The sequence below is a fragment of the Microcaecilia unicolor genome, chromosome 11 (assembly GCF_901765095.1).
Source record: "Microcaecilia unicolor chromosome 11, aMicUni1.1, whole genome shotgun sequence".
NCBI lineage: Eukaryota > Metazoa > Chordata > Amphibia > Gymnophiona > Siphonopidae > Microcaecilia > Microcaecilia unicolor.
This window is the reverse complement of record NC_044041.1, coordinates 84,333,443-84,477,621: the sequence shown is the minus strand read 5'-3', so window position 1 is coordinate 84,477,621 and position 144,179 is coordinate 84,333,443. Positions and strand designations below refer to the sequence as shown.

The following is a 144,179-nucleotide window of genomic DNA, read 5'->3' as shown; positions in this document are numbered from 1 at the left end:
TAAGCCACATTGAGCCTGCAACTGAGTGGGAAAATGTAGGATATAAATGTGTTAAATAAAAAATAATAAAAGAAATTTGACTGATGTTAAAAAAAGAGATATTATTTAGATTTTGCTCACACCTTTTTCAGTAGTAGCTCAAGGTGAGTTACATTCAGGTACACTGGATATTTCTCTGTCCCAGGAGGGCTCACAATCTAAGTTAGATAAGTTTGTACCTGAGGCAATGGAGGGTTAAGTGACTTGCCCAAGATCACAAGGAGCAGCAGTGGGGTTTGAATTGGCCACCTCTGGATTGCAAGACCAGTGCTCTAACCACTAGGCCACTCCTCCACTCCACACAAGTAGTTACTTGAGGTGGAATATATATTGTAACTAGATTGGAACTAGGTTACTCAAATAAGGTGATATGCATATTCATTGGGGAAATCCTGAAAACCCAATTGGGTTGCAGCCCTTCAGAACTGAGGTTGTCCACCCCTGGCATAGAAGATTCCTATTTATGAAGACGTGAAGTTGAAGTCTGACTACGCACCAGGAATGACAAAGAACAGACTTGAAGGGTCTTATTTAGCAGCATATTCTATGTTTCTATATCAGACATGTAAGATCCTATCAGCCCCATGTATGTACACTATGGGACTAATTTCACTAAAGGATGTCATTAAAGTGCCTATTTTTAGACAACAGAAGTGCCTACATTCCTTTACAAAATAGACTTGTCAATGACCGACTTTAGCGCCCCAGTGCCAGTGCACTAATCTACACATGCTCTGAAAAGAGTGGAAGAGTGGAGGAGTGGCCTAGTGGTTAGAGCACCAGTCTTGCAATCCAGAGGTGGCCAGTTCAAATCCTGCTGCTGCTCCTTGTGATCTCGGGCAAGTCACTTAACCCTCCATTGCCTCAGGTACAAAACTTAGATTGTGAGCCCTCCTGGGACAGAGAAATATCCAGTGTACTTGAATGTAACTCACCTTGAGCTACTACTGAAAAAGGTGTGAGCAAAATATAAATACAAAAATAAAGATTCCATGTAGAACCCCAAAGAATATCAAGATTCTGGAATCCTAAAGAGTGACAAGATTCCATGCAGAATCTCAAACAGTAGCAAACATTCCATGTAGAACCCTAAAGCATAACAAGCAGAGGAGTGGCCTAGTGGTTAGAGCACTGGTCTTGCAATCCAGAGGTGGCCAGTGCAATCCAGAGGTGGCCAGTTCAAATCCCACTGCTGCTCCTTGTGATCTTGGACAAGTCACCTAACCCTCCATTGCCTCAGGTACAAACTTAGATTGTGAGCCCTCCTGGGACAGAGAAATATCCAGTGTACCTGAATGTAACTCACCTTGAGCTACTACTGAAAAAGGTGTGAGCAAAATCTAAATAAATAAATGTGTGTATGTACACCTGTATCTTATAAACAACACACATACATTAAAATTCCCAGGCTCACCTGCATGCAGACCAGGTGAGAGTTGGCACTATCCTGCCATGCATCTACCTGGATACAATTTTATACGTAAAACATGTTTTATCCACAGCAGTGATGTCTAAAGTTACTCCCTAGGTACAATGAAGATCACACAGACACATCTTTGGTATGGAAAGATACCTGTGAGGTCTCACGCACTCATCGGGTCAGGGGCAGTTGCCCCTCAGACAGCTGCTCTGCATCACAGATTTCCCTCCTCCGCGTGGCTCTACCCCTCCTCTGAAGCGGTGATCCTGCATTGCTTTGCCCTTATTCTAGGTTAAAAACAAATCACAAATCCCCAAACCTCTCTGGTATCCAATACACATAATATCCACAAACCAAGGGAATCAAAGTCAATATTACCTGAATTGGTTATTATTCTATTTACCATTAACTTTGTCTTTGCTTCATGTACAATTTCTCATTCACAATAGATTTTCTAAATGTTAAACATCCATAGCTATCCTAGTACGTTGATGATACTGTATTGTAAAATTGGATTCTTACAACAAATTACTTTCTTATACATTATTCTTTGTTATGTATCCAATACTGTTTATTGTAAGCCACATGTTTGGGGTAATGTGGGATATAAATGTCACAAATAAATAAATAAATCACATAACTAATACAATAATGTACATACACAGTGTAATCATTTAAAATTGAAGTTAAACACTTAAGACCCTCAGAAATATAACTCACCCATGCAGCTTATCACTTAACCCTCCTTTGCCCCATGTAAGCCGCATTGAGCCTGCCATGAGTGGGAAAGCGCGGGGTACAAATGTAACAAAATAAAACAAAATAAATAAATAAATCTGGTAGCTAAAGAGGGTGGACAAGTTTTTTCATTCATCGGGTCCTTCACACTGCAAAACAAAGCCCTTGACCAAGGTTCCCTTCATAAAAACCAGTGTGGAAGAGCAAACAAACTTGAATGACTACACTGTGAAAAGAACTAATAAAGCATAAATCAATGTAGTAATAATCTTTTTTACACACAGAGAATATTACATTGCAGCGATAGGTCTTTCAAAATGACTTCTTCACTACAGATCCAAATGAAAAAATTTTGAAACATGTACTTATCTTCATGCTGCCCTGGTAAAAGACACTCCCACTCCACAGCTCCACAATCACAGCGCCTTGGAAAACCAAATGTTTCTTAATACTGCCTCACTGATCTTTAAACAATCTTCACAGCCTCCCTGAATGCCCCACACTGCTATCCTGCGTGGTGTCTTTGTTTTCTTTTTCAGTTGCAACAGCTGTACCCGAGTCCCTGAGGCAGATTGCAAAACCCACAGTGTCGGGGCGTTCAGGGAGGCTGTGGAGATTGTTTAAAGCTCAGTGAGGCAGTATTAAGAAATATTTGGTTTTTCAAGGCGCTGCGCAGTGGGAGTGTTTCTTACCCTGCAGCATGAAGGTAAGTACATGTTTCAAAAATGTTTCATTTGGATCTGTAGTGAAGAACTAATTTTGAAGGACTATTGCCGAATTTTAATATTCTACCTTTGTAAGAAAAGATTGTTACTACATTGATTTATGCTATATTAGTGCTTTTTCACAGTGTAGTCATTCAAGTTTGTTTGCTCTTCCACACTGGTTTTTATGAAGGGAACCTTGGTCAAGGGCTTTGTTTTGCAGTGTGAAGGACCCGATGAATGAAAAAAACTTGTCCACCTCTTTAACTACCAGATTTATTTGTTTTATTTTGTTACATTTGTACCCCACGCTTTCCCACTCATGGCAGGCTCAATGCGGCTTAAATGGAGGGTTAAATGATAAGCTGTATGGGTGAGTTATATTTTTGAGGGTCTTAAGTGTTTAATTTCAATTTTAAATGATTACACTGTGTATGCACATTATTGTATTAGTTAAGCGATTGATTTTGATTCCCTTATTCTAGCTTGGCCAGCTGACAGAACATTAATGCCTATCCTGCTTATTTTCGAAGGAGATCGCCGGCCATCTTCTGACACAAATCGGGAGATGTCCGGCCATCTCCTGAAGCCGGCGAAATCGGTATAATCGAAAGCCAATTTTTGCCAGCTTCAACTGCTTTCCGTCGCAGGGCCAGCCAAACTTCAAGGGGGCATTTCGGCAGGGTATTGAAGGCGGGACAGGGGCATGGTTACGAGATGGCCGGCTTCGGCCGATAATGGAAAAAAGAAGGCCAGCTCTGACGAGCACTTCGCCGGCTTCACTTGGTCTATTTATTTTCAGGACCAAGCTTCAAAAAAGTGTCCAAACTGACCAGATGACCACCAGAGGGAATTGGGGATGACCTCCCCGTACTCCCCCAGTGGTCACCAACCCCCTCCCACCCTAAAAAAAATAAATTAAAAACATTTTTTTGCCAGCCTCAAATGTCATACCCAGCTCCATGACAGAAGTATGCAGGTCCCTGGAGCAGTTTTAATGAGTGCAGTGCACTTCAGCCAGGCGGACCCAGGTCCACCCCCCCCCCCCCACCTGCTACACTTGTGGTGGTAAGTGTTGAGCCCTCCAACCCCCCCCCCAACACCCTAAGGGCTATGGTAGTGGTGTACAGTTATGGGAAGTGGGTTTTGGGGGGCTCAGCACCCAAGATAAGGGAGGTATGCACCTGGGAGCAATTTTTGAAGACCACTGCAGTGCCTCCTAGGGTGCCCGGTTGGTGTCCTGGCATGTGAGGGGGACCAGTGCACTACAAATGCTAGCCCCTCCCACGACCAAATGCCTTGGATTTGACCGGGTTTGAGATGGCCGGCCTCGGTTTCCATTATCGGCGAAAACCAATCCCGGCCATCTCTGACATTTGGCCGGCCCCAACCGTATTATTGAAATGAAAGATGGCCAGCCATCTTTTTCGATAATACGGTACGGGACCGCTGTTTGCGGCGACGGCCATATAGATGGCCGGCGCCGTTCGATTATGCCGCTCTATGTTTACTAAGCGGAGCTATGGCCACGTTAGCGTTTTTTAACACACATAAATGGTTTAGTGCGTTAGCGTTTAACATGCCTTAAATTTAAATTTACAGGTGCGTTAAAAACTCTAACGCACCTTATTAAGCATACGCCCAAGAGAGATCATTCCAGGCCTGACACAACTCCTGATTTTAAAGGGAGATTTGCCTCATGGCTAAAAGAGGACAATCAGATGTTCAAATCTATCACTGCACCCAGTACGTCAATTTTCTTTGTATAATAAAGGGTGATAACAGCTCACTTTTCTTTCACATTATTATCATGATGTAAGTATGAATCAGACTGTTTTTCTCACACATCTAAGAATTATTTGTAAGTGATCTTTCCTTAACCTTATTAGCTTTAAAATTTTCAGGATAGATTGATCCAGTCCTGGTTGTACCCCATTACCTGTAGGGCAGGGGTTCTCAACCCAGTCCTCAAGGCACACCCAGCCAGTCAGGTTTTCAGGATATCCACAATGAATACATGTAATATAAAATCTGCATGCAGTACCTCCACTGTATGCAAATTTATCTCATGCATATTCATTGTAGATATCTTGAAAACCTGACTGGCTAGGTGTGTCCCGAGCAGCGGCATACCAAGGGCGGGGCAGTGGGGGCGGTCCGCCCCGGGTGCATGCCGCTGGAGGGGTGCAGAGAGCAGCCGCGCACCTGTCAGCTCTGCTGTTTCCCTGCTCCCTCTGCCCCGGAACAGCTTACTTCCTGTTCCGGGGCAGAGGGAGCAGGGAGCCGAGAGCCGCACAGCTGCTCCCAGCAGCCAAAAATGCACCCGGGGGGGGGGGGGGGGGGGGGATTGATGCGCTGAGGGGGGGGGGGTGTCGTGCTGCATCCAGGGGGGGGGGGTGCTCATTGGCGATCCACCCAGGGTGGCAGCCGACCTAGGATCGTCACTGGTCCCGAGGACTAGGTTGAAAATTCCTGTCTTAGAGAAATCAATAGAGACAGCAGAACTAAGTTCCTGCAGGCTGTGGGGTAAAACCAGACCTAGATCAACCTGTCCTGAAAATCTGGAGGTGGTTGGCAACCTTAACCCAAGACATCAAACATTAATTTAGTGTCCAATGTTCCCGTAATAAGCCATATGGGAACAGACTGATGGGCAAACACACAAACAGTGGATTCAAAAAGAGTCCTCTCACAGTTGGTGACTTCCTAAACAAGGTCTTTATTCAAATCAATAAAAACAACCCGACACCTGCATCAGGGGTCTATAAAGTAAACACAATAATAAACATAAATGGAAATAAATGAAAAAATATGCACACATAAACAGATTGATGGGAACATTGGACACTAAAGGGTTAAACCCTTTTTGTGTTCGCTTCCCCCTTGAACGGAAACTATGAATTATATAGATGTTTAAATACTTGAAAGGTATTAATATAGAAACAAATCTCTTCCAGAGAAGGGGAAATGGTAAAACTAATTGCCTTAACGCTGGAAAATCTAACGAGAGGTCTGTACCTCTCGTTGGGGCTGCGCGGGATTGAAAAACTGCTACAAAAGTAACAAAAACAAAAAATTGGGGGAGGGGGAAAAAAGTCAAGTGCTCATCAGGGACACCCCGCTTCAAAAAAGATGTCTATTTAGCCGTCATCCCCCCCCCCCCCCCCGAAGACGCTGACCTGCTCACCCCCTCCGATGCGGCTCGATCCAGAGGACAGTGCAGTTGAGGATGTCCATCCAAAAAAAAACGTCCATTTTGGCCGTCATTTCCCCCCCTGCAATAATAAAAACGTCTTTTTTGGCCGTGCTTCACCCAGCTGAGAGACCTGGAAGTCCCTGAGCCAATCACAACCATCCAGTCCAGGAGATTTGCTACTCTTCAGTTTGTAGAACTGCCCCATTACATCCTCCAGGTTTACAGAGAATTCATTAAGTTTTTCTGACTCGTCAGCTTCGAATACCAGTTCTGGCACCGGTATCCCACCCAAATCTTCCTCGATGAAGACCGAAGCAAAGAATTCATTTTATTTATTTATTTATTTATTACATTTGTATCCCACATTTTCCCGCATAGCAGTAAGCTCAATGTGGCTTATAGGTTCTGGAGAGGAGAGTACCAACTCCGGGAATATATACAGAGTGGAAAATAGAGTAACAGTAGGTGCAAGGAAGCTGATAAGGTTCCGGAAAAGAGAATACAACTCTGGGACGAATATATAGTAGCATATAGAGAGAAGTAATCCCAATGAGGCTGATAAATCTCTGGGGATGGGACTACAGCTTCTAGTGAGCAATACAGAGTAGGATAGGGGTAGAAGTACACTTAAATATAACCGGAGTGGTAAAATTTGTACAGTTTGAAGTAATAGGATTATGTGGAAGGGGTATTGTTCATTTCTTAGTTCGATAGATGTGATGCATTGTTCATGAATTAGTTCGGGCCTGCTGGGTAGGCTTTCCGGAAGAGATGAGTCTTGAGGTCTTTTCGGAATTTTAGATGGGTGTTCACAGTTCTAATGTTTCTAGGTAATGCGTTCCAGAGCTGGATGCAAATGTAGGAAAAGCGGATGCATATATTGATTTGTATTTTAGTCCTTTACAGTTTGGGTAATGCAGGTTTAGAAACGTTCTTGATGATTCGATGATGTTTCTAGTTGGTAAGTCGATAAGTTCGGTCATGTAGGTTGGGGCCAGACCATGGATTGTTTTGTGGACCAGAATGCAAATTTTGAAGGCAATTCGTTCCTTGATTGGTAGCCAGTGCAGTATTTGGCGTAGGGGTTTAGCACTTTCGAATCTTGTCTTTCTGAAAATGAGTCTAGCTGCCGTGTTCTGCACAGTCTGGAGTTTCCTTAAGATCTGTTCTTTGCATCCCGCATATACAACGTTACAGTAGTCAACATGTGATAGTACCATTGTTTAAATTATGTTACGGAAAGTTTCCCTTGGGAAGAATTGTTTGATCCGTTTGAGTTTCCACATTGCAAGGAACATTTTCTTCGTGGTGGCAGAGGCTTGGCTCTCCAGGGTTAGGTTGGTATCAATAGTAATTCCAAGAATCTTCAGTTTGTCCAATATTGGGAGAGTATGTTCCGGGGTTTTTATGGATGAAGGGAGGTTTGTTTTGTGGTGAGAAGAGAGAATAAGGCAGTGAGTTTTTTCCTTGTTGAGTTTGAGTTTGATCTCTCTGCTACGGCTTTGTCTTCCATGATCGCCCCTTTTACTCCTCGGTCATCTAGCGGTCCAAACGATTCTTTTGCTGGCTTCTTGCTTTTAATATACCTAAACAAAATGTACTATGTGTTTTGGCCTCCAACGCAATCTTTTTTTCGAAGTCCCTCTTAGCTTTCCTTATCAGCGCTTTGCATTTGACTTGACATTCCTTATGCTGTTTCTTATTATTTTCAGTCGGTTCCTTCTTCCATTTTCTGAAGGACTTTCTTTTAGCTCTAATAGCTTCCTTCACCTCACTTTTTAACCATGCCGGCTGTCGTTCGGTCTTCCGTCCTCCTTTTTTAATACGCGGAATATATTTGGCCTGGGCTTCCAAGATGGTATTTTTGAACAGTATCCACGCCTGATGTAAATTTTTGACCCTTGCAGCCACTCCTTTAAGTTTTGTTTTCACCATTCTTCTCATTTTATCATATTCTCCTTTTTTAAAGTTAAACGCTAACATATTTGATTTCCTATGTATATTTACTTCAAAGCTAATATCAAATCCGATCATATTATGATCACTGTTATCAAGCAGCCCCAGCACCATTAACTCCCGCACCAGATCATGCACTCCACTAAGGCCTAGGTCTAGAATTTGTCCTTCTATCATTGGCTCTTGTATCAGCTGCTCCAAAAAGCAGTCCTTGATTTCATCAAGGAATTTTACCTCCCTAGCATGCCCCAATGTTACATTTACCCAGTCAATATCGGGGTAATTGAAATCACCCATTATTATTGTGTTGCCCAGTTTATTTGCGTCCCTAATTTCCTTTAATATTTCTGCATCCGTCTGTTCATCCTGGCCAGGAGGACGGTAGTACACTCCTATCACCATCCTTTTCCCCTTTACAAATGGAATTTCAATCCATAGTGATTCCAAGAAGTGTTTTGTTTCCTTCAGAATTTTCAATCTATTTGATTCAAGGCCCTCCTTAACATACAGTGCTACCCCTCCACCAATTCGATCCACCCTATGACTAAGATATAATTTGTATCCCGGTATGACAGTGTCCCACTGGTTATCTTCCTTCTACCAGGTCTCAGAGATGCCTATTACATCTAATTTTTCATTTAGTGCAATATATTCTAACTATCCCATCTTATTTCTTAGGCTCCTGGCATTCGCATATAGACATTTCAAACTATGTTTGTTGTTCCTATTTACATCATGCTCAGTACTTGACAGTATTAATTTGCAATCATTTGTCTGTTTTTTATTTTTATTTAAGGACACCTGATCTACTACGGTCTATTTTGCAACCTATCAGGATACCCTATCTTCCCTGTTTTGATGATATCTTTGAAAGATACCTTATCCCGAACCATGCGCTTTTGAGCGACTGTCAGCCTTCCCCCCCCCCCGTTTCTAGTTTAAAAGCTGCTCTATCTCCTTTTTAAATGCCGATGCCAGCAGCCTGGTCCCACCCTGGTTAAGGTGCAGCCCATCTTTTCGGAAAAGGTCTACATCTCAGAAACACCAAAGAAATACTCATGATAAAGTATATAATATCATATTCATTGTTGATTTAATCATGAATTGATAATGAGTGTGTCTGTTGGGCAGACTGGATGGATATAACAAAAGAGAGGGAACGAAGTACAAACTAAAGTCCAAACAAAAAAAACAGCACCACGGGCCTTTAAAAATGGAACACAGTTCTTTAATGAATGAGCCTTGACAAAAAGACCCGACACGGGCCGTGTTTCGGTGACTAACACCTGCGTCAGGGGTCACAGTGATGACGTGGAAAACTTGGGGAATAACTCGAATATATTCCTCTACAATATATTATTCCTTACCCCACGTCTCGTATAGTAAAAGCTACAAAGCACCAAGGCACTTTCACTTTCTGTATCCAAATCGGGAGATGGGCGTCCTTCTCTCAGGGTCGCCCAAATCGGCATAATCAAAAGCCGATTTTGGGCATCCCCAACTGCTTCCCATCGCGGGGACGACCAAAGTTCCCGGGGGCATGTCGGAGGCATAGCGAAGGCAGGACTGGGCATGCCTAACAGATGGGTGTTCTCGAGCAATAATGGAAAAAAGAAGGGCATCCCTGATGAGCACTTGGCCGAATTTACTTGGTCCATTTTTTCTTATGGCCAAGCCTCTAAAAGGTGCCCAAACTGACCAGATGACCACCAGAGGGAATCGGGGATGACCTCCCCTGACTCCCCCAGTGGTGACTAACCCCCTCCCACCCTGAAAAAAACAACTTTAAAAACTTTTTTGCCAGCCTCAAATATCATACTCTGGTCCATCGCAGCAGTATGCAGGTCCCTGGGAGGGAGGTGTGTGTCAGCGGAGGCATTTTGGATGTCCTGAACTGCCCCCCCCCCCCAATAGGGATGGAGTGGAGGAGTGGCCTAGTGGTTAGAGCACTGGTGTTGTAATCCAGAGGTGGCTGGTTCAAATCCCACTGCTGCTACTTGTGATCCAAAATCCAAATAAATAAATAACTAAATAAATAAATAAAGGGGGTGTCAGAGGCATAGCAAGGCATGGACATCCTTCTCACAGAAACATCCACATTTTGGACGTCCTCAACTGCCCATCACAGGGACAGAGGCATAGCGAAGGCACCCAACACCTGGACGTCCTTCACCCATACTAAAAAAAAAAAACAGATGTCCCCGACGAGCACCTGGACTTGTGTTTTTTAAAGGTTGTAGACGGCTATTTTACACACAGATTGCCTGCGCGTATGAAGCCATCTTTGGCATGCGCAGAGCAGCAGAGTGGCTGCTCTGCACTGGCTTCCCCTCCTTAGGAAGGAAATCATGTGCAAATGAGCTAACAGCAAGCAGCTCATTTGCATGCGATTTCCTTCATGCATGCCCGATCCTTTCCGAATCACTAAGGGATCGGTAAGGGAAGGGCTTTTTCCGTTCAGTTAGTGCATCAGTTAGTCTCCACTGCAGTGCCCCCTAGGGTGCCCGGTTGGTGTCCTGGCATGTCAGGGGGACCAGTGCACTACAAATGCTGGCTCCTCCCATGACCAATTGAGCTGGATTTGGTCGTCCTCGGTTTCCATTATCGCAGAAAACCAGGGACGGCCATCTCTAAGGTCGATCTAATTGTTGAGATTTGGGTGTCCCCCGACCGTATTATCGAAACGAAAGATGGCCGCCCATCTTGTTTTGATAATACAGGCTTCCACGCCCCTTCGTGGGAATGCCCTGCGAGGACGCCCTCAGGAAAACTTGGGCGCCTCGTTCGATTATGCCCCTCCACGTTACAGGACTTTCACAGGCATAATGCATGGTTTAATATTTTGAAACTCCTTTTTATTTTACTCCTCCAAAAGGGAAGGGCCTTAAACTGACTTGAGCAAATGCACTTATTGTTCACTGAAATGTAATACTGGGCTCAGTGGTTACAGTAGCAAGGTGGGAACTGGGGGAATACAGATAGAGGAAGCTTGCTCTTAGTTATTTGTTTGGGTATACTCTTCAAGTATACGTTTTCAAATCTACTTAGTTGCTGCTATGCTTTCCTCCCTTACTCTGTTTTTCCAATTCTGGGACTGAAGAAGCCCAGGTTCAAATCCTGCTTCTCTTACTTGCCTCAGGTACAAAAACTTAAGAGATTGGAAACAGAATCTAAAATCTAAATTAGAAGGCAGTACAGTTCCAGGCAATGAACCATTCCAAGTGTCTTTATAATTTGTATACCAGCAATTCCCAATGGACTTCCAAGGATTTGTGAAGCTTTGTCCGATATCTGGATTTGAGCTAGACTCTGTCACTTCACTTCGTGAAGTTTGGGTGTGATTTTGGACACAAGTTTGTCTTTTAAACAGCAGGTGGCCGCTATGGTCAAGGTTGTGTTTTTCAAATTACGAAGGGTATCTCGACTACAGAGATTTCTCTCTGCCGAGAATTTTTGTACTGTGTTACAGAGTTATGTTCTGCCTTCTTTTGATTACTACAATGTTTTGTTATACGTTTTTCTGTGTACAACATTGCAGGCTTTACAGGTTGCACAAAAGTCTGCCGCACATGTTTTTTTGTTAGTTGGGAGGAACATATAACACCTCAGTTGATGCTGCTGCACTGGTTTCCTGTGGAGCAGCGCATTGAGTTTAAGCTTTAGTTATTGGTGTTTCAGGCGTGTTTGGGTGCTGCTCTTTTGGTGCTGGTGTGCTATTTGTAGCCTTATTGCCCTTCACAGCTATTGTGGTCTCAAGAGCAGTTTTTGCTGGTTGTTCTGTTGTTTCACCAGATCTGGTTGGAGGAAACTTGCAGTCAAGGTTTTGCAATTGCAGGCCCTTGTTTAGGAATTCACTATGCGTCAGCTAGCATCTCTTCCTCAGTTCAAGAAACAGTTGAAAACCTGGTTATTTTCCAGAGCGTTTAGTTCATGGTTGGGTTTTGAGGCTTGCTGGATTTTATTGTCTGTATGATTTTGTACTGTTTATGTTTTTTTTATATCTCGCCTAGATGGCTGGATAGGTAGGCTGTAAATATATTTTAAAAAGAAATAAATAAGAAGGCTGGGGTAGCCTGCATGAAGTAGCCATCTAATATCCTCAAGCATTAGCCAACCAGATGTTCTGAACGTCTGGTTAATTGGTTATGGTGGCTGTTTGGATTATTACAAAGCTTTGCGGTAACATATATGAAGGAGCCTTGGGTGCTACATTAAAGATAGTTTTTTGCCAGAAGCAAAAAGAAAGATATGGGTTGGAATAACCTACAAGTAGAGATGGTGGATACCAGCATTGTAACACAATGTAACATGCATAGGGACAGACACAGAAAACAGTGGATAGGAAGGCTGGTGATGGTGTCCTTTTGGGAATCTATATGTTCATCTGCCCAAAGTGGAGGAGAACCAGAGAGAGAGAGAGACCAAAGGAGGTAAACTAGTTTAATGGCGATGCATCTTTCCTTGTCTTCAACTAGTCTTCTTCAACTATTCTTAATTCTTGTGCTTAAAACTTCCAAGCTCCCATCACAAAGTCCAGGTCACACAGTTACATAACAGCACAGTTAAGCAGACATAAGTCAATCAAACCAAGAGCATCATCTGTGAAACCACTATCACTCTACAGTACAGATTACATACTGTAAGAGCACCAGCTGTGCTTTCCACTAATACCAGCAGGATATCGTTCACTGGTAAACTGGACATTTCTGCTTCTCACATGGGACACTGAGCCCATAACTGGTTTGATCTCCCACTCAATAAACAGAAGCATCAGCTTTGGTTTTAGATGTGACAAAGTATGTGCCAGGATTATCATTCCTACAGAAAGTAAAGATCAAACTACCTTTTACTCAGAAACCAATGTGCCTGTTGAATTACAGCTCTCATAAAGGAAACCAGACAGACTGTAGACTCAGCAAGTATAACTGGACCACATCCACTCTTTTCTACATATCTAATTTACAGTTCTAATCAGACCGCAACTATTCTTCCTTATAATACCCCCCTAATGAAATATCACAGAAGTGAAAGAGCATACTGGACATTATTTAACCCTCCCTTTCTTCGACCCCAATGTGCTTGAATCATCCCTACCATATTCGACCCTAACATCAATTGTATTTGTTCCTCTACCGGACTTGGCGAACGCATTTACGGTACTATCCACCTTATAATTGAAAGAGAAAAATGCCTAGATTTCGACCCAAATTGGGAGATAGACGTTTATCTCACAAAAACGAATAAATCGGTATAATGGAAAGCCGATTTTGGATGTTTTCAACTGCACTCCATCACGGAAGCGTACAAAGTTGACGGAGGCTTGTCGGAGGCATGGCGAAGGTGGAACTGGGGCGTGGTTATCGGCCGAGGAGAGATGGGCGCCTTTCGTCGATAATGGAAAAAAAGTATGCATTTGTAGCTAGAATTTAGGGCACTTTTCCTGGACCCTGTTTTTTCACGAATAAGGCCCCAAAAAGTGCCCTAAATGACCAGATTACCACCAGAGGGAATCGGGGATGACCTCCCATTACTCCCCCAGTGGTCACTAACCCCCTCCCACCACAAAAAATGATGTTTCACAACTTTTTATTTTCACCCTCAAATGTCATACCCACCTCCCTGGCAGCAGTATGCAGGTCCCTGGAGCAGTTGTTAGGGAGTGCAGTGGACTTCAGGCAGGTGGACCCAGGCCCATCCCCCCCTACCTGTTACAATTGTGCTGCTTAATGCTTAGTCATCCAACCCCCCCAAACTCACTGTACCCACATGTAGGTGCCCCCCTTCACCCCTTAGGGCTATAGTAATGGTGTAGACTTGTGGGCAGTGGGTTTTGAGGGGGATTTGGGGGGCTCAACACACAAGGGAAGGGTGCTATGCACCTGGGAGCTCTTTGACCTTTTTTTTTTTGTTTTTGTAAAAGTGCCCCCTAGGGTGCCCGGTTGGTGTCCTGGCATGTGAGGGGGACCAGTGCACTATGACTCCTGGCCCCTCCCACGAACAAATGCCTTGGATTTATTCGTTTTTGAGCTGGGCGCTTTCATTTTCCATTATCACTGAAAAACAAAAACGCCCATCTCACAAATTGTTGAATAAAACATGGACGTCTATTTTTTTCGAAAATACGGTTCGGTCCGCCCCTTCACGGACCCGTTCTCGGAGATAAACACCCATGGAGATAGACGTTTTCGTTCAATTATGCCCCTCCATGTAAGCCACATTGAGCCTGCAAATAGGTGGGAAAATGTGGGCTACAAATGTAACAAATAAATAAATAAACCTGGAGTTCAGAAGAGATGTACAGCAAAATCTTAAGGAACCCTGAAGAAACTCAAAGCAGTTCTAGTCAGAGCTGTAATGGTAGTTAATAGTCTCTGTTTTAGGGCTTCTATTACAGAAGAAAACAGCTGATCAACGCGGCAAGGTTACGGTCCCCCAGATTTATATTAAACAGCACGAGAGAGGTCCTGTGTTAAATATCTTTGGGGGGGGGGGGGGTCAAAAGGGCTGCACAGCTCTGAGAAACTCGTCACAAATACCTTCATCCTGTCCGCACCAGAAAGCGATCAGCTGCTGTCATTTGTTTGGTACTCATACAGGTTTCCTTTCCTAACACCCTCTCACTTATCCCTCATCACATCTGGAGCAGGCTTCTATGAGGATATACCCATTTCTTTTCCTTATTCTATCCCAATAATAATAACACGACTGGAATGGATGAAGAGTCTGTCCCTGTCCCCTCCTCCTCACCGCCCCCACCAGTTGTAGCACGTGACCAGGGTGGAGCCCTCCCCTCCTCCTAGCAGGTGCGCTAGTACCTGGATCAGCTGTGACCACTGCAAGAAGCAGCGCAGGCGAGCTGGGCGCACCCAACTCACGTCGCGTCACTCAGCCAAGGAAGAGGCGGGCCTAGCAGAGAGCCCCGCCCTCTAAACGTCATAGCGGGTACTTATAGGCTGGTTTAGCTGCACATACTCTCACACCCCCTCAGGAATAGTAGAGGAAGCTGGTTGTACGGTGGTGGTTTGGTGAGTTGTGTCTACATCTTTGGGGTGGGCAGTTAGGTTTAGTTTGGTGTGTTTTTAGTTTCCGCTATGCTGTTCCTCTCTGCTCTATAACTTTGGGCTTCCTGTAGTGGATTAGGAAACTTTCTCATGTATTCCTTGAAGAGTTAATCGAGAGCCCTGGGTGAAGTCATAATGCCCTGTAGAGGAGACAATAGGGTCTTTAATATCACGTGATACGCTTTCTGGTGTCTCCCCTTCCCCTTCCCACGTGTTCGCCCTTGGTTGGCTCCCTGCTGAGTGACTTTTTGTCCAAGGTTAGATCTACGCTGAGAGCAGAGGGTCAGCTAAGACCACATCCTTATTTCCGTGCTAGATCAGGCTGCTGTTTTAGCTCTAAAGGCAAAAAGGCTATTGGGCTTCGTTAAAGTAATTTGTGTTTAATGTGCAGTTCCTGTCTCTTGGAGGGGAGGGGTAGTGCCTAGAAGGCTGGGGTAATTCTTTATAACTGTCTTAACTACTAGGTCTCATAGTTTGGCAGGGGCTTTATATGGTCTAAGTATTTCGAAATGCTACCTAGTGATTTGCTGATACTTAACTTCTCTATGCTTCAGCTTAAAACGCAGGAATTGATACCAAAGGTTCTTAAACCTGTGTTGCAATGCTTATTACATGATTAGTGGTAGTATCCTTGACTCTTGAAGTCTAACGAAATTAGTCTGACCTTTACCCAGGGTATTGTATTGCCGGAGAGGATGTGTTAGATTAGTCACCTCGGACAGAGGCCTTAAAGAAGGGGAAGTAACACTCTAGTAAGATGGGGGGGGGGGGAGGGAGGATTAACAGTAATTAGCATTTGCTTTAATACCTATACTATTACTAAGTTATTAAAACTTTTCCCCAAATGGTCTGTAAAAGTGACTTATTTTAAACTGATAGTATTTAACAGCAGTCCCTTTCACTTTCAGCAGTCTAACAGAACCATGGCTTCAAATGAAAATGGATCAGACAAGCCTACAGCTCCAGAAAGTGAAGAGCAGCCGGTAAGCCTGGGTATAAAAGACTAAAGGTTGGATTCTGGGCAAGATTTAATGAAGTAATGTGCTGTTGGTCTCCTGAGTATGCCATTTCTCTAATGTCACAACCTGTCACTTTATGCTGTATTCTACTGATAGCGGAGACAAACTGATCTGAGCCTACCCATTAAGGTGTTTGTAGTGTACCTGACTTTAGGTGTATAAAAGTCCCCCTGGTGATGTCATGACCCCACTAGAGGGCATTCTGTAGTCTAGTGGCTTTATCTTCTGTATAGTTCTGGTAGACATCAGGCAACTTAAGTAGCTGAGCTACCTGCTTAGATATAGTCCTATCTCCTCTGCGTTATGCATTTAATGGAAAAAGAATGATGAGCCTTCAGTCTGGGGTGGGGGGGGGGGGGGATCCTAAGCTGATCTCATAAACTGAGGAGCTGTGGGAAATTGAAGAGATGTTAATGGCAGACTCTTCCATATAGAAGGAATATAACACCACCTTGTTCCACCTAGATGGAATATTCAGGGTACTCCAGCTAGCAGTCTATAAAACGAGTTTTTGTCTTCATTTTCCAGACTGTAGTTGCCAGGGTAGCCAGTCTGCCTCTGCTCAGTTCTGCTTACAATGCAGTGTCAAGTGCCTATGCTTCAACCAAGGAAACCCACCCCTACATCAAATCAGTCTGTGATGTGGCTGAGAAGGGAGTAAAGACAATCACTGCTGCAGCAGTCAGTGGTGCTCAGCCAATCCTGAGCAAACTTGAACCACAACGTAAGTAAAATGCATGAATTGACTCAACATTATCCCCTCAAGTCCTAGCTTGTGAGCTTCTGCTATACAAACATTGTTTGTAGGGCCTTAACTGTGCTGCTTCTGGTTGTAGTACTGAAACAGCAAAAGGAGTAAAGTAGTAGACAATCACGCATATTTTCAAAGCACTTAGCCTTCCAAAGTTCCATAGGTTTCTATGGAACTTTGAAAGGCTAAGTGCTTTGAAAATATGCCTCAATGTCTTACAAAAATAACAAAGTGGTGAGTGACCAAATGTTTTTGCGATCAACAAGCCCAAAATAACTTAAGAAAAAGCCAGATAGGAGGCAGCGCTGTCGTAGCAGTAATAGCTAATATTGGGTTGCTTTTTTTGTTTATTATGTAATCATAGTGTTAAAAATAAAATCTTACTTTTGCATCTGAGACGAGAAGGCAGTAGAACTATAGAGGACATGAACTGAGGTTGAAGGGGGGCAGACTCGGGACTGTCAGGAAGTATTTTTTTCATGGAGAGGGTGGTGGATATGTGGAATACCCTCCCGTGGGAGGTGGTGGAGATGAAAATGGGAATTAAAACATGCATGGGATAAACACGAAGGAATGGTTCTGTGGAATCTTAGCGGAGATTGGGTGGCAATGCCAGTAATTGGGGAAACAAAATGGGAGCTGGGCAGACTTCTACAGTCTATACGCCCTGATCGTGACTGAATAGATATGGATGGGCTGGAGTGTGAATTTTAAGGGGCTTAGATGTTAGCTTCAGAACTTAGTACAAGAACAGTACTGGGCAGACTTCTATGGTCTGTGCCCTGAGAAAGGCGAGGACAAATCAGACTTAGGTATACATAAAGTATCTCATACCACGTAAATCTTGTTGGGCAGACTATGGACCGTACAGGTTTTTATCTATCATTTACCATCCTATATAATTTGCACCTCTGGATGCCTGGGTTCGTAACACACTTCCCATTGGTCTGCCTTGGCGATTGACATCAGTGAGAGGGAATGGAAGCCAGCACCAGCCAGCTACAGAATGTTGGAAGTGAGTAGAGAATCGCCCCCGCGCCTCCCTCTCCCCTCCGAGTGCAAGCACGACCTATCCTCTGGCAGCCCCTCATCTCAAGTGCTGGCTGTAATTTTAAAAATTCTTACCTCAGGGTCCGGCATCAGCAGTGAAGGCGAGCAGTGCTTCAGACTGCCTCCCCATCTGTCTCAGCTCTGCCTCTGGTCCTGCCCTTCTGGAAACAGGAAATGAGGGCGGGACCAGAGGCAGAGCTGAGACAGATGGGGAGGCAGTCTGAAGCACTGCTCGCCTTCACTGCTGATGCCGGACCCTGAGGTAAATTTTTAAATTACTGCTGGCACTAGGAAGGTGAGGGTCTGCTGGAGGACAGGTCGTGCTTGCACTCGGGAGGGAGGCGCGGGGGTCTGGAACTTGGAGGAGGAAGAGAGAGGGGCTGTGGAACCTTGCTAGTGCCAATTTCATTTCTGTCAAATGGACCTTTTACTAATGTTACTTTAAATGATATACACAATGCTGCAGGTCGCATAGCCAATTCAACTTGCTCTGATGCCTCCTATCTTAAGTTATTTTGAGTTTGTTAGCAAAAAAAAATTTTTCACTCACCACTTTAAGACTTGTTCAGGCTTGTCTACTACCTTTGCTGTTTCAGTTTCTTATTGAGGAGTGAAAACTGTTCCCTCTTGACTTCTTGGTGGATTTGCCTGGTTATAGTACTGGCAGGGGATGTCCCTGTTTTGAGTTTGCTGGGAGCAGGGTCTTTATGGGTCAGTGCCTTTAGGTTTGTTGGCCTCCAGAGGTAGGGGCAAACCAATTCTCTTCTAATATAAAACTTGGACTCTGAAATGCAACATGTCAGATCTGTGCCCAGTTCATTGTATGGGCATTCACAGGGCTGGTCTTAGCAAGTGCGGGGCCCTATGCAGACCAATTTGATGGGGCCCCCACCCTAGCTCCACCCCATTGATAAGATTCCATTTTTAGAAATTTATTTTATGAAATGTCAGACAAATGAAGCTAAACTGATTGAAATAAGCACAATGCTATCATGAACACCCCCTCCCCAGAAATTCAGTTAAAGTCTACTATTAGTAGTTCCAATTCTCATAATAAAGGAAAAATACTAAAGATCCAGTACTCTCAAATTCCCCTATTTTTTAATTTAAAAAGGTTCCTTGGAAATGGAATTTTGTGCTCTTTTCCTCTCCTAAGCTGAACATGCTTAGAGAAATGCCCCTATTTCTTGAGGCTACAATACTATTTGCTTTGGAAACTCAAATTCTCCTAAATACACATGATCTGGCCAGCTTAGCAAGATAAGTACCTTTTAGATGGACAATTTTTAGTCTGCCCACTTGGGATTCTTTAGGTTTTCAATAACTTTGGGCAAATTAACAGTAAAGTCTGACACTACTAGCCATCTCCACTTGCCCCTGTCCCCACCCCTCACATACACACACCACTTTAGCTAACCTCTTGATCTTTTCCTGTCACTGCCCTTCATAAAACACAATTTTGATTTAATCACTGGGAGAATAATAGACTACTGCAATAGTATTTACCTTTAAAATGGCATAAAAGGGGTTTGAAACTTCCTCCTTCCTTATAAGAGAAGCTATCATACCTGGGTTACCTTTTGAATGGCAGTGGCACAAACTTGCTCGAGCTCCACTTGACTGTCTTTATTTATTTTAAGTCACACTCGCTCACCTCTGACCAGGCTCCAGGCAGCTTTCCCGCTCAGTGACTCCTGCCTGCCAAACAGGAAATACCTCATCAGAAGGCAGGACTTTGAGCGGGAAGTGAAACGCTGGGGTGAGCCGTCGCTGCAACTGTCTGTCGGGAGTCGGGGCCGTCGCTCTGGCGCTGCAACTGTCGGGGTCCGGGGAGGCTGCTGACGACGGGCTCAGCGGGGGGGGGGGGGGGGCACCGTGCCACAACATGGCAGGAGCGGAGCAGCGACGGCCGAACGGGATCATGATGCGGGGGTCGGTCGGAGTGAGGCAGAGTTGAGGCGCGCCCCCCCCCTAAGCACGGGGCCCTATGCAGCAGCCTCTGTCATCTCTGCCTAAGACCGGCCCTGGGCATTCATAGCTACCTTTTTGTAGCTTGACTTTTGGCTACAAACACTGGAGATGGTACAGCCTACTGGCTGAGCTTGATGGGGCTCAAAACTAAAAAATTGAGGGCCTTATCGGTTTAAAAAAGTGACAAATTTTAGTACTGGGGGGGGGGGGGGTGTCAATCCCAGACTCCCCCAGTCATCAGCACTTTACTGAAGCTGACAGTAGGGCCTCTTTTGTACAACACGGAGAAAAATGAAGGCAGATATGACTTGGCTCATAGCATCTGCTATCCCTTCTTTAGAGACCTAAGCTTTCTTGAATCTGGATAATTTCCACCGCCTGAAGCAATTTGCAAGTTCACTACAATTTCAGGAAGAGTATTCCCTTAGATTAGGTGTTCTCAGCCCAGTCCTATGGAACTTGCCCGAACAGGCTTTCAGCATTTTCAAATAAAACATTTTGTCAAGATGTCACAATCTGACTCCAGGTAGTGGCACTTCAAATCTGTAGACCAGCAAGTGAGACTTTTGATTTAAAAGTAAAACTACAAACAATCTTAAATGTAAATCTCCAGTTACCAAGAACATTGTATGGGTATCCTGAGAACCTGAGTGTCCCAAGGACTGGGTTGAGAACCTTATGCTTATACCCTTTCATCTTCTCTTATGCCCCTCATTCTAGAACTTAACTGTTGATTGTAACTCACCACCTGGTCCATTTATATACCCCATAGCATAAATGCACATCTCCCCTCCCCCTGCCTTTCTTGCAAAGTTATACATAGATGTTTGTCCCCATAGTCTTTAACAAAGACTACAAATGTACATCATATGTGGAGGTCAGAACTGACATGCTGTGAAGCTTAACTAGGCAAGCAAAAAATAAATGTTCCACCCTATTAATATAAGGTCTGAAAGACCATGCTTTAGAAGAGAAAAAAAGCTTCACTATACTCCTAGCCATTCTGCTGTTTGGCTTACCTATCACTGGGGCAAAGATGACTTAGTTCAGTTGCCAGCAAATTTCAGCAGTAGTCATTAAAGCTACCAGGTTTGCAGTTTCACTGTCTCAGGTAAAGCCCTGGCCAAGAGTAAACACTGAATACACCTTTTGAGCTGGTGTAAAAGCTTAACACTTCCCCATAAAATGGGGGATAACATGTAAATCAGTCCATCCAAAAGATACATGATGCACACTTAAACTGCAAGGTTTCCATATATTGCATACTAATGACACTAACAAAGGTTAGGCCATTTTAAAAACAACCAACAAGGTATATAGTAACATCTAACAGACATCTGGTTACTAAATATTACTGTTGTACCATGGGCGTAGTTTGACTGTTTCATTTGGGGGGGAGAGGGGGGGGGGGGCAAAGGATGGGGCACAGCATATTAGCATATTTGCATATGCTAATGTTTCTATCCAGCGTCCCCCCCCCCCCCCCACTAGTCTTTAAAATTCTCAAACCCCTTTATCTTTACCACCTCCTGTTGCAATATACACCCTCTCGATCTCCACTCACAAGATCAGAATTTACTTGTGGTAGCAACCTACAAACCAATGTTTCATGGACAAACTCGTGTTACAATCTTTTCTGTTCAAAGGCAGCACCTTTGGAATCTCCTACCTACGTCTTTGCAACATTTGAGTTCTCTGCAAGTTTTTAAGACCAAACTTAAGACTTATCTATTTCAAGATGCATTCACTTAGGCCCAAAAGGTTTCCCAGCGGTGAACAGGCGGGTTGGCGAGCGGAGGTTGTAAAAGCAGCAAGCAGGCACGCTCATCTCCGTCCACTTCCCTGCCCTCTGAGTCTGTCCCGCCTTCCTCTGAGGTCATTTCCTTTCGGGCGGGACGCTGAGAGGGCAGGGAAGCGGACAGACGAGCGTGCCTGCTTGTTGCTTTTACTCAGTGGTGCCATGCCCGCCAGTTCACTGAAGCGACGTTGGGTAAGTTGCTCGTCGTTTGGGGGGGGGCACTGTCCCCTCGCCCCCCCAGTCTACGCCCATGTGTTATACAGAGTGGCTTCCTTTTGACTTGCTGTATACTTTCTGGCATCCAAAAAAATGGACTTAGCTGTATAGCTTAGGGGTTTGTTTGTTTCTTACAGTTTCAACTGCAAATGAGTATGCATGCAAAGGGCTGAATAAGCTGGAAGAGAAGCTGCCAATCCTGCAACAGCCCACAGATAAGGTAGTGTCTTGAGAACGAGAACATGGCTGCATCTTCCTCCCTCTCCCAAACACTTCAGTATGTCATTGCCTTCATCTGATCTGCCCTGGTGTTTTTATTTATTTTTTTTTAATCTAGGTGGTAGCAGATACTAAAGAATTGGTGGCAGGTGCTAAAGATGTAGTGTCTAGCAGAGTTGCAGAAGCCAAGGATGCTGTGAGCAGCAGAGTCACTGGAGTGATGGACATGGCCAAAGGGGCAGTAACTGGCAGTGTGGAGATGACAAAAGCTGCAGTAACCAGCAGTGTGAACACAGTCATGGGTTCAAAAGTGGGCCAACTGGTATCCAGTGGTGTGGACACAGTGCTGGGAAAGTCAGAAGAATGGGTTGACCACTATCTGCCCATGACAGATGAAGAATTGGGTGAGAACAAGTTAATTGGTATATCAACAATTAATACCTGCCCCCATTTTGGGTGACTTACAAGCAAAACATTGGTATAACCAAGACTGTGTAACACACATGGCTTACATTATATGCAAATTTACAAAGGAATCTTTAGATAAGGACCACTTGGGTAGCTCTTGCCAATGAGTATAGTCAACTTTGGTAATGGCTATATACTGCATTAATGATCTGGCCTAAGGGGTTACAGCTCCAAGTTAAGGTCAGCTGATAAGACAAAATGAAAATCCAACTTCAGTATACTACTTGGATACTTAATCCACAGTCAGACCAAATTCCCAGCTTGCCCCATTAGGCGATGTCAAATGCTAGGTGCCTGGTCTTAAAGGCTTGCTGGGATACGGACCTGGTGCCATGCTGGGAGGAACTTTAATGTAACAGGAATGAAATCTGACCTTTCTAGATCGTATATCACTTCATAGCTAGAGTAGAATCAGGTTTTCATGGACCAGGAGTGGGAGCTGCTTGTAATGACTTTTGGCTCTTGTGCTCTACAGCTGCCCTGGCCTCATCTGTGGAGGGTTTTGAAGGAGCCTCTCTGCAGCAACAGAAAAGTGAGCAGAGTTACTTTGTGCGTCTGGGCTCGCTGTCATCCAAAGTGCGTCATCGAGCCTACCAGCACTCCCTGGGCAAGGTGAGACATGCCAGGCAGACCACTCAGGAGGCGCTCTCACAGCTTCATCAAACCATCGACCTGGTAGGAGCACATCTCCATGTCACTCTAAAGCACTCTCCTGGAGCTGTCCTTCAGGGCACCATCTTGGCAAGATCTTATCTTTCTTTCTATGGCTTTGCTTCACCACTTTCTTTTTACAAGTATATTACCACAGTGGTATGACTTAATACATGTGGGCAATAGTCTGTACCAAGGAATTCTCTTCCCTAGGTGGAAGGAGGCTGTCTTTTGGGTGGATCTACTTCAACTTGCATACCACTGCTTAGTGGCAAGAGAACTTAGTAAAATTTATACCTGGCTGGCAGGTTGAATGCATCTAAGCTATTTGCTTGAACTTAGTTTAGTGAAAAGATCTGAATCTTTATAGAGCTTGTGCAATGGTGGAACCCTCTGCACTAGGCTGCCCCAGAGGTACTCTTCTTTACTCGACATGTAGTGAGGGACCCTGTTAAAAAAAAAAAAAAAAAAAAAAAAAAAATGGCCAATGTAAGACCAGCTTGGGTATGGTCCAGCTAGCATCATACCTTCAATGTGGGTTAGGTTTTTTTGAAGTGGAATGCATGGCAACCTGATCTTAATATTAACAAGGACTCTGTATAGCATATCTGAGCTACTAAACACTAAACTCCTGTCTTAATTACTGGCTTGGAGCACGCCCCTCCTAACTCTGTTAATTTTAGTGGCCCCCTTCAATGAGACCCAAGTGAACAGCCTTTGCTGAGCAGGTTGTAGGCCATGGGACTTTGAGGAAAAAAAATCCTGAAAGGCTCAAGTACCATGTTGCTTTCTAGGAAAGTTGACACTTAATATGTAGGTCAGGAGAACTACTCTATTGTGCTTTTAAATCTTGAAGTGAGGTAAGTCATTATCTAACAGGCACTTCTGTTCACTAAGACTTGGATCACATGATATCACTCCTGTGACATTTCAGAAATGTTTATATGCAGAGGCAGATTCAGCATATATTGGATTCATAGAATATAATTTGAAGATATGAACTATGAAATGCATTTACAGAATTGCAATTTCTGATCCCGATATTTGATTCAATTTACAAGCTCAGATCACAAGGAAAGATTTTGCTTTTTATATATATAAAAAAAATTTCAGTAAGAAAATTAAAATTTCCTAACTAAGACACTGGACTATTTTGATGGCCTATAAACTTGGAGCAGTAAAACAGTATTTAGCCTGAGGCCAATGTGAACTCTGCCTCTAACTAACCTATACCACACTTCAGGTATGTGTATAAACTAACTCAATTATGGGTGAACATATTACTAATAGTAATTCCACTAGATGCAGGTTCCCACTTGATTGGGATTGCTATATTCCTTACAGAATTGGCACAAACTTTGTTCCCCTGCCATTAACTATACCACTACATTGATTCAAACTTGGACTAAAGTATTGATACTAAAGGAGTAGATTTATCTGAACCGAATATAACATAGATGGTTCTTGTAAACCAACTGTCAAAATAGCTCTTCAGTGTGCCAGCCAGAACTTGGTGAGAATTTTTTTTTTCCTTTCCAGATTGACATGGCCAAGCAAAGCATTCATGGTGGCCAGGAGAAGATGCAAAAGCTATGGACAGAGTGGAGTAAAAAACAGGCTGGAGGGACTAGTGCTGATACATCTGTTGAGACTGAGGTAGTGCAACAGGGGCTAAAGGGTGGTTTCTAGTCTCAACCATAATAGCTGGGCTGCCGTGCTTCATTCTGTGACGAATGGGTCTCTGCACAAGCAGGGGCATATCTGAACTGCGGCGGTAGGGGGGGCCAGAGAGGGGGCACACTATAGCCCCCCGCCGTTGCTGTCGCCTACCTTTGCTGGCGGGGGACCCCAACCCCCGCCAGCCGAGGTCCGCGTCCTCCTGCCGCTGCCTGTAAAAGAGTTCCGTCAGCTGGCGGGGGACCCCCCAACCCCCGCCAGCCAAGCCGAGGTCCTTTCATTTCTTCCACTAAAGCTGGCGCCGAAAGTTTCTTCTGAGTCTGACGTCGCTGCACGTTGTACGTGCAGGACGTCAGACTCAGAAACAGAATGAAGCTCATTCTGTTTGAGTCTGACGTCCTGCACGTACAACGTGCAGCGACATCAGACTCAGAAGAAACTTTCGGCGCCAGCTTGAGTGGAAGAAATGAAAGGATCTCGGCTTGGCTGGTGGGGGTTGGGGGTCCCCCGCCAGCTGACGGAATTCTTTTACAGGCAGCTGGCAGCAGCAGGAGGGCGCGGACCTCGGCTGGCGGGGGTTGGGGTCCCCCGCCAATGGAGGGGGAGGGTTGGCAGCGGTAGGGGGGTCCAGGGCAATTTGCGGGGGCCCAGGCCCCACGCAGATACGCCCCTGTGCATAAGTAGGTCATGTAGCCTGGGTACAAGGTGTATACTGTGCACTTGTGCCTCCATTATAGCACCTCTGTCTAGAAAGTTGTGGGATTGCAACCTGCTGTAGAGTAGCCTTCTGAACTGATGGGTGGGCATTGAGACCTTGCAGCCCATCCATTCTAAAAATCATTAGTGGTCTAAAGTCATACTCCTGCTGGCAACCCATCCTGTAAGGGGCCAACTATTACATGTCGCTAGTGAACTGACTTTTTTTTTTCCTTACAGCACATAGAATCTCAAGCCTTGGCTATGACTCGGACACTGACACAGCAGCTTCAAGGTACCTGCCTGACCCTTGTGTCAAGTGTGCAGGGCCTTCCGGCTAACATTCAGGAGAAAGCCCAGCAGCTGCGCCAGACAGCAGAGGAGCTCCACCATTCTTTCTCCACAGCTCACACTTTTCAAGATCTGTCCAGCACTGTCTTAATGCAAAGCCGAGAGAGGGTGAACAGGGCTCGAGAATACATGGATGAATTACTCAACTATGTGGTGGCAAACACACCTCTTACATGGCTGGTTGGGCCCTTTGCCCCTCAGCTTGTGGAGCGTCCAGCAACTCCAGAAGAGCAGGAGATGGAGAAGATTAAGTAAAAATCCAACTTTAGTTGGCTTTATTATGGACATAACATCTCCAGTACATAACAAACTTATTTTCTAACCTAAACATGGCTTTCAGCTTGAAAGAAAACTGTGAAAAATCTAACGCGTAACTTATATTTAAAAGCCCCTCTTTGGATATCTAGTACTTGCATTTTTTTTTTTAAATTGAAGTACTAAAGTCCACTCTTGGATTCATTTTTTCTAGATAGCTGATCCCACTTTTACAGGGTGAAGTTTGTAACTTAGCATTATGGCTTCCCAGTAAATTCTAATTAATCCAGATAGACTCTTGGCACTTGGGAAGACTACACCACTATTGGGAGGCTGAGTTGAGTCTGTCTACTGTACTAAACACTTAAATTGCCAAAGGTTGACTTAAAACATTTGTATGACTTTGATTAAGAATAAACTTAAACTGCATGTTAATGAGACTTGAGTGCTTTAATACTGACCTAACTTATTAGATCAGTAACTGGCATTGTGGGAAGCCATCTCTAACTAGCTCATGCCAGCATGGATAGTACTTAATCCAGTTGCAGCTAAAGAGGCTGTAAAATCAAATGCTTTCTAAAATTCTAGCAGTGATCAATGTTAAGATGCCCCTTACCTTGTTTGAGCACTTAACTTCCTTTATATAGGGGCAAAAATAGCAACTCAACTTTCAAGAATTTCCCCCCCCCCCTTGAATGTGCATGACAACTTGCATGCACTACCTCCTTGGGATGCAAGTTTCTCATGTATAATCATTAGTCTGAACCTGGCTGGCTGGGTATGTCTTGAGTGGTTTTCATTTCAACCTGCCACTGGCGGTAGCTCTTGGTCGGTCTCCAGTGGGTGGGGAAGTCGGCATTAATGCCAATGCCCCAATCAAAGCTAAATGTAGGCATTAGAGGACACTAGCACCCACACTTACAGCACAGCATGATTGGAGGGGTCTGGGGTGAGGATTCCAGGGAATACTGCAGAGCTCATTACAATCTAAATGTAGTGCTTCAGTATTCCACTTGTATGATCAGAGTACTGCACTGATTTTGTAAACAACTCAGAGTTGGCATTAGGGTTGAGGCTCTAGCTGCTTCCCCCCCCCCCCCAAAAAAAAAAGTCATACTAGGTAATCTAGGGAGAGGCTCTACAGAGGAGCCGTTTAGTTAGTAGCAAGGATAGTGTACTAGCAGTAGCTCTTGCTGTCAGACCCACCAGACACTTGGACCTGGTGAGAGGATGGGGTACACACACTCAAAGCCCTAACCTTCTTAGCTACACCTCATAAGTACCATCTCGGTATCATTTTTATCTGATGTGGGTTTTTTGTTTTAGATGTAGCCATTACCCTTGGATACGAGGGTATACTTCCATCTGTGGTGGTTAGTTTTTGGGCAGCCACTGTCCAGGAGCATTCACTATGCTGGTGATATGAGAAGAGTTGAAAGGCGGCAGCAGTAGCAGTAGACATTTATAAATGTCATGCCATGTGAAGGGTGGTTTATGCTGTTATCTACTCCATAGATGGAGTCATTGTCTCTTGTATGGTGCTGGGCTCTAGTTGAAAATTAAAGCTGCTGCATTCCTTGCTGGGTCAGACAGCCCCTACCCCCTCCTCCTAATGCTTTTGGGGGGGGGGGGGGGGGGGACAAAGAGGGGCAGTCTTTCACATGAGGCAGAGGTAAGATGGCTCCCCCAGCTACTAGTGCTTTGGGGGGGGGGAAGGAAAGAATAGGGGCAGTAGGCCAAGGCAATCTGCCACATGAGGTGAGATGTTGCCCCCCCCCCCCCCAGGTCAAACATTTTTCCACACTATTTCTGCCAACCCTTCCCCCTCCCCAAACTGCATTCTGGCATCTGAGCCTAGCTTTTTATTTTGCCAAAGTTGGTGGCTGCAGCTTTTATTCCTTGCCATTGGCATCAGCATCTCTGTACTGTGCCCTACTTCTGAGGAAACAGGAAGTTGTATCAGAGGCAGCCCACAGTACAGATGAAACACAGGTGTCAGGGCAGCACTGCCTATTAAGAGAAGAAAAAAAACATAGGTATGCTGGGGCTAGAAGTTGCCACCTGATGTCCCCTTGGGGGGGGGGGGGGGTGGTTAGAATTGCAGATTACATTTATTTTTTTCGACTGAAATTATTTATTCACTACCACATTCACATTCTGTGGCACACTTTTTTACAAACTCGTGTGTTAACAGCTTGGGAGTTCTGAGAAGACATTTCTGTGGGTAAACAAGCATTATGTTGCTCTATGCTTTGGTGATCTAAAGATTGGGATAGAAAAATTTGTAGGTTTAACATCAAGATTGAAATTCATAAAAAAGCAAACCTTATTCATGATCTAGTTTAAATTAGTCAATCTTTTTTTTTTCTCTCTCATAGTTTAAAACTGTTACAGCCTACATCATTAAAAGTTAGCTAGGAGGACTTCCGGTGGAGCCATGAGTCAGAATGAATGCTGAACAGCGCTGCTTCCCTCCTTAAAAATCTGCAAAGTATCTGAATTTTCCTATACTCATCCCATGTAGCTGGTTTTCTCCTGGAACCCTTACCTTGTGTGTTTGTTCCTGGGGCCATTTTTTTTTCCAGATCTTATGTATGCGAAAGGCTTGCGCAAGGGACAAGACAGGAGCCAAATTGTGGAAACTAAGCTGGTGCGGCAAGCACCCCTCAGTGAGTTCGGAATGGATGGCAGACTTAATTTTCTTAAGTGAAAGCAGCTGTAGAGGCTGCCATTGACAAAAAATTGCAACAGGTTTTTTTTAAATAAAATTGACAATACTCATGAACGCTTGGCTAGTCTGGGCCTGGAACTTGATGAGGTGCAGCAGTGAACAGGTGTAGTGGAGGACTCTGCATCGGGTGGAGGCTAGGCAAGATGCTATAGATAAACAGCTTAAGACCCTGGTGAACAAATTCGAAGATCTGGAAAACCGGGCTAGATGTAAGAACCTGCACCTGGTGGGCAGTCCGGAGAGTGTTCAGGAGGGAGACTTATTGAACTATATGGAGAATTGGCTATCTCAGACTCTGCACTTAGATGCATGCCACGGACCATTCTGGATTGCGCGAGCACACTGGTTGGGGGACCGAAGGTTCCAGTGTGTGGTGATCTTAAGGGTTCTGAACTTTGCCCCCAAGGTGGAAATATTGTGGGTGCTACGGGCAGGTAAAACCGCAAGTGGATAATCATAAAATTGTGTTTTCAGAATTATTCTGTTGCGGTTGCATCCCGCCGTCGTGAATTCAGTGTAATATGCACAGCATTATATAAATGCCAGATCCGCTTTGCGCTTTATCCAGCTTGCCTTTGGGTGATCCATGATGGCCATCCTATTTTCTATTACACCCCTGCGGAGGCACAGGCCTTTTTGTATTCGCGCTCTATGGAAAACAGCCTGCGCTCTCCATCCCCAGCAGAATCGGGAGCCTGACTGTAAGTCAGATTAATCAATTTTCTCTCTAGCCTCTACCAGAGACCTTTGGCACCGTGGCCTAGCTATTTCAGCATCTTCTTAAACAGGATGTGAACATTATCTGAGGAACTTATTGAGGGACTAAATTGCTGGCTTGGGACTTGTAATTTTGTGATCCAGCTAGTAGTGACTTTACAGTTTTGCTTTTGGCTTGTTTGCTGAGCTGTATAATGTGGAGCCAGATCTTAGGATGGTATGTTTGAGGGATGATTGTGTGTATGAGCTTTGATTGGATGGGGCTTGGTTCAGTGGGGAATATTTTTCTGGGTATGTATGACAGGGTATTGGGGACTTTGGGGGGGGGGGGGGGCAGTTGGGTTGGAAGTTGTACTTCAGGTTTATTTGTGTGGATGGCTGCAAGTAGGGTGTGTCTTCTAATGGTCTGTGGTATGATGGGTGGAAGCTGGTCAGTGGAAGACCTCGGGAAATCTGTTTTTCTTGTTCTGGATGAGTATTACCATTGTGCAGTGGGAACATCTCTGAGGGTTTGTTGTTGGAATGTGGCGGGTATTAATTCCACCATTAAGAGGACAAAGATCTTACAGGAGCTAAAGAAAAAGTGTGTTCATATTGCCTGTCTTCAGGAAACCCAACTAAACGTGGAGGAACATCAAGTATTGAAGCGTAGCTGGGTAGGGACTGGGGTGGCAGACGAGCAGTAAATTAATACTATATCAGATTCATAAAGTGCTGGTGGGACAGGAGTGTCGATATATGCTGGTCCATTTGACGCTTCAGAACTGGACATTTTGAATACTTATGCCCCTAATGTTTTCTCTCTCCTTTTTTCAGACATTGATTAAAATTGTGACTGTAATGAAAAAAGCAACATGTGCGGTCTGATCTCTTAAAGTGACTGTGTGGGGGGTGAGAAGGAGGTGGGGGCGCTGAAAATTGAAAAATTACTACCCTGTATTGTTGTTTCTCCTTTTACAGATGTTATTGTTCTTGCCATTGTGTGGTTCTAATAAAGATAAAGAAGTTAACCAGGAGATACATGGCTATTTAGTTGGTGATTCAAGTATTAGGCATGTAGATAGTTGGTGGACTTGCCTGTCTGGTTAGATGCAGATATCAACAACATAGGAAAATGTAGGAGGAAGGTTTTGGAAGCAAAATTTAGCCTTTTGGGTGGAAAATTAAAATTCAGATCCTCCAAGGTATCATTTTCAGACATGCTCCCTATTTCATATGCAGGACCCAAGGAGCAGGCAGAACTCTGAAGTCTCGATGTGGGGTTGGGACGATGGTACAGGGGACGAGGGATTTAGATTTGTTAGGAACTTGGCAATATTCTGGGGAAAGGAGAACCTATGCTAAAAGGATGGGTTTCACCCTATCTGGGATGAAACCAGGCTGCCAGCACTAATATTTCAAAAGGAGAGAAAGCAGCTTCTCTTAGAATGATGGGGGGGGGGGGGGGGGGGGGGGAGGGGGCACTGACAGTCACTCAGGAGCATATGGTTTGGAGTGAAGTATGTTACAAAAAAGGTGAATGAAAGCTAGGAGCCCTCCAGGGGAGTAAAGACAGCAAACTATCCCTGTCAACTTCTAGCAGCTGGAAATAAAGAAACACAAATTGAAAATGTCTGTATACAAATGCTAGAAGCCTAAACAATAAGATGGGGGAGTTAGAGTATATAGTACTAAATGAATAGGTAGATATATTGATAGTTCGGAGACCTGGTGGAAGGTCAACCAATGGGACACATGCTACCCGGTTATAAATGATATCTCAGTGATAAGGTGGATCAAATTGGAAGGGGGGGGGGGGGGTAGTGCTACATGTTAAATGCTTTTCAAAGGTGACAATATTTATTTGGATTTATTTACCACCTTTTAGAAGGAGTCCACTCAAGGCAATGTACAGTAAGAATAGATCAAATGAGCAATAGGCAATTACAGCAGTAAAAATATTAAAATAATACAAAGTATGGCATAGTATATTACGCATGTCAACACAATATGTAATAGAACATTTTTAATTGATAATGAAGGGTAAAGCAAAGATGAAACATATAGATAGGTAAGAGAGTAAGAAGTGTTAGAAAGTAAGGTGACTAATTTAAAGAAAGTTGCACATGAGGTCAGAAAGATGATTAAATATTATGTCAGATAGGGTAGGAGTGTATGAACTGAAACAAATCTTGGTGAACCTGGACTATGTACTGAGCCAAACTGACAAGTTAAAGAGTAGTAAATCAACTGGACCAGATGGTATACACCCCAGGGTACTAAAAGAATTCGAACAAAAAATTTCTGAGCTACTATTAGTGATCTGTAATCTAATATTAAAATCATCTGTGGTACCTGAAGATTGAAGGGTGGGTAATAAAACCAGTTTTGAAAAAGGGATCCAGGGGTGATGTGCGAAATTAATTACGGACCGGCAAGTCTGATGTCAATGGCAGGTAAAATGATAGAAACTATTATAAAGAATAAAATTACCAAACACATAGATAAACGTGGCTTAATGGGACAGACTCAACATGGATTCAGCAAAGAGCAATTTTGCCTCAGCAATATGCTTAATTTCTTTGAAGGAGTAAATAATCATGTGGATAAAGTTATGCCAGTTGATATAGAGGGGCATTTTCGAAAGAAACTTCTAAGTTGGAATTTGGACATCTTTGTAAAACGTCCAAATTCAGAGGTGGGGAGAAGGTCATTTTCGAAAAAAGATGGACGTCCATCTTTGTGTTCGAAAATACCATGGACATCCTTGGATTTGGACATCTTTGATTTTCAGCCATTTTCAAAACCAAAAACATCCAAGTCTAAAACGTCCAAATTCAAGCCATTAGGACTTGGGAGGAGCCAGCATTTGTAGTACACTGGTCCCCCTGACATGTCAGGACAGCAATCGCGCACCCTAGGCGGCACTGAAGTGGACTTCATAAAATGCTCCCAGGTACACAGCTCCCTTACCTTGTGTGTTGAGTCCCCCCCCCCCCCCCAACTGTACACCACTACCATAGCCCTTACGGGTAAAGGGGATACCTATATGTTGGTACAGAGGGTTTCTGGTGGGTTTTGGAGGGCTCGCTGTTTTCTCCACAAATGTAACAGGTAGGAGGTGGTATGGGCCTGGGTCCACCTGTCTGAAGTGCACTGCACCTACTACTAAACTACTCCAGGCACCTGCATGCGCTGTCATGGACCTGAGTATGACATCTGAGACATCTTCTCCTCTCACTATTTCAGTTGCCAATGCCCTCATCCTTCCCGTCTCATCTGCCCGCAACCTCAGAGTCATCTTCGACTCCTCCCTCTCCTTTTCTGTGCACATCCAGCAGAGAGCCAAGACCTGTCGCTTCTTTCTCTATAACATCAGCAAAATTCGCCTGTTTCTCTCTGAGCACACCACCCGAACTCTCATCCACTCTCTCGTTACCTCTCGCCTTGACTACTGCAACCTTCTACTCACTGGCCTCACACTTAATCATCTATCCCCCCTCCAATCCATCCAGAACTCCGCCGCACGTCTTATCTTCCGCATGGACCGATATACCCACATCACCCCTCTCCTCACTTCACTGGCTCCCGATCAGATAACGGATACAGTTCAAGCTTCGCCTACTAACTTACAAATGCACTAAATCTGCAGCCCCTCATTACCTCTCTTCCCTCATCTCCCCGTACGTTCCTGCCCGTAACCTCTGCTCACAGGACAAATCCCTCCTATCAGTACCTTTCTCCACCACCGCCAACTCCAGACTCCGCCCTTTCTGCCTCGCCTCACCCTGTGCTTGGAATAAACTTCCTGAACCCATACGCCAAGCCCCCTCCCTGCCCATCTTCAAATCCTTACTCAAAGCCCACCTCTTCACTGTAGCTTTCGGCACATAACCACTTGCCTCTATTCAGGAACCTAGACTGCCCCACTTGATTGACTGTATACTTGTCCTTTAGATTGTAAGCTCCTTTGAGCAGGGACTGTCCTTCTTTGTTAAAATTGTACAGCGCTGCGTGACTTTGGTACCGCTTTAAAAATGTTAAGTAGTAGTAGTACTGGCAAGTAATACTTCTAATCATGTTTTTTGGGGGTGGGAGGGGGTTAGTGACCACTGGGGGAGTATCAGGAGGTCATCTCCGACTCCCTCCAGTGGTCATCTGGTCATTTCGGGCACCTTTTTGTGCCTTATTCGCGATAAAAACAGGTCTGGGTGAAAACGTCCAAGTTTTAGTGCTGGACGACTTTGCTTTGTTCCATTATGGCTCAAAGATGTCCAAATCCCGCTTCAAACACGCCTCCGATACGCCCCCTTGAGATTTTATTTATTTATTGCATTTGTATCCCACATTTTCCCACCTTTTTGCGGGCTCAGTGTGGCTTACAATACATTATGAATCATGGAAATACAATTTGTTACAACTTGGTTATGGATTACATTGTGATGAGTTATTTGAGTCAAAGTATCGTTAAGGAGTATAATCATGGAAAAAGCACGGAAACATTGGAAGTAAACAAGGGAGACAAAAAGGGGGCAATATATAACAGGAAAACACGTGGTATACATTTTCTGTGAGTAAAGGTATGAGTGTGGTGAGGTTCCGGGGGACGAGAATTCAGGAGTGGTTGTATTGATGCATAACTGAACAGTGAGTGTGGGCTTTATGTGTTTTGGTTCGTTCCGTAAATTTTCTCAAAAAGATGGGTCTTCAATAGTTTGCAGAAGGTGGTTTGTTCGTAGATCGTTTTCAGGTTGCGTGGTAGTGTGTTCCAGAACTGCGTGCTCATGTAAGAAAAGGTTGACGCGTGCAGCGCCTTGTATTTCAAGCCCTTGCAATTAGGGAAGTGGAGGTTGAGGAAAGTTCGGGATGATCTTTTAGCATTTCTGGGTGGTAAGTCTATTAAATCAGACATGTAGGCTGGGGCTTCACCGTGAATGATTTTGTGGACTAATGTGCATAATTTAAAAGTGATGCGTTCCTTGAGTGGGAGCCAGTGTAGCTTCTCTTGTAAGGGTTTTGCACTTTCATATTTTGGTTTTCCGAAGATGAGTCTGGCTGCTGTATTCTGGGCCGTTTGAAGTTTCCTCAGTATATGCTCTTTGCAACCTGCATATAGTGAGTTGCAGTAGTCCAGATGGCTGAGTACGAGGGATTGCACCAGGCTGCGAAAGACGGATCTTGGGAAGAATGGTCTTATTCTTTTCAGTTTCCACATGCAGTAGAACATCTTTTTGGTTGTGTTGTTTGGATGAGTTTCGAGTGTTAGGTGGCGGTCGATAGTGACTCCAAGGATTTAGTTTAGGTGTGTTTATAGCAGTGAATTCATTCGTGTTGTACTGGGAAGTATCAGGCATTGAGTTTTTTCTGCATTTAGTTTCAAGTGAAATGCATCTGCCCATGTGTTCATGATGTGTAGACTTTGGTTGATTTCATTGAAGATTTCTTTAATGTCTTGTTTGAAAGGGATGTATATTGTTACATCGTCATCGTATATATATGGGTTGAGGTTATGGTTTGATAGGAGTTTTGCCAAGGGGGTCATCATTAGGTTGAAAATGGTTGGTGAGAGGGGTAATCCTTGTGGTACTCCACATTCAGGTGTCCATGCAGCAGATGTTGTTGAATTCGATGTGACTTATATGACCGCTGGGTTAGGAACCCCTTGAACCAGTTTAGGACATTTCCTCCAGTGCCAAAATATTCGAGTATGTGTAATAGGATTTCGTGGTCAACCATGTCGAAGGCACTTGACATATCAAATTGTAGAAGGAGTATATTGTTGCCGGTTGCAATAATTTGTTTAAATTTAGTCATGAGGGTAATTAATACTGTTTCTGTGCTGTGATTCGATCGGAATCCTGATTGGGCATCATGCAGTATTGAGTGTTTGTTTAGATAGTTTGTGAGTTGTTTAGTTACCATTCCTTCGGTTATTTTGGTTATTAGTGGTATGGATGCTACTGGTCTGTAATTGGTTATTTCGCTTGCACTTTTCTTTGTATCTTTGGGTATTGGGGTGAGTAAAATTTTTCGTTTTTCTTTAGGGAAAAGTCCGTTTTGTAGCATGAAGTTTACGTGGTTCGTCAAGTCTATTTTGAATTGTTGAGGAGCTGATTTCATGAGGTTGTTTGGGCATATGTCTAGTTTGCAGTGGGATTTGGCAAATATTTTAAGTGTTTCAGAGATGAGGTCTTCTGATATTAGTTCGAATTCGGTCCAAGTTCTGTCCGCTGGGTATGTTCCATCTTCTGGGTCTAGACAGTCTAGAAGTGTGGCGTATTCAGTAGGGCTGGCGGGTATTTTAAGTCGTAGTTGTATAATTTTCTCCTTGAAGTATTTCGCAAGGTTGTCAACATCTGGTATGTCTTTGCTGTTGTTTGTAACTGGTGTGGTGTCTAATAGTTTGTTCACAAGGTCGAATAGTTTGTGTGTGTCTTTGTAATTTGGTCCTATTATTGTTTTGTAATGTAGTCTTTTAGTCTGTTTTATGGTATATTTGTATTTCCTCCGAAGTAGTTTCCAGGCATTTAGTGTTTGTTCACCTCTCTTTTTGTTCCATACGCGTTCTAGTTTCCTGACTTGTGTTTTAATTTTTTTCAGCTCTTCGGTGAACCATGGGTTTGGTTTTTTCCTGTGTGATGTTCTGGTTTGGATTGGAGCGATTTTGTCTAATGTTGTTGTACATAATTCGTTCCATTCTTGGAGGAATTGGATGGTGTCAGCATTTGTTGACCATTCGTTCTGGTAGATCTGTTGCCAGAATGTTATGGGGTCTATTTTTCCTCTTGTGGTGTATGTTGTTCGCTCATGTTTATTGATTGTGTTTATGTGTGTTTTTCGCCAGTAGAGAGAGACATTTGCTTTATGATGGTCTGACCATATTGTGGGTGTCCATCTTGTGTCATTAAGTATGATAGTAGAGTCCGGGTCAAATTTCTGGGTTATGATGTCTAGTGTGTGTCCTTTTTTGTGTGTGGGTTGCGTGTTGGAATAAACTTCCTGAACCCATACGCCAAGCCCCCTCCCTGCCCATCTTCAAATCCTTACTCAAAGCCCACCTCTTCACTGTAGCTTTCGGCACATAACCACTTGCCTCTATTCAGGAACCTAGACTGCCCCACTTGATTTGGACGTCCTTGTGACTGACTTCTGCCAAAGCCATCCAAAATTGGGTTTCGATTATACCGATTTGGACGTCTCTGTGAGATGGACATCCAAGTGCCGATTTATGTCACTTTTTGGACGTCCATCTCTTTCGAAAATGAGCCTGATAGTGTATCTAGATTTTCAGAAACCTTTTGACAAAGTCACTCATGAAAGATTCCTGAGAATTAAAAAGCCATGGGATAGGAGGCAATGTTCTGTTGTGTATTGTGAACTGGCTAAAATAAAGAAAACAGAGGGTAGGGTTAAAGGGTCATTTCCTTCAATGGAGGAAGGTGAATAGTGGCATGCATATTTATAAATGGTCTAGAAATGGGAATGAAGTGAACAAAAAGATTTGAGTCAGTTTATTACAAATCAGTGGCATAGCCAGACAGCCAATTTAGGGTAGGCCTAAGCCCAAAGTGGGTGGGCACAAAATTTTCTCTCTGCTCCACCCCTTTCCTCTCCCACTCTCCACCACGCACCTGGCACCTTCAAACAAAATACACTTTAGCTCATGTCTTCCTCTGAAGACAGCCAGAACTCCCTTTTAGCAAGCCTGGCAGCCAGCAGCAACTCCTTGAGATCCCAATGCCAGCACCCCATGCATGCTTAGTTATCGGTGGCTCAAGGATGTTGCTGCTGTCTGCCAAGTTTAGTAGAAGGGAGTTTTGGCTGCCTTCAGAGGAGGTCCTCAGCTGATGAGGGCTTAGGAATCCCCCACCATCTACAGCAAGGGTCAGGACTGGTGTTAGACATAGTAGGGCCCAAGGCAGAAAATAAAGAAGCCCCCCCCCCCCCCCCCCCCAATCTTCCCACGTGCCATTACAATCACACCAACACACCCTCACTAAATACAGAACAAGGGATCACAAATTAAAAATAAAAACATGTAGACAAAAATTGAACTGGGAACCTCAGCATGTACTTTAACAGTGGAGAAATAAAAACAGAAATGTATTTCATTTTTTACTGAACACAATAAAATGACATCCGCTATGCACATTTCTCAAGCTCAAATTTCAGTTAATAAATTCAAAATAAAATGCTTTGTCTACATTTGTTGTCTGTTCATTTAATTTTTCCATCACGTTGGTTCCAGTTTTTCTTTTCCACTTTCCAATATTTCTGCTAATTCTCCTTCAAACAGCTACTGTCCATTTGTCATTTTTTAACTCTCATTCCATTCCCTCATTCCACTTGCCTCTGACATATTGATCTTTCTAGTTTAGTGCTTTCCTCTTTTTGTTTCTGCTCTCTGTCCACTCAAACTTTGCCCTCTAACCCCTTTCCTTCATTTTACTTTTCAGATACCTATCAGATTTCCATCTCCTTCTTTCACCCACTAGCTCTCCTATTCCCCATATATCTCCTTCCCCAGCCTTCCATTCCCTTCCATCTTCAATCTACTGCCCATTATCATATTTCTACTCCCTGTAATCACTATCTTCCTCTTGTTCATTTCCTTGACAACCCCCCTTGACTTCTCCCACATGGTTCCACCATTCCGAGTGTCTCCTTGCCTCCACCCTTCTTGCCCAGCATCTGCTCCCTTTCTCTTCTCCCCACCCTCCACCCCCTCCCAGCATCTTCCTGTCCCTTCTCTCGTTCCTCATGCCCCCTTCCCTGGGGGTCAGCAATTCTCTCTCTCTCTTCCATCCCACCTATAGTCCAGCATCTTTCCCTCACTCTCTTTGGCTCCTGAATCCAACATCTCCCTCTTTCTTCCTCCTCCTGTGCAGCATCTTTCCTTCCCTCTCTTCCATCCTCATGTCCAACATTGTTCCCTCTTTTTCCTCTTCCCTCTCTCTCCCTTGCATCCTAAGTCTAATATCTCTCTCCCTCCCTTCCACGCCCAACAATTTTCCCTCTCTCCTACCCCCTGTGCAGCATCTTTCAAAGGGTCATCAGCAGCGTGTAAAAACTGCTACCACTGATGCTGGCTGACCTGGAAGCCTTCTCTCTACTGCATTCTTCCAAGGAAATTGCATTAGAGTTTGGGGGAACATGGCAGAGGGAAGCCTTCTAGGTCAGCCTGAAGTGGCAGCGATTCTTACATGCTCCTGGCAACCCTTTGAACAGACACAGAGGGACATACAAAACAGCAACAGGATCCTAGCTTGTTTCCTAATGCCGGTGATGGTAAGGATGCACCACTGCATGGCTACGCCCTTGTTTCAAATTATAGACCTCTGGCCTCAATACCATTATTTGTAAAATTGCTGGAGGAATAAAGTCAATCATATAGAGTTAAAATGAACAACAAATTTTACAACTGGTAAAATCCATGTGGAGCTCCGCAGGGGCCACCCCTGTCTCCTATACTGTTTAATGTATTCTTACACTCCCTGGGAAATGAATTATAAATAGATGGTTATTCAAACTACAGTTATGCAGATATTACTGTTTTAATCCCCTCCATTCTTCACTACATGAAGGGTTGTCTATTATTCAGAGATGTATTTTGGTAATTGAAAAAATGGATGCTAAGACATACATTAGTTAAACACTGAAAAAACAAAGTCCCTCTAAAATCTGGTTTGTTCTCAATTTAATCTTACATTATTTACAATTAATCAACATAAATATGAGCTCTCATCAACGATCAAGATTCGGGGAGTATTTATTGATCAAGCTTTAGCATTGACTCCCAAATTAGTTATTTGATTAGGAAAACATTTTGTTTGATTAGACAGCTTTGCAGCATACGTACATTTTTCACACTAGAGCAATTCAGACTAAGCATTAGTTTTATCACAACTAGATTATTGTAATATTGTTTATCTGGCCTGTTCAAAGCAATTAATGACAAGGGTGCAAACAATTCAAAATATTGCAGTTCACCTAGGGGTCCCTTTTACTAAGGGGCGCTGAAAAACGGCCTGCAGGAGTGTAGACGTGTGTTTTGGGCGCACATAGAATCATTTTTTTAGCGCACCTGTAAAAAATGCCTTTTTAAAATTTTTGCCAACAATGACGCCTAGATCCCTTTCCTGGTTGGTGGCTCCTAATGTGGAACTTTGCATTACATAGCTATAGTTTGGCTTCCTCTTTCCCACATGCATCACTCTGCACTTGCTCACATTAAACATCATCTGCCATTTGGATGCCCAGACTCCCAGTCTTGTAAGGTTCTCTTGTAATTTTTCACAGTCTTCTTGAGATATAACTTTGAATAACTTTGTGTCATCAGCAAATTGAATTACCTCACTAGTTAAAGTGAAACACAAAGCATTTCAGTGACAGTCTAATAGGATGAGGGCGGGTTAGGTGAGGGACAGGGAGAGTCGGGTGGATGAGGGGCAGGGAGATATGCATGCAGATAAGAGGGTGACAAAGCAGTACAATTTTATGGTTTATAATGGGCTAGAAAACCCAGATCTTTGTTAAGTCCTGTCTGGTGGGTGTCAAAATATTTAATCATTCTGACTTCAAAGGCCATACGATCCTGTATTGTTTTAAAGTTCCCTTTTAGGATTCTTACCATAAAATCACTGGTACAGTGTTCTGGTTTTGTAAAGTGTTGCTCCACAGAGGTAACACCCTGGTTGGTACTAGCATTTTTCATATGGTGTCTGTGTAAATTAAATCTGTTCTTTAGCATCTGACTTATTTCTCCAATGTAGCACCCTTCATCGCATTTTTTACACTGAATGATATATACCACGTTGGAAGATGAGCATGTGAAAGATTCCTTAATGTTGAATATTTTTCCTTTGTGAATGACCGTAGGGGATCCTGTGAAATGTTTTGGCATAGTTTGCAGCTGGATATATTGCAAGGAAGTGTGCCATTTTCTTCTTTTTGAGTCTGTGTTGGGAGTTTACTTCTAATTAGCTTGTGTTTTAAGTTGGGTGGCTGTCAGAAGGCCAGCACTGGTGGGGATGGGAATATCTCTTTCAGTTTTCTAGCCCATTATAAACCATAAAATTGTACTGCTTTGTCAACCTATTATCTGCATGCCTTTTTAAAATTTTTGCCAAAAACGGAAGTGCGGCAATGCCTCGCGTCTGTTTTGGGTCTGAGACCTTACCACCAGCCATTGACCAAGCGGTAAAGTCTCACACGGTAACTGGGCAGTAATGACCTACGCACATCAGTTGCCACATGACGCACGTAGCTGACGCACGCCAGAAAATAAAAAATATTTTTTGGACGTGCGTAGCGGACACACACCAAAAATGAAATTACCGCAAGGGCCAGTGGTAGCTGGGCGGTAACATGGAATTGGCACACTTTGGGCGTGTGTAGGTGTTTAAGCAGCTTAGTAAAAGGGCCCCATAATTTTTTCTCCTAAGAAATATGACAGTATCCCAACTTTTTAAATATATTTGCACTGGCTTCCAATAGAAGCCAGAATGCAATTTAAATTTTCTTGTATTCTTTACAAAATCTTGTCTGGTTCAGCCTGTTATATATGTATGAATGCTTTACATTTATTAGTTCTTCTAGGTCACATAGAGAAAGTATTTGCAATCCATTCAGCTTTCCTTCAATTAAAGGCAAAAAGAGAACAAATATTTTCGAATCTTTGCCTTTCAAGCAGCAAGATAGAGAAAAGATATAGGTAAGGGTTTTTTTTGTGTGTGTCTTTGTGTCTCTTATAATTACCTAGATTTTAGAAGGAAAATTAAAACTATATTGTTTCGTAAACATGTCCTAAACTAACTGATTAACAAATATAGACGTTAGTAGGTTATTTTCTTCTTTCACTTGTAACTTTTATTATGTACTTCCCAGTTAATGTTCTGGTCTTTTCTAGTTGTGATCTGCTTAGAACGGTGAAGTTACAAGCGGAATATAAATTCATACGTTATGTTATGAGATGATACAAAGGCATTATAATGTCCTCATTTTTGTTTTCCATTCCTTTCCTAATAATATCTAACATTCTATTTGCTTTCTTAGCCAGCGCCGCCACACACTGAGCAGAGGGTTTCAACGTATCACCAACAATGACGCCTAGATCCCTTTCCTGGTTGGTGGCTCCTAATGTGGAACTTTGCATTACATAGCTATAGTTTGGCTTCCTCTTTCCCACATGCATCACTCTGCACTTGCTCACATTAAACATCATCTGCCATTTGGATGCCCAGACTCCCAGTCTTGTAAGGTTCTCTTGTAATTTTTCACAGTCTTCTTGAGATATAACTTTGAATAACTTTGTGTCATCAGCAAATTGAATTACCTCACTAGTTAAAGTGAAACACAAAGCATTTCAGTGACAGTCTAATAGGATGAGGGCGGGTTAGGTGAGGGACAGGGAGAGTCGGGTGGATGAGGGGCAGGGAGATATGCATGCAGATAAGAGGGTGACAAAGCAGTACAATTTTATGGTTTATAATGGGCTAGAAAACCCAGATCTTTGTTAAGTCCTGTCTGGTGGGTGTCAAAATATTTAATCATTCTGACTTCAAAGGCCTTACGATCCTGTATTGTTTTAAAGTTCCCTTTTAGGATTCTTACCATAAAATCACTGGTAGTGTTCTGGTTTTGTAAAGTGTTGCTCCACAGAGGTAACACCCTGGTTGGTACTAGCATTTTTCATATGGTGTCTGTGTAAATTAAATCTGTTCTTTAGCATCTGACTTATTTCTCCAATGTAGCACCCTTCATCGCATTTTTTACACTGAATGATATATACCACGTTGGAAGATGAGCATGTGAAAGATTCCTTAATGTTGAATATTTTTCCTTTGTGAATGACCGTAGGGGATCCTGTGAAATGTTTTGGCATAGTTTGCAGCTGGATATATTGCAAGGAAGTGTGCCATTTTCTTCTTTTTGAGTCTGTGTTGGGAGTTTACTTCTAATTAGCTTGTGTTTTAAGTTGGGTGGCTGTCAGAAGGCCAGCACTGGTGGGGATGGGAATATCTCTTTCAGTTTTCTAGCCCATTATAAACCATAAAATTGTACTGCTTTGTCAACCTATTATCTGCATGCATATCTCCCTGTCCCTCATCCACCCGACTCTCCCTCTCACCTAACCCACCCTCATCCTGTCACTGAAATGCTTTGATGTTTCACTTATATATACTGTCATCTACCAACAATTGCTTATTTCCGATCTGACGAAGGGCTACCTTCGAAAGCCGCATTGAGCGGGAAAGCTTGGGGCACAAATGTAACAAAAATAAAATAAAAAAATCAAAAAATGTATTATGTCCAATAAAAAAGGTATCTTATTTTCTTTTCCATGTTTTATTTCTACTGATTACCTTTAAAAGTGGACTAACACGGCTACCACATCTCTCTACTCAATTTCTTGATGAAACCTGTAAATGCAGTTTATGAGGAGGATTATGGTCAGATCCCAGATGGCACCATGAATGGGTGTCTGTGAGGAACATGGTCCTGTTATATCTGGAACAGTTCTTGAAACCACTGAGAGTTTTCTGTGACATGTAAAGAAAAATAGCCACAGCAAAATCAAGACACTATGTGAAGAAAAATTTAATTAATTTTTTTTTCCCCAGCAGGAGTGCTTGAAGTCTAAGGGGGCCTTAGAAAGGGCTGAAAATCTAGGGGGAAAAACTATTGGGGGGGGGGGGGGGGTTCCCATATGAGACAAATTAGCTATAAAAAAAAAAAGAAGGGATAAGGCAAATTGCTGACTGAAGAGAAAGAAATCAAGATGGCGTGAGCTGGGAGAAAAACAACCATGCCCTCTCTACTTTGCAGAAAGAACAAGATTGCCTTACTCCCACGAGTACGACAACGTGTAATTAAACTCTGGAATTCGTTGCTGGAGAACGTGGTGAAGGCGGTTAGCTTGGCAGAGTTTAAAAATGGGTTAGACAGTTTCCTAAAGGACAAGTCCATAAACCGCTACTAAATGGACTTGGGAAAAATCCACAATTCCAGGAACAGCATGTATAGAATGTTTGTATGTTTGGGAAGCTTGCCAGGTGCCCTTGGCCTGGATTGGCCGCTGTCGTGGACAGGATGCTGGGCTCGATGGACCCTTGGTCTTTTCCCAGTGTGGCACTTCTTATGTACTTACTAGTAAAAAAAGCCCCGTTTCTGATGCAAATGGAACGGGGGCTAGCAATGTTTTCTTCTGTGTGCATGTGGGAGTGTGTGTGTCCCTGCCTTCTGGCCTCTCTCCCCTCTGAGTCCTTCACTGTTACAGAGCCAGCGATTTGATTTTGTGCTCTGCTGTTTTCCTTCACTGACTGTGTTACAGAGAGGGCGGGGCAGACACTCATAGGGAAACCGGATATCTCGCCCCCTTCACACTTCCGGCTGGAGGCTTCATAGAACGTTGGTGTTGCCTTTTATATAGAGAGATAAGGTGCACACATATACCGTGAATGCTATTAAAAGCTTCTGAAGTAAACACACTGGAGAGCGTTGCTGTATCACTCATATGTGAGTATATTATGTCCTGCTTGTCCTCAGAGAAAGCGAATGCTACATACCTGTAGAAGGTATTCTCCGAGGACAGCAGGCTGATTGTTCTCACTGATGGGTGACGTCTACGGCAGCCCCTCCAATCGGAATCTTCACTAGCAAAAGCCTTTGCTAGCCCTCGCGCGCCACCGCGCATGCGCGGCCGTCTTCCCGCCCGAAACCGGCTCGTGCCGGCCACTCTCATATGTAGCAAGACAAAGAGAAGGGAAGACACAACTCCAAAAGGGGAGGCAGGCGGGTTTGTGAGAACAATCAGCCTGCTGTCCTCGGAGAATGCCTTCTACAGGTATGTAGCATTCGCTTTCTCCGAGGACAAGCAGGCTGCTTGTTCTCACTGATGGGGTATCCCTAGCCCCCAGGCTCACTCAAAACAACAAACATGGTCAATTGGACCTCGCAACGGCGAGGACATAACTGAGATTGACCTAACAATTTTTCCAACTAACAGAGTGTAGCCTGGAACAGAAAAAACATGGGCCTAGGGGGGTGGAGTTGGATTCTAAACCCCGAACAGATTCTGAAGCACTGACTGCCCGAACTGACTGTCGCGTCGGGTATCCTGCTGCAGGCAGTAATGAGATGTGAATGTGTGGACAGAAGACCACGTCGCAGCTTTGCAAATCTCTTCAATAGTGGCTGACTTCAAGTGGGCTACCGACGCTGCCATGGCTCTAACATTATGAGCCGTGACATGACCCTCAAGAGCAAGCCCAGCCTGGGCGTAAGTGAAGGAAATGCAATCTGCTAGCCAATTGGATATGGTGCGTTTCCCCACAGCCACTCCCCTCCTGTTGGGATCAAAAGAAACAAACAATTGGGCGGACTGTCTGTTGGGCTGTGTCCGCTCCAGATAGAAGGCCAATGCTCTCTTGCAGTCCAATGTGTGCAGCTGACGTTCAGCAGGGCAGGAATGAGGACGGGGAAAGAATGTTGGCAAGACAATTGACTGGTTCAGATGGAACTCCGACACAACCTTTGGCAAGAACTTAGGGTGAGTGCGGAGGACTACTCTGTTATGATGAAATTTGGTGTAAGCGGCCTGAACTACCAGGGCCTGAAGCTCACTGACTCTACGAGCTGAAGTAACTGCCACCAAGAAAATGACCTTCCAGGTCAAGTACTTCAGTTGGCAGGAATTCAGTGGCTCAAAAGGAGGTTTCATCAGCTGGGTGAGAACGACATTGAGATCCCATGACACTGTAGGAGGATTGACGGGGGGCTTTGACAAAAGCAAACCTCTCATGAAGCGAACAACTAAAGGCTGTCCTGCGATCGGCTTACATTCCACACGGTAATGGTATGCACTAATTGCACTAAGGTGAACCCTTACAGAGTTAGTCTTGAGACCAGACTCAGACAAGTGCAGAAGGTATTCAAGCAGGGTCTGTGTAGGACAAGAGCCAGGATCTAGGGCCTTGCTGTCACACCAGACGGCAAACCTCCTCCATAGAAAGAAGTAACTCCTCTTAGTGGAATCTTTCCTGGAAGCAAGCAAGATGCGGGAGACACCCTCTGACAGACCCAAAGAGGCAAAGTCTACGCTCTCAACATCCAGGCCGTGAGAGCCAGAGACCGGAGGTTGGGATGCAGAAGCGCCCCTTCGTCCTGTGTGATGAGGGTTGGAAAACACTCCAATCTCCACGGTTCATCGGAGGACAACTCCAGAACTACTACTACTTAGCATTTCTATAGCGCTACTAGTGTTACGCAGCGCTGTACAAGTTAAAACATGGGGAAGGACAGTCCCTGCTCAAGAGAGCTTACAATCTAAAGGTAACAAACTATGTAGTCAGTGCAATCAGAATCATGGTGTCTCGGTCTTGCTTGAGTTTCAACAAAGTCCTCCCCACCAGAGGTATGGGAGGATAAGCATACAGCAGACCCTCCCCCCAGTCCAGGAGGAAGGCATCCGATGCCAGTCTGCCGTGGGCCTGAAGCCTGGAACAGAACTGAGGGACTTTGTGGTTGGCTTGAGATGCGAAGAGATCTACCAAGGGGGTGTTGCACACCTGGAAGATCCGTCGCACTACACGGGAATTGAGCGACCACTCGTGAGGTTGCATAATCCTGCTCAGCCTGTCGGCCAGACTGTTGTTTACACCTGCCAGATATGTGGCTTGGAGCACCATGCCGTGACGGCGAGCCCAGAGCCACATGCTGACGGCTTCCTGACACAGGGGGCGAGATCCGGTGCCCCCCTACTTGTTGATGTAATACATGGCAACCTGGTTGTCTGTCTGAATTTGGACAATTTGGTGGGACAGCCGATCTCTGAAAGCCTTCAGAGCGTTCCAGACCGCTCGTAACTCCAGGAGATTGATCTGCAGATCGCGTTCCTGGAGGGACCAGCTTCCATGGGTGTGAAGCCCATCGACATGAGCTCCCCACTCCAGGAGATACGCATCCGTAGTCAGCACTTTTTGTGGCTGAGGAATTTGGAAAGGACGTCCCAGAGTCAAATTGGACCAAATCATCCACCAATACAGGGATTTGAGAAAACTCTTGGACAGGTGGATCACGTCTTCTAGATCCCCAGCAGCCTGAAACCACTGGGAAGCTAGGGTCCATTGAGCAGATCTCATGTGAAGGCGGGCCATGGGAGTCACATGAACTGTGGAGGCCATGTGGCCCAGCAATCTCAACATCTGCCGAGCTGTGATCTGCTGGGACGCTCGCACCCGCGAGACGAGGGACAACAAGTTGTTGGCTCTCGCCTCTGGGAGATAGGCACGAGCCGTCCGAGAATCCAGCAGAGCTCCTATGAATTCGAGTTTCTGCACTGGGAGAAGATGGGACTTTGGATAATTTATCACGAACCCCAGTAGCTCCAGGAGGCGAATAGTCATCTGCATGGACTGTAGAGCTCCTGCCTCGGATGTGCTCTTCACCAGCCAATCGTCGAGATAAGGGAACACATGCACTCCCAGCCTGCGAAGCGCCGCTGCTACTACAGCCAAGCACTTCGTGAACACTCTGGGCGCAGAGGCGAGCCCAAAGGGTAGCACACAGTACTGGAAGTGACGTGTGCCCAGCTGAAATCGCAGATACTGTCTGTGAGCTGGCAGTATCGGGATGTGTGTGTAGGCGTCCTTCAAGTCCAGAGAGCATAGCCAATCGTTTTCCTGAATCATGGGGAGAAGGGTGCCCAGGGAAAGCATCCTGAACTTTTCTTTGACCAGATATTTGTTCAGGGCCCTTAGGTCTAGGATGGGACGCAACCCCCCTGTTTTCTTTTCCACAAGGAAGTACCTGGAATAGAATCCCAGCCCTTCCTGCCCGGATGGCACGGGCTCGACCGCATTGGCGCTGAGAAGGGCGGAGAGTTCCTCTGCAAGTACCTGCTCGTGTTGGAAGCTGTAAGACACAGCTCCCGGTGGACAATTTGGAGGTTTTGAGGCCAAATTGAGGGTGTATCCTTGCCGGACTATTTGGAGAACCCACTGAGGTTATGAGAGGCCACCTTTGGTGAAAAACTTTCAACCTCCCTCCGACCAGCAGGTCGCCCGGCACTGACACTTGGATGTCGGCTATGCTCTGCTGGAGCCAGTCAAAAGCTCGTTCCTTGCTTTTGCTGGGGAGCCGAGGGGCCTTGCTGAGGCGCACGCTGCTGACGAGAGCGAGCGCGCTGGGGCTTAGCCTGGGCCGCAGGCTGTCGAGAAGGAGGATTGTACCTACGCTTGCCAGAAGAGTAGGGAACAGTCTTCCTTCCCCCATAAAAACGTCTACCTGTAGAGGTAGAAACTGAAGGCTGCCAGCGGGAGAACTTGTCGAAAGCGGTATCCCGCTGGTGGAGCTGCTCTACCACCTGTTCGACTTTCTCTCCAAAAATATTATCCGCACGGCAAGGCGAGTCCGCAATCCGCTGCTGGATCCTATTCTCCAGGTCGGAGGCACGCAGCCATGAGAGTCTGCGCATCACCACACCTTGAGCAGCGGCCCTGGACGCAACATCAAAGGTGTCATACACCCCTCTGGCCAGGAATTTTCTGCACGCCTTCAGCTGCCTGACCACCTCCTGAAATGGCTTGGCTTGCTCAGGAGGGAGCTTATCCACCAAGCCCACCAGCTGCCGCACATTATTCCGCATATGTATGCTCGTGTAGAGCTGGTAGGACTGGATTTTGGCCACGAGCATAGAAGAATGGTAGGCTTTCCTCCCAAAGGAGTCTAAGGTTCTAGAGTCCTTGCCCGGGGGGCGCCGAAGCATGCTCCCTAGAACTCTTAGCCTTCTTTAGGGCCAAATCCACAACTCCAGAGTCATGAGGCAACTGAGTGCACATCAGCTCTGGGTCCCCATGGATCCGGTACTGGGACTCGATCTTCTTGGGAATGTGGGGATTACTTAATGGCTTGGTCCAGTTCGCCAGCAATGTCTTTTTGAGGACATGATGCATGGGTACTGTGGACGCTTCCGTAGGTGGAGAAGGATAGTCCAGGAGCTCAAACATTTCAGCCCTGGGCTCGTCCTCCACAACCACCGGGAAGGGGATGGCCGTAGACATCTCCCGGACAAAGGCCGCAAAAGACAGACTCTCGGGAGGAGAAAGCTGCCTTTCAGGGGAGGGAGTGGGATCAGAAGGCAGGCCATCAAACTCCTCGTCAGAGAAATATCTGATGTCCTCCTCCTCCTCCCACGAGGCCTCACCATCGGTATTAGACACAAGTTCACGGACCTTTGTCTGAAGCCGTGCCCGGCTCGACTCCGTGGAACCACGGCCACGGTGGGAGCGTAGAGAGGTAGACTCCCTCGCCCGCACCGGCGAAGCTCCCTCCGCCGTCGTCGTCGGGGAGCCTTCCTGGGAGGCGACCGCAGTCGGTACCGCAAGCGGCACCGATGTCGGAGACCTTACCCTGGGCAAGGGGCCAGCCGGCGCCTCACTCGACGGTACCAGTGGCGCAAGCACCCCCGGTACCGGAGGGGAAGGGCGCAACAGCTCTCCCAGGATCTCTGGAGGACGGCCCGGAGACTCTCGTGCAGAGCGGCTGTGGAGAAAGACGTGGAAGCCGATGCAGGTGTCGATGTCAGAGTCTGTTCTGGGCGAGGAGGCTGTTCCGGGCTGTCCATAGTGGAGCGCATCAACACCTCTTGAACAGAGGGTGAGCGGTCCTCTCGGTGCCGATGCCTACTGGGTGCCGACTCCCTCGGCGACCCAGAGCTCTCGGTGCCGATACGGGAAGGGGACCGGTGTCGATGCTTCTTCGACTTTTTGGAACGAAGCATGTCACCGGAGCTTCCCGGCACCGACGAGGAGGACGTAGAATCCAGCCGTCGCTTCCTCGGGGCCGAGGCCGAAGAAGGTCGGTCTCGGGGGGGGGGCTGTACCGCAGGAGCCCTCAGGGTAGGGGGAGACCCACCCGAAGGCTCACCGCCACCAGCAGGGGAATGGACAGCCTTCACCTGCACTCCAGTCGAAGCACCACCGTCCGACGACATCAGCAGAAGTGGAGGTCCCGGTACCACCGACGCAGCCTTCCGATGTCTCAGCCCCGATGCAGAGGGTCGATGCCTCGATGCAGTCGCGGCCGAGGACGGAGGTCTGGACGCTGTCGACTTCGATGCACTCGATACTCCCGGTGCCGATGCCGACAAAGAGCCCGAGAACAAAACGTTCCACTGGGCCAATCTCGCTACCCGAGTCCGCTTTTGTAAAAGGGCGCACAGACTACAGGCCTGCGGGCGGTGCCCAGCCCCCAGACACTGAAGACACGACGCGTGCCTGTCAGTGAGCGAGATTACCCGGGCGCACTGGGTGCACTTCTTGAAGCCGCTGGGAGACTTCGATGACATGGGCGGAAAAATCATGCCGGTGAGATCAAAACTCGTGATTGCGTAAGGCACAAAAAAGAGGGGGAGAAAAAATTCGACCAGAGGCCTCAAAAGGGCCTACCCCGAAGACGAAAAGAAACTTACCGGGGCAAAAACTGAAAATAGAGGAAAGGGAAAAAGACCGAAAAGGTCTTCTTCCGAAATCCTTTTTTTTTTTTTTTTTGCGAAAAGTCAAAAGAGACGCGCGAGGTCAACTTAAGGGGTGCGAACGGCGTAACACGACCGTACCGAGCGCGGACAAAAGAAGACTGGCCGGCACGAGCCGGTTTCGGGCGGGAAGACGGCCGCGCATGCGCGGTGCGCATCGGCGCACGAGGGCTAGCAAAGGCTTTTGCTAGTGAAGATTCCGATTGGAGAGGCTGCCGTGGACGTCACCCATCAGTGAGAACAAGCAGCCTGCTTGTCCTCAGAGAATTCCATTTACAACTTGATTCAAGTGGCTGCTTTCCTCTGCTAGTAGCTGATGCCAATAGACAAGGGTTTCACTCCAGCTGTTCATCAGCTCCTAAAGGAAGTCCAACATGATTCTGGCTGTGACATTAGTGATATTAGTCCAATATAGAAAGTCTCCTAAAGTCTGGGTTCTCTGCTTCTCTAAAGCTCTTGCTAAAGTCAGGGATGTTCTTTGTTGCTCCTGCATGGGGGGGGGGGGGGGGGGGGGGGGGGGGGAGGGATTGCTGCCAACCAAGAGAATAAGAGGTTTTAACAAAAATACACTGGATTCTGATTTAAAAAAAAAATTGGTCTAAGATATGGGCAGAAAAAGCGAATGATACATACCTGTAGCAGGTGTTCTCCGAGGACAGCAGGCTGATTGTTCTCACGACTGGGTTGACGTCCACGGCAGCCCCCACCAACCGGAACAAAACTTTGCGGGCGGTCCCGCACGCAGGGCACGCCCACCGCGCATGCGCAACCGTTCCCGCTCAGTTGAATGACAAGCAAAAAATAATCACGCAACTCCAAAGGGGAGGAGGGAGGGTAGGTGAGAACAATCAGCCTGCTGTCCTCGGAGAACACCTGCTACAGGTATGTATCATTCGCTTTCTCCGAGGACAAGCAGGCCTCTTGTTCTCACGACTGGGGTATCCCTAGCTCTCAGGCTCACTCAAAACAAGAACCCAGGTCAATGGAACCTCGCAACTGCGAGGGTATAACAGAAATTGACCTACGAAGAACAACTAACTGAGAGTGCAGCCTGACCAGAATAAATTCGGGTCCTGGAGGGTGGAGTTGGATTTAAACCCCAAACAGATTCTGCAGCACCGACTGCCCGAACCGACTGTCGCGTCGGGTATCCTGCTGGAGGCAGTAATGTGATGTGAATGTGTGGACAGAAGACCACGTCGCAGCCTTGCAAATCTCTTCAATAGTGGCTGACTTCAAGTGGGCCACCGACGCTGCCATGGCTCTGACACTATGAGCCGTGACATGACCCTCAAGAGTCAGCCCAGCCTGGGCGTAAGTGAAGGAAATGCAATCTGCTAGCCAATTGGAGATGGTGCGTTTCCCGACAGCGACCCCTTTCCTATTGGGGTCGAAAGAAACAAACAATTGGGCGGAGTGTCTGTGGGGCTGTGTCCGCTCCAAGTAGAAGGCCAATGCTCTTTTGCAGTCCAATGTGTGCAACTGACGCTCAGCAGGGCGGGTATGCGGTCTGGGAAAGAATGTTGGCAAGACAATTGACTGGTTAAGATGGAACTCCGACACCACCTTCGGCAGGAACTTAGGGTGAGTACGGAGCACTACTCTGTTATGATGAAATTTTGTATACGGAGCATGAGCTACCAGGGCTTGAAGCTCACTGACTCTCCGAGCTGAAGTAACTGCCACCAAGAAAATGACCTTCCAGGTCAAGAACTTCAGATGGCATGAATTCAGTGGCTCAAAAGGAGGTTTCATCAGCTGGGTGAGGACGACGTTGAGATCCCATGACACTGCTGGAGGCTTGACAGCGGGCCATCACAAAAGCAAGCCTCTCATGAATCGAACGACTAAAGGCTCTCTAGAGATGGCTTTACCCTCCACACGATAATGGTAAGCACTAATTGCACTAAGGTGATTCCTTACTGAGTTGGTCTTGAGACCAGACTCTGATAAGTGCAGAAGGTATTCAAGCAGGTTCTCTGCAGGACAAGAACGAGGTTCTAGGGCCTTGCTCTCACACCAAACGACAAACCTCCTCCACTTGAAAAAGTAACTCTTTTTAGTGGAATCCTTCCTAGAGGCAAGCAAGACACGGGAGACACCCTCAGACAGACCCAACGAAGCGAAGTCTACGCCCTCAACATCCAGGCCATGAGAGCCAGAGACTGAAGGTTGGGGTGCAGAAGCGCTCCGTCGTTCTGCGAAATGAGAGTCTGAAAACTTTCCAATCTCCACGGTTCTTCGGAGGACAACTCCAGAAGAAGAGGGAACCAGATCTGGCGGGGCCAAAAAAGCGCTATCAGAATCATGGTGCCGTGGTCTTGCTTGAGCTTCAGTAAGGTCTTCCCCACCAAAGGTATGGGAGGATAAGCATACAGGAGGCCGGTCCCCAAATGGAGGAGAAAGGCATCTGACGCTAGCCTGCCGTGTGCCTGTAGTCTGGAACAGAACAGAGGCAGCTTGTGGTTGGTCTGAGAGGCGAAAACGTCCACCGAGGGGGTGCCCCACTCTCGGAAGATCTTGCGTACCACTCTGGAATGGAGCGACCACTCGTGCGGTTGCATGACTCTGCTCAGTCTGTCGGCCAGACTGTTGTTTACACCTGCCAGGTATGTGGCTTGGAGAAGCATGCCGAACTGGCAAGCCCAACGCCACATCCCGGCGGCTTCCTGACACAGGGGGCGAGATCCGGTGCCCCCCTGCTTGTTGATGTAGTACATTGCAACCTGATTGTTTGTCCGAATTTGGATAATTTGACAGGACAGCCGATCTCTGAAAGCCTTCAGTGCGTTCCAGACCGCTCGGAGCTCCAGGAGGTTGATCTGAAGATTTTTTTCCTGGAGGGACCACAGACCCTGGGTGTGAAGCCCATCGACATGAGCTCCCCACCCCAGGAGAGACGCATCCGTCGTTAGCACTTTCGTGGGCTGTGGAATTTGGAATGGGCGTCCCAAGGTCAAATTGGTCCGAATGGTCCACCAGTGCAGTGAAGTGCGGCAACTGGTGGAGAGGCGGATGACATCTTCTAGATTCCCGGTGGCTTGGCACCACTGGGAAGCTAGGGTCCATTGAGCAGATCTCATGTGAAGACGAGCCATTGGAGTCACATGAACTGTGGAGGCCATATGACCCAGGAATCTCAACATCTGCCGAGCTGTGATCTGCTGAGACGCTCTGGTCTGGGAAGCCAGGGACAGGAGGTTGTTGGCCCTCGCTTCGGGAAGGAAGGCCTGAGCCGTCTGAGTATTCAGCAGAGCTCCTATGAATTCCAGAGATTGGGCTGGCTGGAGATGGGACTTTGGGTAATTTATCACAAACCCCAGCAGCTCCAGGAGGTGAATAGTGCACTGCATGGACCGGAGAGCTCCTGCCTCCGAGGTGTTTCTTGACCAGCCAATCTTCGAGATATGGGAACACGTGCACTCCCAGCTTGCGTAGATACGCCGCGACCACCACGAGGCACTTCGTGAACACCCGTGGGGCAGAGGCGAGCCCAAAGGGCAGCACACAATACTGAAAGTGCCATGTGCCCAGGCGGAATCTGAGATACTGTCTGTGAGCTGTCAGTATCGGGATGTGAATGTATGCGTCCTTTAAATCCAGGGAACATAGCCAATCGTTTTTCTGAATCATTGGCAGAAGGGTGCCCAAGGAAAGCATCCTGAACTTTTCTTTGACCAGGTATTTGTTCAGGCCTCTCAGGTCTAGGATAGGGCGCATCCCCCCTGTTTTCTTTTCCACAAGGAAGTACCTGGAATAGAATCCCTGCCCTTCCTGCCCGGGTGGTACGGGCTCGACCGCATTGGCGCTGAGAAGGGCGGAGAGTTCCTCTGCAAGTACCTGCTTGTGATGGGAGCTGAAGGATTGAACTCCCGGAGGACAATTTGGTGGAGGGGAGGCCAAATTCAGGGCGTATCCGCACCGCACTATTTGGAGAACCCACTGGTCGGAGGTTATAAGAGGCCACCTTTGGTGAAAAAATTTTAACCTCCCCCCGACTGGCAGATCGTCCGGTACGGACACTTTGATGGCGGCTATGTTCCCATGGATCCAGTCAAAAGCCCGTCCCCGGCTTTTGCTGCGGAGGCGCAGGGGGCTGCTTAGGCGCACGCTGTTGACGGGAACGAGCGTGCTGGGACTGTCCCTGTGCCTGATGAGGCCTTCGGGCCGGCTGGGTGTAGCTACGCTTGTTATAGGCGTAGGGCGCAGCCTGCCTGGCCCGGGAAAAACGTCCACCTGCTCAGGTGGATGCTGAAGGCGCCCGGTGGGAGAGTTTGTCGAGGGCGGTTTCCCGCTGATGCAGTTGGTCCACCAGCTGCTCGACCTTCTCACCAAAAATATTATCCCCCCGGCAAGGGACGTCGGCCAGTCTCTGCTGGGTGCGGTTGTCCAGGTCAGAGGCACGCAGCCATGAGAGCCTGCGCATCACTATACCTTGGGCCGCAGCACGAGATGCCACGTCACAGGTGTCATATATACCCCTGGACAGGAACTTTCTGCACGCCTTCAGCTGCCTGACCACCTCCTGAAACGGCCTGGACTGCTCCGGCGGGAGCTTGTCGACCAGGTCCGCCAGTTGCTTCACATTATTCCGCATGTGTATGCTCGTGTAGAGCTGGTAAGACTGGATGCGGGTCACGAGCATGGAAGATTGGTAGGCCTTCCTCCCAAACGAGTCCAGAGTGCGAGACTCCCGCCCCGGGGGCGCCAAAGCAGTATCCCTCGAACTCCGTGCCCTCTTGAGAGCAGAGTCCACGACCGCCGAGTCATGAGGCAATTGAGGACGCATTAACTCTGGGTCCGAGTGGATCCTGTATTGGGACTCCGCTTTCTTGGGGATGGTAGGATTAGATAATGGTCTCAACCAGTTCCGAAGCAGTGTCTCTTTGAGGACATTGTGCAACGGCACCGTGGAGGACTCTCTAGGTGGTGATGGATAGTCGAGGACCTCGAGCATCTCAGCCCTCGGCTCATCCACAGAGACCACAGGAAAGGGAATGCAAATAGACATATCCCTGACGAAGGAGGCAAAGGAGAGGCTCTCAGGTGGCGAGAGCTTTCTCTCTGGTGAAGGAATGGGGTCGGAGGGAAAGCCCACAGACTCCTCTGAGGAGAAATATCTGGGGTCCTCCTCCTCCCCCCACGAGGCCTCTTCCTCGGTGTCAGACATGAGCTCCTGCAGCTCAGTCCTCAACCGGGCCCGGCTCGACGTCGAGTCACCGAGGCCTCGGTGGCGTCGTCGAGCGGTGGACTCCCGCGCCGGCGGGGATGAAGCTCCCTCCATCGACGGGGACTCCACCTGCGTGGCGGTCGAGACCGGCGCCGCAAGTGGTGTCGAAGGCCTTGGCACCGGGCTAGAGCACGCCGGCGCCTCCATCAATGGCGCCGAGGGCGCAAGCACCCCCGGTGCCGGCACGGTCTGGCGCATCAGCCCTTCCAGGATCCCCGGAAGGATGGCTCGGAGGCACTCGTCTAGGCCCGCAGTCGGGAAAGGCGAGGGGGCCGGTAGAGGTGTCGGTGCCGGAAGCTGGTCGGGTCCAGGAGACGGCACCGAAGTGCTGGCACCCTGGCGTGACGATACTTCTACCACCAAGGGGGACCTCTCCTCTCGGCGCTGCCGCTTCCTCGGCGTCAAATCATCCCTGGCGCCGGGAGCCGGATGCGCCGTGGGCGACCGATGACGGTGCTTCTTCGCCTTTTTACGGTGCCCGTCATCGGCGCTTGGTGGAACAGAAGAGGAGGACGTAGATCCCCCTCGGCCTCGAGGTATCGGGTCCGACAGGGTTCTGTCCCGAGGGCCCTGGGTAGAGGGAGTGACCGGGGCCGATTGCCCACGCGGCCTCTCACCCCTGCCGTCTCCAGAGGACCGGCGGGCCCTGTGCTCCTGGGGTCGGTGCCGATTTCGTGGACATCGGTACCGGTACCGAAGATCCGGCCGTCGATACCGATGCCGTCGAAGTCAAGGGGCCGGCGCAAGTTCCAAAAAGACGGTCCCGAAGAACTTGCCTCGCTACCTGTGTCCGTTTCCGGAGACCGAGACACAAGGTGCACGTCTTGGTATCGTGCTCCGGCCCGAGGCACTGGAGGCAACAAGCGTGAGTGTCGGTCTGCGAGATATGCCGGCCGCACCGACCACACTTTTTAAATCCACTCGGGACCTTCGAGGACATCGACGGAAAAATCGCGACGGCGAAGTCAAAGTCGTCGATGGTGGCGGTAAAATTCACACCTCGAAAATAAATCGGCCGCAACGCGACGCCCCCGCTAAAAGACGAGGGAAAAACAAAGTTCTGCGTTTTTTTTTCCCAGACAAAATAAGACAGAAAAACGGAGAACAACGAAGGAGAAAAACTTCGCGGCGAAAGCGCGATCCGGTTTCCGGGGCTGACAGAGAGAGAGACAAACGCGGCTCTCTCCAGCGCGGAAAAGAAAAGACTGAGCGGGAACGGTCGCGCACGGGCGGGAAGACGGCCGCGCATGCGCGGTGGGCGTGCCCTGTGTGCGGGACCGCCCGCAAAGTTTTGTTCCGGTTGGTGGGGGCTGCCGTGGACGTCAACCCAGTCGTGAGAACAAGCAGCCTGCTTGTCCTCGGAGAATACTTGCTTTCAGCAAACACAGTAACAAACTGGGTTTTCACAATTACAGCACCTTCCTTCTCTAGGCCTGACCTTTTTTCGCAACACTGCCATGGTTCTAATTTCTCTGAACACATGTTAATGGATCAGCAGAGCATAAGATCTCCTCTGTTCAGCCCAGGTAGGAAAGCTAAGTTGTATCATGCACAACTTCTGCCAAACCCATCATACCATAACACTAGGAAAACAGTGGCTGACAATAATAAACACCACTTATTACCATTTTGATTTTTTCACTCCTCTTCCACACGCATTCATAGCTGACAAAGTGTTACAGAAAAACTGTGTATTGTTTCATTAAAAAAACCTTTATATTTAATTGCATGTTGGTTTCACAAGAAAATCAGGTGGAAAAAAAAACTCTGAATGAGAACAAACACAGACATCACAGAGCCTCAGAGAAAAAAAAAAAAAAAAAAGTAACACATTCTCTGTTTCCATGGGGTAGAGGAGGAGTGGACAGGCCAATGCAGCTTCTTATATAGAAGTTGGTGCAGTAGTTTTCTGAAGCACAAGGCCTAATGGAAAGCCCGCAGCACAAAAACCTGGGCCTGGGGAATACAGCAGTAGTCTGAGTCCAGCGCTTCAGCTCTTGAGGGTGGATTCTGACTCCATGTGGACAATCTCTGGATCCAGGCCTTGCCTGTCACTGCCTGACTTTTCCACCTCAGCATCAATTCGCGTGCTGCAAGTCAAACAGAGAAGCAAGCCAGAGATCTGAACAGCTTTTTTTTTTAAAACCATTTACACACATCAACCTGCAACTGGCTTCAAAATCTTCATCTCCCTCTACCCTCCTAACAGAACTTGACCCTGCTATCCCCTGTAAAAACACAAACTATGTCCTTAGTAGGAGGTTGAATTTTCTGAAAATAAAAGCACACTATGGCAATAGTAAGCAGTGCTTGCACTCTTTTATCAGGTGTTTCCCCAACAAGCAGATGAAAATAGAGAAAACAGTTTTTCCAGTGATGATATCCATATGCTAAAGAAACACTGAAGCCCAGGCCTAGCCACTACACCAAATATCAAAGCTTAGGTAACCAAACAAGGAAACAAACTAATGATGACAATCTGACATCTAGGACCTCCTCCCCCTTCCACCAGCAGCACATGACCCATGGAAGCCATTACAGCAAGGGAAAAAAACACTTTTTGGCAGTTGCCATCAGCGCGGGTACAAATGTAACAAAAAATAAAAATAAATAAATAAAATCCCTGGAGATTTTTGGACTGGTCTAGCAGGACTCAAAGAAAGGAAATTAACAGATAAAAGTACATTTTTCACTCCCGTACATCTGGGCTGCTCTAGCAGAAGGATAAGGAAGTACCCCACTCTACTCAAACTGGGCATGAGAAAACCAAGGCTAACTTAAGGATTGTTGCCCCCAAAGGCAGAATTCTCCCTGGCTCACACATCCAGCTTGTAGTTTTTCCACAAAGGAATATAAAAATGACCAGATAGCCCCTCCTTTGGTGTGACTACCCTGTCCTCCCAGGAGACAGCCAAGACCCTAGTCAAATGTACCCAAATTCCTGCTGGTATCTGGCATCCTTTGAGCAAATATGTGAAAGCAGTTGCTTCCCTAATCCACCTGGATAACAGCCTGTCAGACTTGCAAAAGGAACTGGACATCGTCAGTTATCTGAATAAACACCTCTGAAGATCCCATCAAATGAAGATTTCATGTCTGGATCTCAACATTCCCTTTTGGGATAAACTGGAAGATAAATAGATTCATATAAATAGAAAGGAAAGACCAGCTTAGACAAAAAGAAGAGAACAAGTTGAAAGGACGAAACCGACTGCTGTGAAATGACTAGTTTTGAGTTGCCACAGGAGAGAGCCTGAGCTGCTAACTCTGATGTCTCTAGTCTCCCTAGAATCACAAAAAGGCTAGTTCTTAGCCTCTTAGAAAGGGAGTATGTATCTGGGAAGATGACGGGCCCCTACTTTTCAGCAGGCATTAAGATTACCTCTTCCAAATCCCAAATCCTTTGAGGTAATGTTCGCCAACCAACTTTGGAGCCAGAGCACGGCCAGACTACCATGATGGATACCATTGACAGAGAAAATTCTAGTAAGGTTGTAGACGGCACCTGCTAGATACAACACTCTGTTCTCCAGGTGGACAGGCTCTGGGCTCTCTGGGAGCTGCTGCATGCAAGGTTCAAGTAACATAACACCACACATAGTAGACTGTACGCTCAGTACTGATGATACAATTGCTTGAGCATCATCTCCAACTTCATGTGCTAGGAATCTTTGAGGGTAATGCTATCCTCCACTAGAATAATTGTTTTCCAAGTCACCACAACTGTTGGTGCATCTGATTCAATAACCTGATACACTAGGATTAGAAATGGGTAAAATCAGTAATTGATTTACAATGTCCCTGAGCTCTGCCTCTGTAAGCACCCACTCCGCCAAACCCAAGCAGCAAAGTGCACTATGGAAAGGCAATGGTCTGGTAGGCTGCTTAAGACCTTACAGAACAGGATCCTATTCTGAGATTCTGTCCCCATGGCATCTAAAATCCATAGGGCCAAAGTAACTTACGAAATTAAGGATGCTGTTCACCCCCCTTATGAAGCAGACCAGGGGAGACACTGCCAAGTATGCTCCTGATGTCCTCATTGTCTTCTTCCTCAGGTGAGGAAACTGAAGGTGCCGAATTCAAAAGGCCAGCTATATTTGTACAGGAAACTTAGCTTCTTGGGAGCAGGGTGCTACTCAGCCAAAATGGAAAAGGGGCACCAAGGCTCAGCAGTGATCTCTCCCAATCCCAGTACGCCAGTGACTGTGCTGCCTCAGTAAGGACTTTTCCTGTAGCAGGTGATGCTACTGTAAATACAGGACACCCCCCTCTCCACGAGAACACAAGCCCACAGCCCCCCATTTTTCTCAATGGAGGAGGGTGAATAGTGGAGTGCTCAAGGGATCTGTACTGGGACTGGTAATATTTAACATATTTATAAATGATCTGGAAAATGGAACCATGATTGAGGTGACTAAATTCGCAGATTATACAAAACTATTCGAAGTTGTAAAACGAATACGGATTGTGAAGATTTCAGCATATTGTCTATGACGACACCCAGATCTTTTTCTTGAGTGCTGACCCCTAAGGTGGACCCCAGATTCAGGTAACTATGATTTGGATTATTCTTCCCAGTGTGCATCAGTTTGCATTTTGTCCACATTAAATTTCATCTGCCATTTGAATGCCCAGTCTTCCTGCAATATTTCACCGGGGGAGAGGGTCAGTGGCACAAGGTTTAAAAAAATGCCAAAACAAAAGACCAATCAACCACAAAAATGTTCAGCTAGACTAGTAGGGTAGGGATCTGGACTCTTAAGTATTCCCTGAAGTTAATTTTTTTTAAATCTTTATTATTTCAATAATAAATCAGGCATAACATAATGCTATTGCAAACATATAGTAAACCATATCATAGTTCAATATACAGAATCAAGTGGATCCCTTCCCCCCCCCCCCCCCCCCCCCCCCCCCTTTATAGTCCCTCAAAAACTCAATAAAAAGGATAGTGTTAGCCTATAAACAGAATTCTACTAAAAAATAAGGTCTGGCAGAGGGTTGAGTACTAGGATCATAAAACAGCTCTCGTCGTGGTTTGGGATCTCTACATAGTATATGAGTCCCATGTATTATGTATGATAAAGCAGGATCTGGCCATAATTTATAGCCATCAACTTCTTGGGAAGCTGATGCAAGTCCAGCTTTAAAAAAAACCAACTCAAACGGTGGAGTTGTGGCTATTTCCAAAATCTTGCCAGGGTGATTTTAGCAGTTGTAAAAAGATGAGTCGCTAGTTTATGAACCTCTTTAGAAATTCAAGTCACTTTATGATGAAACAGACAGCATTCCGGATTGCAGGGATATGGTGCCTGTAAATAGAGTTAAATACTCCATAGACTGCAGTCCAAAATACTTGCACCACAGGACAGTTTCACTATATATGAAAAACATGTCTTGCTCTCCTGAAGTTCATCCCCACCTACCTAAGCTCAAACGGATGACCAGTTCTCCAAATGGCCTGGGAACCACCTCACCAGTCAAATCTTTTGCTGCATAGAATGCTCATCATCATCATGAGCTGTAGCTGCTCAATGCTTTTTTATAGCACAGAACTTGAAGCTCATTACTCTGTCGCTGGCTTACGGTCATAAACTATGCATTCTGGACTAGTCTAGTTAATACAAAAATTTATTTAAAAGAAAAAAAATATATATATATAAAAGTGTTCCTGAAAACATGCTACCCACTACATATTTTCAATAGCAAGCAGCTCTACTGAGAGAGGTCTGGCTTTGCTGAACTAAATTGGGGGATCACCATTGCACTAGATCATTTCCAGCACTCATTCTCAACTCACCCCAGCCCTTCAGAATGATTATTAATAAAATATCTGCAGCTATGAGCCCAGATAAGTATACTCTAAACATACAAGTCTAAAATATGACCTGATTTTGGAAACCACTAAGTAATAAACATAATTCATTGCATGCCCTTCTCCCACTTAATGGTACTCACTCATTCTGTGTATCTTCAGTCAGCAACTCTCGCTTTACACTGCCCAAACTGTGGTCTTCCTCCTGGTCCTTGTCCTCGCCACTCTCGTTCTGCTGCACTGCAGATTCACCATTCACTGGGGCAGAAGCATCTATAAGAGAGAAATATGGTTTATACTGGTGGGCAGAAAGAATCGCCACCTTTCCTCATTCCAGTAACACCAAGGCACGGAGGAAGAGAGGGAATACTGGGTCAAAACATTTTCTTCTAAGTCACTCCAGACCACTTCTCCCTCACTCCCATTCCACCCCAAAGAGAGATACAGGCTCATTCGCCAACAGCGAGGGAAGTCGCCTTCAAGATTATCCTTTAGTACTAATGCTCCAGGCAGTAGGGGGGCTGTTGCTATCATCTTCTCTCCACCCTCCCAGGAATTGTCTCTCCTTTTGGCATTTTTTAAACCTTGTGCCACAGCACTGAAATCTTTGGGATGGAACTAGTCCCATATGCTGTACAGTTTAATAAGGGAAGGTAAACGTACATTAAGGTGAAATTTATTCTTATTGGTTAATTTCTTTTCCTAGAGTCCAGCTAAGCCCCCCAACCAGCAGATAGAGGTAGAGAAGCAGTCTGCAGCTAGAAAACCAGCTCTGAAAGAAACATGGCAGTCAGTGGGGTATTTCCCCACCCCCATCCTCCAGGGAAGAATGGTGGACTAGTTTAGCCAGTCTCAAGGAAAGGACCAGTCCACACCAGCGGGATATACTAAAGCTCAGACATCAAGTAGGAAGACAGCAGAGCTCCTGAAAAGAACCACCCTGCAAAAAGCATCATCATCTCTGGCCCACAGATCCAACTCTTGTAATGCTTCACACAAAGGAGTGAAGAGGTCCACGTTGCTACCTGACAAATGTCCTCTGGTGACACAACTCGGGCCTCTGCCCAAGAAGTAGCCTGTATCCTAGTCGAATGGGCTTGCACACCAAATGGAACCATCTTACCGGCCAAAATGTAGGCCTTGATCCAGCAAGCAAAGCCTTACAGGCCACTTCCCCTTGGCACAGCCCCTGAAACAAGACAAAAAATGGTCTGACCTTCTGAATTAATTAGTCACTGCCTGATACTACAGAAAGACTTTTTGAATATCCCACTTGCATATCATACAATCTGCTCCCTCCTTGGAACCCCTTGAAAAGGTTGGTAGCGAAACCACCGGATTCAAGTGGAAGGAAGATGCCACTTCAGGAGGATGAGACTGTATGAAAAGGTCACAGCCTCTTCTGAAAATGACAGGTAGGGGTCTCTATATGAAAGCGCATAAAGCTCTGAGATTAAATGAGCTGAACAGGTGGCAACTAGAAATGCCATTTTCAAGGAAAGATCCTTAAGGGATACTATCATAACCCTGAGCAGAAGCCCGCCACCGATCTGTGACTGAAAAAGGGAGGACACTTTCCATTGTCCAGATACCATGAGAATGAAATCTGGCGCCGCCCCCTCCCCCCCCCCCTTAATGATCCACGAGACGGAATACAGATTCAGAGAGGTTCCACTCCCCTGGTCACAGAGACTGGCTATGTGCACCTCTGCCGCGCTCCTAGTTCCACCCTTTTTGACTGAAGATCTGGACCGCCTTCCCTCTGAGTAGGAAAGGCTCTGGCCTTCAGATGGTTGATGGGACAGGAGGCTTATTCCACCAACCACATGCCCTGTAACGTACAGCTGAGGCCGTGGGAAAACCAACCCCTGAGGTTTGCATAGGTGACAACCACCAGGAACCACCAGGGTGACCCCTTGGAGGAGGATGGCCAAACAATCCCACCAGCTGAGCTCCTGCCTGAGGGAAGAAGGAAGGGAAAGGTGCATGTCAAAGTCCTGAAACTTGAGACTCCAACAGGCCAGTATCACCTGCTGAAGGGGATACATGTGAGCCTGCCCCAACACCAACTCCACGGCTGTCTGCGTTAAACCCAGAAGCTGGAGGTAGTCCCAAGTCATGGGGGGTTGACTGGGTGCAAAACACTCTTCCGCAACTGGAGCTTGAGACTCCCTCCTGAGTCAGGCAAACTCTCACCAAGAAAGTAGCAAAGCGAACCCTCAGTTACTCTAGGTCCTAGGAAGGTTTGAGGTGACACTTAGCATAATTGACTACTCACCCTAGGCCCTCAAACAGGCAGATGATCTGCAATGTTGCCACCCAAGAGTCTTCTGCCAAATTGGCCCAAATGGAGAAATTAGGTCTTACCTGATAATTTTTCATCATCAGTCCTCCTCACTATTGCAGAACCTGTGGGATAGTTGTGTCCATCAATCAGGAGGTGGAGCGAGAGAACTGAAAACCGAGCTGAGACATCTCTTGGCATCCAGTCCAGCTCCTCAGTATTTACATAGACAAGTAGTAAAGAGAAACTCAGAATAAACACGTTAAACAACTCGCTAAGCTAACACTAACCAGATGAGCAAACAGACCTCTATCATCTATGGACAACTATCAGGTAAGACAGAATTTCTCCTTCCATTACGTAGCTTCCCTCCACTGGGGAGAGATGAAGAGAGGGAAGAAGTAAATTTGCAGAGCACCAGAGACAAGGATCGGAAGACCTCCAGCTAAGTGCTTTGAAAATATGCCTCCAACTGGACCAGGAGCAAATCACTCAGAACTAGAGGCTAAAAAGTGTATCCATCCACCTGCTGAGATAGAAAATACTGAGGAGCTGGACTAGATGCCAAGAGATATGTCTCGGCTCAGTTTTCAGTTCTCTCTACCCGCTGGTTGATAGACACAACTAACCCACAGGTTCCAGACATGAAATGAATCAACAATTGTCCTTTATGATATTCAAGACAAATTCAGAAATATCTTTAACTTGAAACTTCAATCCTGAACAAGAAATAACAGCACGATAAGAGCTCAGGAGAAACTGTATCCTGAAGAATAGGGCAGGTTTCTAGAATAGTCTGGAAGGACTAAAGGAAAGAAAAATTATTAAGCAAGCCATAATTTCTGTTTCCTTTGCATCCTCCAGACTAGTCCAGAATTTGTGAGATGTACAAAAGCAGTCCTCAAGAATGGGGGAGGGGGGGGGGGGGGGGCTGCTGCCCTAATAACAGAGGTACAAAAGGCTGCATCTAGCTTTAATGTCCACCCTGTAATGCTTAGAGAAGATATTAAGAGGACGAAGTTGCTGCTTTACAAATATCACTTGGTGAGACTAAACAGAATTCTGCTGAGGTCAATGCTCCTCTAGTGGAGTGAGTTCACATCATGCGAATGGCTGGCATCTCACTAGAAGATAAGCCAGCAGCAGCTGTAGCCTTAAAGGCTGCTTCTCCTTTTTGCAATGGACCAAAAAGAATGAAGTTCTAATTTTACTTTAAAAAAAATCAATGGTCACTTCCAAATCTCTGAGCAACGCCGTTTTGGGTACAGAACCTATCTCCCCTGTCCCCTCCTCTGAAAGGAAGGAAGGTCTACTGACTGATTCAAATGGAATGGAGAGATCACTGTTCAGAAGGAAGGAATAATCTGAAGAGAGAATCCAGCCTCTGTAAAAATGAAGAAAGGGATCTCTACAAGAGACAGCCTCAAGTTTAGAAACTCTCTTTAGCAGAAGCAACAACTACCAGGATAAATGTCTAAATTGGGTGGGGGGGGGGGGTGTCACTAAAAATATTTGAGGACCAAGTTACAATTCCAATCAGGACAAACAGGGAGAAGTGAGGGCCAAAGACAACTAATGCCTTTTAGAAACTGAACTATATCTGGATGAGCCACTAGGGAAGAATTTAAGTGACCCTGAAAGCATGCTAGCACTACCACCTGAACTTTAAAGGAGCTAGGACCGAGGCTTTATGACCCTCCTGAAGAAAGGCCAGAATTAGTGAAATTGAAGAATGAAACAGAAAAAAAGGCTTTCAGAACACCAGCCTTCGAAAATCCTCCAAACTCACATATACTGTGGATATTGAGCATTTTCTAGCTTGAAGCAGGGAAGCAATTACTTCTGAAGATCCTTTACGTCTTAATCTTGACCTTTCAAGAGCCAGGCTAAGACCAAAAGGGGATGGATCCTTCAATAATATTAAATCTTGATGTAACAGACCCCCAGGTCTGGGGCAGTTTGATGGGTTGGCTCACTTAGCTCTAGACCTGGATACAGTGCTGTGTGACATAAGGACTCAGCGTAAACCACAGAGGAAATACATATAGACCATCCTGTGGCCAATGTTGAACTAGTGTATCCAGACCCTCTGTCTTTGGTTCCTTGTAATGACTAAAAAGTGGGCCACTTTTGCAATTTTTCATGGTGCCATTAAATCCCTGATTGGTCAATGCCAGTGATTCACAATGAGTTGAAATGCTGTGTAGGAGGGTTCCCGCTCTCCCACATTTAGGAAGTGTCTGTTGAGAAAGTCTACTTGAACATTCTGTGCTCCCACAACAGGTGCTCTGAAAGACTATCAGGCACGTCTCCATCTAGCTGAAGGAAAAGCACAATTCCTGAGCCAAGAGACAACTGCAAGTCCTGCTCCATTTGATGATATATGCCACTGCCATGGCATTATTGGAGAAGACCGACTGAACTTCCTCTGAGGTGACAGGAAAGTGCTAGAAGAGCTTTTTGAATTGTTCTCAGTTCCAGACAATTTATTGCCCAGGAGTTTCCAGTCTTCGATCACGTGCCTTGAGCCACATGACTGAACAGGTACCCCCACTAGGCAGGCTGGCATTTGTGGTGATCACTTCCCAGTCCATTGGAAAGAGAACACCTTTCAGAAGATTGGTGGACTTCAACCACCAGTTCAAGCTGCGCCTGGCTGGAACAGTCCAAGAGTGTGTGTGGGGTAGGGGCAACATTCATAGTCCTGAGAAAAGGAAACTAGCGAATGAAGAGCAACTCTGCAGAGGTTTCATGTGAGCCCTTGCTTGTGGGACCACTTCTAATGCCACTGTCATGAAGTGAAAAACTTGGGAATAATCTCATGTATGAACACTGTACTGCTGTAAGATGTGCCAACCCCCATTTCCTCTCCCCCCCCCCCCCCCCCCCCAATCGATTTTTTTTTTTTTTGCTTCACTTGGGAACATGCTCGGTTTTTTCCCCTTTTATTAAACATTATAAACAGTGTAACATACATTCAAGATATAACAACAAGCATTAACAACAGTATGGAATCCCCAGCCCTCACAATTCCTAATCTTCCCCCCCCCCCCCCCCCGTTTACATAGATATTTCATTTAAGGTAAAAATGCTGCTAATAGCTCATCCTTCCACTAACTGAAAACGAAAATACAGCAACAAAAACAATACCCTCCCCCACTCTCACAGATAGAGCAACATTACAATGCAGATGATCTTCAGTTATAATTAATTTTCACAAGATTTGGGACATTTATCAAATGACCAGTTTTATAAGCTGTCAATTTATTCATCAGGTAGATATAATCCAATTTACGGAGCACCATCTCTAGCGGAGGCACCGCAGGTCATTTCCAGGCTGCCACCACAATCAGTTTGCAAGCTGTGAAAAAGCTGGTGGTCAGACGATAACATTCAGGCTTGACCCCATAAGGCCTCATATGGAGCAAGCAGTACTCTGTGGTGATGCATACAGACTTGTGTACTCTGAAGGGTCTGCAACATTGTTTGCCACAATATATGCATCACTGGGCATGTCCGCCAGATATGATATATATTACCCCACAAACCAAAAGTCTTCAACAATCAGAGCCTGTCTTAAATATCTGTGTAAGGCAGTGAGGGGTGCAGTACCAACAATACAATATTAACTATTCTCTACTAAACTGCTTGCAATAGAATCCTCAAGAGATGTTTAAAAATAATTTCCCCAGGGGATCACATGATGCCATGCAGAAGAGAGGACGTTGGTAGTTAGCTCTCCTGCTGCTGCTGCTCTCTCTCTCTCTCTCAAAAACCCAATAAATTGCCTTGCTTTTGATCCCTCCAGTGGCTCTGTCACAGCAGTTTGCAGTGTTGTCCGGTGAGATGACTTCCAAACCTGCAAGCAAAGATAGGGAGCAGGTTCGGCCGACCGAGGAAAAAATGGCATCTCCTTCCAGTCCTGCAGGCCCATCACTGAGTTCCAAGTGGGTATCTGAAGTGGCAGCAAAGGTGGCAATGCTCATGGAGGCTTTGCTTGATAAGCAGTTGCAGCCATTTGATGACAAACTAAGCAAAGTCCAGGGGACTCTGGAGCATTTGGGCTGTGAGTTTCTACACCAGCATACCAGAGCACTTGAGGCCCAGGTGCACATAGTACAGGATTCTTCTTCCTGGATGCAAAAGGATTTAGAAGGATTTAGAAAACCGTTCCAGGAGGAGTAATTTGTGGTTGGTGGGGCTCCCGGAGTCTGTATTGGATAGTGAACTCGGTTTTTTTAGAAGCTTGGTTCCAGAGGAAGCTCAGCATTGTCTGACCATCTAGACCCTTTACGCATTGAAAGAGCTCACAGATTGGGATCCCAGCAGCTCTCTAATGCACATTCCTAGAGTGGTCATCCTGAAGGTACTGAATTATGCTCATTTTGTGTGCTATCCAGGGAGGCAAAAATCATTCTCTTATGACAATATCTTGTGTTTCCAAGACTATTTGGTGGGAGTTGCAACCAAACAGCATGCCTTTTTGTCTATGTGTTCCAAACTTTGAAGAGCACATTCATTTTGACTTGTTGTACCAAGTGTGCCTTAGAGTTTTTCACCAGGGCCAAACAATTTTTTTGACACCCTGGAGGCGGCACGGACACTCCTGGAGAGCCTGATAACAGTTGTGGGTGGAGTGGGTGTCGAAGGCAGGCTCTGCTCCCTTTACTCTTTCATTTTGTGGCAGATTGTGTTCTGAATGATGGCTGTACTTCATAGGCCAATTGGGTCTGGTGGCCCTAGCAAATCTGGAGAAAGTCATGAACGACTGTTTTTTTGTTTTGTTTAGGTTTTTGGGGGGAGGGAAGAGGGAGCATGAATGGAGATGTGTGGTGGGTAAGGTGTTTGGGGGGGGGGGGGGGGTTGCAGGCCTTTGTCCTACCATCCAACATCATTCTTCAGGCGCTGGACCTGTTTCTCCTTGGGGAGCCCTCCTATCACACTTGTGACTTCGACTTTGTGTAGGGCTTATATGTTTATGCATAGTAAGCCCGAAATGATTGCTGGAAATCTTACAATGTGGATTACTCCAGAGATGTCTTTTCTTCCCTTGGTTGTTATCAGTCTAGGGTGTTGGTGTGAGTGTGTGGCTGTTTGGGTGCATGAGAAGTATATGAGTTTTTTGTTTTTTTTGACAGCAGGAGATCTGTTTCATTTTCTACAGCCCTTCAGCCAAGCTTGTATTTCAGGCTGTTCTGTGACTTGGATTTTATTATTGCTCCCTAGCCAATGGTGGAGAGCGTAGACAGGTTTGCTCTATATTTGTCCTGTACATTGAGCTCAGTCTGAGACTACTGAACTAAGTTGGTTGCAGGAGCAAAGTTTATTGTTCCCCTTTGTTTGTTGCTTTATTTATTTATTTTTTAATGGCACTTGAATTTGTGGGGGGCCTGAGCTCCCTCCGGGGGAGGGAATTTGTGGTTTTAGGAAGGGATTTGAATCTACCTGTTTAGACCATGGGGTTTGGGGGAGGGCAGACATTTATCATGGAGGCTCAGTGGGATGGGATGGGTTTTTGGACAGAACTAGGGTTACAGGGAGGACAAGGAAAGTGTGTGTGTGTGTGTGTGTGGGGGGGTGTTCTTGGTGGAAATTTGCGTTTGTTTTTCCCTCGGGTGCTGGAGTTTTTCCTTTTGATTTTTGTGTCTAAGATTTCCACACAACCTGGACAGCAGGGAGATGGTAGCTGGGACAGTCTCCCTTACAGTGGGATTTTTTGATCTTGCTCTGGTTGATCCAAATACTAACTATTCTCAAAGTGAAGGTTTTCACTTGGAATGTTGGGGGAATTAACTCCCCAGTTAAGCACACAAAAGTTTTACAATTCAGAGGGTCAAAGCTGATGTGGTCCTCCTGTAAGAAACTCACCTTAATTCAGAGGAGCATGCTAAACTGAAGAGACTGTGGGTAAGAGATTGTGTAGCTGCGGCAGCCAGGTGAAGAGGGAGGAGTGGGACAAGGGATTTGCAGACCAGGTTAAAGTGTTACAGTCTGACCCAGGAGGGCTGTTTCTTGGTACGCCAGGTCACTCTGGCATGCCAGACTCTTATTGTGTGTACAATGCATGCGCCTAATCAGTTTGATAGAAACTGTTATAAAACTGTGACTACGTTGTTGTCTCTACAGTCTCTCCTGATCATAGTAAGTGGGGACTTTAATATGGTCTAGGATCAGACAATGGATAATTTTCTACTTTGGGCTCCAAGCAGCATAGGGTCTCTAGGGGTCTTCCCAATATCTGTTGGATGTTACATCTGGTAGATGTGTGGCGGGTATTACATCCCTCTAGTAGGGATTATATTCATTTGTCCAGAGTACATAGTCTCGGATAGACTACTTGTTGATATCCAGTTCCCTTTTTCCTGCAATGTCATCTTTGGAGATTTGGCCTTATGCTATTTCAGACCATGCTTGGGTTTGGCTAGAGTGGAGGCCTGAGGGTACCATGCCTCGGATATGCACTTGGATTTTTCCAGCGGCTTTGTACCCTGATCCCAAGTTAGGGAAGTGTTGCTTGCTTGGTGGCAGGACCACAAATTCCATAATGTGCAGCATGAGCTATACCCGGTGCTTTATTGGGAGACTGCGAGTCATTCATAGGGGGCATTATCAATAGCTATGCTAGCCACTGTAAAAAAAAAGCCAGGGATCAAGAGATTTCACTTCCGGAGTATCAGTTACATAAGTACATAAGTATTGCCATACTGGGACAGACCAAAAGTCCATCAAGCCCAGCATCCTGTTTCCAACAGTGGCCAATCCAGGTCACAAATACCTGTCAAGATCCCAAAAAAAGTAAAAACACTTTATACTACTTGTCCCAGATTGACAGTTTCACCTGGGAGGTGGAGCAGGAGGCGCTGCAGAACACGGGCCATCTCTCAGTATCCTGCCCGGGCCAGGTCGTTGCAGAGAGCCGACCGCGGCTTCCCCCTGCCCAGGACCGCAGCGCTGCCCCAGCGCTAGCCTCGGCACCCGTCCACCGGCACCTACCTCTAGCATCGCCGCCTGCCCGCACCTACCTCTAGCATCGCTGGCCACCCACCCGCACCCACCTCTGGCCAGGCAACAGCGCCCCCCAGCCTCCGCTGAACACCGAGAAGAGCGCCAGACGGCAACCGTCCGCACCCCTGGCATTGCCAGCCAGGCAGCGGCGCACAATCTCCGTTGAACACCTAGAGGAGCGCCAGCCGGCCGCCCGCTCAAGGCTGCAGGGAGGGGAAGAAAGCGGAGCGCCGCACATACAGTTGCGGAGCAACTTTCGGAAGCGATCATCGAGGCACAACGAGGGGGACTGGAGCAGCTCATGGCCGAACGGCGCTGTCACACACCGTGCACGCCGACTACAGTGCTGGGAGCAGCCACGTCCAGAGATGGAAAGGAACTGTAAGTGAATTATCTGTGTTTATCCAATAGAGGAGACTTCAGAGAGTGAAGAGACTCTCGGACTGTAGAATTGTATGTGTTTATTCAATAGAGGAGACTTCAGAGACTCTCAGACTTCAGGTGTCTGCTGGAGTACCAAGGTGGCACTTCAGGACAGGTGTCTGCTGGATTACCAAGGTGGCACTTCAGGACACTGAGATTTTACAGCTGAAGGTCTCAAAAGGCCTGTCAGCAAAGGGCCAAAGTAAAAAAAAATAAAATAAACAGTTGTTGAGGGAGATGGGGGCTTCTTCAGCAGGAGAAGCGTACCTTTATGGGAGCCTTCTACACTGCACTTGATCTGGCCAGAAAGGTTAAATTTATGAAGAGGCAGACTTATGTCGGGTTAATCAAACCAGAAAGGAAGGGTGAATCAAATGACTTTGCTTGTGCCGGTCGGGATGCTGACTGGTCTGCACACAGGCAAGCTTTTTAACTAAGAAAAGCAATGTTTAAGACTGTTTAAGTGTATTTATTAGAAGAGCAATTTGTGAAAAAAAACAGAGGATTCAGTGGAAGTTTAAAACCAGTGTTTAAGTGCTAGCATTCTGCTGACCACATTCCAAAAAGCAACTGAGTTCAAGTACCTTCCTATTGTATTTCAAGTACCTGTCCCTGACCAAGAGCAACCCCACCCTCTGGGTGGACTTGTTAGTAACCAAAGACAGCCAGAGAAGGCAGAAGGAGAAACTATTTTGTATTGACAAATCTGTGAACACTTTAATCAAGCATAAGAAAGATTAAGAAATGAAATTAGCTTAAAACGACTGTCGCAGAATTGATCACAAACTCTGAAGCAGGATATCACAGGTAAAAGGAATCTCCCAACTTGAGCTCCTTGTGCTGCATGTATGACACCTCCCTGGTAATTACCTTGAAGGTGAAGTAGGAATCTACCAACTTGAGCTCCCTGTGGTGCATGTGTGACACCTCCCTGCTAACTGCACTGAAGTTCCCCCCCCTCCCCTCTTCTCCAGCCAAAACCAGAAACTGGAGCCCTGAAGATTCTCTGGGCAAAGAGGGAGGGAAGCAATTTGTCGCTAAGAGACCGATCAAAGGAAGACCCCAACTCAGAACAACTCTTCTGCCCCATCTCCTCTGTTCATTAACCTATCATTGAAACCTGATCCAGTACTGACCTCAACAGCTTGAAAGGCAAGCTGAAATAACACACAAGACCAGAACACCAGACCCCACTCCAAAGAACAAAGTCTTATTACGTATCCAGTCTCCGGAACACGGTCTTATCAGTAGCCCACAGCGAATAGAAACCAAAATGAATACCTTCAAACTATTCCTCATAATCTACTCCTTAACATTGATCCACGTAACACTAACCACCCCCCTTGCCGAAAGTAATACTATACGCATACTATACAATCATCAACGATTGATCAGATACACCACACCTCAACAAACTGACAACAACTTAAACAAAGGAAGATCACCAACATGCGGACAACCACCACAGAATGCAAAGAAGGGTCCAAACAAACTCACATCAACAAAGAGACGACAACTAATAAAAGTCCACACACCACCAAATGCAGAAGACCCATTCCAAACAATCCAAGTAGGCTACATCAACGCCAGACCCACAGTAAACAAAACAGAAATACTAACAGACTGGATCTTGGCAGAAAACCTTGACCTACTCTTCATCAATGAAACCTGGATACATGACCAAAAAGATCCCATAATCCTTGACCTATGTATGCCCTCCAGGATACAAAATCACACATTAGACCAGAAAGGAAAAGACAGGCAGAGGCATAGCACTAATCTATCGATCTCACTTTACCACCGAACCTACTGCTGAGTCCATGACACCTCAACTTGAAATGGCCTCAATCAGAATCCACAACAAAACCCTTCGTGAGCATTTGACTTGTGTCCTGTTGTAGAGACCTCCAGGTAGCTGGAACGAAATCCAAACTAACTTCATGGACTTCATTTCAAACACATGTGTAACCAACTCCAATATACTAGTAATAGGAGACATCAACCTTCACCTAGAAGACCCAAACTCAACCAACGCACGAGAATGTAAGGAATTCCTCCAATTATGGAATCTCACATGGCCACAAATCCAAGCAACCCACATCAAAGGGCACACACTTGATTTCATCTCACACAAACTTTCAACACACCAGAACTTAATAATAACAGATATTAAATGGACAGAAACACTCTGGACCGATCACCACAAACTAAACTTATCCCTACACTGGCGGAACAAGGGATTAAACCAAATACACGAACACACAACAAGAGGTCAAGTACACCCGAAAACATTCTGGCAACAGATATACAACAATGAATGGACAGCACAGACAGACTCCATACACTACCTCATGGAATGGGATAAAAGATGCAAATGCATACTAGATGAAATAGCACCCTTAAGAACAAAATCTTCACGTAAGCATAACGATACCATGGTTCAATAATGAACTAAAAAGGCTAAAAACACAATCCAGAAAACTCGAACGAGCATGGAAAAAAACAAAAGATGAACACACACGCAACACATGGAAACAAATCACTGAGAAAATACAAATACGCTATAAGACAGACCAAAAGATCATACTATAAAACCAAAATAGGGACAGATTACAAAGACACGAAGAAACTATACCAACTCGTGAACAAACTCCTAGACACCAACCCGGTCACCATATCAAATACAGACATCCCACATCTGCAGACAAACTTGCTAAGTATTTCATTGAAAAAATTGTAAACCTACGCAATATGCTACCTCAGGACAACACTGACATCGAAAACTTCCTTAATGAGTTGGACCCAGCCACTGGAGAATACCCAGCTGACCAAACCTGGTTAAATTTTGTCCTCCTCACCGTCAATACAGTTGCACGGGCGATCAGTAAGTTCTCCAACACTCACTGTAAACTAGATACCTGCCCCAACTACCTAATGAAATCCGCCCCTGACCGAGTCATAGTAGACCTCACATCCCACCTAAATTGCATGCTACAGCAAGGTCTCTTCCCTAAGGAAAATGGCAACATACTACTCACCCCAATACCAAAAGACACCAAGAAAAAAAAACAAATGAAATCAGTTTCGTCCAGTAGCATCCATCCCATTTGTCAGTCAAACTGATAGAAAGCATGGTAGCCAAACAAATTACAGATTGTATAAACAAATTCTCAATATTACACAAATCACAGTCAGGTTTTCACCCCCTCCACAGCACAGAAACACTACTACTCACTCTCCTAGCCAAATTCAAGCAGGAAATAGCAACAGGCAAAAATATCCTCCTCCTCCAATTCGACATGTCTAGCGCATTCGACATGGTAAACCACAATATATTAATAAGACTACAGTGAAACCTCGGTTTTCGTTGACGTCGGTTTCGGATTTCACTTATTTTTTTCCGACTAGAAATTTGTCTCAGTTTTCGTCGGTTGCCTCGGATTTCGTCAAAAAAGAAGGACGTCCATCTCCCGTTAATTGCCTCTGTTTTTGTCGGTTTCGGATTTCGCAGATTGCTTTCGGACGGATTATCGACGAAAACCGAGGTTTCACTGTACTAGATGTTTGGGATTTGTGGAAACATACTTAGTTGGATCAAGGGTTTCCTAACCACAAGAACATACCAAGTAAAATCAAACTCAAACATATCATCACCGTGGAAAGCAGACTGCGGAGTAACACAAGGATCACCGCTATCACCAATCCTCTTCAACCTAATGATGATCCCTCTAGCCAAGTCCTTATCCAACCAAGGCCTTAACCCCTTTATCTATGCAGACGATGTCACAATATACATTCCTTACAAATCTAAATTGACAGAAATCACCAACAAAATCACGATCAGCTTGAACATCATGGACTCTTGGGCAAATGCATTTCAACTAACACTCAAAGAAAAAACAAACTGTCTTATCCTCTCATCCCAACAAAGCACGGACAACCCCACAATTATCAACACCCCAGATTACACCCTCTCTATCACAGACAGCCTAAAAATCCTCGGCGTCAGATTGGACCGCAAGCTAACACTAGAGAGCCAAATGACATCCACAACAAAGAAAATGTTCCATTCAATGGGAAAACTGAAACGCGTGAAACAATTCTTCCCGAGGGAAACATTTTGGAACCTGATACAATCAATGGCACTAAGCCATGTACACTACTGCAATGGAATTTATGTGGGATGCAAAGAGCAAACATTAAAGAAACTTCAGACTGCTCAAAACATGGCAGCTAGGCTTATCTTCGGAAAAACGCAATTTGAAAGCGCAAATCCCCTCCGCGAAGAACTACACTGGCTCGCAAAGAATGCATTGCTTTCAAAATCTGCACTCTAGTCTACAAAATTATCTACGGCGAAGCCCCGGGATACATGACAGACTTGATCGACCTACCAACCAGAAACACATCCAAATCAACACGAACGTACATAAATCTGCACTACCCAAGCTGCAAAGGACTCAAATACAAAATCAACTTACGCATCCAATTTCTCCTACATAGGTACACAACTGTGGAACACTTTACCAAAAGCCCTGAAAACCACATAACTTCCAGAAAAAAAATAAAAACTAATGTTTAAAAAGGCATACCCTACCAATCCACCATAAATGCCTGATCTCTGCAACACAACAAAACTGAAGTACGTAATGGACATAACACAACTCTTCCGTTGTTCGATTCCCTAATGTGGCTATGCCACATGTACTTTATCTTACCACAACATCACTTTGTATTTGTTTACACCAGAGTCTGCAAATGCCTCTTCGGTACTATGTAAGCCACATTGAGCCTACAAATAGGTGGGAAAATGTGGCATATAAATGTAACAAATAAACATTTTCCCCAAGTCCAATTTAATAAAGGTCTATGGACTTTTTCTTTAGGAAGCCGTCCAAACATTTTTTAAACTCTAAGCTAACCACCTTCACATTTTCTGGCAACGAATTCCAGAGCTGAATTACACATTAAGTGAAGAAACATTTTCTTCGTTTTAAATTTACTACTTTGTAGCTTCATCGCATGCCCCCTAGTCCTAGTATTTTTGGAAAGTGTAAACAGACGCTTCACATGTACCCGTTCAACTCCACTCATTATTTTATAGACCTCTGTATCTCCCCTCAGCCGTCTTATCTCCAAGCTGAAGAGCCCTAGCCGCTTTAGCCTATCACAGGGAAGCCGTCTCATCCCCTTTATCATTTTCGTCGCCCTTCTCTGCACCTTTTCTAATTCCACTATATCTTTCTTGAGATGCAGCGACCAGAATTGAACACAATATTCGAGGTGCAGTCACACCATGGAGCAATACAAATGCATTATAACGTCCTCATTTTTGTTTCCTTTCCTAATACCTAACAATCTATTTGCTTTCTTAGCCGCCGCAGCACACTGAGCAGAAGGTTTCAACGTATCATCAACGACGACACCTAGATCCCTTTCTTAGTCAGTGACTCCTAATGTGGAACCTTGCATGACGTAGCTATAATTCGGGTTCCTCTTTCCTACATGCATCACTTTGAATTTGCTCACATTGATTGTCATCAGCCATTTAGACGCCCAGTCTCCTAGGTCTTCTAATAATTTTTCACAATCCTCCCGCAATTTAACAACTTTGAATAACTTTGTGTCATCAGCAAATTTAAATACCTCACTAGTTACTTCCATCTCTAGGTCATTTATAAGTATGTTAAAAAGCAGGGGTCCCAGCACAGACCCCTCGGGAACCCCACTAACTACCCTTCTCCATTGCGAATACTGACCATTTAACCCTACTCTCTGTTTTCTATCTTTTAACCAGTTTTTAATCCACAATTGGATACTACCTCCTATTCCATGACTCTCCAATTTCCTCTGGAGTCTATCAAGAGGTACTTTGTCAAACGCCTTCTGAAAATCCAGATACATAATATCAACCGGCTCACCTTTATCCACGTTTGTCACCCTTTCAAAGAAATGTAATAGACTGGTGAGGCAAGATTTCCCTTCGCTAAATCCATGTTGGCTTTGTCTCATTAATCCATGCTTTTGAATATGTTGTCTAATTTTGTTCTTTATAATAGTCTCTACCATTTTGCCCGGCACCGAAATAAGACTTACCGGTCTATAATTTCCCAGATCTCCTCTGGAACCTTTTTTAAAAATCAGCGTTACATTGGCCACCCTCCAATCTTCTGGTACCACGCTCGATTTTAAGGATAAATTACATGTTACTAACAATAGTTCCGTAAGTTCATTTTTCAGTTCAATCAATACTCTGGGATGAATACCATCTGGTCCAGGAGATTTGCTACTCTTCAATTTGTCAAACTGCCCCATTACATCCTCTAGGTCAGTGAATGATACATACCTGTAGCAGGTGTTCTCCGAGGACAGCAGGCTGATTGTTCTCACGACTGGGTGACGTCCGCGGCAGCCCCCACCAACCGGAAAAAAGCTTCGCGGGACGGTCGGCACGCAGGACACGCCCACCGCGCATGCGCGGCCGTCTTCCCGCCCGTGCGCGACCGCTCCCGCCAGTTGAATGACTAGCAAAAGATGAAACACACAACTCCAAAGGGGAGGAGGGAGGGTAGGTGAGAACAATCAGCCTGCTGTCCTCGGAGAACACCTGCTACAGGTATGTATCATTCACTTTCTCCGAGGACAAGCAGGCTGCTTGTTCTCACGACTGGGGTATCCCTAGCTCTCAGGCTCACTCAAAACAAGAACCCAGGTCAATTGAACCTCGCAACGGCGAGGGTACAACAGAAATTGACCTACGAAGAACAACTAACTGAGAGTGCAGCCTGACCAGAATAAATTCGGGTCCTGGAGGGTGGAGTTGGAATTTACACCCCAAACAGATTCTGCAGCACCGACTGCCCGAACCGACTGTCGCGTCGGGTATCCTGCTGGAGGCAGTAATGTGATGTGAATGTGTGGACAGATGACCACGTCGCAGCCTTGCAGATCTCTTCAATAGTGGCTGACTTCACGTGGGCCACCGACGCTGCCATGGCTCTGACACTATGAGCCGTGACATGACCCTCAAGAGTCAGCCCAGCCTGGGCGTAAGTGAAGGAAATGCAATCTGCTAGCCAATTGAAGATGGTGCGTTTCCCGACAGCGACCCCTAGCCTGTTAGGGTCGAAAGAAATAAACAATTGGGCGGACTGTCTGTTGGGCTGTGTCCGCTCCAAGTAGAAGGCCAATGCTCTCTTGCAGTCCAATGTGTGCAACTGGCGTTCAGCAGGGCGGGTATGCGGCCTGGGGAAGAATGTTGGCAAGACAATTGACTGGTTAAGATGGAACTCCGACACCACCTTCGGCAGGAACTTTGGGTGGGTGCGGAGCACTACTCTGTTGTGATGAAATTTGGTATATGGAGCATGAGCTACTAGGGCTTGAAGCTCACTGACCCTATGAGCGGAAGTAACTGCCACCAAGAAAATGACCTTCCAGGTCAAGTACTTCAGATGGCAGGTATTCAGTGGCTCAAAAGGAGGTTTCATCAGCTGGGTGAGGACGACGTTGAGATCCCATGACACAGTAGGAGGCTTGATAGGGGGCTTTGACAAAAGCAAGCCTCTCATGAATCGAACGACTAAAGGCTCTCCAGAGATGGCTTTACCTTCCACACGATAATGGTAAGCACTAATCGCACTAAGGTGATTCCTTACTGAGTTGGTCTTGAGGCCAGACTCTGATAAGTGCAGAAGGTATTCAAGCAGGTTCTGTGCAGGGCAAGAACGAGGTTCTAGGGCCTTGCTCTCACACCACACGACAAACCTCCTCCACTTGAAAAAGTAACTCTTTTTAGTGGAATCCTTCCTAGAGGCAAGCAAGACCCGGGAGACACCCTCAGACAGACCCAACGCAGTGAAGTCTACGCCCTCAACATCCAGGCCGTGAGAGCCAGGGACTGAAGATTGGGGTGCAGCAACGCTCCGTCGTTCTGCGAGATGAGAGTCGGAAAACACTCCAATCTCCACGGTTCCTCGGAGGACAACTCCAGAAGAAGAGGGAACCAGATCTGACGGGGCCAAAAGGGCGCTATCAGAATCATGGTGCCGCGGTCTTGCTTGAGCTTCAGTAAGGTCTTCCCCACCAAAGGTAGGGGAGGATAAGCATACAGGAGGCCGGTCCCCCAATGGAGGAGAAAGGCGTCCGACGCTAGCCTGCCGTGTGCCTGAAGTCTGGAACAGAACAGAGGCAGCTTGTGGTTGGTCTGAGAGGCGAAAAGGTCCACCGAGGGGGTGCCCCACTCTCGGAAGATCTTGCGTACCACTCTGGCATGGAGCGACCACTCGTGCGGTTGCATGACTCTGCTCAGTCTGTCGGCCAGACTGTTGTTTACGCCTGCCAGGTACGTGGCTTGGAGGAGCATGCCGAACCGACACGCCCAACGCCACATCCCGACGGCCTCCTGACACAGGGGGCGAGATCCGGTGCCCCCCTGCTTGTTGACGTAATACATTGCAACCTGATTGTCTGTCCGAATTTGGATAATTTGGCAGGACAGCCGATCTCTGAAAGCCTTCAGTGCGTTCCAGATCGCTCGGAGCTCCAGGAGGTTGATCTGCAGATCCTTTTCCTGGAGGGACCACAGACCCTGGGTGTGAAGCCCATCGACATGAGCTCCCCACCCCAGGCGAGAGGCATCCGTCGTCAGCACTTTCGTGGGCTGCGGAATTTGAAATGGACGTCCCAGTGTCAAATTGGTCCGGATGGTCCACCAGAGCAGTGAAGTGCGGCAACTGGTGGAGAGGCGGATGACATCTTCTAGATTCCCGGTGGCTTGGAACCACTGGGAAGCTAGGGTCCATTGAGCAGATCTCATGTGAAGACGAGCCATGGGAGTCACATGAACTGTGGAGGCCATATGACCCAGAAGTCTCAACATCTGCCGAGCTGTGATCTGCTGAGACGCTCTGGTCTGCGAAGCCAGGACCAGGAGATTGGTGGCCCTCGCTTCGGGAAGGTAGGCCTGAGCCGTCTGGGTATTCAGCAGAGCTCCTATGAATTCCAGAGACTGGGCTGGCTGGAGATGGGACTTTGGGTAATTTATCACAAACCCCAGCAGCTCCAGAAGTTGAATAGTGCACTGCATGGACCGGAGGGCTCCTGCCTCCGAGGTGTTCTTGACCAGCCAATCGTCGAGATATGGGAACATGTGCACTCCCAGCTTGCGTAGGTAGGCCGCTACCACCACGAGGCACTTGGTAAACACTCGTGGGGCAGAGGCGAGCCCAAAGGGCAGCACACAATACTGAAAGTGCCGTGCGCCTAGGCGGAATCTGAGATACTGTCTGTGAGCTGGCAGTATCGGTATGTGAGTATATGCGTCCTTTAAATCCAGGGAACATAGCCAATCGTTTTTCTGAATCATTGGCAGAAGGGTGCCCAAGGAAAGCATCCTGAACTTTTCTTTGACCAGGAATTTGTTCAGGCCTCTCAGGTCTAGGATGGGACGCATCCCCCCTGTTTTCTTTTCCACAAGGAAGTACCTGGAATAGAATCCCTGCCCTTCCTGCCCGGGTGGTACAGGCTCGACCGCATTGGCGCTGAGAAGGGCGGAGAGTTCCTCTGCAAGTACCTGCTTGTGATGGGAGCTGAAAGACTGAGCTCCCGGAGGACAATTTGGAGGCAGGGAGGCCAAATTCAGGGCGTATCCGCACCGCACTATTTGGAGAACCCACTGGTCGGAGGTTATGAGAGACCACCTTTGGTGAAAAAATTTTAACCTCCCTCCGACCGGCAGATCGTCCGGTACGGACACTTGTAGGGCGGCTATGTTCCCGTGGATCCAGTCAAAAGCCCGTCCCCGGCTTTTGCTGTGGAGGCGCAGGGGGCTGCTTAGGCGCACGCTGTTGACGAGAACGAGCGCGCTGGGGCTGTCCCTGTGCCTGACGAGGCCTTCGGGCCGGCTGGTTGTACCTACGCTTCGCAAAAGAATAGGGTGCAGCCTGCCGGGCCCGGGAAAAACGTCCACCTGTGGAGGTGGATGCTGAAGGCGCCCGGTGGGAGAGCTTGTCGAGAGCGGTTTCCCGCTGATGCAGTTGGTCCACCATCTGCTCGACCTTCTCACCAAAAATGTTATCCCCCCGGCAAGGGACGTCAGCCAGTCTCTGCTGGGTGCGGTTGTCCAGGTCAGAGGCACGTAGCCATGAGAGCCTGCGCATCACTATACCTTGGGCCGCAGCACGAGATGCCACGTCACAGGTGTCATAGATACCCCTGGACAGGAACTTTCTGCACGCCTTCAGCTGCCTGACCACCTCCTGATAAGGCCTGGACTGCTCCGGCGGGAGCTTCTCGACCAGGTCCGCCAGTTGTTGCACATAGGTCCGCATGTGGATGCTCATATAGAGCAGGTATGACTGGATGCGGGTCACGAGCATGGAGGATTGGTAGGCCTTCCTCCCAAACGAGTCCAGAGTGCGAGACTCCCGCCCCGGGGGCGCCGAGGCGGTATCCCTCGAACTCCGTGCCCTCTTGAGAGCAGAATCCACGACCGCCGAGTCATGGGGCAATTGTGGCCGCATTAGCTCTGGGTCAGAGTGGATCCTGTACTGGGACTCTGCTTTCTTGGGAATGGTGGGGTTAGTTAAAGGTCGCACCCAGTTCCGAAGCAGCGTCTCCTTAAGGACATTGTGCAGCGGCACCGTGGAGGACTCTCTAGGTGGTGATGGATAGTCGAGGACCTCGAGCATCTCGGCCCTCGGCTCTTCCACAGAGACCACGGGAAAGGGAATGCTAATAGACATATCCCGCACAAAGGAGGAGGCAAAGGAGAGACTCTCGGGGGGCGAGAGTTTCCTCTCCGGTGAAGGCGTGGGGTCCGAGGGAAGGCCCGTAGACTCCTCTGAGGAGAAATATCTAGGGTCCTCCTCTTCCCCCCACGAGTCCTCATCCTCGGTGTCGGACATAAGCTCATGTAGCCGAGTCCTGAACCGGGCCCGGCTCGACGTCGAGGCACCAGGGTCTCGGTGTCGTCGAGCGGCGGACTCCCGCGCCGGCGGGGACGGAGCTCCCTCCATCGACGTCGACTCCACCTGCATGGCGGTCGAGACCGGCACCGCAAGCGGCGGCGGTGTCGACGGCCCCGGCGCCGGGCTAGAGCTCGCCGGCGCCACAGTCATCGGCGCCGGGGGTGCTGGCGCATCAGCCCTTCCAGGATCCCCGGAAGGATGGCTCTGAGGCACTCGTCCAGGCCCGCTGCCGGGAAAGGCGATGGGGCCGGTAGGGGTGTCGGTGCCCGAATCTGGTGGGAACCAGGAGACGGCACCGAGGTGCCGGGACCCTGTTGCGTCGGCACCTCTATCACCGACGGGGACCTCTCCTCTCGATGGAGACGCTTCGGCGTCGACTCCTCTCCGATGTGCATCGAGGGCGACCGGTGACGGCGCTTCTTATCCTTCTTCCGATGACCGTCACCGGCGCCGGGAGGCATGGAGGAGGAGGATGAGGATCCCCCTCGGTCTCGAGGAACCGGGTCAGACAGGGTTCGGTCCCGTGGGCCATGGGCTGAGGGAGTGACCGGGGCCGACTGCCCACGCGGCCTCTCACCTCTACCCTCACCGGAGGACCGGCGGGCCGACGGGACCTGTTCTCCTGGGGTCGATGCCATCGGTGCCGATGTCTCGGGCATCGATACCGGTACCGAAGGACCGGGCGTCGATACCGATGCCGTCGAGGTCGACGTCGAGGGGCCGGCGCAAGTTCCAAAAATACGGTCCCGTTGAACTTGCCTCGCAACCTGAGTCCGTTTCCGGAGACCGAGACACAGGGGACACGACTTGAAATTGTGCTCCGGCCCGAGGCACTGGAGGCACCAAGCGTGGGTGTCGGTCTGCGAGATGGGCCGGCCGCACCGACCACACTTTTTAAATCCACTCGGGACCTTCGAGGACATCGACGGAAAAATCGCGTCGGCGAAATTAAAGTCGTCGATGGTGGCGGAAATCACACCTCGAAAATGAAAACGACCGTGCGGCCACTAGGCCGCAACGCAACGTCCCCGCTGGAAGCGAGGGAAAATGGGAGCGCGTGCTCCTTTTTTTTTTTAGAAAGGAAAAAGTGGAGCGCGCGGCAATTAAATAAATATAAAAGAAAAAAGAGAAGTTCGCGTAAACGCGACGGTTTTTCCGGGGCTGAAACAGAGAGAGCGGCACAGGCACGACTCTCTCCAGGCGCGGAAAAAAAGGAACTGGCGGGAGCGGTCGCGCACGGGCGGGAAGACGGCCGCGCATGCGCGGTGGGCGTGTCCTGCGTGCCGACCGTCCCGCGAAGCTTTTTTCCGGTTGGTGGGGGCTGCCGCGGACGTCACCCAGTCGTGAGAACAAGCAGCCTGCTTGTCCTCGGAGAATATAGAGATTTCATTCAGTTTCTCCAACTTATAAGCTTTGAATACCATGAGTTATTCTATATATGTTATGTTCCATGTATGTTACCATGTATGCATGCTCCTTAATGCAATACCATTTGTAATTCTGTTACCTGGAATGGCAACCACCATTACGGCAAATGTAAGCCACATTAAGCCTGCAAATAGGTGGGAAAATGTGGGATACAAATGCCACAAATAAATAATAATAACAACCCGGAATCTCTCCCAAATCCTCCTCAATGAAGACCGAAGCAAGAATTCATTTAACCTCTCCACTATGGCTTTGTCTTCCCCGATCACCCCTTTTACCCCTCGGTCATCTAGAGGTCCAACTGATTCTTTTGCCGGCTTCTTGTTTTTAATATACCTAAAAATTTTTTTACTATGTGTTTTGGCCTCCAACACAATCTTTTTTTCGAAGTCCCTCTTTGCCTTCCTTATCAGTGTTTTGCATTTGACTTGACATTCCTTATGCTGTTTCTTATTATTTTCAGTTGGTTCCTTCTTCCATTTTCTAAAGAATTTTCTTTTAGCTCTAATAGCTTCCTTCACCTCACTTTTTAACCATGCCAGCTGTCGTTTGGTCTTCCGTCCTCCTTTTTTAATACGCGGAATATATTTGGCCTGGGCTTCCAGGATGGTGTTTTTGAACAGCATCCATGCCTGATGGTCACCTTCGACTCCTCCCTCTCCTTCTCTGCACATATTCAACAGACTGCTAAAACCTGTCGTTTCTTTCTCTATAATATCAGCAAAATTCGCCCTTTCCTTTCTGAGCACACTACCAGAACCCTCATCCACACTCTTATCACCTCTTGCTTAGACTATTGCAACTTGCTTCTCACAGGTCTCCCACTTAGCCATCTCTCTCCTCTTCAATCTGTTCAAAATTCTGCTGCACGACTAATATTCTGCCAGTGAGGTTGGAGTCAGTAGGTGCAATATCAGGGGTATAGAGGCAGGAGTAAAAGACCGGAAATAAAGTATAAATAGTGTGGGTATTTTATGAAGCAACCCCTCTTCATCCTGTATAACAGGGATATGATTCCAAGCTTTTTGCTTCTGTAGTTAGAGGCAAGCAAGTGACTAGCTTTATTCCCGAATTCAAAATAGGATTAACACACCTTTTACAAATTATCTGCTATTTCCGCTAGTCTAAGATTTCGTAGTGTGTGCTGTACCTGATGAATTTGGGCATTTAAAACAGGGGTAGATTCACCAGCTTTAGCTCATTGCTCCAGTGGGTGCAACTGGGTAAGTAGCTCAGCTCCTTTAGGAAAGCGAATCTTATTAACATGAGACTGCAATGCAGTAATCTGACCCCTAATGACCACTTTCAATCCTTCCCACAAAACCTCCAGGAGTGACCTCTCCATTATTGTTAAATTTCAAATATTTCAGAATTTGTTGCAGATGTTCAGGAATGCTCAAAAGAGCTTCATTAAGCTGCCAATAACTGCCCACTCAATATCGGGGACCAAAGGCAAAGTTACTGTAAGAACAGCATGGTCCAACCAGGTGCACAGGTGAATGGAGGCTGAGTTCAACCTCTGAAAAAGGGAAACAGGTCCAAACCAATAGTCAATGCGCGAGTATGACCAGTGCACGTGGGAACAGTAAGTATAACTGCGTTAGTTTGGATATTGCCACCATAAATCCCAGCACACGAATAGTGCACCTCCCCAAGCTGTATTATCCAGGGCAGTGTTCAAAGTTAAATTAGCTCCCCCTCTGTATGATTTAATAAAAGACCATTAACCACGTCCTCAAAAATCCCAGGAGGCCTCATTAGGCGCATAGACATTAGCAGTTTAAGGACATCCCAACTGTAGAATAATCAAAAAGATATCGACCTCCCTTATCCTTCACTACTACCTTTTTTTTTTTTTTTTTTACACTTCCCATGAGCGGGACCTGGAGAAATCGATTAACACTCACCCTGTGTTTTTCTTAAGTGTGTTAGAAGCAAAATAGATCATTGAACAGCATTATATTGCGGGAGCAAGTGTGTCTCCTGAATCAGAGCTATATCCGCCCTCACCTGCTGCAGCTCTTTAAACATCAGCTGATGTTTCTGGGGTGAATTAAGCCCCAAAATTTTCAGGGTAACAAATGTCAGATCACCCATACAGTATCATAAAACAATAAAAAAAGAATAACTAGATAGCATATAGTAGCACAAAGCCAGTGTAGACAATTCTGTCCCCCTCCCAACTACATTATCTCCAAAACCCCAACTATCCCCCTCCCATTCCCCCAATGTCCTACTCATAATATTGTACCAACCTCTGACCCACTGATGATGTAAACCACACTGAAACCTAAACAAGGGATATTAGAGATATATAAAACCTGAATTGAACAACAGACATGTCCATTCACCTAAGCACTCCAGAAGGAAGAAGCTCCAGGCATAACCCCCCCATCCTTAGGTAGCAATGAACCCAAAGAAACAGCAATATCAGTGGTCAATCTGAATAAAAATAAAGTTTCAATTTGTGGCTCTGGTAACCCAGTGGAAAACAAACAGGCCAACAAAAGTCAATGGAACAGACCCACCAAACTGGTCAGCAGTCTGGTCAAAAGAGATGAACCGAGCGCAAAAACAGACGTACTAGCTGGGTGATTGTCGAACAGACATCGGGAACACACTAGCAACTCCAGCTGTCTCAGATTGGCTCCTCTGTGGTAAAGGTTGTATCCGACTGCTGCAGCTTCAGGCGTTTACCTCTGGTAACATGCTGCCATTTAGGTGATCCTTGAGAATTTGACACTGGCTTAGACTAAGATGGGATATTATTTGAAGTTGCATTGAAATGGGGGAATATAGCTCTGACCTCTGCTAGTGAACACAGCTGACACAGTTTACCATCTTTATAGAACACCAGAGCGAAAGGGGCCACCACCGATGATGAATATCATGGGCCCTTAAATATTGAGTAAATGGACAAAGCTCTGTCCGCCACTGTAAAGTAGCCGCCACTAAGTCTTGATAAGTTTCCACCTCATAAGAATCCCAGTGAAGGGTTTCTACTGTGCATGCCTTATGCAAAGTTTTCTCCTTCATTTTATAGTCATGAAAGCATGCTATATAATTTGACTTATTTTGTGGAGTCCCTAATGCCCTATGAGTTTGTTCCAGAAAAATCGTGTCGGGGAGATCACTTGCTGAGTATCGCTGAGGAGAGTGCTCATTATTTGCTGAACCACAGATTCACAGTGGGTCTCCGGGATGCTGCGGTTCTCTAAATTCTCCAATTTATCAAGGATTTGCTGCAAGGTAGTGTAAGCATCATGAACTGTTTGTCCAGAGCCCCTGTCTCTTCATGAACCTCAATTCAAACTTTAGCATCCTCACCTCTATGACCCAGTTCACTAATCTCAACTCTGAGATCTGCTGCTAGCGCCAACAGTTCATCCTGAACCACTATCTGTTTTTATTTTTCACATCCGGATCTCCTCTATCGGGTTCATACTGGTTCCTCTGGGATACCATGCAATGTAAAAAGATCGAGCTGGGAGGACAGTGTCGAAGCCGGAGCTGGCAACGATGAGTTCAGGTCCATTTCTGCCGCGGATCTTCCTTGACAGGCAAAGGCAGCAAGATCAGGCGTCTGCTGTTTAGCAGGCATCCACAAATAACAGTTACCGGTCTGTAGAGACTGCTCTGCAGTTATTCAAGCTAACCCCACCAGATGCTACCAATTATAGACCGGTGAGTCTGACGTCGGTGCCGGGCAAGATGGTGGAGGCTATTATTAAGAATAAAATTGCAGAGCATATACAAAAACACGGACTGATGAGACAAAGTCAGCACGGATTTAGTGAAGGGAAGTCTTGCCTCACCAATCTAATGCATTTTTTTGAGGGGGTAAGCAAACATGTGGACAATGGGGAGCCGGTTGATATTGTATATCTGGATTTTCAGAAGGCGTTTGACAAAGTGCCGCACGAAAGACTCCTGAAGAAATTGCAGAGTCATGGAATCGGAGGTAGGGTATTATTATGGATTAAGAACTGGTTGAAAGATAGGAAGCAGAGAGTAGGATTGCGTGGCCAGTATAACTAGTGAGGTAATTAAATTCGCCGATGACACAAAATTATTCAGGGTCGTCAAGTCGCAGGAGGAATGTGAACGATTACAGGAGGACCTTGCGAGACTGGGAGATTGGGCGTGCAAGTGGCAGATGAAGTTCAATGTTGACAAGTGCAAAGTGATGCATGTGGGTAAGAGGAACCCGAATTATAGCTACATCTTGCAAGGTTCCGCGTTAGGAGTTACGGATCAAGAAAGGGATCTGGGTGTCGTCGTCGATGATACGCTGAAACCTTCTGCTCAGTGTGCTGCTGCGGCTAGGAAAGCGAATAGAATGTTGGGTGTTATTAGGAAGGGTATGGAGTCCAGGTGTGCGGATGTTATAATGCCGTTGTATCGCTCCATGGTGCGACCGCACCTGGAGTATTGTGTTCAGTACTGGTCTCCGTATCTCAAAAAAGATATAGTAGAATTGGAAAAGGTACAGCGAAGGGCGACGAAAATGATAGTGGGGATGGGACGACTTTCCTATGAAGAGAGGCTGAGAAGGCTAGGGCTTTTTAGCTTGGAGAAGAGACGGCTGAGGGGAGATATGATAGAAGTGTATAAAATAATGAGTGGAATGGATCGGGTGGATGTGAAGCGACTGTTCACGCTATCCAAAAATACTAGGACTAGAGGGCATGAGTTGAAGCTACAGTGTGGTAAATTTAAAACGAATCGGAGAAAATTTTTCTTCACCCAACGTGTAATTAGACTCTGGAATTCGTTGCCGGAGAACGTGGTACGGGCGGTTAGCTTGACGGAGTTTAAAAAGGGGTTAGATAGATTCCTAAAGGACAAGTCCATAGACCGCTATTAAATGGACTTGGAAAAATTCCGCATCTTTAGGTATAACTTGTCTGGAATGTTTTTACGTTTGGGGAGCGTGCCAGGTGCCCTTGACCTGGATTGGCCACTGTCGGTGACAGGATGCTGGGCTAGATGGACCTTTGGTCTTTCCCAGTATGGCACTACTTATGTACTTATGTATCATATCAATTAGCATTGGGGTACTGATTAGCATTGGGGTCGCTTAGAGCTTAGTCCTGAGGCTACCATTCCACCTGTCACTTCCTCCAACCCCCATTGAATTCTCAAGGAATGGACCTGCACCCTATTGCTGGCCAGCACATGCATGTTGACCATGCTGACTGGGAACCAAATTTTCTGTCCATGTAAAAGGAAGGTTGTCTAGGCTGAAAGCGAGACCACTGGCAATAGTAAGGACAACCTGATCTGTAGCACTTAGCATCCTTGCATTTTCATCTGGATGAAGCAGACCAAAAGGAAGACTTAGGTTTATCTTCCAGGCGCCTTTGCAGCTTAGGTTCCCCCAGATCTTCAAATTTACTCAAATCTCCAAGCAGCAACTTGCCTCTACATGGAAGTTTAACCAGGTGAGCCTTGGAAGCTACATCTGCTGACCAGTTTCTTACCCAGAGCAGTTGACAAGCTGTAACTAAAAGCCATCCAACGAGCCAAGGTCCGGGTATCATAGAAGCATTTGCCATATATGCCAAGCCTGCCTCCAACCAAGCTACCTGAACTTTCTCCAGGTTCTCTGTGTCTAGATCAATATGGAGAAATTAGGTCTTACTTGTTAGTTTACTTTCCTTTAGACCAGCCCAGACTGATGGAATATGCACTCATACTACCAGATGAAGTACAGGCGAACCAGAGCCAGGTTTTTTGTATTTGGCCAAAATTAGTCACTTGGTTTTGGCTGAAACTAGCCTATGCCCCCAAAACAGCACCCAATCCCTCACCTCCACAACAAGAGCTTCTCCCTGGCCTACCTTAAATCCTGCTGGTTTATTGACCTAACTGGAGCAGGAGCAATCCCAGTTTCAGACTGGGAATCAGAAATGCCAAAAGAGTCTGCCTGTCCCACAAGTGAATAGACCTGAAGCTGCGGAGGCACCATGCTAGAGTCTGCACAGGTGCCCAAAATGGCCACTGTTCCTGTTGTTTTCATGAGGAGACAGTGGATAGTCTCTACAGAAGAAGCCGGCTGAATAAGAGAAACAGTGCTAGATTAAGAAACCCTCAATGTGCCTTCTCCTGCCTGGCCTGTTGAAACTACACACCATTTAATCATTTCAGTGGGAACAGTTATGAAGGGAGCAAGGATCAGAAGGTAAAATTATGTCTTACCTGATAATTTTCTTTCCTTTAACGCAGCAGATGAATCCAGGAACTAGTGGGTGGAGATAGAGGTAAACAAACTAAAGGCAGTGATGCCAGACGGCCAGCTCCTTCCTCAGTTAGTATGTCATTCGTAAGCATTTGCCAAGGCCAAAAATATGAAACCAACAACAACCAGAAACCATCCTCACTATGAAAAACAGAGAACCAAATAAGAACTTCGAAATAACTGCAACTTGATCCAGAAATCGGAATCCTTTCCGTGTTCCCATATCTGTCTGAACTCTGCAAAAGAGAACCTGGAAGGAAAAAATAGCCATACTGCGCAGAAAATGAAAAAAACGTTAGCTGAACTAGAGAGGGATCCTGGATTCATCTGCTGCATTAATGGAAAGAAAATTATCAGGTAAGACACAATTTTACCTTCCTTGTCACTTGCAGCAGATGAATCCAGGAACTAGTGGGATGTACCAAAGCATTCCTTAAGTAGGGTGGGAAACCGATGCTCCCCGCGCCAACACTCCCGCCCCAAAAACTCGCATCCTCTCGAGCAGACATGTCTAGCCTGTAATGCTTCGCAAAAGTATGACAGGACACCAAAGTAGCCGCCCAACAAATCTCTTCAAGAGATAAGGCCTCCGCCTCCGCCCAAGAAGCCGCCTGTGCCCGAGAAGAATGCGCCTTCAGGGCCACTGGAGACGCCCGCCCTTGTAGCAGATACGCCGCTCCAATGGCATCCCTAATCCAGTGAGCAATGGAAGCCTTAGAAGCCGCCTCACCTCTTTTCGATCCTGACAAGAGATGACCCGAGCGTCGAAACTCATTAGAGATCGGCAAGTACCAAAACAAGGCTCTCCGCACGTCCAGGAAACGTAGCGAGGCAAACTCCCCCACATAATCCTCTCTTTGAAAAGACTGAAGATAAACTACAACTACTTATTTCTAAAGCGCTACTAGACGTACGCAGTGCTGTACACTTGAACATGAAGAGACAGTCCCTGCTCGACAGAACTTACAATCTAATTAGGACAGACAGAACAGAACAAACAGACAGAATAAACTGCCTGATTGACATGGAAAGCCGAAACCACTTTAGGTAGAAACGACTGCACCGTCCGGATCGACACCCCTGCTTCAGAGAACTGCAAAAAAGGATCTCTAAAAGACAAAGCCTGAATTTCAGAAATCCTCCTAGCCGAAGCAATGGCCACCAAAAACAGTCTTAAGTGTTAGATCCTTCTCAGAAACCTTATTCAACGGCTCAAACGGTGGGGTCTGGAGGGCTCGCAGTACCACATTCAAATGCCATGCCGGGCATGGCTGCTGCAGAGGAGGCTAAAGCCGAAGAGCCCTGCGTAGGAAACGGACCATATCAATGTGAGCTGCTAAAGAGGAACCGTCCAGTTTGCCCCTAAAACAAGTTAGTGCAGCCACCTGCACTCGAAGGGAATTATACGCCAATCCCTTTTGAAGACCATGCTGAAGGAACTCCAGAATAACCGGAATGTCTGCCTGAAAAGGTGATTCAGCAAGCAAAGCACACCATGCCAAGAAAGCTTTCCACACTCGCGCGTACGCTGCTTTCGTGCCCCCAAAAGAGTGGCAATAACTGGTCCTGAAAATCCCTTCTTCCTCAACTGCCGCCTCTCAATAGCCAGGCCGTACGACCAAAGCGGGAGGGATTTTCTATCTGAACTGGCCCTTGATGCAGCAGATCGGGAGTCACCGGAAGTCGCAATGGTGGCTCCGAGAGTGCTCGAACGAGATTCGCATACCACGGCCGTCGAGGCCAGTCTGGGGCCACTAGAACGACCGGCCCCCGATGCCGCCCTATGCAGCAAAGAACTCTCCCTATCACAGGCCACAGAGGAAAAAACACAGTAGCTGTTGCTCCGGCCATGACTGGAGAAGAGCGCCCAATCCTGCGGATCCTGGCTGCCATTTGCGGCTGAAAAACTGGGGAACTTTGGCATTGCAAGCCATGGCAATGAGATCCATTACTGGTCTTCCCCAACGTTGAAAGATCAGTCGAAAAGCCGAGTCCAACAGCGTCCATTCTGCTGCGTCCAAAAGAGTCCGGCTGAGAAAATCCGCTTGAACATTGTCTTGACTCGCAATGTGCGCTGCCGACAGACTCTGAACATGCGCTTCCGCCCATACTAGAAGACGGGACGCTTCCACTGCGAGTGCCCCCCCCCTGCCGATTGATGTAGGCCACCGTCATGGTGTTGTCCAAGAATACACGAACCGCCTGTCCCTGCAGAAGGTCATGAAAACTCCGTAGCGCATTCACGACTGCTCACAACTCCAGATGATTTATCGGCCAAGTCGCTTCTAGAGGGGTCCACGATCCCTGGGCTACTCGATGAAGACAATGGGCTCCCCAGCCCGCAAGGCTGGCATCTGTCACAACTACCAACCAATTGGGAGACGCCAGAGAAACACCCTTCTGCAAACTGGCTGACTAGAGCCACCATGCGAGACTGTCCCTGGCCCTGCTCAACCAAGGAAGGTGTCGTTGATAATCCAGCGACGTCGGCGACCATCTGCTCAAAAGGAAATTCTGAAGAGGCCGCATGTGAGCCCTTGCCCATGGAATAAACCTCCAAGGTCGCCGTCATGGAACCGAGGAGCTGAACATAGTCCCACACTTGGGGAGCGCAATGACTCAATAGGGTCTGTACCTGAGAAAGCAATTTGATCCTTCGCCCCTCGGGGAGAAACACCTTCCCCCGCTTCGTATCGAATTGCACTCCAAGATACTCCATACTGAGTAGGAACCAGATGACTCTTGTCCATAATGACCACCCAACTTAAGGATTGCAACACCGCAATCACTCGGTCGGTGACCACTCGACTCTCCTCTGCTGTCGTCGCCTGAATCAGCCAGTCGTCGAGATATGGATGCACTCGAATCCCCTCCTTCCGCAGGAACGCCACCAGTGGGGCAGTGGCCATTCCGAAAGGAAGGGCCCGAAACTAGAAGTGCTGACCCAGCACCGCAAATCTGAGAAATCTCTGATGGGGCTGCCAAATGGGAATGTGCAAGTAAGCTTTAAAAAAAAGCCATTAAAAACTCGCCTGGTTGAACAGCAGCAATAACTGCCCTTAATGTCTCCATGCGGAAGTGACGAACCCGCAAAAACTGGTTTACTTTTCTGAGATAGAGAATAGGCCGTAAAGCCCCTCCCTTCTTTGGAACCACAAAGAAGATGGAGTACCGACCTGTGCGCCTTTCGAGAGGAGGAACAGGCACGATAGCCCCTATCCTTAGCAGGTCTCGCAAGCACTGCAGAACCGCTGTCCTCTTGGCCCGCAATACACAGCGGCACTCCAGAAAGAAGTCTGTGACGGGAGAGAAGAATTCTAGCTTGTAACCCTCTCGCACCACATCGAGGACCCACTGGTCCAAAGTAATTCTGGCCCACTCTGGAAGAAACAGAGAAAGCCGACCACCAATCTGCTCTCCTCCCGAGTGAACCTGCGCCCCATCACTAGGAGGCCCGAGAAGCAGCCCCCTGATGACAGGGGCGTCCAGCCGGATGCTTCTCTTTGCGAAAGGAAGAACGCTGCCCAAAACGAGGACGCTGAAAGGCTGCGTTGGACCGCCCCGAGCGATACCATCGCGTCTCTCTGAAACGTGACCTTGAGGCTCCCTGTCTGGAAGAAGACTTGGGTCTATCCTCCGGAAGACGTTGAGATTTGGAATCTCCCAAATCTTTAAAAATCTTTTCTAGGTCTTCCCCAAAAAGCAATTTCCCTCGGAAAGGCAATTTAATGAGCTGTTGCTTAGAGGCCATATCTGCGGTCCAATGACGGAGCCACAGAAGACACCGAGAGGAAACAGTCAAGGCCATGAGTTTGGCCGAAGCACAGACCAAATCATACAAGGCATCCGCCAAGTACGCCAGCCATGACAGAATCTGAGCCATGAGACAAGCTCTAGCCGCATAAGAACTACAAACAGAAGTTTGAAGTGTCAAAGCAGCCACCTAAAAGGCGCGTTTTACAGAGGCCTCTAGCCGTCTGTCTTGCTTATCCTTAAGTGCCACACCACCGTCCACTGGAAAAGTAGTCTTCTTAGTGACCGCCGTCACCAGGTTATCCACCCTAGGTAGAGCAAACTGCTCTAAACGGTCCGCTGAAACCGGATACAGCCTGGCCATAGCCCTGGCTACTTTCAGCCCCCCCATCCGGATCCGCCCACTGGGCCGAAATCAACTCTTTAATATCAATAGCTTCATGTACCGGAAAGGCCTTAGAAGGTTGTCTGGTACTAGCCATCTTGGGGTTGACCGCCTGAGAAGCCGCAACCTCAGGGTCCTCTATATTCAGGGCTTCCAGCTACTGAGAGATAAAGGAGGACAACTCCTCCTTATAGAAAATCCTCACGGCGGAAGAGTCCTCCGGTTGGTCAGTGAGGACACCGTCCTCCATGTCCTCTACCCCTGTCTGCTCCGAGAGAGCCACCACGGAGGGAGCTGCAGGCGACTGTATGCAGGACCCCTCCTCAGACACCAAAAAAAGCCTAGGCTTTTTAAGGGAGGAGAAATCCTCTGGGGAAAAACCCAAAATCTCTTGGTTACCCCCAGATGCCCTGAGAGGATCAAAGGCCAAAGCTGTTGCAGCCCCATGAGGGGGGGGGGGGGGGGGGGGGGGGGGGAAACAAGGCCCTTTTCAACAAAAACGCCTGATGGAGTAGCAAAATAAACTCTAGCGAAAACCCCTCCCCCGCAACGGAGGAGGTCGAAGCCATGGCACCTGCACCACCGTCCACAGTGCCTGACGGCCCCCCCCTCCGACTCCCCTACCAGCGGAGAAAAAGCCTTGCCCAAAACCGCTACCGGAGTCCGGCTCAGTGACCGATCGCAAAATGGCGTGAGAATCGCCAGGCTCCGGGCAGGAAAGCACACTCTCGAGGGGGGCCCCCCCGCTCCATCGAGTCCCGCCAAATCAGCGCAATTCGCGCTGCAAAGGCCTGCTGCCGAATGCCGTTTCCCGCATCGGGAACAGTGTTTTACCGCCTCTGCTACCATCGCCCACCCCCCAACAGGAACCCAGCAGGACTTACCCCGGACCGGGAAAGCGCGGGAACTGACAGCTGAGCCGAAGGAAAAAAACTCTCCAACTCCACTTCAAGGCAGGCTCAGACAAGCAGGCAACAGAAAACAGGACTGACAGCAGTAACACAAACCTGCTCTCTGCAAAAACACACTTCCCTGTGCTTCTGTTTCTCTTTTTTTTTTTTTTTTTTGAAAAGGCAGAAACAAACAGGGAAGGAAAGGAACAGCAAAAGCCTGTTCAGAGGGAATTTGAGGTGCAGCAGGGACCCAGCAACTGCGTATGCTGCCAAAGGGGACACCACCAGTCCGCCACCCCCGTCTCAAACTGGCCACCGGCCCAGGCGCACCCTTAGAGGCCTTGGGCCCAGGAGCTGAAGAAAAAGCCATCCACCACCTGCTAAGATAGAGACATACTAACTGAGGAAGGAGCTGGCCGTCTGGCATCACTGCCTTTAGTTTATCTCTATCTCCACCTGCTGGTAGGCGGACAACCACTACTTCCTGCATTCATCTACTGCAAGTGACAAGGAAAGACAGCTATGATGAGAATAGAAAACATCAGCAACCCATTAACTCCCACTGTGGATAAGAGTGTGCAGAGCAGGATAGCAAACAATTCCCCACAGAGCAGAGATCAACTCTCCCCTTCCTGAAGCGATGAAAGCAGGCAGAAATTTACCGCCACTCAAATTTCAAGAGTTTAGTCCCTCTCTCACAGCTGCTAAAGGCTAAAACGGCTCATTCTACCCTCATTCAGGTTTTTTAAAAAACTTCAGTTCAAAGGAGGGGGAGAGCAGCCATTGTCAGACTATCTAAGAAAGTACATTCTTGAAGTTTTGTTACAAGAAAATAAATCTGGGCCCAATACAAAAGCCTCAGAGCTGGTGGGTATGTCCTGCAAAAAGAGAATGCATTATGCACAAAAATAAATAAATAAATAGGCGATATATTAGGTGTTCTGGATTTGATATACCGCCTTTCTGTGGTACAACCAAAGTGGTTTAGTTCATCATTTGCAGGTACTTTCTCTGTCACTTATACCTGGGAGCCACTTGACTAACTGGACCAGAGGCTAGCCTGTTTAATTAGTCCAGGAGCTGCAGACCATCTCACTTTCACCTGCTGGAGATGCAAAAACACTGGAATGTGGGAGCGGAACACAGGTCATATAGAGCAGTGGTTTTCAACCCAGTCTTCAGGATATCCACAATGAATATGCATGAGAGAGACTTGCATACTAAGAAGGCACTGAATGCAAATCTCTCTCATGCACATCCTGAAAACCCAAATGGCCAGGTGGCCACTGAGGACTGAGCTAATAACCACTAATACAGAGCACAGTACAATTCTGTATTCTCTACCGCCACTTACTGGTTGATGGATAACACACCCATAAGTTCAGGACTAGTCTGGAGAACACTAAGGAAACATTAAGTTAGTCCAATACAAAAGTATGACCTACAACTTGTAAGTTGACCTTCAGCTGTAAAAATAAATGTTGCCATTTTCAGTGATAGAAGTATGTACTCAAGCTCTCCTTTGCTCAAGCGTCCTCTCTGCATACTCAAAGTGAGATATGAAGTCAGTGGAAACCCTTTCACAGGAGCTGCTGCCACAGGATGGCTATGAGGGGTTGCTGGTTTGCAGGTTACCTGCACTGGTTTCCTTCCTCTCTGTCTCATTCTCAACTTCCTCGCCTGTCAGCTTCTCATCGTTTTTCTCTGCTTTGTCCTTCTCCGTCATGCTGTTTTTGTTTGTTTTCTGAAGTGGCCCCATCTTTGGTCCCAGGACACGGGATTTCAGGCGCGAGTAAACCTCAGCAGCCTTCTCCATCACGTCCTTGTTGGCTTTGTAGCGGCGAATCTGGTGCCGCAAGTGGACAGAAAAGCATGCACAGACATTTAGACAGAAAGACAAATAAAGAACAGAGCAGAAACTTCATACTAGAATTTTTTCAAACACCTCTGGTATGAAACCCAGCCCAGCTGGTTTGGGGTTTTAAATTTATTTCTTGGCTTTCTACAATCTGAGCTCAAGGTGGGTACATTCAGGTAACAAGTTATTTCCCCATCCAAGTGGGCTTATGATCTATGGGTGAACAGACTTGCCCAAGGTCAGTGGGGGAAGTGGGATTTCAACCCTAGCTTCCATGGTTCAAAACCTGCTTCTCTTCCATTTACTACCTGAACATTATTATACAATGTCTGCCCCTCAGCACCACCATATCATACCTCAACAGAAAAGGGTGCAAGAAGAGCAAGTACAGAGCTGTGCTAAAGGAGGGGGAGAAACCACTGCAGACTCTGGCCAGGAAGAGGTATGGTGGAAGGGGCAATTAAGGGGTGTAGGCTATTCTCTATTTTTCTTGAGGCACTAATGTAAAATCTTATCTTGATAACATTATACTTCTGTTTTTTGTGTACTGAGTAATAAGGGTGTGCGCATTTGGGCACCTAAACATTTAAGTGCATACAAATCACTTCTACATCTATGAATTAATGCACATAAAAATCTATTTGTGTTCTTTAAAAAAAGTTCTAGTGCATATACAATGCACACAGAAAGCAAAGATACTTACCTGTAGCAGGTAATCTCCGAGGACAGCAGGCTTTATATTCTCACAAGTGGGTGACACCGATCCACATCGCCCAGTCTGGGACTTATAAAAAGCATAAGTAGATTTTGTGGAGTGTGAGACATTGCTCCACCTCGCACGTGCGAGTGCCTTTCCACCCGCTGCGAGTACGCAGTCTCCTCAGTTTTATACACCAAAAAAAGTAAAAATAAAAAAGGAGACAACTCCAAGGGGAGGTGGGTGGGATTGTGAATATAAAGCCTGCTGTTCTCTGAGAATACCTGCTACAGGTAAGTATCTTCGCTTTCTCCAAGGACAAGCAGGCTTATAGATTCTCACAAGTGGGGAATCCCTAGCATTCAGGCTCACCATAAACAAACATTGGTCAACTGAGCCTCGCAATGGCGAGGACATAACAGTGATTAATCTGAAACTATATAGAATCCGAATGAGAGTGCAGCCTGGAACGGAATAAGACAGGCCTAGGAGGGTACAGTTGGATTCTAGACCCCAAACAGATTCTGCAACACTGTCTGCCCGAACCGACTGTTACGTCGGGTATCCTGCTCAAGGCAATAGTGTGATGTGAATGTGTGAAGACCACGTCACAGCCTTGCAAATTTCTTCAATAGAGGCTGACTCCATGTGGGCTACCGATGTAGCCATGGCTCTGAAATTGTGAGCTGTGATATGACCCTCTAGGGCTAGCCCAACCTGGGCATAAGTGAAGGAAATGCAATCTACCAGACAATTATTTACAGCCAAGCCAGAAGATACCACTGTATCTGCTCTGACCCAGGGGACAGAGACAGACACCTTGAAATCCTGACTGCAGCCTTCGAACAGAAAGGCTACAACCCCAAAATAATCTCCAAGAATATAGCCTCCTCCCACAGACAGAATCCCCCTTATAATGACATACAACCCAGAGCTGGAAAAATTAAGAAAAATCATAAAAGACCTGCAGCCTGTACTCCAGGAGGATGAATTACTGAAAGAGATATTTCCATCTCCACCAGTGCTGGCCTTCCGACAACCACCCAACTTAAAACACAAGCTAATTAGAAGTAAACTCCCAATACAGACTCAAAAAGAAAAGAATGGCACACATCCTTGCAATATATCCAGCTGCAAACTATGCCAAAACATTTCACAGGAACCCACAGTCATTCACAAAGGAAAAATATTCAACATTAAGGAATCTTTCATGTGCTCATCTTCCAATGTGGTATATATCATTCAGTATAAAAAATGCAACAAAGGCTACTACATTGGAGAAACAAGTCAGATGCTAAAGAAGAGATTTAATTTACACAGACACCATATGAAAAATGCTAGTACAAATAAAGATGTCACGCCTGTGGGGCAGCACTTTACAAAATCAGAACACTGTACCAGTGATTTCATGGTAAGAATCCTGAAAGGGAACTTTAAAACAGTACAGGAACGTAAGACCTTTGAAGTCAGAATGATTAAATATTTTGACACCCACCAGACAGGACTTAGATCTGGGTTTTCTAGCCCATTATAAACCATAACTTTGTCACCCTCCTGTCTCCATGCATATCTCCCTGTCCCTCATCCACCCGACTCTTCCTGTCTCTCACCTATTCACCCCATCCTGTTAGACTGTCACTGAAATGCTTTGATGTTTCACTTATATATACTGCCATCTACCAACATTTGCTTATTTCCGATCTGACGAAGGGCAACCTTCGAAAGCTAATCAAGAATTGTATTAAGTTATGTCCAATAAAAAAGGTATCATCTTATTTTTATTGATTACCAGACAATTAGAAATGGTGCATTTCCCTATGGTGACCCCCCATTCTGTTGGGATCAAAAGAAACAAAAAAAGTTGTGTGGACTGTCTGTGGGATTTGGTCCGCTCCATGTAGTAGGCCAATGCTCTCTTGCAATCCAAGGTGTGCAAGGTGCTTTTGCCAAGATGGGCATAAGGTCAGGGAAAGAATGTTGGCAAGACAATGACTGGTTCAGATGGAACCGACACCACTTTAGGTAAGAACGTAGGGTGTGTATGGAGGACTACTCTGTTGTGATGAAACTTAATATAAGTTGCATCCACCACTAATGCCTGCGGCTCACTGACTCTATGAGCTTAAGTAAGAGCCACCATGAAAATGACCTTCCAGGTCAAGAAATTCAGATGGCAGGAATTCAGTGGCTCAAATGAGCTTTCATCAGCTGGGTGAGAATGATATTGAGATCCCATGACATGGGGGAGGTTTGACAGGGTGCTTTCACAAAAGCAAACCTCTCATGAAGCAAACTAGAGGCTGACCAGAAATGGGCTTACCCTACACACTAATAAGAAGTAGATTGTAAGCTCTTTGAGCAGGGACTGTCTTTCTTCTATGTTTGTGCAGCGCTGCGTATGCCTTGTAGCGCTATAGAAATGCTAAATAGTAGTAGTAGTAGTAGTAGTAGTAGTAAGTACTAATTGCACTAAGGTGAACCTTTACGTAGTTGGTCTTGAGACCAGACTCTGATAAGTGTACAAGTTATTCAAGCAGGGTCTGTGTAGGGCAAGCAAGGGGACCTAGGGCCTTGCTCTCACACCAGACAGCAAATCTCCTCCATTTGAAAGAATAGCACCTGTTAATGGAGTCTTTCCTGGAAGCCAGCGAGACCCAGGAAGTGAATTCTAGGCTCTCAACATACAAGCTGCAAGAGCCAGAGACTAGAGGATGAGATGTAGAAGAGACCCTTCGTTCTGTGTGATGAGGGTTGGAAAACACTCCAATCCCCACGGTTCTTCGGAAGATAACTCCACAAGTAGAGGGAACTATATCTGTCGCGGCCAGTAGGGCGAGATCAGAATCTTGGTTCCGCGTCCGTGCTTGAGTTTCAACAAAATTTTCCCCACTAGAGGTATGGGAGGATAAGCATACAGAAGACCTGTCCCCCAAGTGAGGAGGAAGGCACCCAACACTAGTCTGTCGCAGGCCTGAAGCCTAGAAAAGAATTGAGGGACCTTGTGGTTGATCTGAGTGGCAAAAAGATCTACTAAGGGGGTGCCCCATGGTCAGAAGATCTTGCGGGCTATGTCCATATTGAGAGATCACTTATGTGGTTGCATTATCCTGCTCAGTCTGTTGGCCGGGGTATTGTTTTTGTCCAAATACCACACACAGATCGGTGCTGCTCGCTAATATTGATAATCTCAAAAACCAAAACAAGCAGTTTCGTAGTGTCTATGAGGGGAAAAGTCTCAACTGTTGCAGCAACAACTCAGAGCTATTAGTTGCATGCACACACAAAAGTCATCATCGACTAAAAAACCCCTGTGTAACTTTTTAATATTTTAATTCTATTTATTCTTATTAAATTTGTTCATGCATCATCTCAATTGTTATCACAGTCATAGTCCCCAGAACCCTTGAGAGCAGATTCTACACTTCTACACTTCTTCCCTTGGTTCATTAATCTCATCCCATGGCTTTTCCTACCATCTCTATGATGATGACTCCCAAATCTACCTTTCTACCCCTGATATCTCACCTTGCATCCAAACCAAAGTTTCAGCGTGCTTGTCTGACATTGCTGTCTGAATGTCTCAACGCCACCTGAAATTAAACATGACCAAAACTGAGCTTCTCATTTTTCCCCCCAAACCCACCTCCCCGCTCCCCCCCATTTTCTATTTCTGTTGATGGCTCTCTCATTCTCCCTGTCTCCTCAGCTCGAAACCTTGGGGTCATCTTTGACTCTTCTCTCTCCTTCTCTGCTCATATCCAGCAGATCACCAAGACCTGTCGTTTCTTTCTTTACAACATCCGTAAAATCTGCCCCTTTCTTTCCAAGCACTCTACCAAAACCCTCATCCACACCCTTGTCACCTCTCGTTTAGACTACTGCAATCTGCTTCTTGCTGGCCTTCCACTTAGTCACCTCTCCCCTCTCCAATCGGTTCAAAAAACTCTGCTGCCCGTCTCGTCTTCTGCCACGGTCGCTTTACTCATATTACCTCTCTCAAGTCGCTTCACTGGCTCCCTATCCGTTTTCGCATCCTGTTCAAACTTCTTCTACTAACCCATAAATGTACTCACTCTGCTGCTCTCCAGTATCTCTCCACACTCATCCTTCCCTACACCCCTTCCCGTGCATTCCGCTCCATGGATAAATCCTTCTTATCTGTTCCCTTCTCCACTACTGCCAACTCCAGACTTCACGCCTTCTGTCTCGCTGCACCCTACGCCTGGAATAAACTTCCTGAGCCCCTACGTCTTGCCCCATCCTTGGCCACCTTTAAATCTAGACTGAAAGCCCACCTCTTTAACATTGCTTTTGACTCATAACCACTTGTAACCTCCTCTCCATCTTCCTGTACACATTAATTGATTTGATTACTTTATTTTTTGTCTATTAGATTGTAAGCTCTTTGAGCAGGGACTGTCTTTCTTCTATGTTTGTGCAGCGCTGCGTACGCCTTGTAGCGCTATAGAAATGCTAAATAGTAGTAGTAGTAGGATTCCACCACCATGGAACTGTAAGGCAACTGAAGCTTATTAAAACCAGGTGTACTGTGGATCCAGTACATGGTATCGATCTTCTTGGGTATGACCAGGACTGAGAGGGGACTCCCAATTCCTAATGAAGACTTCTTGGAGTACCTCATGGAGAGGGACAATCACAGCCTCCCTAGGAAGAGACGTGTAGTCCAGGACCTCGAGCATCTTGGTCCTGGGCTCGTCCTCCACTTCCAAAGGAAATGGAATGGCATCAGCCATTTCCTTGACAAAAGAAGAGAATGAAAGGCTCTCCAGAGGAGACTTTCTCCTTTTAGGTGGAGGGGAGGGTTCAGAGGGAATTCCACAGGACTCATCGGAGGAAAAGTACCTTGGATCCTCCTCTAAATCCCATGAGCACTCTTCTTCAGTGTCAGACAATACCTCCTGGTGGGAGTGTAGAGACCGAACCTGTCCCAACGTGGCGTTATGTCTGTCGAGAAGTCACCTCAACTCCAGCGACGCTTCTTCCACTGACGTCGAGGGAGTGCTGGCTTGGGTGGCAGTAGACAACAGAGTCGTATGTGGCTTCTATGTCAGAGGCCACACCACAGGCAGAGGGCCGCAATGGAAGGCAGGGTAGGCGCGAGCACCCCCAATGCCGACACACAGCATTGCAGAGGGAAGACAGATGCCAGCTCAGGAGCAATTGCAGAACTGCTGGGGTCAATGCAGGAGCTGGGTCTTGGCTGCGGGAGACCGGTCCTCCAGGCACCGATGCTTCTAGGGTGACACATCCTTCAATGCCCCAGAGCTCCCGGCACCTTGCGTCAAGGGTGATCCATGGCGATGCTTCTTGACCTTCACCCAAAGCTTGTCATCCAGGCTCCTCAGTGCCGATGAAGTCAAATGACAATGGACTGTCCCGGGGGTCCTACACAATATGAGGCCTCGAGGCAGGTGGAGACCCACTCGATGCTTCACTGCTCCCAATGTCTAAGGGTGTAGCAGCAGCCATGCTTAATGATGCTCCCGGTGCGATGCTTGACATCGTTGCAAACGCCTCTGACCTTGATGATGTTGAGAAACCGGACAATCCTCTCTTGTTGAGCCTCTCTGGGTCTTCTTCTTCATAGGAAAGCAGTTAGCGGAGCTATGGTCGGGCCCGAGGCACTGAAGACACCAAGAATGGGTGTTTTTCCCAGAGATCGTCCGATTGCACCGGGTATAGCGTTTAAAGCCACTGAGAACCTTCATGAATATGGAAGGAAAAAACTTCCTATGCTAAATTAAGCAAAGCAAAGCGATGGTGTCTGAAAAAGGGGCACGGCATGGCAACAATGAAGGGCAAGATCCTGGCCAAAGTCAAAAGGAAACTTAAAACTGGGCAAAAAACTAGAAACTAAAGAAAAATATTTTTAAAAGGGGGGGTTCCACGAAAAAAAAATCGCCGAAAGGCACAAAAAAGCTCTTTGGTCCAAGCAAAAGTGAGGTTGTTGTAAAAAAAAAAAAAAACACCTTCTCTTCACCATGGTAGAAAAAGAACAGAGACTGCATTCTCGCAGTGGGTGGGAAGGCACTTGTGCATGCACAGTGGAGCGTGCCTCACACTCCACAAAGCTCTACTAATGCTTTTCATAAGTCCTGGACCAGGTGATGCATGTCGGTGTCACCCAATTGTGAGAATCTATAAGCCTGCTTGTCCTCAGAGAAAGAACAAATAGGTGAAACAAAACAGAAAATACCAAACATTTTGGAAAAAATTTAAAAATTAGAATGAACCACAATTTTTTTTTTCTTTAAACCTTGCACCCTTTACTGAGTAACTGTTAGAAGATTCAAATAAGCCAGTTACTCCTCGGATAGCTTCTCCTTTATAGTGTTAACTATAGAAAACCAGAAGACAGATCAAAAAAATCCTAGAAAAATCTGAAACTACAAATATAATTGGACAGGAGAAAAAGAAGACCTCAGAAGCCCTTAAAGAGATTAATAATGAAATATCTCAGATTAGGCTTCATATCCATTTAGCTATTGTTGGGGAATTTGTGGAGTGATGTACGTGCTTGTAGTCTGTTCTTTATTGGACAATGTTTTGTTCCGAGACCTTTTTCTCTTCACATTTTTTTTTTCAGATTTTTTGTTGGATATATGTTTGTGTAATTAAGTTCCCTATGTGTCTATCAAGATAGTGGATTTCCATACAAAGACTTACTGTTTACGTGTGGGCTGATATTTTGGATGTTCATTAAAAAAAAATAAAATAAAAAACCCTCACAGAACCATTTATATAATTTCAAGTTTCTTTATTCTCGATATACAGCTAAAGGGTTAGTACCATCATAGCGATTCACAATAACTAAATAATAAATATTAGAAAAGATTATAAAAAAAGAACTACAACAATCATATATCATCTATCAAATTCCTACACAAACTGTAAACCTAATAAGTGCAATTTAAATCTTTATTCCAATTCCGAATATTTCTCTCTCATATAATCTGTGCCGAGTATAAAAACTATCAATGCGGAGCTAGGAAATCTTACCTTTAGACCCAACAGGGCTGCCGTTTCACCAAACAACTTTCAGGCTTCTTCAGGGGTGTAAATCAAACTCCTTTTTTTTTTTTTTTTTACACTTTCATTAAACCAGCATGTTTTTGTTTCCCAAACTAGCTTTTCTTATTTGGCATGATCATTCAGCATGATGTCTAGCTGCTAAAGAGATGGCTCCATATTGACAGATTATATAAGCACTTTTGATAGACTATAAAAACGGCTTTTTTTTTTATGACCAATGAAAGAAAGATTAAGTTTAATCTGCCGAGATATTTCATTATTAATTTCTGCAAGGGCTTCTGAGAGCTTTTTTTCTCCCACCCAATTATATTTGGGATTGTAATGCAACTTGTTTCGAACAAGACCATGTATACCTTTTTCAGTGTGGCCACCACATCTGTGTTCTTCTGCAGAATGTGAGATGTAACCTGTAGATTTCCAAGCTCTTCTAGGGCTGTCAAACACTTCTCAACATCCTTACCAAAAAATAAAACATAGTTAACTCAAAGACAAAATGGAAGACACCACCACCCCCCAGTCAGCAGTGATCCTGACAGTCCACATGTTGCAGCTCAGCTGCCATACCAATACCCTCACAAAGTTCAAAAAACTACATACACGATTTTGAAGGCTTCAAATACTGGAGGTACAAAACTGCATTCTACATATGCCACTCATACAAGATTTAACAACTTTGTCATCTGCCATCTACCAAAAACAGTTCTGCACTGCCCTCACTATCCCATCTAAACCTTCATTTGTACTTACAGGATTATCGACTTTCAGTGCAAACTTGATCTCGCTGTGGAGTTTCTGCAGCTTCTCTTCCACAGATGGCTCTAGGGAATTAGAAGAATTAAGACTTAAGCATTAGAGGCTGACCGAATTTCAGTTTCAGATTTGGCACTGAAACCGGACCAAAATCCAGGTTCAGGTTTCGGTCAAAAATGAAACTCTATCGCCCCACCCCCCCACCCCCCATCATCATCATCCTTAGGCCCTGATGGTCTTGTGGCCTCTTTGGAGGGAAGGAACAAATCCTACTCATTCTTGCCCAGTGTTGCTGTTCCATCTCAATGGCTGCCAAGACTACTGCCTGTGCTAGCTCCAATCACAAAATGGCTGCAGGGACCTCCCATTATAGTGTCGGCAGGCATTGAGACGGAGCAGTGGTATAGGACAGGAACGAGTGGGATTCGTTCCTTCCCCAAAGAAGTCACTAGATCACCAGGGCTTCCTAAGGGAGATAGAGTTCGATTGGGGGGGAGCTTTTTTGGTCAGGTGTGGGTCAGTTTGTTTCTACCAAAATTGAGCAGCCAATTTCGGTCACAGAGTCGGTTTCAGCAAAGCTCCTGGGTTTGGTTGGGCTCTAAGCATCGGTCCCACAGTGCTTCAAAGCTGCCATCTCATGCTTGGCAGAGGACAGGACTAGCCATTAAACAATGCTGTTGGAGTGGCAGGAAAAATGGAATGCCTTGGACTTTATAGTGGAACTGTTGGCAACAGATGGATACTTAGAATGGTATGGCATCAGTCATGCTGTAATTGTGTTTATTCCTCAATATTCTGCTACACAACTGAGACCCTCTGCTCTTCCTTTTCAGCCCACCATGCATCAGTATCTACTCTCTCACCTTTCTTTTTTTCAACTCTCTTGTCAGAAACTGGGTCAGGCTTTTTCCTTGCTTTATCCACCTTTGGAGGTCTGAAAAACACAGATCACAGGGGCATCAGCAAGAGAGAAAGGAGTCACCTTCTTTTTTACTTCTCTCTCCAATCCATATCTCGGGGTTCACTAAACTCCAACCCTACCTCTTACTTTCCCCAGCAGTGGAATCAGAATTTCCCAGCTCCACGTTTGTTTCAACGCAGCCCTGACCTATCAACGGGTTTCTCTCCCCCATGTTGTATGTATGCGTCAGAGAATCCCTGACCTGCAATTTGGTTTCTCTCACCCCACGCCCCTAGGAGACAGTAAAAGGAATGTGTACAGCTGGGATTTCTCTCACTAACCCCTACTCCCACCATGTTCAGTAGATCCCTGACCTGCTTCTGGTTTTTTCCCCCTCAGTGCGGCCTCTCTTTTCCTTCTGATTTGGTTTCCTTGCTGACTCGGACTGCTGCTTCTTCACTGGCGTCTTCACCTTAAAATATACAACACGACAGGTGAGGCACAGTAACTTGGGACAAATTTGAAACCTATTCTCTCCCTTGAGGGGCAACTCTGCTGGCAAACAAGGCAAATCATGGGTAGGACAAGGTCACCAGATGAAGGAGCTTGCCAGCTGAGGGCTTGAAAAGAAGCTTCTTCTAAGACCAAACACAATGACAATAGTAACCCCTGCAGTGGCAGGCCTCCTCCGCCTCTGCCTCCAATACAGCTCAAACCCCTTAACTTGGTAATTGCTCTGCAGGAAGACAGGATTCAGGTCTCCTGTGCTCCAATATATAATGCTATAGCCAAGTTACTGGACAGGCAGAAGCATTTCTCCTTCAACATATATTTTGGGCTCCTCCAAATGTCCCATGTCCTCTCTCCCCCTCACCTGTTTTTCTGAGTCCGAAGAGGAGGAAGATGGGTCTCTGGCTCGAACCCTCTTCCCTTTCTTGGCAGACACGGCTTCCTTCATATCATCACCGCCGCTGCTGCTGTCGCTATCACTGTCTTTCCCCTTCTCCATTTTCTCTTTTTTTTTCTTCTCCTCCTCTTCCCTCTCCAACTCTCGCAGTCTCCGGAGCTCCTCCTCCTGTTCCTTCCTCCGCCGTTCCTCTATCTCTCGACGTCGTTCTTCATCCCGTTTCTTCCACTCACTGATTCGGTCCACATCACTGTCACTGTCACTGAAGGGAAGGAGGTCGTCACACTAGAATCTGGAGTTTTATAGGTTCTGATAGTTTGTACTGGGGCAACAGAAGAATTAGCCAATGAAGAGGCAGATGATATTTCTTGGTATTGTCTAAAGAAAGGCGCTATGCGGTTTGCAAATCATGTGCATCACCGTTTTTGGCTAAGTCTGCTGTCAGTCCAGCCTGCAAAGAATCTAGCTCTCTTCATGACAAAACAGATATTAGAACTTGTAAATAAAAGTCAAACAATTCTATCCACTGCTAGTAGAAAAGCACCTGATATTCTGATGCTTCCATTACCTTCTGCACAAATCTCTCTTCAATTTAAGTTCATTTTAGCAAATAAATGTTTTTAAGATTTTGGCTTTTGCCGGTGATCTTTTGGTACATCTGGTCTCCCCCCTCCATGTCTCTCCTGACACTACAAGAGTTCTCAGGAATACAGGGAGTTTTCGGGGTTCAGGTTGAACATGGATAAAATCAGAGGCATTGCCGACTATTCCGATACAGAGAGACTGGGTGGGTCCTTTTCCTTTGTCTTGGGCTACAAAGCGAATGCTACATACCTGTAGAAGGTATTCTCCGAGGACAGCAGGCTGATTGTTCTCACTGATGGGTGACGTCCACGGCAGCCCCTCCAATCGGAATCTTCACTAGCAAAGTCCTTTGCTAGCCCTCGCGCGCCCGCGCGCACCGCGCATGCGCGGCCGTCTTCCCGCTCGAGCCGGCCAGTCTCATATGTAGCAAAAGAGATACAAGGGAAGACACAACTCCAAAGGGGAGGCGGGCGGGTTTGTGAGAACAATCAGCCTGCTGTCCTCGGAGAATACCTTCTACAGGTATGTAGCATTCGCTTTCTCCGAGGACAAGCAGGCTGCTTGTTCTCACTGATGGGGTATCCTAGCCCCAGGCTCACTCAAAACAACAACCATGGTCAATTGGGCCTCGCAACGGCGAGGACATAACTGAGATTGACCTAAAAAATTTACCAACTAACTGAGAGTGCAGCCTGGAACAGAACAAACAGGGCCCTCGGGGGGTGGAGTTGGATCCTAAAGCCCAAACAGGTTCTGAAGAACTGACTGCCCGAACCGACTGTCGCGTCGGGAATCCTGCTGCAGGCAGTAATGAGATGTGAATGTGTGGACAGATGACCACGTCGCAGCTTTGCAAATTTCTTCAATGGAGGCTGACTTCAAGTGGGCTACCGACGCAGCCATGGCTCTAACATTATGAGCCGTGACATGACCCTCAAGAGCCAGCCCCGCCTGGGCGTAAGTGAAGGAAATGCAATCTGCTAGCCAATTGGATATGGTGCGTTTCCCCACAGCCACTCCCCTCCTATTGGGATCAAAAGAAACAAACAATTGGGCGGACTGTCTGTTGGGCTGTGTCCGCTCCAGATAGAAGGCCAATGCTCTCTTGCAGTCCAATGTGTGCAGCTGACGTTCAGCAGGGCAGGAATGAGGACGGGGAAAGAATGTTGGCAAGACAACTGACTGGTTCAGATGGAACTCCGACACAACCTTTGGCAAGAACTTAGGGTGAGTGCGGAGGACTACTCTGTTATGATGAAATTTGGTGTAAGGGGCCTGGGCTACCAGGGCCTGAAGCTCACTGACTCTACGAGCTGAAGTAACTGCCACCAAGAAAATGACCTTCCAGGTCAAGTACTTCAGATGGCAGGAGTTCAGTGGCTCAAAAGGAGGTTTCATCAGCTGGGTGAGAACGACATTGAGATCCCATGACACTGTAGGAGGCTTGACAGGGGGCTTTGACAAAAGCAAACCTCTCATGAAGCGAACAACTAAAGGCTGTCCCGAGATCGGCTTACCTTCCACATGGTAATGGTATGCACTGATTGCACTAAGGTGAACCCTTACAGAGTTGGTCTTGAGACCAGACTCAGACAAGTGCAGAAGGTATTCAAGCAGGGTCTGTGTAGGACAAGAGCGAGGATCTAGGGCCTTGCTGTCACACCAGACGGCAAACCTCCTCCATAAAAAGAAGTAACTCCTCTTAGTGGACTCTTTCCTGGAAGCAAGCAAGATGCGGGAGACACCCTCTGACAGACCCAAAGAGGCAAAGTCTACGCTCTCAACATCCAGGCCGTGAGAGCCAGGGACCGGAGGCTGGGATGCAGAAGAGCCCCTTCGTCCTGCGTGATGAGGGTCGGAAAACACTCCAATCTCCACGGTTCTTCGGAGGATAACTCCAGAAGAAGAGGGAACCAGATCTGACGCGGCCAAAAAGGAGCAATCAGAATCATGGTGCCTCGGTCTTGCTTGAGTTTCAACAAAGTCTTCCCCACCAGAGGAATGGGAGGATAAGCATACAGCAGGCCCTCCCCCCAATGCAGGAGGAAGGCATCCGATGCCAGTCTGCCGTGGGCCTGAAGCCTGGAACAGAACTGAGGGACTTTGTGGTTTGCTCGAGATACGAAGAGATCCACCAAGGGGGTGCCCCACGCTTGGAAGATCTGGCGCACCACTCGGGAATTGAGCGACCACTCATGGGGTTGCATAATCCTGCTCAACCTGTCGGCCAGACTGTTGTTTACGCCTGCCAGATATGTGGCTTGGAGCACCATGCCGTGACGGCGAGCCCAGAGCCACATGCTGACGGCTTCCTGACACAGGGGGCGAGATCCGGTGCCCCCCTGCTTGTTGACGTAGTACATGGCAACCTGGTTGTCTGTCTGAATTTGGATAATTTGGTGGGACAGCCGATCTCTGAAAGCCTTCAGAGCGTTCCAGATCGCTCTCAACTCCAGGAGATTGATCTGTAGATCGCGTTCCTGGAGGGACCAGCTTCCTTGGGTGTGAAGCCCATCGACATGAGCTCCCCAGCCCAGGAGAGACGCATCCGTGGTCAGCACTTTTTGTGGCTGAGGAATTTGGAAAGGACGTCCCAGAGTCAAATTGGACCAAATCGTCCACCAATACAGGGATTTGAGAAAACTCGTGGACAGGTGGATCACGTCTTCTAGATCCCCAGCAGCCTGAAACCACTGGGAAGCTAGGGTCCATTGAGCAGATCTCATGTGAAGGCGGGCCATGGGAGTCACATGAACTGTGGAGGCCATATGGCCCAGCAATCTCAACATCTGCCGAGCTGTGATCTGCTGGGACGCTCGCACCCGCGAGACGAGGGACAACAAGTTGTTGGCCCTCGCCTCTGGGAGATAGGCGCGAGCCGTCCGAGAATCCAGCAGAGCTCCTATGAATTCGAGTCTCTGCGCCGGGAGAAGATGGGACTTTGGGTAATTTATCACAAACCCCAGTAGCTCCAGGAGGCGAATAGTCATCTGCATGGACTGCAGGGCTCCTGCCTCGGACGTGTTCTTCACCAGCCAATCGTCGAGATATGGGAACACGTGCACCCCCAGCCTGCGAAGTGCTGCTGCTACTACAGCCAAGCACTTTGTGAACACCCTGGGCACAGAGGCGAGCCCAAAGGGTAGCACACAGTACTGGAAGTGTCGTGTGCCCAGCTGAAATCGCAGATACTGTCTGTGAGCTGGCAGTATCGGGATGTGTGTGTAGGCATCCTTCAAGTCCAGAGAGCATAGCCAATCGTTTTCCTGAATCATGGGAAGTAGGGTGCCCAGGGAAAGCATCCTGAACTTTTCTTTGACCAGATATTTGTTCAGGGCCCTTAGGTCTAGGATGGGACGCATCCCCCCTGTTTTCTTTTCCACAAGGAAGTACCTGGAATAGAATCCCAGCCCTTCTTGCCCGGATGGCACGGGCTCGACCGCATTGGCGCTGAGAAGGGCGGAGAGTTCCTCTGCAAGTACCTGCTTGTGCTGGAAGCTGTAAGACTGAGCTCCCGGTGGACAATTTGGAGGTTTTGAGGCCAAATTGAGGGTGTATCCTTGCCGGACTATTTGGAGAACCCACTGATCGGAGGTTATGAGAGGCCACCTTTGGTGAAAAGCTTTCAACCTCCCTCCGACTGGCAGGTCGCCCGGCACTGACACTTGGATGGCGGCTATGCTCTGCTGGAGCCAGTCAAAAGCTCGCCCCTTGCTTTTGCTGGGGAGCCGAGGGGCCTTGCTGAGTCGCACGCTGCTGACGAGAGCGAGCGCGCTGGGGCTTAGCCTGGGCCGCAGGCTGTCGAGAAGGAGGATTGTACCTACGCTTGCCAGAAGAGTAGGGAACAGTCTTCCTTCCCCCGAAAAATCGTCTACCTGTAGAGGTAGAAGCTGAAGGCTGCCGGCGGGAGAACTTGTCGAATGCGGTGTCCCGCTGGTGGAGCTGCTCTACTACCTGTTCGACTTTCTCTCCAAAAATATTATCCGCACGGCAAGGCGAGTCCGCAATCCGCTGCTGAATTCTATTCTCCAGGTCGGAGGCACGCAGCCATGAGAGCCTGCGCATCACCACACCTTGAGCAGCGGCCCTGGACGCAACATCAAAGGTGTCATACACCCCTCTGGCCAGGAATTTTCTGCACGCCTTCAGCTGCCTGACCACCTCCTGAAAAGGCTTGGCTTGCTCGGGGGGGAGAGCATCAACCAAGCCCGCCAACTGCCGCACATTGTTCCGCATGTGTATGCTCGTGTAGAGCTGGTAAAACTGAATTTTGGCCACGAGCATAGAAGAATGGTAGGCCTTCCTCCCAAAGGAGTCTAAGGTTCTAGAGTCCTTGCCCGGGGGCGCCGAAGCATGCTCCCTAGAACTCTTAGCCTTCTTTAGGGCCAGATCCACAACTCCAGAATCATGAGGCAACTGAGTGCGCATCAGATCTGGGTCCCCATGGATCCGGTACTGGGACTCGATCTTCTTGGGGATGTGGGGATTAGTTAAGGGTTTTGTCCAGTTCGCAAGCAATGTCTTTTTTAGGACATGGTGCAAGGGAACAGTGGACGCTTCCTTAGGTGGAGAAGGATAGTCCAGGAGCTCAAACATTTCAGCCCTGGGCTCGTCCTCCACAACCACCGGGAAGGGGATGGCCGTAGACATCTCCCGGACAAAGGAAGCGAAAGACAGACTCTCAGGAGGAGAAAGCTGTCTTTCAGGAGAGGGAGTGGGATCGGAAGGAAGACCCTCAGACTCCTCGTCAGAGAAATATCTGGGGCCTTCTTCCTCTTCCCACGAGGCCTCACCCTCGGTGTCAGACACAAGTTCACGGACCTGTGTCTGCAACCTCGCCCGACTCGACTCCGTGGAGCCACGTCCACGATGGGGGCGTCGAGAGGTAGACTCCCTCGCCCGCATCGGCGAAGCTCCCTCCGCCGACGTAGTCGGGGAGCCTTCCTGGGAGGCGACGGCAGCCGGCACCGCACGCGGCACCGACGCCGGAGACCTCACCTCGGGCGATGGACCAGCCGGCGCCACGCTCGACGGTACCGGTGGCGCAAGCACCGCCGGTACCGGAGGGGTAGGGCGCTACAGCTCTCCCAGGATCTCTGGGAGAACGGCCCGGAGGCTCTCGTTCAGAGCGGCTGCGGAGAAAGGCATGGAAGTCGATGCGGGCGTCGACGTCAGAACCTGTTCCGGGCGTGGAGGCTGTTCCGGGCTGTCCAGAGTGGAGCGCATCGACACCTCCTGAACAGAGGGTGAGCGGTCCTCTCGGTGCCGATGCCTACTGGGTGCCGACTCCCTCGGCGACCCAGAGCTCTCTGGTACCGACACGGGAAGGGGACCGGTGACGATGCTTCTTCGATTTCTTGGAACGAAGCATGTCACCGGAGCTTCCCGGTACCGACGAGGAGGACGTAGAATCCAAGCGTCGCTTCCTCGGGGCCGAGGCCGAAGGAGGGTCGGTCTCGGGGGGGCTGTACCGCAGGAGCCCTCAGGGTAGGGGGAGACCCACCCGAAGGCTCACCGCCACCAGCAGGGGAATGGACAGCCCTCACCTGCACTCCTGACGATGCACCACCGTCCGACGACATCAGCAGACGAGGTCCCGGTACCACCGACGTCGATGCAGCTATCCGATGTCTCGGCGCCGATGCAGAGGGCCGATGCCTCGATGCACTGGCAGCCGAGGATGAAGCTCTGGACGCTGAAGACGTCGATGCACTCGATACCCCCGGTGCCGATGCCGACGAAGAGCCCGAGATCAAAACGTTCCACAGGGCCAATCTCGCTACCTGAGTCGCCTTTGCAAAAGGGAACACAGACTACAGGCCTGAGGGCGGTGCTCGGCCCCCAGACACTGAAGACACGACGCGTGCCTGTCAGTGAGCGAGATAACCCGGGCGCACTGGGTGCACTTCTTGAAGCCGCTGGAAGGCTTCGATGTCATGGGCGGAAAAATCACGCCGGCGAAATCAAAATCCGAAATGACGAAAATGAGCACCAAAACTTTGAGGGAGAAAAATCTCGACTGAGGCCGAAAAGAGGCCTACCCCGACGACGAAAAGGATTTTCCGAAGAAAAAACAACACGTCGAAGACAAAGGACGCGCGAGGTCGACTTTCCGGGGCTCTACACGGCGAAAACACGACCGTACTGAGTGCGGACAAAAGAAGACTGGCCGGCTCGAGCCGGTTTCAGGCGGGAAGACGGCCGCGGGCGCGCGAGGGCTAGCAAAGGACTTTGCTAGTGAAGATTCCGATTGGAGGGGCTGCCGTGGACGTTACCCATCAGTGAGAACAAGCAGCCTGCTTGTCCTCGAAGAACTCAATTTACGTATTTGACCCTCTGGAGCTATTCAGTAAACATTAAGAAGTTAATGTGCTCTACTAAACAATAGTTGACAATATGGAGCTCTTTACCCCTCTCTGTCCATGGGAATATTAGTTTTATATCGTATGTCTTTGTTTCTGCGTTGGTTATATGTATTTCAACAGTTTCCTCTTTGGGAACTGAAGTGGGATATTTAAGGCCTTCAACCGGGTGGTAAGTAGATTAATTTGAAGAGGGCGGAAGCTGAAGGTACACATGGATTTGTTTTATGGGCCCTGGGCAGCGGGTGGATTGGGGATCCCCAATCTCCACCAGTATAATTTGGCGTGTCTCTTTAGGCACCTTAGAGATTGGGTATTTGAGACTGAGGTTTATACTCCCTGGCTTATGGAAAGGGGGCTTTTTCATCCACTACACCCTCACTATCTTCTGCATGCGCCAGGCACGACCCCATCTTCGAACTTATGGTTCTACTTAAATCTATGCGTGCAGCCTGGCAGAAGTTACTCAAACATTGGCATAAGATACCCATTAATACCGATTTTCTACCTTTAGAGGGGAATTTGAATTTCACCCCACAAATTCATTCTTCAGTTTTTCAGGAATGGGGCAGACAAGGGTTATTTTTGCACTGCAGATATGCCAAGCAAAACCAGCACCTTCAAACTGTATGACAGTATTGTTGGTACGTTGTCCCCACACCCAGGAAATTTCTGTGCATATTTATAAAATCGCCCACTACAAGTCTCAGCTTCTACATATGGGGTGTGTTTTGAACATGGTCACCCAAATGCAATTCTTTTTTACATCCACTCAGGTGCCTTGTTTTCATAAATCTCTCACTGTGCTGATGCCTCAAAAATCTCATGTCCTCATTGTGGCGAGATGGAATTTGGAACTGCACCATCATTTGAGGGAGGATGCTTTATCTAAAATCATACGCCTAATCCCACAGATAATTTATAATGCTCGGTATAGGGAATACCTCTTTCTAACAAGAGCTTATTTTTTATCTGAGACAGACATTCCATGCTGGGTGCATCCTGTCTCCTCAGTGTAGTGCTTACAGGGCGATAGAGAATACATTATTTCATGCACTTTGGATATGCCCAACCATTCAGGGATATTGACATCAGATGCACACATTCGTACAGAATCTCTTCCCTCTGCCCCCAGCTTTTTGTTAGGGTTGAGAACAAATACAGGCTCCCTTTTGAAAGGGTGCCAACACTTCCTCTATAAGGCATATATATATACAGTGGGGGAAATAAGTATTTGATCCCTTGCTGATTTTGTAAGTTTGCCCACTGACAAAGACATGAGCAGCCCATAATTGAAGGGTAGGTTATTGGTAACAGTGAGAGATAGCACATCACAAATTAAATCCGGAAAATCACATTGTGGAAAGTATATGAATTTATTTGCATTCTGCAGGAGGGAAATAAGTATTTGATCCCCCACCAACCAGTAAGAGATCTGGCCCCTACAGACCAGGTAGATGCTCCAAATCAACTCGTTACCTGCATGACAGACAGCTGTCGGCAATGGTCACCTGTATGAAAGACACCTGTCCACAGACTCAGTGAATCAGTCAGACTCTAACCTCTACAAAATGGCCAAGAGCAAGGAGCTGTCTAAGGATGTCAGGGACAAGATCATACACCTGCACAAGGCTGGAATGGGCTACAAACCCATCAGTAAGACGCTGGTGCGAGAAGGAGACAACTGTTTGGTGCCATAGTAAGAACATGGAAGAAGTACAAAATGACTGTCAATCGACAAAGATCTGGGGCTCCACGCAAAATCTCACCTCGTGGGGTATCCTATGATCATGAGGAAGGTTAGAAATCAGCCTACAAACTACAAGGGGGGAACTTGCCCAATGATCTCAAGGCAGCTGGGACCACTGTCACCACGAAAACCATTGGTAACACATTACGACATAACGGATTGCAATCCTGCAGTGCCCGCAAGGTCCCCCTGCTCCGGAAGGCACATGTGACGGCCCGTCTGAAGTTTGCCAGTGAACACCTGGATGATGCCGAGAGTGATTGGGAGAAGGTGCTGTGGTCAGATGAGACCAAAAATTGAGCTCTTTGGCATGAACTCAACTCGCCGTGTTTGGAGGAAGAGAAATGCTGCCTATGACCCAAAGAACACCGTCCCCACTGTCAAGCATGGAGGTGGAAATGTTATGTTTTGGGGGTGTTTCTCTGCTAAGGGCACAGGACTACTTCACCGCATCAATGGGAGAATGGATGGGGCCATGTACCGTACAATTCTGAGTGACAACCTCCTTCCCTCCGCCAGGGCCTTAAAAATGGGTCGTGGCTGGGTCTTCCAGCACGACAATGACCCAAACATACAGCCAAGGCAACAAAGGAGTGGCTCAGGAAGAAGCACATTAGGGTCATGGAGTGGCCTAGCCAGTCACCAGACCTAATCCCATTGAAAACTTATGGAGGGAGCTGAAGATGCGAGTTGCCAAGCGACAGCCCAGAACTCTTAATGATTTAGAGATGATCTGCAAAGAGGAGTGGACCAAAATTCCTCCTGACATGTGTGCAAACCTCATCATCAACTACAGAAGATGTCTGACCACTGTGCTTGCCAACAAGGGTTTTGCCACCAAGTATTAGGTCTTGTTTGCCAGAGGGATTAAATACTTATTTCCCTCTGCAGAATGCAAATAAATTCTATACTTTCCACAATGTGATTTTCCGGATTTAATTTGTGATGTACTATCTCTCACTGTTACCAATAACCTACCCTTCAATTATGGGCTGCTCATGTCTTTGTCAGTGGGCAAACTTACAAAATCAGCAAGGGATCAAATACTTATTTCCCCACTGTATATAGTGGGGTTTGAAGTGTCGCGCAAACTTGGTACTCAAGGGGTACTCCCAATTTGTAGCATTGGCATAATTGCTGTCCAGTTATTAACCTGGGAGGCCCGTTCTGCCAGTCCTCACAGTGAAATGTAAACAATGGTTTGGTTGGATTGGGAGCCTTTTGTATAGTACCGTCTTCTCCTCAAACGCAAAGCCTGCTCCTTAATACCCTACCACTGTGACACCTCGAAGTGACGTTCCTGTTTTCCCCAGTTTCGCTTTACCTTTAGTTTATTCTCAAGGAGTGGGGTGTATATGGGATAGGGGAGAAGTTTGGGTGGACCCTGATGGGTGGGGGGCTGCTGGGAATGCTCTTTACCTTTCTGTGGGAAAGCGAAGAGTCAGAAGAAGAGAACTCTTGCTTCCCCTTTATAGTTTGTCTCAATTGAGAGAGATTCCGGGAGGGGGGGCGGTAATTTTCTTACTTATTCTGTTGATGATACCTTTTTAGCCATTTGGTGTTCGCTTCTTTCTTGGGTGTTAGGGTTGTCATCACTAACAGATACTTTAAACTGGAATAGTGGGTAGGGAGGGGGGAGAAAACTGAAAAAAAAAATCGTGATGACAGTTTGTCAGATATTCTTCTCTCTATGTATGTTTTGCGATTCCTATTGTTGGACTTGCCATCAATAAAAATTGTTGAATATAAGATCATTTTCACAACTAAAGTTATTACCTGCACAGAGGAATACTGGCAGGAAACGGCTTTGATATTTTATGTAAGTCAGCTAACTGGAAGATGAACAATCCAGCTCCATATTGGAGAACCTTCTCTTACCTGCCTAGAGCGTATCCACACCCACCTGTCACTGCTGGAACTGGTAGGCACCCTCTCTGGCTTTGGCTTCCTGCCTCGAGGCTTGGGAGGTGGCTTCTCAGCTGGAAGATACCAGGGTGCGATTTTCAGATGACATAATGAGACACTGCAGAATTTGCAGCAGTGCTGTTAAAGTAAATAACTACAGGAGATATTTTTGTTTAAACTAAAGAGAAAAATTACTTCTTTGTAAAAATAATCTAATTTACTAACCAGGCTGGGGTTTTTTAGGTTCAAAAATTAACAGGATTCATTCATCTAATTTATAAGTATCTTTCCAGAGCACTGACTACAACTTCAAGGTGCAGCAATAACTCAAACAGCAAGAACCCCAAAATCTGAACAGGTGATGCAAGAGGGTAAAAATTAGAGGCATATCAGCATCCACATTAAGGGAGTACTTGCATTCATACCTGGCTTCCGGCTTCGGGGAGCTTTCTTCACAGGTTCATCAGAGTCAGAGTCAGAATCAGACTTTTTAACTTCCGGTGCCTCTTTTTCCTCATCAGAGTCTGCTTTCGAATCGGAGTCAGACTCTGAATCTACTACCTATGGATAAAGAGAGAGAGGACAGTGCTACCCAGTGAAGCCACACAAATGTAAAAACAGGGACTAGCACTCAACCCCTATGTCATCCTTGATGGACAGGGAACAGGGGAGGACAGAGCAAATGCCCTAGGAAGGGCCACATTTCTAGAGGTTCTCAACTACTACTGTGGCCCTGCCTCAAACATCACTCAAGAGCACAGGGGCAGGCCAGCAGCAGCTGAGATCTCTGCAGATACTGATCTAGAAGTACAGTTTGTCTTACCCCCTTTCTCAGAATCTCCAGTGTGGGTGGGGCAAGGGGGCGGGGCGGGGCCTCCCCCCCCCCCCCCAACTGCTTTTAGGCACAGATGCTCAAAATTCTGGCACTATTTTGAATAGCACCGTAAAAACACCGCCAGCAATGTGTGGAAGCATAATGCCCTAATGCTCAATGCATATATAGGCGTGCTCACAGCATTCAGCATTAGGGAGTTCGGCGGGAGGACTGTGCTTTCACATGGGAGGATTGTGCTTGGCGCATGTGCAGAAGAGTTCTACAGTAAGCTCAGCTCCTGTGCATATGTACCTATTATTTTTTATTTTATTACATTTGTACCCCGCGCTTTCCCACTCATGGTAGGCTCAATGCGGCTTGTAAAACCCAAAACATGAAGCACACATTGGTGTCTTTTCTGTGGCCTATACATAAGCGTTTTAAATTTTTTTTTTAGCATGGATGCTTTAAATTTAGACGTACGAAACAGATGCCAACTTGCGCTTTTGCTTGGGTCTGTTGTTTCTCATGACCAGCATGGGCTTCCTTCTGCTTCCCAAAAGCAATCAAAAACCAGCAGATTTTGCAGAAAGAATCATATGAGAAGCATGAGAATCATAATAATCCTCTTACACAACTTCCTGCTCCGACCTGGTGTTATTTTTTGCAGCGGTAAGGCAGTTTTGTTTTGGGTGCTCTTTTCTAAGCATTGGGGAGGAATACAAAAATTACCTCATTAACATGAGCGTTGCATGCTAACCGTGCTAGTGCCTGGCGCACTCGTTTTCCACGCTAGACCCCTCTGAACATTCTGCACAGATAAATGTTGTGGGCACTAGTACGGTGCTAATCGCCTCTAGCGCCCGTTTACTTTTGAGAATTGGGGCTTCAATGAACAGAAAGGCCTGCTGTCACCGATTTCAGCCCTGCCAAATCCAACTGTTGAAGAGACATGTGTGAAGCCAGCATACAGTTGCAGTACTCCATTTTATCCTGCCCATTTCTTCTCCCCCTGCATATTTTCTCCAAGGCTCGGATGTAAACAGCTAACTAAAAGAATCCTCAAAACGCAATGATTTTTCTGTACACAAGCAAATAGGACCACCCCATTGTGTTTGGTTTTATTATAGTCCTACACCTCAGTACATTTAAGCATTCAAACTAGAATTAACTAGCAAACCTCATTTCCTTCCTCCAGAGTCAATCCGGACATTTATTGGGATTTATTAACTGACGTTATGAAGGGATTCACTCAAGGCGGTATATAACAGGATATGTCATCTTAATGTGCTTACCTACCTTCTTTTGTTTCCTTCTACCAGCCGTCACCTTCCGTGGACCTCGGGACACTGTCTTCTTCTCTGGAGTAAAGTCCTAGAAAGGAACAAAAGAGAACACCTAAATGAACGCCTCTTCTGTGTCAGGAGATTGGTAAAAACAACAGATCATCGGTGTCTGCTTTGCAACTGGTGTAATGGCCAAGCTGTGCTTATTAACTCTTCAGAAATTATGGGAAGGGGGAGGGGGAATCCATAAAAATTCTAGCCTCTGCACCTATTAAGGTCTCTGTCCGGCAAGAAGTGAGGACGCACCTGGTCACTGTTCTTCTCTGACCCTGAGGAGCTTTCTGAGTTCTCTTCAGATGCAGAGAGGCTGCCCTGATCCCCTTCACTAGATGACTTCCGGGCACGTTTTGCCACTGGTGGCTGAAAACAAAGAAAACATTTGTGCCATAGCTGCAACACATCTGTTATGAACATATATATACTATTTACTACTTTAAAACTTTGTGAGAGAACATTTCCAGTGGGAAAAGGGTGGTGCAGACTATAGACAGAAGAATCTTAAGGACTGGGTGAGGTGCTTAGGAATGAGTTAATGGCAAGAACAAAAAAACAAAAAAGTGACAGTGGGCTAGACTGAATTGTGCTATTGCACATAATTAATAAATTAGTCCCACTACATAAATGAGACCCATGATAAATGACGCATGCTAATGCAGTAGCCCCTATTAGTAAATCTACTCTATCTTATCTTCACTTAGATCGTAAGTTCTTTGGGAAAGGAACATATTGCACCTGAAGGAAAAGTTAGGCCTTATCTACTAACTTTCTTTCCTTGAATCCTTCCAGACCAGTCCAAACATGGGGATATACACTCTCCTGCCAGTAGATGGGAGGCTGAGAACTAGTGGTTCAATGCCTTCACCTCAATAAAGATCCTGTGACGTCCACAGCCCAACCAGTATTTCTTTTGAAAAAGCAGAGATGGAACCAAACCCCCCCCCCCCCAAACTCCCAGACATAAACAACCCAGGAAAAAAAAATAGAACAGAAATCTATAGACTCTTGACTACTTGCAGCCTGAAGAGCTCGACAAGACCAACCAAACTCCTAGCAGATGCTTAACCTTAACCTTTTCTTCACCAACTAACAGTTCCAAGCAACGGGTGGGTGTTTAGACTGGTCTGAGGGACTTAAGGATAGAAAATTAGAAAAGGACCTAGTTTTTCATCTCTTTATTGCCCCCCCCCCCCCCAAAAAAAAAAAAAAAAAAGACCAAACCAAATGTATGGTATACCAAAGCAGTGTTCAATGAGGGTGAGATGCAGATAAGTCCATCACCAAACGTATTGTCCAAAGGCTGCATCCTGCTATGTCTGCACATCCAACCTATAATGATACACAAAGGAATGCAGCAATGACCATGTGACCGCCCTACAAGTGCCTATGGAGGGAATTAGTCTGTACTCCACAAAGGACACAGTCTACGGTCTCACAGGAATGTGCCTTCAGAGCTGTAGGCACCCGACACCCTTGAACTATGTGCGTTGACGCTATGGCTTCTTTAAACTAGCTAGCCATCATGGCCTTAGAACCCATGTGTCTTTTCCTTGGACCCCTGAAAAACACGAAAAGCCAATCCGAATGCCAAACTCTTCAATAGCATCGCAATGCTTTCCCAGCTTCCAGCAGTGCAAACATCTCAACTCCACCAAGGTAAAATTAGTCCTTACCTGATAATCTTCTCTCCATGAGTCCCAACAGATCAACCCAGAGACTTGCAGGTTATGTCCCTCTGCAGCACGTGGAGATAGAGAGAACCAGAGATTTACTATATGTGGTCATGTGCAGCCACCTTAACCTCGGTATTGTCCATGCCAAAGCAGTGGAAGAAGAACAGAAAAACATGGAAATGCACAAACCGGAAGAAAACTGTCAGCAAGATCAACATTGGGCTTGTGACAGAACAGCGTGTTTTTAAGCCTGTAAATTGTATTGAGTATTTCTTGAAGGGTATTTCTCTAGTTTGGCCAGCAGGTGGTGATGTTTATGTTTAAAACTGTTACAGAGGAATGACTGTTCCTTCTTTCAGTGAGCACAAAGATAAAGGAAATGCTTGTAGTGATGTAACCAGCTATTTTTAAACTTGCTGTTCTGGGGCTCTGATTGGCCCAGGAGCTTGTTTCTTTTAAATTGTACTGACTTATGGGAGTCACGTGATGCTAGGCGAAGGGAAGGTCGCCGCTTGTTAGAGCTCCGAGACCCCTCGTAGAACAACTTCCACTAGAGGCCGCACACATCAGCAGAAAAACACACGAAATCGAGCCAGAAGGGCACGGGGGAAACTTCTCCAGTGTGGGCAAAGGTTGGCTGGCTGAGATTCGTGTCGGAATGGCCGCAAAAATCAGCCGGAAAGACAGCACACGGAGCCGCACGGGCAAAAACAAAATGGCAGACATTGGCGCGTCGAGCAAGTCGGTGAGTTCCGCCTGGGCAGCAGAGATAGCCGCGGAAGTATCAACCCTATTAGAGGCATCAGTCGATAAAAAAAACTGCAGAAAATCTCAGATCAAATAGTGCAAATGGACGGTAAACTGGAAAGCTTACGCACAGATTTGACTGGGTTTCCAGCAGAGGCTGTCGGACGTGGAAGATCAGTACCAGCAATGTGAAAGCAAGCAAGAGCAAATGCAGGAGCAACTGAGCAAACTAGAAGCTAAAGTCGAAGATCTAGAAAATAGATAACGCTGGAATATTTAAGGCTGGTGGGGCTGCCGGAGTCTATACGCGAGTAGAGCTGCGGGAGTTCCTTGAAACATGGCTGGCCCCAAGACGTTAAACTTACCCTGGCTGGAGAGAAGGAAATTAAAAATCGAGCGAGCGCACGGCTGGGCCGCTCTGGACAGGACTTAGGACACGGTGTAATATGAAAATTCTCAACTATACCCACAAACAAGAAATATGCGAGCATGGAGACGAGAGGCAAAGTGCAGTAAGAGACCCACATGTCTTTTTTTCAAGATTTTTCAGCCGCAGTGGCGGCCCCAGCGCAGGCAATTTTGGGAGTGTGCAAGCCGCCTGTATGAAAAAAGGCTAACTTCGCCCTGATGTTCCCAGCCAAACTTAGACATTCAGTATAGGGGCAAACAACACTTCTTCAGCTCACATGTGGAGGCCTTGCACTTTGCTAACAAAATGGGCAGAGACGGAGAAAGAGAGCGAGGTCGCAAGTGTCAGCAGCCCACCGGGATCCCTGAGAAAGGAGACGAATCAGGCCTGGTTGGATTATGTCCAGAGGCAACAGTTGACATAAAAGCAGCGGAAGATAGAGTGGACATTGACTACATGCAAGTTGGTTGACTGTTCAGCAAGGACTGTAAAATAAATATAGAATCCTTGGGTATATGCAGGTACTTTCTCGGTCCATGGAGGGCTTCCTATCTAAGTTTTCTGTACCAAGGGCCGTGTCTATATTTAAGTATAACAGATGTTAATTTAAGGTTAATGTTATATATGCTAAGAAGCAGGACTGTGTAATGTTAGCAGTTCTATTAATAGGGGGAGAAATATAATAATCTGGAGGTCAGCGCTAGGAGGAAGAGGGGGGGCGAGAACTACAGGACAGGAGAGGAAGGAGTTCAGGGGTGGTGGGAGGGAGGGATGTGGGAGGGAGGGTTCTTCTCTTTTTTTTTTTTTTGGTCAGTTTCATACGGTTATCAACAATCCTGCTACACGGTTCGGAATGGATGTGGGTGCTGGGGTGAAATGCTGCAGGTCAAAGGAAGGAGGGTGCTCATGGGCTGGGGGCACCCTTCAGTGTGGCAGAGTTATCAGATATTGTTATGGATATAAAACAGGAGGCTGAAACCCACTTAGGTTAATCTCCTGGAATGTGGGGGGGATTTCCCTCACCTGTCAAACGTACTAAAGTCCTGCAGGCATTGGAGAGGCACCGAGCAGACATAGCATTCCTCCAGGAGACCCATCTCGCCAATAATGAGCACAGCAAATTCCAGAGGGTTGGGTGGAAATGGCAAGTAGGCTCTCCAGCACTGGGTAAAAAGGGGAGGAGTGTTGATATTAATTCGGAGGGGCCTGCAGATGCGAATTAAAACATAAAACGGGACGAGGGAGGTAGGATAGTGGATAATGGGAGTAGAAATAGCACATCTTCATATATCCTGTGCAATATATATGCACCCAATGTGTATGACAAGAAATTCTATAACAAGTGAGAGGAGGAAGTGACGTCATCGGAAGAACATGGCCGCTTAAGTGCCGTGCTCCTGACTGCCCACCGGCAATAATCAGCGCCCTCGAACGTGAAAGCCCAACGTGCAACCGGAGAAAAACAGCGGCAGACTAGCGGAGGGGAGAGATCCCCGTCAGGGCCATGCAGAAGCGGGCGGATGCCGTCGATCTTTCACAGTTGCGCATTTGCGAACGACGGGTCCAAAAAAATATGGCGCCTCAACGCTAGAGGAGACAGCGGATCAAATGGCAGCGGAGATCCCGTCTTCGGGGGATCTGTTTGCAACACAAGGCCGCGGAGACTCGGAGTGCGCCGGACTACCAGAACTTTGTGGCTGGATTCAAGAGATTCGCGCCGATTTGAAAGCGATGCGCTCAGAGCTGGCTACTCTGGAAATGATCTAAGAGGAGAGATAAAGGAGCTGGGCCACAGAGTTGAGGAAGTGGAGAACAGCTTGGATGACCATGCGGAGACTCTGGGCTCTTTGGAGAGACAAATAGCCGATGAAACGGCTAGGGCAACAAATAATCAATGATAAACTAGAGGACCTGGAAAACAGGAGTAGACGCCATAACCTCCGATTTCGTGGAATAGCTGAGACCCCGACCTACCAAAATAGTGAAGAGGTGGTACAAAGATTGTAAGTGCTATATTAGCGGACTCAGCTGACCCGATCCCACCAGAAAATGTAAACCTGGAACCGGGCTCACCCGGCCACTGGGAGCCAATAGACGAAATCTCGCTAAGGATTAATTGCATGTTTCCAGGACTTCAAATTAAAAGAGCGAGTATTTAGCTGCGGCTAGAAAAATAACAGATTTCCAATGGGACTCTTACCCTATAGAAATTTATCAGGACTTGGCCGCGATCACATTAAAGCGTAGAGCAGACCTCAAGCCACTTACTACCAAACTGAGAGACTTGGGATTCGCTACCGCTGGAGATACCCGTTTGCGATAGCATTCTACAAGATGGACAACGGTAGCAAATAAAATCATTAGCAGAGGCCCATGAGATTCTTCAGGGAGATCGGCAGGCAGATCCGCCGTCCATGCCAGCTGCCTCACGGCCAGTCCAAGGTCAGCGAACCCACCCGAAATGGCAGAGAGTAGGCCAGAGGCGTCTGCAACGCCAGAAGTCAGCGGGACGCCTCACTTGAGAGATTTCCGGATTGAGGGAGGCTGGATGAAAGATGGCCGACTGAAAGCTAACGGTACACTCGAGGAGGCGAGTGGAGTTGGCTGTCTGTTTCACTGTGGACATTTGGTTGAAAAGTTAATTTGGGGTGAAGGTATGCCCGGGTTGCTCAGAGGGTTATTAGATAAGAGTTAATGTTTGGCTGAGATTGAAGGTGGAAGAGGGCAAGAGGGTCACTTCCCCCCTTGCAAGTTCCGACCTAATTGTGGGATCGGATGTTAAAGTTATGGGGTAGGGTTGAGGGGAGGGGGGAGGAGGGTGGGGAAGCTGAAATTGGTTGGGGCAATATGCTATTGGAGGGAGGAGGGAGGGGAAGAGAGGGAAAAGGGACTATCATCTTGGTACACGATAAGGTTCTCAGTGAATTGGTTATCACATTATTATATTGCCATGTTTAAATATGTTACCATAAATGTACGGGGTTTGAATTCCCCACAAAAGCGTAAGCAGATGTTCAGAGAAATGCTGCGCCAAAAGGCAGATGTGGTGTTTCTACAAGAGACCCATCTCAAAAGGCAGCATGAACACCTAGTAAAGCATAAACATTATCCCAACATAATCTGTGCATCCAGTATAGAAGATAAAAAAAAAAAAGGGGTTTTGATTGCGCTCTCGAGTTCTCACCCGTGGATAATACATAAAACAGTTAAAGATAAAGCGGGCAGATATTTACTGCTGATAGTCTCTAGAGGTAATGAGTATTACACTCTATTGTGCGTCTATGCACCCAATGAGGGCCAAAAGGTGTTCCTGACAGAACTGGAGCGGGTCCTACGGGATCATGTCAAAGGCAATTTGATTGTGGGAGGAGATTTTAATTTGACAACTAACCCACAATTGGATAATTCGGGTGGTGCAGAAAGTTATGCCAAAGGAGAGCGTATGGCCTTTAGGGCATGGATGGCAAGATGGGGACTCATGGACCTATGGCGAGACACTCATGGGTTAGAAAAAGACTATACTCATTATGCACCCACACATAACACATACTCGAGAATTGATTACTGGTTGGGTGATGGGACCATGAGATCCAAAATAGATAAAGTGGAGATAGAATCATGTACCTGGTCAGACCATTCTATGGTAGTATTAACAATGCTATCAGATACTCAGAAGAAAAGGCGAAAGCCCTGGAGATTAAATGAGGCGTTGTTATTAGACCCACAAAATATACCTATCATAGAAAACTATATTATGGAATATATACAGTATAATGACACGGGAGAGGTGCACCCAGCCCACGTGTGGGAGGGCATGAAAGCGGTCCTGAGAGGTCAATTAATAGCTTTACAGTCCCATACCACCAAAAAAAAGATAGAGCAAGAGGCTGACCTGCGAAAAAAGATAGAACTTAGTGAGAGAGCACATAAAAGGGATCAGACAGATACAAAAATGCTGCAGGAATTACAACAATATAGGGCCCAGCTTAATGAATTGCAATTATTAGATATAGCGCATAAGATGCAACAAGCCCAGCAAGAACATTTCGAATTTGGGAACAGAGCTAGTAGACTGTTGGCCAACAAATTAAAAAAACAAGCTCAGAGGAATTATATATCGAGTATATATGACGACACGGGTAAACTGTCAACTCAAACAGAGGAGATACAAACAATATTTTGGGACTATTATGACCAAATATATAAATCAGAGCAGGAAACTGCCCAGGGAGATATAGAGAAATATCTACAGGAGGTCAGACTCCCAAGACTATCTGAGGAAGCGCTTGAAACCCTGTCAAATCCCATGACATTAGAAGAAATTGAGACAGTGATCAGGAAAATGCCTATGAATAAAGCCCCAGGACCGGATGGCTTTCCCGCACGTTTCTATAAAATGTTTGCCAAATGGTTGAGCCCCTTGTTGCTGAAGGTAATAACATCTTTTGATGAGGCAGGGGAGTTACCGTATTCCTGGAGATTGGCTGAGGTAGTCTTAATACAGAAACCGGGAAAAGACCCCCTGAGCTGTGGCTCGTATAGGCCCATATCGCTCTTAAATATTGATTATAAAATCTTTACTAAAATCCTTGCAAATAGGTTGCAGAAAAAGTTACCACATATTATACATGATGATCAGGCGGGATTTATTGAGGGCAGACAGACGTTTGATAATATCAGATGTCTCTTACACATCATCCAGCAGGCGTCTGATGAGGCAGACTCAGTAATTTTGTTCTCGGTTGACGCGGAAAAGGCCTTTGACCGAGTGGAATGGTCCTTTTTGTTTGCAGTCTTAGAACAGATAGGAATGGGAGGGAGGTTTCTAAAGTGGCTACAATTATTATACACAAGCCCTATGGCAAGGTTAAAAATAAATGGTTCTCACACGAAACTGCTGAACCTGGGAAGAGGGACGAGACAGGGTTGTGCAGTTTCTCCTTTGCTTTTTGCACTCTCAATTGAACCCTTAGCTAAGAAGATCAGGGAGCACGGGAATATACGGGGAGTAATTAGAGGGAAGCGAGAGCATAAGATTATGCTCTTCGCTGATGATGTGCTGATGACACTGGCTTATCCTGCACAATCGCTTGGGCAGGTGATGGAGGAGTTGCAACAATATGGGAAGATGTCGGGATTTAAAATAAATGTAAATAAATCAGAGATACTTAATCTTACCATGCCCCAGGATGAGGCCCAGAGGTTGAAAGCATTATATCCAATTCAGTGGGCAACCAAAACAATCAGATATCTAGGTATAATGGTCACATCTAGGATTGAGAACATAGTCCAGGAAAATTTCCCAAAGAAACTGAGGGAGTTGTTCGAGGAGTTGGACAGATGGGAAGGCCTAACAATAACATGGCTGGGTAGAATTCAGGCCGTAAAGATGATGCTCTTACCTAAATTGCTGTACTTGTTTCTGGCGCTCCCATTGCCAATTCCCCGAGCTTTCTTTCAACAATTAAATAAGAAAATGTTTGCATATATTTGGAGAAAGAGACCACCAAGGGTACGAAGGAGTATGATGTTTCAAACTCCAGCAAGGGGTGGAATGGGAGTCCCTAATTTTTATCTGTATTACCAGGCAGCACAACTTAGGATTCTAGCGGGGTGGGATCCAAGGAGCAGCAAGAAGTGGCTACACTGGGAAAGAGCGTGGCTAAGGACCCGATACCTGAGGGACATACTATGGGGCCCGAGAAGGGAGATCTTAGCAGCAACAGGGAAAGTCCCGATGGGTCTCAAACACTTACTACATACATGGCTCCAAGTCAGGAGAAAGGTGTTTCCAGATAGAAAGTACTTTCTACAGATGGCTATACGAGGTGCACCTGGCTTCCCCCTTGGAGAAGAAGAGAGAACGTTCTCAATATGGGCCAAGAAAGGGCTTGATAGACTAGGACAGCTATGGAGTAATGGAGAAATAAAATCCTTTGAAGATTTGCAGGAAGAGTTTGATCTAGAGGAAAGAGACCTGGTATTTTATGTCTGCTTAAGGAGTTACATTTTGAAACGAGCCAGAGATGAACTAGAACTGACTGAGACAGGGTTGGAGCAAGCGATGAGAGGGGGGGATGGGAAAGGTAGCATAACGCGCCTGTATAGAGCATTACTCCTCCTCTCGTCGCCCCAAGGCTTTTATACGAGGCGATGGGAGGAAGATCTCCAGACACAGCATTCGGAGGAGTGGTGGGCGGCTGGGTATAGACATCTGTTGAAACTGACCGTGGCCCAGTCATTGGCAGAAAACGGTTATAAAATTTTGTATAGATGGTATTATACGCCGGTGCGATTACATAAAATTTATCCACAGATTACAACAGACTGTTGGAGAGAATGTGGGGGGCGAGGGACATTTTGGCACATCTGGTGGGATTGTCCCCGGGTTAAAGGGTTTTGGACCGAGATTCTAGACATGATATTTGATATGTTAAAGATAAAATACCCAGCTCAAGCCCAATATTGCTTACTGAATACACGTCCGGGGAAGAGCCCTATACATTGCCATAAGTTGGTTATCCATCTCCTGGGAGCAGCTAAAATAGCGTTAGCTCAAGCCTGGAGACAGAAGGAAGTCCCCAAAATGCAGATAATAAAAGGTAGACTGCACCACCTCTATCAAATGTCAAAGTTGACAGCTATCCGTAAAGGGCAAATACAACAATTCCAAAAAATATGGCATGTGTATGAACAATGGAAAGGAATTTAATGAGGCTATGTTATGTACTGATGATGGGTGGAGGGGAGGGGGGAGAAGGGAAGTTTAGGGGATTAAAAATATCTGATGTAATTGGAGGCTGGGAATATTTATGTTATGTATATGTTATGACCATCACATTCTATTGAAGAGCGTTTATTTTGTATATTAAGGAAAAAGAAAATTGATGTTATTATACCAAATGGTGTATACTGTTGGCTAAGGTGTATTGGAGCTACAGAATTTGGTTGTCATTTGTGATATGCAATTATTCATTAATAAAAAAAAAAAAGAAAAAAAAAAAAGAAATTCTATAACAAGTTATTGGAACTGCTGGGCTCCTACCAGGGGGGCAATGTCATACTAGGAGGGGATTTCAACATGGTGATAGACCCTGGGATCGATAGATGTGGTGAATTGGGTTTGCAGCATAGATTTCAATCACGAGGTGTGCCTTTCCTCTGCTCAGCCATAAATCTGATAGATGTGTGGAGGGTGTTGCACCCTTCGCAGAGGGACTATACTCACACCTCCAGAGCACACTTGACCCAATCCCGTATTGATTATTTTCTCATATCCCCGGCACTGTTTTCTCAAGTGCCAAAAGCAGAGATAGGCCCATGCGAGATTTCAGACCATGCGATGGTATGGCTTGAACTACAGGTCACTGGAAGAGGGCTTGGGAAGGGATGGTGGAGATTTCCGTTTGAATTGTATAGAGATCCAAATTTTAAGTCATTTATAAGTGAAAAATGGCAGGAATTTGAGCAATTTAACGGAGATCACAGACACAATGCGGTACTGTACTGGGAAACAGCCAAAGCAGTTATGAGGGGAGAGGTGATAGCCTATAGAGCAAGAGCCAGGAAAATGAGGGATAAAGAGATCCTTCGCTTGGAAAGAGAGGTTCGGGTGAGAAGGAAGAGACTAGGGGAGGAAGTCATGGATGAGAACAAGAAGGAGTTGCTCATAATTCAGAAAAACCTAAATGAGCTCCTTCATCAAAGAGCACAGAAAACACAAATGTACTATAAACACCAGCTATTTCAATATGGAAACAAAGCAGGCGCATTATTAGGCAGGCTGGTGCAAGGGAAGAAAGGGCCCTCAAGGATTCTACAAGTGAAAGATGGAGGAGGGAATCTCCTAAGGGAGACAGGAGATATTATAGGGAGATTTAGGGAATTTTTTATGGCGCTATATGCAGAACCTACCGATATTGTGGAAGACAGTAACTTATATCTAATAAACCAAAATCTGCCCAAGATCACAGAGGAGCAAAGAGAGACTCTAAACAGTCCTATTGTGGAAGGGGAATTGATGTTGGCCCTACAGCAGAGTGAATTACATAAGGCGCCGGGACCAGACGGATTCAGTATAGCATTCTATAAGATCCTACAAGAGCAGGTCACACCTCCCCTGTTAGATTTATATAACAACATGGTCTCAACCGGGACAATGCCAGACTCTCTTAACATAGCAAAAATTATATTATTATGAAAACCTGGGAGGGATGAAACTGAGGTAAGTTCCTACAGACCAATCTCCCTATTGAATAGTGATCTTAAATTATATGCGAAGATCCTGGCCAACTGACTGGCAAAGCTTTTGCCTTGGTTAATAGCACCTCCTCAAGTTGGGTTTGTGCAAGGGAGGACAGTGGCAAAGAATATGAGGGCTCTGTTGGCATCCTTGGAGACAGTGGAACGACAGAAAAGGCCTTCTCTGGTTGTCAGTTTTGATGCGGAGAAGGCCTTTGATAGGGTGGTGTGGGGCTTTCTATTTGCGGTGCTGACTAAGATGGGCATTGAAGTGGCTTTCCAAGAGGCGATAGGAGCACTCTATGTAAATCCCCAGGCATATTTGTGGATCAACGGGGAACAGTCACCCTTATTCCCGATCAGGAGGGGTACGAGACAGGGGTGTCCTCTCTCGCCCCTACTATTTGTCTTGGCATTAGACCCATTGATCAGGGAAATTACGGATCACCCGGAAATAGAGGGGGTAAATTGGGGACCCGAAGGGTTTAAGGTATCTGCTTTTGCAGATGATATACTGGTTCATCTAACCCAACCAAAATGTTCATTGGAAGCCTTATTAGAACTCTTTAGGGAATATGGGGATTTCGCTGGTTTTAAAATAAACTATTCAAAATCATTAGCGTTAGCAACTGACAATAGTGTGAGGCAGATGTGGGGAGCAGCGTTCCCACTGCGATGGGCATCAGAGTCACTCCAATACTTAGGGGTACAGATCCCCAAGAAAACATCGGAAATACATCTGATGAATATAGGTAATAGGATCGCAGTTTTGAAGGACCGGCTAGACAAATGGGGAGTCCTGCCACTCAACCTGCATGGGAGAGTGCATCTGTTTCGTATGGTGGAATTTCCACGATGGTTATACTTATTTCAGGTACTCCCCATACGATTACGGGCTAAAGATTTAAATCAAATCTTCAAACATGTCAGGAAATTTATTTGGAGGGGGTCAAAGCCAAAACTCCCTTTGAAGTTGATGATGGGGTCGTGGAGAGAGGGAGGCATTGGATTACCAAACCTCCATCGCTACAACCAGGCCAGTCTACTCCGGCACCTGGGTGATTGGTTATTAGATAGGCAAGATTACACCCCCCGTAGCCTGGAGCAAGAGTGCTTCAAACCTTTTCACTTATATTTTTTGTTACAATGCCCGAGCCACCAACTCCCACCATGGGTAAGCAACAGTGTATTGGTAAGACCTTTGAGACAGGTATGGAGAGAGTTAAATGAGACCTGGGGGCTAGCGGCGGATATAACAGATCTTCTACCTCTGCAGGGTAACCCACAGTTCTCACCAGGTACGGAGAACAAAGTACTTTGTAGTTGGGCAACGATGGGGATCACCAGATTGGAACATGTACTGGATTCTAAGGGACGATTATTGGAGCTTGGAGCTCTAGGGGTAGGTATCACTCAATCATCAATTTGCATATTACCAGTTAGCACATTATGTTAGATCTTTAGAGCAAGGGAAATTGAGCAGTGGACATGGGCGCTATATAAGGGCATTCTTTAGTTCCGTGCAAGGGAGACGTTTATCGGTCTCTGGATTACAAAAAGCGTTGGGGGAGTTGAGTAGGGGTAGAGATACAGAACGTATTTTAGGGAAATGGGCCCAAGATCTGAAGCGTCCGAACCTGAAACTAGACTTTCAGAAGTTATCGGCTAGAATTCCCGCTTTGTCGAGAAATGCCGCCATGAGAGAATGTCAATACAGGATTTTATATAGGGCATACATGTCAAAATATCAAGTATCCAAATTTGGAGGAGAGGTCGATTCTTTATGTTCTAAGTGTGGGCAGCGGGAAGGCACATTATATCACTACAAGATCCAGAACTTTTGGAGGCAAATTGTGGGATTTTTAGGAGTCGGTATTAAAGAGCAGGATCCCGCTTACTCAGCAGGGTCTACTCTTAGATCAGTACGAGTTATTTGTCAAGCACGCTGGAGGAGCCCGGCAGTTCATCAGGAAAGCCAGTTTAGTAGGTAAGAAACTGATTTTACAGGCTTGGGTACACTCCGAACCCCCGGATTACTGGCATTGGAGGAATAGTCTGTATGAGCTGCTGATGATGGAGAGGAGAGAGGTGGGATCCTCCCCAAAAGGAAAGAGGGCATTCCTGAAGATTTGGGAGCTTTATATACAGTCATTGGCACCCACGGCTTGGAGTTTTATTCTGAACCGATTATGAAGTGGCCATAAACTGAGGTTTTTTTTTTTTCTTTTCTTTCTTTTTCTTTTCCATCGTTTATTTCTTTAGGAATAATAGGATGGGGGGAGTTGGTGGACAAAAAGGGAGAAGGCTGGGTTGTTCAATTCCAAAGTGTATGGGAGTTCCGCTAAGGTGGAATCGATATTACGCCTATGCTATAAACAATGGTTAACAGAACAAGTTATAGCAATTGTTGTAGGTAGATTGGTATAGTAGAATAAGTCTGCCACAATAAGAGTGACGCTCTCAGGAATGGGGGAGGGGGCCATCACAGCACAGGACCCAGGACCTACCCCGGGACGGGAGTCAGTCCAATAAATGAAAAGTTGAAGCACACACACATTGACCACCACTCAGAGGGGGGGGGAGGGGTAGAGATAATATGTTAAAAGTTTGATGACGAGCTGTATCATATGGTTTAAACACAGCATGTTTGTATACTTTGAATCTCTGTATATGCAGCAGGTTAAAGGTGTTTCTTTTGAGTTGTCACCAATAAACAATGTTGAACCATAAATTGTACTGACTTTTGCTCTAGTTTCAGCCCAGGAGGAGAGAGAGAGAGCGAGAGAGAGAAAAAGCTCTTTGCTGAAGCCCTGTAAAACAGTTATATGTGACAACTGGTGAGCAGCTATATATCCTGATTTTCCCAGGTACTTTCTAGAAAGTAAACAAATGTTTAGTTAGTGTTATAATTAATCCATATTTCAGTTACCTATTATTGTTTGCTGATTATGGTGAAATTAGGCCTTACCTGCTAATTTTCTTTCCTCTAGACCCTCCAGACCAGTCAAGATGTTTGGGTTATGCACTCCTACCAGCAGAGGGAGACTGAGAACACAAACTGTAACAATGTATAAGCCACCTGCCAACCCCCAAGCAGCCAGTAAATCAGTAACAAAGCAGAAAAGATCAAACACATACAACGAATGCATAGAACCCTGTACTGAGAACTCAAAACAGACACGAATGTGCTTCTGTTGACCAAACGCCAAACCGCTGCGGTCCGCCCCTGACAACGCAGAGGCTACTACCACTGAACTTCAGAAAACGAGAAGTCCAGAACTAAAGACCCATCAGCCATAGCAACCCTGAGGCACAAAACCAAAACCAGTCTGCAGACCACACTCGACTAAAACATACCGGGTGGGTTCTTGACCAATCTGGAGGGTCTAGAGGAAAGAAAATTAGCAGGTAAAGCCTAGTTTCACCTTCCTCAGCGACCCTCCAGACCAGTCAAGACGCTTGGGAAGTACCAAAGCAGTAAACAGTCTAAGGGCGGGAACCCCGAAAACCAGAAGTCAGAACTGCCGCACCAAAACTCACATCCTCTCTAGCTTGCATGACCATATCTCTGAGGTCTTTATTCATGGGAAAAGAACGGGAAGATTGGCGAATACTCTTAACCAACGGGTCTACCTGCTTTACCTCCACCACCGTGGTCTCAGGAGAATCAAATTTAAGTATAGCAACCACCTACCTGATCAATCAATTCAGCCAGCTCATCTCTATGAAAGATCCTCACTACCGAGGGATCTTCACATGGCAAGGACCCCTCCTTCTCAGGACAGGTGTCCAAAAGAACGTCATCTCCAAGATCACTGCACTCCTCTTCTGAGTGCTGTAAGGACAAAAACTCAGGGTCTTCTGACCACTCCAGACGAGGGCGCTTGGCAACTAAGGGACCTACCCCCCTTCTGAAGGTCTACCTGCTGGGATCCTGATTTCCACGCCTGGAACATCGACCAAATAAAATCAGGTGGGAATCCCATGCCCCCTGAGCACTCAGGAGACCAGCCTATGCTCTGCCCCTGAAAATCCTGCAACGTCTGAGGCGAAACCACAGGGTCAGAGGAATCCATGATGGCGGCAGTTCCCACCAAAATCAGAACCGCCACTAGAGCACCCGGGAGCAAGGACATATCAACAGAGCCCAAGCCGACCCCGGAAACCTCTGCGGACAATACCGGAGGCAAAGAAAGAGGTGGTTTCGGCTCCCCACAGAGCCTGCATTGTGCCCTCGGCACGCACAGAACCGGCAATGGGACGGTTTCCCCGCCGACATCCCTCAGGGACGAAAGGAGGTAAGCAACCCAACAGGCAGCAGTGCCCAGACTCACTCTCTCTCACAAACGTACTGCAGCTCTCCCGGTCAGCCCCAAAACAAACAAGCAGAGCTTTAGCAGGTGGCTTATACATTGTTACAGTTTGTGTTCTCAGTCTCCCTCTGCTGGTAGGAGTGCATAACCCAAGCGTCCTCATCGGTCTGGAGGGTCGCTGAGGAATATAGCTATGTCATGCAAGGTTCCATGTTAGCAGTCACAGACCAAGAAAGGGATCTAGGTATCGTCATTGATGATACGTTGAAACCTTCTGCTCAGTGTGCTGCTGCGGCTAAGAAAGCAAATATGTTAGGTATTATTAGGAAAGGAATGGAAAAAAATGAGGCTGTTATAATGCCTTTGTAGCGCACTATGGTGCGACTGCACCTCGAATATTGTGTTCAATTCTGGTCACCGTATCTCAAAAAAGATATAGTGGAATTAGAAAAGGTGCAGAGAACGGTGACGAAAATGATAACGGGGATAGGACGACTTCCCTATGAGGAAAGGCTAAAGCGGCTAGGGCTCTTCAGCTTGCAGAAAAAGCGGCTGAGGGGAGATATGATAGAGCTCTATAAAATAATGGAGTGGAACGAGTAGATGTGAAGCATCTGTTTACGCTTTCCAAAAATACTAGAACTAGGGGGCATGCGATGAAGCTACAATGTAGTAAATTTAAAACGAATCGGAGAAAATGTTTCTTCACTCAACATATAATTAAACTCTGGAATTCGTTGCCAGAGAATGTGGCAAAGGTGGTTAGCTTAGCAGAGTTTTAAAAAGGTTTGGTTGGACGGCTTCCTAAAGAAAAAAAATCCATAGACCATTATTAAATGGACTTGGGGAAAATCCACTATTTCTGGGATAAGCAGTATAGAATGTTTTGTAATTTTTTGGGATCTTCCCAGGTATTTGTGACCTGGATTGGCCAGTGTTGGAAACGGGATGCTGGGCTTGATGGACCTTTGGGTCTTTCCCAGTATGGCAATGCTTATGTAGTGTATATAGTTTCTGCAAACTACTTGCCTGCAAGACCAGTGCTGCTACTTCAAAGACCTGCTTAAGCAGCACCTCCATCAAGCAATCCTGAAAGTCCTTTAACACTGCCCTTCCTCCCCACAGGGATGATTGCCTTCTTCATAATAGTGGATACTAGTGTCCACCTTTGGAAAGCAAAATCTCTCATCCTGTACCGGTAATAGGTACCACCTTATGAAGGATTGACTCACTCCAAGACTGGCATCCTGCCGCAATCTCAATCCACCTCAACTGATTGTTTACGTTCTTTATATTTATTGAGGTTTGCTATACCAGCTACCTAACTGGCAGATCCAAGTGGTTTACAGACTAAAAATCCACAATACATATTTGAAAGGAACTACAAACTGAGGTAAGAGTCGACATTCAGTCAAGAGAGCATACAGACCCAGTAGGGGAAATAAGGGTGGGACAAGGTGGCAAAGAGGGAAAGTAAACAAAAACTAACGGCTGGTCAGCATCAAACTTCCCAATCTGTACCTAAAGCTTGTTAAAAGAGCCAAGTTTTAATTTTGTGTTTACAGTTTCTAAAAAAAAAAATAACAAAAAACAATTCAGCGCGTACTGTGAGAGGAAGAGATCAAGACAGATGGGGCTGTTAAGAAAAAAAGCATCAGGAGTTTTTTTGGTTGTCTTCCTAATGCCTTCCAGAAACAGATCTCTGGACTAAGATTCTCCTGCTGCTTGCTCCGCCAAAATCCAAGAAATTAGATAGGATAGCCCATCCCTCTGAAATATCACTAGCATGGCATCCTCTCCAGAGGGCACCTCCTGATCTTCCAGGAAGTCCCCTCTCAAAGTGACAGTCCTCCAAAGGTTCTTAAATCCTTTAGTCTCCCAAACCCTGGTATGCATTATAATCTAAGTCCAGGATCAGGGAAAGCCTCAGTCTTTTGGTATCCAAGGGCCCTTTGGGAATGAGGACCTCGGGCACTTCACCCCCAGAACCCCAGGCCCTTCTTTATACAAAAAGCCTGGTGCATTAGAAGGACAAATACCAAGAAGAATCCTGCCTCACAGTACCTTGCTGATGCTGCACTGGCTGCTAAAAGGCTCCATAGAACTAAGTACCAGAGGCTCATCTCCCTTCTGCAACCAAAAAGCAGGCTAAGGTAAAATAGCAGTGGTTACCGCCAAAATAAGATTTCAGGGCAGCTTGAACTGCTTGCCCGCAGGCGATCTGTCCCCCCAACAAGATCCTAGATCCATCCCAGTGGGGTTCCAATGCTCCTCCTCTACACATACATGACATACTGCTAGAAAGTGTTCCTGCCTAAAGGGAGCCACAGGCCAAACAGGAACAGCTGTATACAGCCAGCGCAGCCATGAGCGTGTGGCCTAATCTGCACCCAACTCTGGCACCTCCCAATTCCCCCCAGTCTCTTGGTTTTGTTTTTTTTTTGTATGTTCTATGTCCTCAGTTGTCTCAAGCTCCCCTCCCAAGAGTTGGGGAGGGAGCCCGAGGCATCCAGATAAGGTCTCAGAGACCCTCCTTGTCCATGGAGGGGGGGACCTAGACCGCCAAGTTCTGTGAGCCAGCAGAGACAATCCTAGCGCCTCCCTAGGGAACTTCTGATTATTGGGCCAAGTAGTGCACCCACAAGACAGCCAGAAGATCAGCTTCTGAGTCTCTCCTTACTCCTACCAAACCAGATCCAAACTGCAACGGAACTCAACTCAACTACCACCTTCTACAGACTGAGAAATACTGGCTGGCTGTGGGCTGCACAAGACACTTTATAGGATGAAGGAATCGAACTAATACTTCTCAGTCTCCATATGCTGGAGAGCATACACCCATGCATCTGGACTGGTCCAATGAGAAAGGGCAAGGGGATGGGACTTGATATACTGCCTCTCTGTGGTTACAATGAAAACAGTTTACATATTATATACATGTACTTATTTTGTACCTGGGCCAATGGAGGGTTAAGTGACTTGCCCAAAGTCACAATGAGCTTCAGTGGGAATCAAACTCAGTTCCACGCTGCACTAACCACTAGGCTACGCCTTCCTGAAATAATACTGAAAGCTTCCTTGAGCACTGTTTGGAAAAAATGGGCTATGTATGAGACAGATTTGCATACAATAGAGACAGTGCCTGCAAATCTATACCATGCATATTCATTGTGGATATCCTGAAAATCTGATTAGCAGGTGGATTTCAAACACTGGTTTGAGAACCACTACTCTGGAGTTTTGGATCCTACAGAAAAAGAGAGAGTATCAATAAAATACAAGCATAAAGGAAAAACAAGTTTTATATTTCTATTCTGTATTTACAGGTCAAGCTGGATAACACTTCAAATTAATAGTCACTACCCCAAATAGCTTGGGTACCAGATGCAACAAGGTTCAAGGTCACAAGGAGTATTAGTGGGAGAAGTGGGATTTGAACCCTGTCTTCCTAGTTCTCCAGACTTTTAGTAGCTGAATTGCTCAACATGCGAGGAGAAGCTGTCTCAACTGGGCTGTTCTACATACAAAGATTAAGACATTATATGTCTTACCTGAAAATTTTCTTTCCATTAGTGCTTCACACTATTCCAGGACTTGTGGGATAGTTGTGCTCATTGACCAGAGAACACAGAAATCACGCTGTGTGGACCCTCAGCTCTTCAGTATTCAAATAACCTAGCAGATTAAGAACTCAACAACCTTGAACCAGAACCATATAAAATGTCAACTATGTACAACTCCCTCAACAAAGGGGCGCAGACTGAACTCTGAGTCAGAGTTGAACTGAAGCACTGGAATAAGCAACCCTCAAATAGGAAGAATCATGGGTGGGTCTCTGGAACAGTGTGAAGCACTAATGGAAAGAAAATTGTCAGGTAGACAGTTTCTCCTTCCAGAGCGCTGCTTCACATTATTCTAGAACTTGTGGGATGTCCAAAATCAACCCCTTACCGAGGATCTCAAAAACTGCTGCAGAGATAGCTGCCACATCCATTCAATAACGCTTAGCAAAGGTGTGCAGCGACGCCCTGGTCACAGTTCTACAAGAGACCAACTGCACCTCTGCCCACTAAGTTGTGATGCGCTTCATAGAATGTGCCCGCAAGGTGATTGCTTGACCGCCAAAATGTAAGCCAATGAAATGGCCTCCTTCAACCATGGATTTTAATGCCGCTAAGCCCTTCCTCTGAGCACCGAAGAGAACAATCTGTCCTACCTTCTAAACTCACTGGTGACCTCCAAATATCTAAGGAAGCATCAGACCTGAATCTGATCCCCGCAGTCCTCTCTACAGAAAGGGCGTTCAACTGACTGATTCATGTGAAATGCAGACAGCATTTTCAGCAGAAAGGATGGGACGGGCCTCAGAGGAACGCCAGCTTCCATAAATCAAAAAAAAACAAATGTGGAGCTCCGAAACACAGCTCGGTGAAGCAATGGCCATAAAAAAAAAATACAGCTTTCAAAGTAAGGTCTTTCACCGTAGTCCTCTTAAGGGGTTCAAACAAAGAGCCCTGGAGGGAATGCAAGGTTGAGGTTCCATTCAGGAGAAATGGGGCAGGACGGAGCAGGCTTTGCCAGTGGCCCACAATTTTCAAAAACCTCACCACATCCGGGTGAGCTGCCAACGACAAATGTTGAGTATAGCCCCCAAAAATGTCAGCGATGCAACCTGGACCTTATGAGGTTGCGCTTTAACATCAACCATCTCAAACCGCTCCTGGCTTTCAATGACAATGGGAGGCGAATGTACTCATAGGAGTATTTAAGTAGGGAAGAAAAACATTTTTAAATGTATACATGATATTCTTTCCCTACAGCTTGAACAAATAGATGTGAAGTGCACATGCTGTGTACATTGATGCTTTATGCTAAATAATTTTCAAATAGCTAGAAAGAGCACGAGGAGAACACAATTAGGCAGCCTCTTGAAAATTGTCTCCAGCACGATCCTGCTATAAATGAATATAGATCTACTGAAATGCTATCAAATACTGGACCAAAGATTTGCTTTAATTTAACCACTGTCTCTGTGTTTGCAAGCTTTTTTTTTTTTTTTTTAAACATGCAGCATAAAGTAGCGTGAGCCTCTTTCTACACCCTCACATTTAAATAATCAAATTGAGGGCTCTTCAAATGAGATAGTTAGACTGTTTTAAGAACTAAACTATAAATAAACTGTACCTTCAGGGCTGATGCTTTTCGCTTTGCTCCACTAGGCTCACTTCCCTTATCCGACTCATTGCCATCCTCATCGCTACTTTCCACCTTCTTAGGCACTGGTGTGACTGCTACCATTCCTTCCTCTTCAGCCATGTCGCTGCCCACCATGGTCTCACTGTCAGGAACCTCACTGTCAGATGAGCTCACTTCCTAATTGCAAAAAGTTATCAAAGAGGGCATTACTAGTAAAACTCAAGAGCAGTTCTTCTACTTAAATAGGTGACTAAAGGGAGCTGGAAACAAGAGGAAAAAAAACATCCACAACGAGAGAGAGAGATAAGTGAGGATAAGGAAGAAATAAGAAGAAAAGCATGGACAGCTATGATGAGTGATGAACATTTAAATACAGAGAAAGGAGGATATGAAAATTAAAAAAAAAAGTGGGGAGGCAGGGTGAACAATGAAAGGCATAAGAACCAAGGAGAGATACAGTTTCCTGTCTTTGCAATGCAAAAAGACACTCACTTGGGGAGCAGTATAGCTGGCGTGCGGGTTATTCTGAATTTCCCATAATCCCTCATTAAAGCCTTTTCTCTTGTTTGGCTTGCCATACTTGTCTTTGTACTTATCATAGAGGAACAGGTCCTTGTGTCCCAAGAAGGCTCTGGGAAGATTAAACACAGCCAAGACTGTAGTGAGACTAAGAGCTCTATGCCTCAGAGACATGAGGTAGAGTAGCCTCCAAAAGAGACAGAGGAGGAAAACATGTACTTACGTTTCATGGGTGCCGAAAAAGAATATGGGGTACTTGTTGGGTGGGGGCTTCACTGCCCCATCAGCAATGTCATCAATCTAAAAGTAAAAGAAATTAGTAAAATCTTCAGTATTAGCATTTCCTATATTAACCATAAAAATAAGCACTATCAAGAGACTACAGCATTCCTTCTGAAAAAAAAAAGATTCAGACTGTTTTGAGATACAAGAAAAAGCCTTTGTGCTTTGTATTAACTAGGTTATTTTACAAACTCACAGCGGCACCACCCCCATAATCAGCACTAGGGCTTTAAGCTTCCTCACAGCAGTACCCATCCCACCCACCAAGCACCAAGGCCATGAGCTTCTTCACATCAGTACCCACTCCTACTGCCAAGACTGTGAGCTTCCTGACAACAGTGTCCTCTCAACCCCCCCATCTCCCATCGGCACCATGGATATCACCTTCCTCGCACTGATCCCCCTTCCCTAATCAGTATCAAGGGTAGGTGCTTCCTCACAGCAATACCATAAAAAGCACTACAAAGTAATCTTTCTCCAGCTCCCTGCGCTGCAGCCACCCCCTCCTCACCCTCGCCGGCCAGTGCGGGTATCCCTTCATCTTGGCGAAGACCAGATCTCCAGGCTTGAAGATATGCGGCATGGTGGTGGCGATACTGTGCGTGACTCTGACAAGCTCCTGGGGCGTGCGCGGAGCCACACACTGCCAGCTCCCTCAGGAATAGAGGGGAAAAAATTAAAATAAATAAATTAAAAAAATAAAATAAAATCGAACCCCGCAGGCCGCATACAAAGGCCCGCCGACGGGGTCTACAGGCAACTAGACCTCAGCAGACAGGAAGTCCCGCCCGTTCCCCGGTCCCGCCGCCCGGCCTCGGGCGTTCGTTGGTGGAGCGTCTGCCACTTCTCTGGGGTAGGAGGTACCAACTCCAGGTTGGCATTCAAGGCCTGGAGGGAGAGGGGCGGTACGAGGAGGAAGCAATCGGTTGGAGGCGTGCGGCTGTTGGTCCCCCCTCCCCCAATATAATCTGGAATTACCCAAACCTATTCTGGCGGTCTTTAGAGTTAGTTCGCCTTTCAGTATATGTACGTTTTATTTAATTACTTTTTTTTAAATATATTACTTACAATCTGGAAATAGAAGGTGTATATTTAGGTGCAGTGGGTAATTGAATATGCATGCAATAACATATATTTATGCACGTTCTTTCGTAGTGGATATCCTGAACACCTCAGGCATGGGAAGTCCTGATCTAATCTTTTACTTCGGCTGCCTATAGGGTTTTCAGGAACCAAGTCTCTCCTTAGGAAACTCCAGTCAATTATAAAAGAAAGTGGGGCAACTGTGGGACTTATTTATTTATTTATTTATTTATTTATTTATTTATTGCATTTGTATCCCACATTTTCCCACCTATTTGCAGGCTCAATGTGGCTTACAGAGTCCTGTTATGGCATTTTGTCATTCCAGGATATCAGATACAATTAGTGGTGTACAAAGATTAAGTAAGGGAGAGGAAAAGTGTGAGGCGGGTAAGTATAGAAAGTAGACTTTCATAACTGGGTAGGTTGGCGAGGTAATTTAGTAAGGATGTGCCTAGGCTAGAATAGATGGATAACTTGTAATGGTACATAAAAGCATTCGATAAAGTGTAGGGGTGCATGCAATAAAGATAATAATGGGTGTCCTGGGGTGGGGTGGGGTGGAGGAAGAAGAAGGCATGGGATTTGTAAGAGGAGAATATAAACAGTGCATGGGATAAAATTAGATGATTTACCTGAACAAGAGTTTTCTGTGGTCAGCAGAATGGAGAGCCACATGCTGGTGATGTCATCTGATGCTCTCCTCCATTTATTTTATTCTTTCTCTTTAAAAGTGTACTCTTTTGTTGCTCTTCTCTCTGTTTTCTTTCCCTATACGAACACCACAAACCAGCACTCCATAAGATCTGCCCTTCCAGGGACAGTTTCGCCTTCTCGGGAATATTTTCAGAATTCCAGCCATAGGGAATCATGGGAAAGGAAAGAGAACTGGAATGCACAGAACCAGTGGCGTAGCCAGAAGGCAATTTTTGGGTGGGCCAACAGGTCGGATGGGTGGGCACTAGGGTTGCCAACTTTCTGAAAGAGAAAAACCCACCACCTGATGCACCCGTGCCCTGCCTCACCCCATGCTTCACCCCTACTCTGCTCCCAATAACTTCAATGAGGGTAGCAGTGCAGGCCACACTGAAGCTTGAGGGAAGTCCAAAAGACTGCACTCTTCAGTCCCCGTTGAGCCATGGTCCCCCAACACATATATGCTTCTCCTGTATCAGGGTTTGTCAATTTTTTTGTGGCCACAACCCCATAATAGTGGCCAAATAAAATTATGTGACCCCCCCTAGAGGTGCAGAACAATTATGTACCTATAGAGAGAGCCCACTCAAGTTGTGACCCCAAATGTGGGTTTTGTGACCCCATTTGGTATCCCTACCCACAGTTTGGGAAGCTCTGTCTTATATGGTATTGAAGCCAAATACATTCTGCATCCACAGAACCCCATGGCCCTTCCCCAACAGTGGATGCAGAGCAGGGCTAGGACACTTCCCCATAAAACTCACCAAATACATATTTGTCTCTTGTGTAATCTCAATAACAGACGTGTAAAGTAATTCAAGCTACTCAGAACCTAGATCAAATTTATCATTCCAGCACTAGCTCCCAAAGCAAGGATTCTACCTACGATATTTTAGGGCCCTAAATATTACAGTGATGCCCTAAAATATCAATACATCTATTAGGAAAACTGAACAAGCCAAATTACTACAGAATGCTACATAGAAAATTCATACTAAAAGAATACCTTGGTCACACACAGAGAACACAAATGCCAAATACAGAATAGGTGACCACAAATATAAACATGAATTAAACCAAAATCCCAAGAAGCCAGCCTTTTCATGTAGTACAATACCAGAGAAATAGAAAGAGATGCATTTCCTCCTGTGCAAAAAAGAAAGATGACTCACGCCAGGGATGGTGTTAGAGGAGTGCAGCTAGGGCAACTGCCCTTGGTCTCCTGGCCAGAGAGAGCCACAAGCCTGCCAGAACTTGAAGAAGGTGCAGTCTGATAATGTGCTTTGGGGTCCCTCCTAGATTTCTGCCCTGGGCCCCAGCCATATCTAACACCACATCTGGCAGGATGTACATTTCAAATCTGACGTAATCACAAAATAGAAAATAAAATTATTTTTTCTACCTTTTGTTGTTTGGTCATTTTTTCCCCCCAAATAATGTTCATATCCCAGGCTCTGGTTTCTGCTTCC

The 144,179-nt window shown here is 46.5% G+C and overlaps 2 protein-coding genes across 5 annotated transcripts; one reads left to right on the top strand and one right to left on the bottom strand.

The window, feature by feature from the left end:
* The first annotated feature begins 2,882 nt into the window (after window positions 1-2,882).
* LOC115479890 (perilipin-3-like) lies at window positions 2,883-26,671 on the top strand. Of its 4 annotated transcripts, none has more exons than XM_030218201.1 (8): window positions 2,883-2,903; window positions 16,026-16,097; window positions 16,662-16,857; window positions 22,057-22,139; window positions 22,257-22,542; window positions 23,082-23,218; window positions 24,797-24,913; window positions 25,871-26,671. In XM_030218201.1, the coding sequence occupies exons 1-8, from the start codon at window positions 2,898-2,900 to the stop codon at window positions 26,234-26,236; spliced, it is 1,263 nt and encodes a 420-aa protein (XP_030074061.1). In that variant the 5' UTR covers window positions 2,883-2,897; the 3' UTR covers window positions 26,237-26,671. The 4 variants fall into 4 exon arrangements, with proteins under 4 accessions (XP_030074061.1, XP_030074057.1, XP_030074058.1 ...); XM_030218197.1 differs by having other exon boundaries at window positions 23,082-23,281; XM_030218198.1 differs by lacking the exon at window positions 2,883-2,903 and adding an exon at window positions 14,996-15,078 and having other exon boundaries at window positions 16,023-16,097; window positions 23,082-23,281.
* Window positions 26,672-57,120: 30,449 nt separating this feature from the next.
* Window positions 57,121-141,713, bottom strand: HDGFL2 (HDGF like 2). The gene is made up of 16 exons (XM_030218719.1): window positions 141,443-141,713; window positions 140,873-140,949; window positions 140,623-140,761; window positions 140,119-140,307; window positions 119,801-119,914; window positions 119,508-119,582; window positions 117,820-117,955; window positions 117,393-117,468; window positions 106,760-107,054; window positions 106,260-106,357; window positions 105,848-105,918; window positions 104,982-105,052; window positions 104,588-104,689; window positions 96,262-96,472; window positions 61,388-61,517; window positions 57,121-57,516 (listed from the first exon to the last, which is right to left on the bottom strand). Exons 1-16 carry the CDS (start codon window positions 141,512-141,514, stop codon window positions 57,417-57,419), a joined length of 1,956 nt encoding a protein of 651 aa, XP_030074579.1. The 5' UTR covers window positions 141,515-141,713; the 3' UTR covers window positions 57,121-57,416.
* Window positions 141,714-144,179: the final 2,466 nt, after the last annotated feature.

What these genes read in the sequence shown, in the direction of transcription:
- HDGFL2 (XM_030218719.1), bottom strand. Translation starts at nt 141,514, where the DNA reads ATGCCGCATATCTTCAAGCCTGGAGATCTGGTCTTCGCCAAGATGAAG. An exon ending in GAAAAGCATCAGCCCTGAAG is followed by an intron (nt 119,915 to 140,118) that starts GTACAGTTTATT and finishes CTTTGTTTTCAG; the next exon opens with CCACCAGTGGCAAAACGTGC. An exon ending in TGGTGGCCACACTGAAAAAG is followed by an intron (nt 96,473 to 104,587) that starts GTATACATGGTC and finishes TTGCGGCACCAG; the next exon opens with ATTCGCCGCTACAAAGCCAA.
- LOC115479890 (XM_030218197.1), top strand. An exon ending in CATGACAGATGAAGAATTGG is followed by an intron (nt 22,543 to 23,081) that starts GTGAGAACAAGT and finishes TGTGCTCTACAG; the next exon opens with CTGCCCTGGCCTCATCTGTG. An exon ending in ATACATCTGTTGAGACTGAG is followed by an intron (nt 24,914 to 25,870) that starts GTAGTGCAACAG and finishes TTTTCCTTACAG; the next exon opens with CACATAGAATCTCAAGCCTT.